The sequence below is a fragment of the Bicyclus anynana genome, chromosome 14 (assembly GCF_947172395.1).
Source record: "Bicyclus anynana chromosome 14, ilBicAnyn1.1, whole genome shotgun sequence".
NCBI classification, from domain to species: domain Eukaryota; kingdom Metazoa; phylum Arthropoda; class Insecta; order Lepidoptera; family Nymphalidae; genus Bicyclus; species Bicyclus anynana.
In genome coordinates this window covers 3,632,641-3,776,819 of record NC_069096.1, presented here as the reverse complement: position 1 = coordinate 3,776,819, position 144,179 = coordinate 3,632,641, and the positions used below count along the sequence as shown (strand labels likewise).

At 36.4% G+C, this 144,179-nt stretch overlaps 9 protein-coding genes and 1 non-coding gene across 14 annotated transcripts in view; 6 read left to right on the top strand and 4 right to left on the bottom strand.

Annotated features, from left to right (window-relative positions):
* Positions 1-17,356: 17,356 nt before the first annotated feature.
* Positions 17,357-38,026, bottom strand: LOC112053663 (phosphoserine phosphatase). Of its 4 annotated transcripts, none has more exons than XM_024093143.2 (6): positions 37,900-38,026; positions 27,707-27,907; positions 26,726-26,860; positions 24,766-24,911; positions 19,916-20,077; positions 17,357-19,180 (listed from the first exon to the last, which is right to left on the bottom strand). In XM_024093143.2, the coding sequence occupies exons 2-6, from the start codon at positions 27,844-27,846 to the stop codon at positions 19,077-19,079; spliced, it is 687 nt and encodes a 228-aa protein (XP_023948911.1). In that variant the 5' UTR covers positions 27,847-27,907; positions 37,900-38,026; the 3' UTR covers positions 17,357-19,076. The 4 variants fall into 4 exon arrangements, with proteins under 4 accessions (XP_023948911.1, XP_023948913.1, XP_023948910.1 ...); XM_024093145.2 differs by lacking the exon at positions 37,900-38,026 and adding an exon at positions 32,525-32,684; XM_024093142.2 differs by lacking the exon at positions 37,900-38,026 and adding an exon at positions 28,840-29,116.
* LOC112053662 (mutS protein homolog 4) lies at positions 33,181-44,878 on the top strand. Its single transcript, XM_052885529.1, has 18 exons — positions 33,181-33,195; positions 34,971-35,163; positions 38,569-38,637; positions 39,387-39,535; positions 39,970-40,160; positions 40,512-40,633; positions 40,709-40,935; positions 41,015-41,209; positions 41,293-41,622; positions 41,702-41,805; positions 41,881-41,983; positions 42,058-42,174; positions 42,241-42,342; positions 42,742-42,855; positions 43,038-43,108; positions 43,363-43,500; positions 43,583-43,778; positions 43,944-44,878. The coding sequence occupies exons 1-18, from the start codon at positions 33,181-33,183 to the stop codon at positions 44,853-44,855; spliced, it is 3,348 nt and encodes a 1,115-aa protein (XP_052741489.1). The 3' UTR covers positions 44,856-44,878.
* Positions 44,879-48,393: 3,515 nt separating this feature from the next.
* On the top strand, positions 48,394-88,524 carry LOC112053664 (pre-mRNA-processing-splicing factor 8). Its single transcript, XM_024093147.2, has 35 exons — positions 48,394-48,552; positions 49,801-49,999; positions 51,487-52,375; positions 52,906-53,156; positions 53,738-53,900; positions 54,538-54,755; positions 55,765-55,991; positions 56,406-56,550; positions 57,195-57,376; positions 58,607-58,813; positions 59,630-59,920; positions 60,543-60,735; positions 63,482-63,669; positions 64,341-64,579; positions 65,410-65,556; positions 66,528-66,678; positions 67,373-67,580; positions 68,629-68,834; positions 69,153-69,343; positions 70,541-70,676; positions 71,349-71,518; positions 73,017-73,164; positions 73,833-73,961; positions 74,859-75,019; positions 76,515-76,706; positions 77,934-78,128; positions 79,201-79,372; positions 79,833-79,946; positions 80,399-80,572; positions 81,540-81,733; positions 82,599-82,814; positions 84,851-85,016; positions 86,146-86,349; positions 87,359-87,638; positions 88,226-88,524. The coding sequence occupies exons 2-35, from the start codon at positions 49,813-49,815 to the stop codon at positions 88,384-88,386; spliced, it is 7,095 nt and encodes a 2,364-aa protein (XP_023948915.1). The 5' UTR covers positions 48,394-48,552; positions 49,801-49,812; the 3' UTR covers positions 88,387-88,524.
* A 909-nt stretch (positions 88,525-89,433) lies between these two features.
* LOC112053669 (uncharacterized) lies at positions 89,434-90,068 on the top strand. Its single transcript, XM_024093152.2, has one exon. The coding sequence runs from the start codon at positions 89,574-89,576 to the stop codon at positions 89,997-89,999; it is 426 nt and encodes a 141-aa protein (XP_023948920.2). The 5' UTR covers positions 89,434-89,573; the 3' UTR covers positions 90,000-90,068.
* Positions 90,069-90,212: 144 nt separating this feature from the next.
* Positions 90,213-100,011, bottom strand: LOC112053665 (dynein regulatory complex subunit 2). The gene is made up of 9 exons (XM_024093148.2): positions 99,693-100,011; positions 99,166-99,279; positions 98,555-98,693; positions 97,830-98,053; positions 93,427-93,624; positions 92,929-93,123; positions 92,409-92,561; positions 91,647-91,882; positions 90,213-91,377 (listed from the first exon to the last, which is right to left on the bottom strand). Exons 1-9 carry the CDS (start codon positions 99,825-99,827, stop codon positions 91,245-91,247), a joined length of 1,527 nt encoding a protein of 508 aa, XP_023948916.2. The 5' UTR covers positions 99,828-100,011; the 3' UTR covers positions 90,213-91,244.
* LOC112053668 (GATA zinc finger domain-containing protein 14) lies at positions 96,167-97,798 on the top strand. Its single transcript, XM_052885367.1, has 5 exons — positions 96,167-96,376; positions 96,481-96,936; positions 97,058-97,300; positions 97,370-97,496; positions 97,565-97,798. Exons 1-5 carry the CDS (start codon positions 96,323-96,325, stop codon positions 97,678-97,680), a joined length of 996 nt encoding a protein of 331 aa, XP_052741327.1. The 5' UTR covers positions 96,167-96,322; the 3' UTR covers positions 97,681-97,798.
* A 1,200-nt stretch (positions 100,012-101,211) lies between the features above and the next one.
* LOC112053666 (dynein regulatory complex protein 10-like) lies at positions 101,212-113,381 on the top strand. Its single transcript, XM_052885370.1, is given in 10 exon segments — positions 101,212-101,358; positions 102,165-102,409; positions 103,254-103,361; positions 103,952-103,987; positions 104,963-105,116; positions 107,370-107,505; positions 108,334-108,483; positions 110,579-110,708; positions 111,683-111,853; positions 112,616-113,381. Coding segments are annotated over 10 exon segments (1,320 nt in total). The 5' UTR covers positions 101,212-101,237; the 3' UTR covers positions 112,685-113,381.
* Positions 106,650-106,723, top strand: Trnai-aau (transfer RNA isoleucine (anticodon AAU)). The gene has a single exon. It is a non-coding gene; the product is annotated as a tRNA-Ile (tRNA).
* On the bottom strand, positions 113,161-137,775 carry LOC112053661 (differentially expressed in FDCP 6). The gene is made up of 10 exons (XM_052885360.1): positions 137,576-137,775; positions 123,138-123,326; positions 121,516-121,656; positions 119,355-119,594; positions 118,623-118,852; positions 117,672-117,861; positions 116,795-116,931; positions 116,172-116,308; positions 115,761-115,885; positions 113,161-115,299 (listed from the first exon to the last, which is right to left on the bottom strand). The coding sequence occupies exons 1-10, from the start codon at positions 137,666-137,668 to the stop codon at positions 115,156-115,158; spliced, it is 1,626 nt and encodes a 541-aa protein (XP_052741320.1). The 5' UTR covers positions 137,669-137,775; the 3' UTR covers positions 113,161-115,155.
* A 3,800-nt stretch (positions 137,776-141,575) lies between these two features.
* Positions 141,576-144,179, bottom strand: part of LOC112047254 (E3 ubiquitin-protein ligase RNF25) — a 17,835-nt gene continuing 15,231 nt past the window's right edge. For both annotated transcript variants that reach the window (XM_024084305.2, XM_024084306.2), the window contains exon 7: positions 141,576-144,179. This exon is cut by the window's right edge and continues 5,869 nt beyond it. The gene's annotated coding sequence lies outside the window, so the exon portion shown is untranslated.

The window sequence follows — 144,179 nt, the reverse complement described above, 5'->3', positions numbered from 1 at the left end:
CCCCCCCCTCCCCCCACTATGCCCTTCGCCAAGTGATTCGTTAAAGAATTGCCACGAATTGCCCCGAAAGGACATAACTGCTTAAATAAAAATATCACACTTTAAATTCGGACGGTTCAGGGTCTGGACGCTGAAAGCCTGCTAAATCCCAATGCCTTATTTTTTTATAAAATCACGAAGATCTTTTTAAATTTGGCCATAGCACACTCTCTGTTAGGCCAATAGTCCACCACGCTGGGCCAATGTGGATTGGCAGACTTCATACATGCGGAGAATTAAGAAAATTTGCAAGCAGGTTTCCTTACAATGTTTTCCTTTACCGTTTGAGACACATGATATTTAATTTCTTGAATACATATATTCTATTTATTATTTATTCTTTACCAGTTCACTCTTGACTGCAACCTCACCTGATGGAAAGTGATAAAGCGCAAAGATGGAAGCGGGCTTGTTAGGTGTAGGATGACAATCCACACCCATTTCGGTTTCTACACGAAATAGTACACGGCGGTACGTCTATGCCGGTATGGTAACTAGCCACAACCGAAGCCAAAATTTTCTAAATATTATATTTATACTAATATAATTTTTCCAGTTTCCCCGAGTTATCAAACTTGCTGTTGTTAAAATACGAAGTTACCGCTAGAACCAGTTAGTACCACAGATGATACTACGTAGTTCCTGAGCACCGTTTCGCTTTGTCCGGCTGACCGCTATCAGCTTATCACCTTATCAGCAGTCACGACGCGCGACCGGTCGTCTGTCCCGCCTCAGTACTGTGCGCCCTTTCATTGTACTACTACACTGGCCTGCAATAGCCAGACATGCACCATTTTATAAAGGCTAAAAGGCCTAAACCTGGGCTCAAAGGTAAGTACGGTTGCCCGTGGGGATAATGACTAGGTTTGAATATATTGATATTCATGAGACATTCGGGTGAATTAGGTCAATAATTAACTCATGTTAATTTATGTATAAAAGGGTGAAATAAAAATAAAAAACAAATATAAATAAAAAAACATAGAAATATTAACTAATTAGTAAGTACATAAAAAACAAAGATTGTCTGGATGTTTGTAGAATAAATAAGATTATAATATTTCAAATTCTATTATAAACATTTATATTGTATCGTAATTAAACGTAAATTCATATTTAAATAAAAAAACATTTTTGTTGTTGTAAAAAAACATTTTTTTTACAACAACAAAATATGTCAACATAACAAAATTGAATCCTTGTAGCTCCATATGTAAAGATCGCAGATATCCTATAACTTTTACAAAATGGCTTTAACATTAGCTCTATCTCATTTATACACTTCCCGCGACTCCGTTTGAAATTCCGTTTTTTACGATTTTTCCTGGATAAAAAATAGCCTATTTTCTGCCCAAGCTCCTATTTATCTATGCCAAATTTCGTTCAATTCGGTTCATCCATTAAGCCATGAATAGGTAACAGACAGGCAGACTTACTTTCGCGTTTATAATATTAGTATAGATCAATCAATTCAAAAAACTCTCATCATCCCTATTATAGAGTTTGGACTTTGTATGGTAGTTGTATTCAAGGATCATTCAATGGATTTTTAGTATATTTTTCATTTCTGTTTCGTTCTGAAGCGTGGGCCCAATGTCAGACTTTCAGCCTTCATAAAATGAGGCATGTCTGGCTAATACAGGCTCTCGTTCTATAACGCTGCAACTTTATTTATCGACACTTCAGTTTTACGGCTCTGTGGCCTCGGCACGGTGCGCGTTTGACGTCCAAAACGTGTCCTCCTGTGAGGCAATGTTTAAAAAAATATTAAATATACTTTATTTAAATCATTAGAACTTAATGATATCCATCGCTTAGAATAGATCTCTCTATATTTTGACAATAGTTATAGGTCATGTAAATGATGACTACAGATATGTTTTCTTATATTAATCTAGAATAAAATGGTAAACAATTTAGAGCAAATATTCAACAATAGAATAAGATACTGTAATGATGACTGTCATCTTAAATCAAATTCACCAAGAGTTACTTCGTAAATTTAAAGGAAATAACAAAAAGTTACACTTTTAACTTGGACGATATATGGCAAAATAGAAAATTGTTAGTGCTTTTACGTAAAGATAATTTAGTTAATTTTTAGGACACATAATTTGATTGATAAGCGATTGTTCCTTGTGTCAATATAATATTGATCTTGGCTCATTGAAATAAACAAAAAACGTTTTTGAAAAGTTAAGAAACGGTATATTGTCTGGTGTACAGAAGAAAAAATAATGAAATATAAAACCGTAAATTTTCTACAAAATAATTGTAAGTAATTTTCTCATGAACCCTGAGTAAATTCGGTGGTATTTTTGAAGAAAATAATTTCGAGCGCCTGATGAAAAATAAAAGTAATTTCCTAGTATTACAAGTTTGTTAAATTTTCACAAAGGACTTCAAATGTTTTAATTAAGACACGTATTTAGATCTACCATACTGGGAACTAAAATAATAAGTTTACACCACACTTTATTAACCAAACCAAAGTCAAAATATCTACCTATTGAATTTTGCAAGCTGTAGGTAAAGATTCATTTAAATGAAAACGCCAGAAAAACAAACTTTACACCCAATAGCATGACTTCAAGCTTTTCAGACACATGTAGAAAATGATTTATTTAATTATTCCTACCAAACCAGTTATTTCCAACGAATTAGTCAGCGTAGATAAGCTATTTGACATTTCACGCCCGCCAACCCGCATTCGAACAGCATGGTGTCTAAGTTCCTTATATTCAAGGAGGCTTTTTTTTTTTTTTACAAGTTCGCCCTAGACTACAATCTCACCTAATAGTAAATGATGATGCAATCTAAGATGGAAGCGGGCTAGTTAGCTCGTTGTTAGGAGAAGGATGAAAATCCGCACCTCTTTCGGGTTTTACAGGACATTGTATCGGAACGCTAAATCGCTTGGCGGTACGTTTTTTCCGGTAGCCTGGTAACTAGCCACGGCCGAAGCCTTCCACCAGTCAGACATGGATAGATTAGGAAGACCTCAATCGGCACAGCCGGGGATCGAACCCAGGACCTCCGTCTTGTAAATCCACCGCGCATACCACTGCGCCACGGAGGCCGTCAGTCCGTAGTCATGATGACTTGACATTACAAACAAACTGATCAATTTCATTTGTTTGTATAGATATAGATATTCCGTGCTGCTCTATATTCCATGGTTCAACAGTTGGCATGGCCGCGCTAGGCGTCACAGGCTAATTTGGTCCACACGAGGTCATGACCCCCGCACTCAACACGTGGTCTATACTGCATACCATATTGTGCCCTATTTCTAATACAAAAATAAATAATGTATTTGAATTCTACAATCATTATCATCATAATCATCCCATCAACGATGGACTTCCACTGCCATTTGGCATCTTCCAAACACCACAGAGCCACCTGCATCCAGCAACTCCCTGCGACTCGCTTGATTTCGTCTGTCCACTTGGTAAAGAGTCTGATTACAGTGCGCTTTGCTTGGTCGTTATTCGAATACCTTGGGACCCGAACCGTCCATCGATGCTTGGAACTATGAGCTACTTCAAACCTGGTAGAGGGTCTGACATCTCTGCGATTTATGATGCTTGGTCGCTATTATAATACCTTGAGATCCCAAGGTCCATCGACGCTTGGAACTTTGATCTACTTCAGCTTTGTGACTCGTTAAGCTATGTCGGTACTCTGATTTCTCTACGGATCTCCTGGTTTCTGATTCGATCACGCAGAGAAACTTCGAGCATTGCTCATTCCATTGCCTGCATGAGCCTTCTTATGAGGCCCATAGTTAGCAACTAAGTCTCCGAACAATAGCCTATAGGCTATAGGTCATTACAGGAACACTACAATATAAATTTTAAAATACTGTTTAATTGATTTATTTTGCTCTTGTATGCCAGAATAAGATGGTACAGGAGTAGAAATCAGTTTTTGACTAGGTACTTTGAGCAAATCCGTGCACGGACAGACGGATCTAGAGAAACTACTCGTATATGGGTGTTGACTACTATAGCTTGGCAAATTCGATGATGAATTCCCATGATATGCGGGCGACGGGGGGAAAGGACTGCGTGGGTGTAAAGTCGTGCGCGCGGGGCATCGCTATCCCCCTCCCGGATCGCACCGACCATCGGGAGTGGGATGAAGGAGAGAACGGTGCTTACCATTTGAACCAACCATACCTGCACGCGTCTAATGACGAAGACGACACTGGACAATTGCCTATTGGCACCCTGCTAGATAACGGACGAGGCTCTGGCAACCGATTATTGGTGGTATAACTATACACCTGATCAGAGAACTGATCAGAAGAGGCCGTAGTGACCTTTGGTTTCCAAATAGACCTGGCAACAAGAAAGTATTGGGGCGATTTTTCCCAGAGAGTTGCAAAGAGAGAACAATAGTCAAGAGAGAGTGTTTACCTTGTGACCCGCGTAGTCTCTAGTATTTCAGGGGTTCAGGCTGTGAAATTGGCAACCGGCCATTGAGAAGCAGGAAGCTAATCGTCAAAAGTGAATGAGCATTGGAAGCGTCGCTCATCGCTAAATCCACTCCAAGAGTGAACGATTAAGCAGACTTGACTACAAACCCCTAAAAATAATAAATTTGTCACCCTTTTTTTTCTGAAAAAGAAAGTGCAACCGCTAGTTGTCAATATTTTAATGTACGTGCGCGTAACTCAAGTGGCCTGGCCCAGGCCTTATTTGAGTTTTGCGCAGGGCAAGCCGTGCAGTGGGCTATTAAAACAGGCTGATAACGATTAAAAGACTCCAGTATACTCATTCAAACAGTAGATGCGTAGGTGGGCACCACATGCGTAGTATAGACGCGGGACGAGTGCCGGGGCGCCGGGGCGTCGGGTCACGACCTCGACGCCGAATTTAGCCCGCGACGCGATGCCAACCGACGAGGCGACCTGCTGTTATGACATTACTGAAAATATCAGCAGCACGGACTTTTGGTTAGCTAGATACCGCTTGTTTCCTAGATACGAGACGTCATCATCATCATACCAGCCGATGGACGACATCTGCAGGATATAGGGCTTTTGTAGGGACTTCCAAACACCCAGATACTGAGACAACTGCATCCGACGACGAGAAGTATGAAATCTAAACATGTAAATTTTATACTTCCCTAATCCATACTATATCTGGATTATTTCATACTTGCGGAATGAATTCCGTCTGATCTCATTACAGCAAAGATATCTCGATACTCTACACTTAAAAGGTGAAAACAACATGAAAATCCATTTTGTAGTATTCTAGATAGCCTGAAGAAAATAAAAAAGCAGGCAGCCTGAAATTGTTTTCTTTTGGTTTGTACTCGTAATCACATTTAAATTGAACTCTGTCATTCGGTCTCGTATTACCTACCAATAGTTAACGAATAAAAAGAAATTTTAAACTAAAATAGGACAAATTTCTAGGACTGCGGTAGGTACATAGGTGTTTGGTACTAATCTTTCGGGCACTTTTGAATAAACCGTGTCGGTGTCTAGCTAATACAAATCAGTGTATATGAGCTTTCATTCCTTTTTACTAGTCAATTATGTATCTACTGACAGCGGCATGCATAAGGTTATGGCATAGGGTACTAATCGTCTACAATACGGAATGGTAATCTTAGAGTGAACTCTGACTGAAGGCTTAGCTAGAAACTCTAACGAAACTCCTAGAAACGTAGGTTTAACACCATCATTTCAAGTCTGGCCTCTCAGAAATTCTTAGTAGAAATAAAAATTCAATAGCTCATTGTCCGAGCTAGGACTTGTACCTAGAGTTTCATTATCCGAAGCCACTTAGGCTAACCACTTAACCAACAAAGCAGTTAATCTATACTAATATTGTATAGATGTAAAGTCTGTAGTTCCGTAGGAGGTAATCTCTGGATCTACTGAACCGATTTTCAAACCTAATTTCCCACTTGAAAGTCACGTTACTTGTGAGTGTCATAGGCTATATTCTATTTCCGTGTTCTTACGGAAACAGCAACTATGTAAGTAAAACCGCAGGGCGTCGGCTTGTCTAAACTTTGACTCAACTTGACTTTTTGTTTGCCACGGTTTAATTCAAAAACTACTCAACTGATTTTAAATATTATTTTACTAGTAAAAAGCGACATTTTCACTGACTAAAATAAGCTCTATTTCTTCTCTGTACTCTCACAGGAACAAGAACTACGCGGACGAAAACGCAAGCGTCTGCTAGTACAATGTAACAATGTAAATGAAATACAAAGAAAGTCAGAGACCGAACATTGTTAGGTGGGCTAACGTGACATATAGTTTTGCCCACGTTTGACCGATTAGCCCTGCTTGTGCGACTCAGATTCTGGCGTGGTTCCATAGCTAATATGTATTTCAGGAGGGGCTGAGGTTATGAACCATCACCTCTTATTACAATCCATAATATCTAGATACTTATATCATAAAGCTGTAGTTTGTTTCTTGCTGTCAAAAATCAATCAATCATCAAAAGAAAGTCCGCGAAGGAAAGTCTATCTTTTAATGTATCAAGGGTCTCTTTCGTGGACTAAGTCGCGGGAGTAAGCTAATATATACTGGCCTCACGACTGATGGACATATTAAACATAACAGCAGAGCAGAACAGTAGGACATCTTCCGTCAATAAAAATGGAAAATGTAGAAAATTTATCGTCAAAGGACATTTTTCAGGCGTCTCTTTCTCTGGTAGGCATTTCGGAGTTTCGGCATTATCTGGTTGGCGCCTGTATAGTATATCTGTCGCCTTACTGTATATTTTTTTAAATACTCAGTTATTGTTGTGAGATCGAAAATGGAGACGGCGATCAAAGTTGGTATTTCTTACTTAACAAGAGGTGACTCTATTACTTAACAAATAATGTCAAGAAGTATAACTTTTTTCTCCTTTCTTTTAAAATTTAGGTGTATTATACAACCATAATCGATTACATGCACAATGAAACACAATGAAACCGCCGATTGCTTAAACAATCACACACCTGTATCGGCGGTAATGTGGAACAGTGCTTTTAATTGATATTCATTAAGTTTATATTCAAACCAAAGAGAAGAAGAATTAAAAACAAAATGATAAATAAAATGGTAAGCTTATAAAGTCTTCATTAACTTAGTCTTCACTTCATATAAAATATATATATATTTTGACAATTGAGTGTAGGAAAACTTGCTATCTCTATTATTGTTTACCGTATTTAGGCAGGTACCTATGATAGGGGGCATACTTTTAGGTACCGGCTATTAAAGTTCAATAGACGACAATAAGTACAAAAAAGTGTAATTTAATAAACCAGGCTTTACTTTTCAGATTGTACTCGTTTACGTCTTTTTCTTACACTATGTGAAACCACAATACAATCCTCCAGTCTACGATATAATGCAACAAGGATACCAATATCCCTTTCAAAACATACGATACCAATACTCCAATCAAAGGTCAAAGAAAAACTATGAAAATAATAAATGGATGGAAGAAAACTACGACGACTATAATGATTATACGGAAGAAAATAACTGTGCGTGTGATAAATGTCATGAGACAATAAACAAGCCTTCTTGCAAAGATGTATGTCCTAACTGCTTTGATACACCACCAATGATAGCTCCAAGCTATGTTTTCCTACCTTTCCCATATCCTTACCCAATGACTCCTAATACAACTCTTGCAGCAACAACAACTATAGAAAACACTTCAACTTCAACGCCAAATGCCATAACTACAACAGCTGGTGCAAGCACTACAAAAATAGAAACCAAAGCTCCTAGAACTGAAAAGGCTAAAACAACAGAAGATGTAACACTTTCAAATATTTTACCAGAAGAAAACAATGAAATTTTAAGAGACAAATTCCCAGTTCATAAAGGTCAATTCACGCTCACGGCATTACGACGAACAAAACCTAACTGGTTACCGAAGTACGGAATAGTGCCAATTTCGGACAAATTTGCTGAAAAATTAATGCTACAACTTAGAAATATGAGAGTGTTACATCCCTCGAGAGATAATTGAAATGCTTAGGTAAATTTTACAGGTCATAATTATTATAACACTTTAAAATATTAATAAAAATTTAGTATAGAGAAACGGATAAAAAAGAACGTGCTAACTGAAAAAGCAATGAAATATTTTATGATATTTTATTTACATAAAAGTATTGTGAAATTTATTGTAACCTGTAAAATAGGCACGTTTCAATAGAATGTATAATATGTGAAAGTAATTGTAAAGTTTGACTTACTGTGCATACATCTAAGGATATTATCATGGGAAATACGAGTATGAACATGCGGAATAATAAATAACAGAAATGTAGTAAAAATAAATCAAAACTATTACTATGAATCTGGTACGTATTGTTTAGTTATTCAAAAACAGTAATGGTTTCATTTTTTTATAATTAAACGTCTAGTAAAGAAATGAAATATTAAGTACGCTTCCAGATAATAAAGCTTCTACCATTCATATTAATTCAAAGATCTCTCTCTCAATATGCACCAAACCAACACTATCATCAACAATATACCCAAGCGTCCTACTACAGACCATTTGAAAACGTGGAATATACTTGGCCAAAAGAACATCACATCAAATCCCGCAAAACACATAAAAAAAGAAGGAAATATAATGATTACTACATTAATGCAGACATAGATTATGGACCTAAAAAATTACGATGCAAATGTACTTGTAAAAAGTATGAACCTAAACCTTCTCAAGAATATGAACAAAATGGTCCATGCTGCCCTTGCGACAATAATCGTAATAACTTTGACTACTATGATAAAGGATACACAACAAATCAATATCCAAATGAAGTAAATAATGGAATGATCACCCCAGTTGCATATCCTTCAATGATTTACCCTACAATGGATTGGAATGAGGCAGGCAAAATTTTTCCTTGGATCACATGGGGATTCACAACATCTACAAAATCCGATCAAAGCAGTACCCAACATAAAAGCAGTACTAGTACTAATGATAACGACATTACAAGTACAATAGATGATAGAGACAAAACTAGAACAACAGACAATAAATATGAATCTTCACCTACAACCTACAAAACAGCAGAAGATAACGACAAAACGAGCACTAAAGATGACAGAGACGGCAGTAAAACTAAAGACGACAAAGATAGAACTCCAACAAGATATGATAGAGATAAATCCAGTACTACAGACGATAGAGATAAAAGGTGTACTATTGACGACAATGATAAAACTACAAAAAGAGATGATAGAGATAAAACTAGTACTAAAGAGGACAGAGATAAAAGTACTACTAAAGACGATAAAGATAACACTACACCAAGAGATGATAGAGATAAAACAAGTACAAAAGAAGAACCAATACCAGAAATTAGTCCTAAAGCTGAAGAAAGTACAACTACTGAAATCACGAGCTTTACATCTCAACCTTCGTATTCTACTTCACCTTATATAGTAGTTGAAAATAAGAAAAAGCTTATACAATATTTTCCCAAAAATAAATTATGTTTACGAGATAATTGCTTACGTAAAGAAAAAAATAGAAAAGTAGGACGGTACTATGAAGATGATTTGATTGAAAGACCTACTGTCGCGAGTTATTTAAACGGAAACAAACGTAGACGTTATGTGCAGAGTAATGTACATGGGTACACACCCCATTACGGTATTATACCTATCCCAGATAAACTAGCTGTGAAATTTATGAACGAATTGCAAAATTAAATATTAATTTAAGAAAGTCATTGATACTGTATGTTTGTTTTAGCCTAGCATAGATTAGGTAGTAGCTGTTATTTTAATTTTCATACTCCGTATTTAAAATTAGTATAATAATTGGTGAAAAGATTTTCTATAAAATACTTATATCTTTTGGAAGATAAGAATCAATGCTACACTCGTATGCTATGTTATATTCAACTGTCGAGGACTGTCTGTCATTAGAATTAACATGGCATTTATATATTGACTATATTTTGCATTATTAATATCTTAGAATCAATTGGATTAATATTTGGAATATAGTATATATTTTTAACCGACTTCCAAAAAGGAGGAGGTTCTACGTTCGGCTGTATGTATGTTTTTTTTTTTTTTTTTTTTTTTATGTATGTCCAGCGATAATTCTGTCAATTATGGGCCGATTTCGAAAATTTTTTTTTTGTTTGGTAGGGTTTACTTCCAGGGTGGTCCCATTTTTTTCATGTCAGCATCTGATGATGGCATCCTGGAGAAATTGAGGCGAACTTTCGAAAGTTGTAGAGACGGCTAGTACGTTTGTTAGTGTTTCCATAAGGTATTTTAAACCACTACAACTTTATGAAGGTTTGGAGTTGGTCTGATGATGGAGCCGAAACACAGACGATGGAACTCGTCAAGGATTTACAGCAGTCACCTTTTGTTTGGGCTTGATTAATTTGTATTGATGAGTACTTTCCACCTATATGGGTTGTGACTGTATTAAGGGTCTGGTGATAAAGACGAGGGACAGTGAAGAGAACTCCTCGACGGTTCACAGTAGCTACCTTGTGTTTGGACTTGATAAATTTGTATTGATGAGAACTTACCACCTCGATGGATTGTGACTGTATTAAGGGTCTGATGATGAAGACGAGGGACAGTAAAGAGAACTCCTCGACGGTTCACAGTAGCTACCTTGTGTTTGGACTTGATAAATTTGTATTGATGAGAACTTTCCACCTAGCAGGATTGTGACTGTATTAAGGGTCTGGTGATGAAGACGAGGGACAGTGAAGAGAACTCCTCGACGGTTCACAGTAGCTACCTTGTGTTTGGACTTGATAAATTTGTATTGATGAGAACTTCCCACCTAGATAGATTGTGACTGTACACACACAGTGGGTATGCTAACACTAAAAATAAAAAAATAAAAATTTTAATAAAAAAATTCAACCGACTTCCAACTCAAAAAATAACTTTAACTAAAAAGCAAAAAATAACATCCTACCTATGTGCTACCTTCTGATCAGTTTGAAGGCGGTGCCAAGCTAGTGTCGTGTTTTAATTAAAGCTGTTTCTGGAATAACCACAGACATTTTGTAGTTTAAACGTATTTAATTAAAACATCACTGGCTTGGCACCGCCTTCAAACTGATCAGAAGGTAGCACATAGGTAGGATGTTATTTTTTGCTTTTTAGTTAAAGTTATTTTTTGAGTTGGAAGTCGGTTGAATTTTTTTATTAAAATTTTTTCGTTCTTTATTTTAAGTGAATAAGTTCGAAGGTACCTATGCAAAATGTGTAATATAAAATCGATTACATTGTAGCATGGATTGTGTTTTTGTGGCCAAGCCAGTCACGGTCAAGGCCACCCAATCAAGGATTTGTAGGTTTGTTTTTTCTGTTATAACTACATATACCATGTCTAATGTAGGTATATGTATTGTATGTTTTTATGCAGTGTTTGCGTTCTATTTATTAAAATTATTTTAGTTAAATCAGATATTAATTATTGTTCTTTTAATCCCTTCACAGAAGTATTAGACGGGGCAATTATCTAGTTAATAAATGAGTAATATTATTCTTGAAAAGTTATATTTCCTATAATTTTCATACAGTTTTTATGTCCGAGCGTTTACAATGAGAGATACTTGTAGCCATTGTACCTCTCGTATTTCATTCATTCAATAGATTCAATCTACATTGTGTTTACTGTTTACAGTAATGATGCCTTTGACACCTATATATAATCCTAAGAATGATGCATTGAGTAGGTAATGTTTATGAAAACTGAAGTTAGGTACGATTAAAGTTTAGTGGAGACAAGACATCAAACTAAAAGTTACTTCAACTTAACACATAACAGAATGTTCACTGAAAACCACAAACCGTTGGGGTTACATGATATATTATCATGTAGGGCAACTATGTTTTTTTTTTCACTGAAAACACTTGATATTATTCATTATATTTAAAGTTAAAAAATTAACACCTTGAAAGGTCAACAATTCGTTAATGTCCACGTGTATTTGTTTGACCTTTTATCGGGAAAATGAATATATTATGAATATGCCGAGACAATGGTCCGCACGCGGCGTGGCCTGACCTTTCAGCGGCCGGCAAGACTGCGCAAGAGTCGCGCGGGGTCACCATCGAGGTATTTTTAGAGTTGAAAGTTCGAAATACGTTCAGCCATCTTTACACCACGCTTCCGTCCATTACAATCTTAATATATATATACTAACTAGCGAACGCCCGCGACTTTGTCCACGTGGAATTCAGTTTTTTACAAATCCCGCGGGAACCATTGATTTTTCAGGGATGAAAAGTTCCTGTGTGTTAATCCAAGCTATAATATATCTCAATACCAAATTTCAGCTAATTCGGTTCAGTAGTCGACGCGTGAAAGAGTAACAAACATTCATATTATCAAAATCATCAGTTTTCGCAAATCTCGGGAAACCATGGACTTTTTCGGGATAAAAAGTAGCCTATGTGTTAATCCAGAGTAAAATCTATTTCCATTCCAAATTTTAGCCAAATCGCTTCAGCAGTAGCGGCGTTAAAGAATAACAAACATCCAAACATCCATACAAACTTTCGCGTTTATAATATTAGTAAGATACTACAATGGGGTAAATTTTGTATGGTAGAAGGAGGTAATCTCTGAATCTACTAAACCAATTTTAAAAATTCTCTTACTAGCCACATTATTTGTGAGTACTATAGGCTATATTTTATGCCCGTATTCACACTGGAATAGGAACTAGGTACCTACGCGTTGAAATTACGAGACGTCGTCTAGTAAATTATATACTCTAACAAACTTTTACAACTAATAAAATCAATGCGGGCTTAGTTACTTGGAGGAGGCATAAGTTTATTTTCCATACCTCCGACGGTTTCTTCGCGACATCGTACCGGAACGCTAAGTCGCTTCTGGTTCGTCTTTACCGGTAGGGTAACTAGGGTAACTGGTAACTAGCCACGGGCTAATGCTTACTACCAGACAAGATGAGTTCGGTAAGAGCTAACAAACTAATCACCGATGGGTGGTGACTCGATCCCCGCCCCTTTGGTCTATTGTTGTACCCACTCTTAATACATTCTTTCCCGACTAGTTGGACGGGAATGGAAATATTGGTCATATTAAAAAAAAACAGAGCTAATTTAGAATTATAAAATCCTAAGCTAATCCGAGCTTGCAATCGAACCCGGGACCTCTCTGATGAGAACCACAGCACATCACCTGTTAAAATATTTTGATCCTAGCTGAACATGAACAATAAGGAAACGCTGTAAGAAATATGAAGGCCGATAATGTCGCACCAACTACATACTTACTCAATACCTACTGTTATTTGAAATAAACACCGATTCGCGACTTTACTTAATAAAATAATTGAATTTTCACACCTTGAAAATCCATTGTTTTTAGAGAGTTCACGTAACCAAATTTATCAATTTCGACATAGTTATAATTAATTATCAGATCCCACGCTCACATTCGCTGGTATGGTGATGTTTGGAAGTCCCTAAAAAAGGCCTATGTCCTGCAGTGGATGTCCATCGGCTGATATGATGATGACGATGATTATCAGTTCCCACTGATTAACGATTAATTATTATTATTAAAAAAATCCAAGCACACATATCTACTAAGGCTAGTGTTAAATGCGGTTAACCGAAGGATAACTATTTAAGGAACTATCTATTACTATAGTGTCGGAGACGGGTTGACATCAGATGCAGAATTAAAGCGCAAAAAACCGAGTTAATAAAGTCTATCAGATGGCCTATTGGATCTGTGGTTCCAGCTGAAAATCAGCGCTACATATTATCCTAATTCAAATGGTCACGTAGCATTATGCTGAGCTGGGACCATTTTCTGGGTCATGCCACATATCGCAGGGTATTGTCCTGGATGACTTGGTGTACTGGAGATTTTGTGATGTATAGCGAAAAAAACGCATTTTTCTTTCTTTCTATTCACTTCTTCGATCTTTATTAATAAAGATCCTATCTATTAAAATAAACACCAAATCAACTGAGAAATGTCATCTACCTATTGTATGATATCCACGAAGGGTTATCAGTAGACAGGATTTGGTAAATGTCGTTGCACAGGGTGACATACTTAATGTTACATAGAATCTCAATTTCGAATATGTCAAGTAACATAATTACGTCAAAGTTAATGAATTAAAGGCTAATTCATTAACTTTGAAGTAATTATGTTATAGTCTAACAATTCCCTTCAAGAATGTTACCAATAGAGTGGCAAAGAATAACCTTGAGCGAAATCCCGGACTTGTAACTGATGGATGTAGGGTTAAAGACGTACTCCCTTCTTCGCTCAAGTAATTCTTCCTGCCAAAACTGGCAAGATCCCACCAGAGCAGACCTAGACACCCGTTCTAATATAGAACTAAGCCAAGTTATATAGCCGAACACATTTTCTCCGACCACATCCTCCGAACATTAAGTTTATCTAGGGTGCATAGCCAGTTAAAGGAATATCTGTCAGTTTTCACACAACAGACAAACATGACGTGCATTTTTCTATTACGTATGAAACAATAACATTGTTACAACCGCAAGTACCTGCCTACAGGTCGGTACAGGTAGTTCCAACTTGCTTGGCTCGTGCCGCGCCGACCTCAAGCTGTAAAGGTCAGACGGTAATCGCTTTGCCTGTACACTATTCTATCATAGCTGCCATTAAATTGTTAAACATGAACTTTACGTACGATCTATTGATTTTACACTTACGTTACTTTGAATTGAAATAACAAATCTATAATATCATAACGCGAAAGAGTTTGCTTGATAGAACGCGCTAATCTCAGGAACTATTGGTTCGAATTAAAAACTATTTTTTGTGTTGGATAGTCCATTTATACTTTAAGTAGATGATATAGGAGCCGCTAGATGCTGGCGGCTCCTATCTCGTCTTTCTATCGAGACGATTATGTTTATCTGTTAAAGTTGACTTACTTAATATCATTTTGTATTTTTATGGTTTGATTACCATAAAAATACAAAATGATATTAAGTAAGTCAAGCTCAGACGAACAGTTGAGTAATTATTTAGGTACCTGCGAGTACTCTATGTAATCAAGATTTTCACGCAGAGCATGTCGCGGGCGGGGTGTGCTTTATCAACCAGTAAAGTTGAGAGGCAGCACAGAATACATTACGAGTATGTACCTAGGTACATTGTACAAGGTGGCTGTTTGGTTATCTTCAAATTAAACAGACCTCATGAAGCTTTTCATCTGACACAATACTGATATACCTAATAGTAAAAGCTTCCGGCGTTTTAGCTTTCAGCGAAGCGCTTTAGCTTTTAGCGAATCACGAGGTCCTAGGAGATACTGAGTTTTTCTTTATTCTAAGAAATTTTCAGTTAAAATTTCCCGGTGTTAGGAAGATGATGGTGTTACATCCTCGGACCTCGGAGAGCACGTTAAGCCGTCAGTCCTGATTGCCTAGTGGCAGTTCACAATGTTTTCAAACAGTGACGATCTCATAAACGTAAACGCGAATTTCTAAGGTATTGAAACAGTTGTGCAGTAGAGCTACTAGGTGGCGCTGTTTTAATTCCTTAGAAATTCGCGTTTACGTTTACGCGATCTTCACAGTATGAAAAATTAAGAACTCCCACTAGGCACTCTGATCATTATCATTAAGATTTGACGGTCGTCGTTATCACCCTAAGCCAACCCAAATAGGTTCAGCCACGGATGCGCAGCATAAGTGCAGCATCATGGGTCCAAGCTTCATATCTCCTCTGCTTAAAGGAGGGCGATAAGATTAAAATTATGATGACAAGCTTCAGAATTGTCGCATAACCGGTATTTTGGAAAAAAAAAATACATTCTTCTTTAAAGCGCCTGACAGAAATTTATAAGCAAATGTATCATTTTAAACTATAGCTCTTTTTATCCTAATGCTGTATTATGTGCCAGTCTGATTGTATTGTCTTGTCTTTACTGAGGACAATACAACCCGACCAAGGACTCCTTAGCTATAAAAGCATCTTTAAATATGTGTAGCAAATGATAATGCAAAATACTTTCAGTTGTGTGCATTTTAAGAAATTAAATATCACGTGTCTCAAACGGTGAAAGAAAACATCGTGTGGAAGCCTTTCTTAATTCTCTACGTATGTGAAGTCTGCCAATCCGCATTGGGCCAGCGTGGTGGACTATTGGCCTTACCCCTCTCATTCTGAGAAGCGACTTGAGCTCAACAATGAGCTGAATATGGGTTGATAATGATGATATGATAATAACGATACCCCACAGTATTAGATAAACAAGTAAAAAAAACAGCCCCACTTTACGCGTTCGAGTTTTTTAGACTTATCTGGGTACGACGCCTATGTTGTTTTTTTTTTAAAGTTTGTTACCTCAGAACTTCGTCATTTCTTAACCAATTTTGAATTTTATTTTTTTTGTTTGAATGTGTATACTCCTGAAGTGGTCCCATTGTCACCGTATCAGGATCTGATGATGGGATCCTGGAGAAATCGAGGGAAACTTTCAAAAATTGTAAGGACAAAAATATAGCGTTTTATATTTTTTCTAGTGATGCGCCGACTAGTTGCCGACTAGTCGGTAAAGCCGATTAGTCGGCAAAAAGCGCCGACTAGTCGGCTTATTATTTTGTATGTATTTCTTAATAATATTATGTATTGAGGAAGAAAAAAACATCTTTACTAAAGATTTTCTTTTTGTCATGATTAAATTTTAAAACAACTCTTTAACTTTCATTAACAAAAATAGTATTATTTGTACAAAAAAAATATTTATCATGTCACTTGCTTGGAAAAATTACTTTTGCTCAGCTATATCAGCAAGCAATTAAGAAAAACACATCGACACACTCGCAAGCGAATCGCGCTTAAATCAGCTGTATCTAAACATAGCTTTACGGAAATCCCCGACCTGTGATCGGCATTGCCGACTAATCGGCCGACTAGTCGGCATCTTTGCAACCGACTAATCGGCTAGTCGGCTAATCGGCAAAAGTCATAGTCGGCGCATCTCAAATTTTTTCCATTAACCTTTTTATGGCACTAAAACTTAATGAAGGTCTGGAGTCGATCTGATGATAAAGTCGAAACACACACGAGGGAACTCTTTAACGGTTTACAACAGTTACCTTGTGTTCAGTATTTTTTGAGAAATCACGGAGATATCATTTCAAACACATATTCCCACGGAAATGAAACTACGCGGGAGAAACCGCGAAGTTCTGCTAGTTTTTAATATCTTTATTATATATATTTCTAAAATAAGCTTTTAGATTTTTAATAGAAATTAGTAAAAAATAAGGAGTAAAAGAAACAAATTGTATAAAAAATATGCATATATTAGACTAATAAATGTTAAAATTATAATTAATGATTATAATAAATTCTTTTTCTTAATAATAAGAAGTACACAGCCATTTTTGATATACAAAAAGCTATTCAATTACTTAATTTAGATTACCTATTATACACTACCTATATACTAATTCGTAAATTTGTCATAACTTATTAATAAACTTTAATACCATAATTAACACTTTAATCGACGCATTAAATAAAACACAGTTAGGTATTTGTTAGAGGAACTCTACTAGAGAAATGTAAATATTATTTAATTCGCATACACTAAACTAAAATACCTACTGTAAATTAAAACGAATACAAAAATTTTAAATACATATTAAATTTAATATGGATTAGTTTTTGTTTAAACGAGTGGTTAAATTATAATCAGACGAATTAGCGCCGCTATTCACACATGTCAGAAAAAGTTAATTTAAGTTCATATCTAACTAATTAAAATTAAATTTTGGTCCATTCCATTTTACTAACACGCCCAAGACTTTGTCTCGCAAATACTAGATATTGGCATTAAGTACGGTGTACATAAATCTCTAACCAAAATTAAATAACGTATAATAATATATTATACCAGAAAGTCCCTAGCTACAAAACATAAGGGAGTGGACTGGCATAAATACAGGTGGACAACTTTTCCGCCTAGCCATGGCCAAGGAAAAGTTAAGAAAGCTGACCGCCGACCTTCAGTAATCAAGCCTGGACATTGACCACTTATAATAAAAGGACGCACAATCATCAATACAGGAAGGATGTAAAAAAAATCCCTTAAAAACTGGCCCATTTTGCTTTGACAGTTTTCGAATTATTGGTAAAGAAAATTATACATAAAGGCCTTTAAATATAGTACCATATTCAATAAAATCCCAAATTTAAAGCAAATTTAACCTTAAGGATTGAGTTTAAGGTTGAATTTACAAATGTGACTACTTGAATTGAGTGCCAAGAAAATGTATTTGGATGTTTTTTGGTCGCTGATTGTACATTCACTTTGTAATAGGAGATCGATGGTTATGCCTGATTTTATTACAGAGCAAAAGTTACAAGCATAGCAATAATCAACTATAGTTCACCCTTCTCATCCTTTCCTGTGAGAAATAACCAAGGGTAGCACAGGGTCATCGGTCATAAAAAACTCTTTGTCTCTATGACTCTATCATCTCAGTCCATAATTTGGAACGCCAAAAATCAGTTGCGAGGTCTAAAGTTAGAGATTTTTGCACATCCGTTTAGACACCAATTGATACTCAAAGTACCACAACAACACAACAATCCCCATAATATCAAAAACAATTTTTTCTATATATGGCAACTATTTCTGCTCCAAGTTTTACTCGGATAATTTAATAATTAATATGGCAATAACCGGGCCACTAAGCACAAAGAAACTTTAGTTTTAAATGTTGATAAATGCCATCTTGGCAAAGTCTACAAAGTCATAAGATATCAAACTATTGGTATTCTGTTATAACTACGATGCCTTTTTTGGGCATATTTTGGACTTCATTTATGGCCTAATATCCGTATCCAGGTCCTATGGTCATCTTTTGTTACTACGATTTACCTACTAGCACACCGTTTCGATTGAAACAGCATGCGATACTGAACTTTACGTCAAATGCTGTAAGGTGTATTTTTCAGCATATCCTTAACTTCCAATAATATACATATAGTCTTCGCTCATTTGGTCTGCACGCTTAGGTGAGAGATCAGCTCTTGGAAGTCTGTGACGTACCACGCTGACTTCTTCTTGACTTCTTCCCGGACAACGTTGCCGCCGAAGCCTGCAATAACGAATTAAAATTTTAGACAAGTACAATATTTAACCATTATATGATAACAAAACTAAAAATAACTCAACGTTGAAAATACTAAGTTAATAAAATACCGAACATTTACGAGAGAAATATAAAATATAGCCAAATGATAAAATACCCTCAAAATTATATAAAAATAATTTTCATTATGCTGTATTTTATATTTTTAAATAGATGTTGAATTTTCTTGGACAGCAAAATTAATTTTTCATGTCAAGATTTACATTTCACTCCATTCAATCAAAGACTCTGCATTCAGCAACACAAAACTTTTAAAACCGACTAAAATAGTTAAACGATCACTTACTAAAATTAAAATCGAATTTAATTTCTAAATGGCAGACATAAAATTCAGTTAACTCAATACCCCTATTGCGTCAGTGGCATTGTAATTCAAAAATAGATAGAATAATCTAAAGAAAATAAAATAAATAATAAAAAATAAAATAAAGAAGCAGTTTTCCTGACAGCACAATATGATACCGTCAGGTCTATTGATAGAGATAGATAATTCTACAGTTTTTGGCATTTTTTTTTACATATTTGCCATATCTTTTGATTATGACCAATATTCCCATTCCCCTCCAACTAGTCGATAAAGACAGCGAGCAGGGATTAACCACGACCTCTCGATAATGAGGTTGGCACTATTACCGTTGGGCTATTGTCTTTGAGTCGTTAGTGTATATCTGGTTTATTCACCTATGAATGCGTCAGCGGGGGGACTGGCCTCCGCGTCCGTGGCTCCGTCCCCGATCATCACGAGTCGCTGATACCCGTGCTGCTCCTTGAGCCGTCGGATCACCAGGCCTTTGCCCCCGGACCGGGATGTTGGCTCATTTTCGTCGAAACCTGCATATTCGCCTGTAAGAAAAATATAAGTTATTAAAAATATATATATTTTTTTAACAGTATTTTTTTATCGAAAGCATACAAACTAAAGTAAACTAACAGTAGATATTGTTCTCATATAACCCCAACATTTATTGGTAATTTGAACTTATTTCGAAACACCGCCCACTATCTAGCTAGAAGGATCATATTCATAATTATAATGTATTCGTAAATGTTCATATTTTCCAAAATTTATTGGTCCTTCGAGCCGGATATTATTATAGCTTTATTCTATTTATTTCGATAGAAACAGATAAAAATACAAATTTGTAAATAAGTTATAGAACGTCGCCCTTGAAGCATAATACTTAAGAACATCCATTAAGTATGCTGGTACAAAGTTTAGAATTGCTCATAGCTACCTAATGTAAATTTCAACTTGATTGTAAGTTCAATAGATTTCAAAAAGCTTTACAAAGAGTCCTTTCAAAACTTTAAACATATTAAACATAGATATATCAATTTGATATAAAATAAGAAAACTCGAAATAATTGAAGTGATATGATATCTCTCAATGAGTGTACCTGAACTGATAGGTGAAAATGGCGCATTAAAAAAAAACAACTGCGAAGATTCATTTATAGTGAAATAAACATCAATATAAAAATATCAAAAACATTGCCATATCTACAGTACGGTAAGATATAAAATTATTTGACAACAACAAAGCTGTTAGCAAAAATATTACATATTTTATGTAAACAACAAAGTTAAGTATTGAACTACATCATATGCATATTTATATATATATATAGTTTATAGAGATGTCCTTTATGGTACGAAGTATGTAAATGTATAAATATAATAAGAATTTTAGTGGTACGAAGTGTATACTGGTTCGGCATGTTAAGCAACAATGATGAAATTTTATTCAGAAAACAAGTTGTGATCAACAAAAACAATGTTTTCATTCAAGGATAATCGGACAGAAGTCTACTGCAAGATATTGTGAAGTCAAATGTGTCGCAATAAATATTGCCGTTGGTTGGATAGCGAATATTTACAGATAAAAGACAATATATTATTTCAAATAACATAACTAAAGAAAACTTCATGCACTTATGAAGTTTTTTTCAATAATTTTATAACTATTATTTGTTATTAATAAAGAAGGTCTATCTGAGTTACATAAAATGATATCAACTTATTTTCATAATGATCAAAATAATGGACATTTGTAATTGTATCTTTCTTGTAACTATAATGTTCAAATTGATTCATACTAAAGGAAAAGAATGAAACTGTTGAATAATATTGTTTATTTATAATGAATTTAGAAAAACAAATAGTTTGTATTAGCCTACTATTTATTTATTTATTTATTTGGTCCACCAGTGACTGTCGCAGCATTTTATTTATAAACTTTGGATATCTCTAACAATATAAATATAGACAAGATAAAAACAAGAAGACAACGCAATGGCCCACTTTGCTCCGCATTTGCGTATGGATCTATCAATGAACACGCAACGAAAGCGTGCAAGACAAACAAGTAATCAAGTATTATTTATTCGCCATAATATTGCAAATAAAATTGAACTCTTCAATATAAATGTTAAAGTTCATTTTACAATAACAAATTTATATCACAGATACGTAGTGAACATTATACTTTGTTTTATATAACATAAGGTCCATTTTTAAACTAACAATTAATGCATTACAGATAAGTAACAATATCACATACGTAGCGACAGCAAACGCGTGGTAGAGAAATGTTTAACTTATATTGCGCAAGGTAGGTCAAAGAGTTAAGCCCAGTGGGGTCTGATATCATATTTAATTATATCAATAAATAAGCAAATATATTAATTGCGTAATTTACCCCAATGGTTTCATCAGCCGTATATAACATAATATTCAATAATCTTTATACTCAAAAATTTTATGCAGAACAGGGATAGGTGGCTTTATCATAATTATGTTCGAATAATTCTTTATTGCATTAAGAATTTTATATCAAACATTATAATATTAACTTGGAAAACAGAAGGCTAGAAAGGCTAAGTTGACAAAGTATAAAATATACATTATTAGACCAAAAAGTACATCATACAGTAGACACATAATTATGTAAATAATATATTATATCTTTGTGGTTTTCCCACAACAAATCAACAAGTTTGAATTTCCTTGTGTTTACAGGATGTTTCCTTGTAATTTTATGGCATTGGCTTATTTATGTAGAATATTTTTTGTATTTATGTTATAATAGAAACGTTTAAATAGTTAACTTAAATAGTTAGTAGTAACTAGAAACTTAAATAGTAGTAGTAGTAACTAGAAACTTAAATAGTAGTAGTAGTAACTAGAAACTTAAATAGTAGTAGTAGTAACTAGAAACTTAAATAGTTTTTAAAAGTTGGTCAAAAATAGATTTAACAATTAATGTATCACCGACACACACAGATACAAGATAAAAATATATCATTAGTCATTTATATTGTTATTCTGCTTCGGAAAATTACCGACAATCGGTTATCAAGGATTTCAAAGTCATTGACTGATATAAAAAATCGGAGGTTGATTTAAAGCTATTGATTGGGGATATCAAGTTTCAAGATACGAAAATAGAGGTCATCATAATAAACAAGTAAAACATCTGTGTATTTTAAATCTTTCCAAATTTCACTATTTGCAAATCTCTTTTAATACAAAAGCATTAAACTTCAACCTCTTTCATCATTCAAGTAATTTGACCTTTAGTCTCATGTGATTATAAGAAAAAACACAGTGATAGCATTTTACCACTTGAGATGACAAGCACCACTGTGTCACGAGACAAAGTAATGAGACTTTTAATTAGATCTTACTACGCATCATAATACAAAGTATAATGATTGTAATACTATGTAATTGGTAACTGAGTGTAATCGGAGAGTAAAAGGAGTGAATTGGAGAAATCAAACTTGTTAACGATAGATTAATTTTATGATGATTAACCAAAGATATCTAACTGTTGGGTATTTTGGAAGCTGGAAAGGCTTTTTCAACGTCCTATGGGTATTGATTGAATGATGCAGATTAATACAGCGAATGGCGGTTTTGTAGTCAAAAGATGAACGAGGAACTATAAACAGGATTGCTGATTGCTCTCAGAAGTATATCTTGTGGAAAACGTACAGACGGGCTATTTAGCGGCGTTCCTAACTTTGCAATTTTGTGTTAAACAATGGGTCTGGTACATATGCACGTAGAAGTTGTGCTGAGTTAAAAAATATCTCTGGTGACCATAAGTAATGGCAGTAAATTACATATACATATAAAACGTCAACTGAGAGACTTACTGCACCTGGGCTACAAACCTTCAGTTTTATTTTAAATGAGCAGTTTTAAGTTGTATAGTTTTACAGTACAGTTTTTCGTGTAATGCTGGTACGCGGTGCCTGCCTATTTTAGCACTTTACAACGGATCCTTTTATGCATAAAGACAGATATCATTAAGTCTATCCTCCCATAACCAAAAAAATAATAATAAAAAACAAAATTTGCCAGACATAGTTTCGTTCCACGCATGTTATATTCCTGATAACTGCGACCTCGTTCTGCGGAGGCGTGCCCGCGTACCGCGTGTTTATCAACTTCACAATATTATGCTTTTGCTTTGTTGATAAGACCATTGTCCATTTCATCATCTTGAGTTGCTTGTTTTTTTAGAACATTTCTTAGGTTTTCCCTTAAAGTTATAGTCCTCTAGCAATTCAAAACAATCGGGGTTTTAATAGATGGTCAAATCGACTGACCTATTACACTTTAGCATTGATATCGCATGAGAAACTATATAACAATGTTGTATTTAATTGCTATTAATACTCAACAAAGTTGCTTGTAATACATTCCAATGGCGTCTATCCAATGGCAATGGCTTGGTGTACAGTGTGACATTTACCACGCAGAAGATAAAAGTTGAATAACGTAGTCCACAAAATCTCAAGCTATCCGTCTATTGATACATTAGTGGAACTTAGTTGGTTTGTTATAAACCGACGACTCTAAATGGTTTGCACTCCAGACAGACAATAACGAAGAAAACCCTAGCATTGAAATCCATGAGACAATATCATCATTCAAATGGGCGTCCCAGACGGGACTCTCTTATAGGGACTAAATTGGAGACGATAATTATTATTGCACTTAAAATAGACGTTACGCTTTATCTTCAGGTACAGTGTTTTGTCTGAAAGTGGCGCCAGTAACAGAAAAAATGAGGATTAAAAGGTTAGCTTGGTATGGACATGAATTGCAGAGGGCTGAATGTTATTAGAAAAATGTTGAACTTGCAAGTGGAAAGACACAAGAGGAGAGGAAAGGCAAAGAAGAGATAGTTGGAGTGTGTATAAAGGGAGTTGAGAGTTGATGATGAGTTGGTGAGTAATAGAGACGAATAAAGAAGATTGACATATAACCCGTGCGCATTAACTTGACACCTGGCTACAAAACACATCCATACAAACACAGTACAAACATCATTCGCGCCAGGCTTAAGTATTGTACTAACAATTAAGTTTAATGTAAATAAACACTACTATGGTCACCTTGCTAAGTCGAAATAAAACATTTTTATTTATTTTTTATTTATGTGGGGATAAGGGAAGAGATTATGATGTACGTTTTGTCGTGACACGGCAGAGGGTAGATGTAAATTACTAGTACTTACCATTGAAATAAAACTTGAGTCTATTAGCGAACACGTTGTGTGGTGGTATGTGTAGCTTCTCCGCCACCGGTTCTATTAAACTTCTGAAGCCTCCTGAGACCAAATACACCATGACTCCCCGCTCGTGGAGCACTTTTACTAGATCACTGCAAGAGTATAAAAATATTATGAGCACGCTTAATCTATACACCTCAATAGTTTGAATGTTAATGAGACACAACTCGAATAGAGTGGTTTAAACACAGATTTTCGCTTAGTTGGGGGGGAAAGAGAAATTTTAGTAATATTTAAAGACATGACTAACATAGATCGTTATAAAAATCTATATGAGTATTATAATAGAGTGGGAATCCAATGTATCTATAACTTAACAATAGTATACAAAACAACGTAACTTCCCGCCGGCTGTACTTAGATCTTTTAAATTATGAAATGTACTAATGCGGTTTTCGTCATTAGATAAAGTTTTTTTTTATTATTTACAAGTTAACCCTTGACTACAATCTCAACTGATGGTAAGTGATGATGCAATCTAAGATGGATGCGGGCTAACTTGTTAGGAGGAAGATGAAAAATCCACACGCCTTTCGGTTTCTATCGGACATCGTACCGGAACGCTAAGCGATTTAGCGTAACTAGCCACGGCCGAAGCCTCCCACCAGCCAAACAAAGTGATTCAAAATAAGGTCAAAAGGAAGGTTTATACGTAAAGATTGATATTTTCCACGCGGACTAATTTGCGGATCAATGGAATATACTTTTTTCTAACTTATTTTTGTCCGTGTGTTGTTAATCCACGAATGAATTAAATAATTAAAAAAGCAAGTTATTTTTGTATTAGGTATTTGGATATCATATTATATAGGTACCTATAGTAATCCAAATCACGAAATAAATGATGTCAAGATATTTGGAACGAGCGTGTATCCCTCAATAAGTCACCAAGTCAACCGGGTCACCTGATAGTAGTAAAGTGATTCAAACCGGTTTTCCGCACCAATTAGTTACTTGACCACGCTAAAGTTATATCAATATTTGGTAACATAGTATTGAATAATAATTTATAGTTATAGTACAATATAGGTATAGTATATGCATTAAAAAAAATACTTGATACAAAATGAAAAATGAAATCTATTTATTGCAGGTCGTGACTATTATAAGACTAACGATAAAATTGCATGTAAAAATATTACTTTGTTAGTTAATTGCACAATAAAAACAGTTACAAATAAAATAATATAAAACATAAACTACAAGCATTGTGCAAAGGCTGTCTTATTGCTTTTAGAATATCTGCCAGGCAACCTTTGGTTATAGGAATTAGGTAATGTAGTGTTAAAATGCTGAATTTTAAGTTTATTGATTTAAAAGTTACACTATATTAAATTTATTTAATCCCACTTCAAGCAAATCAAGTATTTGTAAATAAAAGAAATGACCTAGATCTAGAATATCAGGCCGATGACCTTAGAATGAAGTGGTTTGCAAAGCCATTACTTGATATGAAGGTTTCCCTCTATGTTTATACTTTATTTGCCCGCCTTTTATAGAATTTTATAGGTATGCAGCATCGAAGAAAACATAGACTTTATAGAAGTATTTTTTTTTTATAATGAACTATGATATTATTGTCACTTCTGACTTCTCGTGTTTGTATCACAAGATACCGACTTCTGCGCAGTATAGTGTATTCAATAAAGATAACTTTATTAAAATTAAACCCAATTTTTTTTCAAAATTCCTTCCCACTCTTTTTCCGCAATCCTGTCATCAGGTGTTGCCTGTTAGAGATTGCTTATGGCATTAAGGCCGCCTTTGCATGTTAATTTTTAATTTTAATTAGCTATTACTTTTTTAATTTGTGTTATATTGAGTGCAATAAAGTATTTCTTCTTCTTCTTTCCGAACTTTTCGAGTTGTTATATAAGAAGGTGCTATAGAATGTTCTGGTACTTACGTTATGCCTGGAGTGAGGTGGACTGGGAAAGTTTCTATGAACTCTCTTATTTGACTAACACTTGGTCTGATTATGTCTAGCCTTTTCTTCAGAGCCTCTTGAAATGTCATGTTGCCGCCCATTGCTTCCGCCGTCCTAATAAAGAAAATTATATAAAATTATGCCATAAAATTTTAAGTATTATATAGTCAAGCGCAAGTTTAGATAAAATAAAAAAACAATCCGAATGCAAAAACTTACAACACAAGATTGTTTTTTATTTTTAGTGATGGTTATCCAAAAGTAAACAAAATGATTTCACCCGCCAGGCTCCGACTTAATAAAAGATTCAATATAAAACCAATAGGAACAATAGACTAAATAATCGACCTTAACATCGATTTAAAAACTAAAATAGAACGCAATACCGTCCTCCGTTAGGAGTATTAGCAGAATAAATAACACTGAAATTCATAGTTGCAGGGGCACCACCAGGAGACTATTCACCCGCCAAGTGTCGAATTCTGTAACGCATAGAGTTTAAATTCGACACTCAGCGGGTGAACGGTGCCCTGGAGGCACCACCACAACGTCTAGAAATTCTACTGTCAGTGTTCTGTAATATCGTCTCAGACAGGAAACGAGAAATAGGCGTTTAGCACTAATAAGAAGATGTCGTGCTCACACACCACTAACAGCGCATAGGTATAAATCTTCAAGACCATGTTATAAAGAAAAGTCATTTTTTTTTTTCTTTTTTTTTGTATCTGTGCAGCATAAACGACTCACTGAGGGAACCAAAGTAGTCTCCAATGGCAGCTTTGACAGGGAATGAAACCTCTCGGGTGAAAATGTCTCTCTACTTAGAGGGAAATCTATGTGGGTTTGAAGCTAAGTGAGATCGGTTGCAACGCCTTGTTGTTGGAATCGACATCCGGGTGAAATAAGAAATCGAGATCGACTTGTAAAGAAAGTATTAATAAAGGTTATTGGAACACTTACAGTCGTTTGACCTCGTCTCCTTTCCCGCAGAATCTGGCCAGTTCGTCGATCCCTTCGTCCCGTATGACCGTGGAGTCCACATCGAAGCACACGCAGTCGGCTGTTCGGAACAGCTCCTGGACGCTCTGCTGCGGTGACATCACGCTTATTGACACCAGGGACAGAGTCTTGAGGGTCGCCAGGTGGAGGTTGCTTTTTAAACTGCATTAAAAAAAATACATTACTTACCTATAATCGTAAGAAATGTTGCATCTACTAATTTACCTCACCATCTACTAATGTATGTACCACACCTTTGGCTATATAACAATAATATAAAACTATATTTATTTAAGAAACATTCTCTTAAATAATAATGTACCTCACCCGTCGCAATAACCTCTTGCAATAAAACAATAAAAAATATTTATTTATTGTTTTACATTGACCTATTTTATTAAAACAGAAAGTTTATTTATTTTCGCACAAAAGGGCATCAAACGTATTTAACAACAATGTATGACAAGGGTGACCAGGAATTCTGAATATCGAGAACTTAATAATAATAACTATTTGATTATAAATTATAATTAACTAACTATTTATCCTAATTAAAAGACTTTTACTATTGGATTAAGACGTAAACAAACTCTTTAACCTTGAGTTTGCTAATGAGCAAAACATGTTTTTTGCGTAGGAATATAACAGCTGACCGGAAAATGCGCCTAATCGTACCTACTAAGAGTATACGTTTTTCAACATTTCAAGGTTATAATATAATATTATTAAAATTAAAACAATCACCATCAAAATCAACCTTGCACTAACAAGCAGTCAACTTTAACTTTATCATTTATAATATATTGACTTTCACAGACAACCGACAAACTAACTATTCACTCAATAAAGAACCTCCTATTTATATTATGTTAAATTATCCTTTTATTTTCCTCAAGAAACGCGTGAATAACAATCATATTATTATTCAATAAAACAGTTATTATTTGCACTACCAACGCCGCAGAACGTCATCAAAAGACCATGAACTAAATTATAGCACTAACAAATAACAATACGTAGGAAAGCTTGTAATGAAAAATATATTTTAATAGATATAAATCAGAGCATGCAATTATTCTTATGTTTATTAATACCTGTACAGAGCCATTTTGCTGAGTCTTGAAAGTAATAAACGCTATACGTCTATACCAGCTGCGTTCTCAGTATGTGACTATTTATTTATCTCGCGTGATTAAGAGAAATACTAAATGAGACCCACTTAACCGGAAACTATCGCGCACACGCCTTCGCTGAGGGTGATATCATAAAGTACAATTCACTCAGCCCATCTTTATCGCCTTATATCTACCAGCCTCCCCGAGATAAGGTTGTGATGCGAGCTACAACACTTCTCTCTGAAAGCTACGTACTATGACTGACGTCACAACGTCGTCTTCATTTAAAGACGTTGTGCCAGACAAGAGACGTATTTAAAGTAGGGCGATAAAACACTATTTATCTCTTTCACTCGCGATAGAAGCGAATGGAATGTTTGTGGAAACACTTGTTTTGCTAATTGCGTCGGGTGCAAAATCATGTTATCTTATTTTACACACGTAATATGCCAGTGTTATTAAACTTGTTTGTTTAAAAATGCAAAAGTTGTTTTGTTACTATACGGCGTCAAAGCATGTGATATACCATGCTGTAAATATATTATTGTTAAGATTCAAACTTATAGCAACAATTCAGCTTTGTTTTTTGATTTAATTTTAGAAACTACTCATACAAACGAACGTCAAGTTACTAGAAAACGTGACAATCAAACTTAACTTTATTTTTATTTCAATTTTGAGATTAAGTATAATATGCATCTATTATATACAACTAGCGAACACAGTCAAGCTTAGCTTTGACTCATGTGCTTTTCTTCCCTATCCATACCCTACACTACCCTACTCCTACAACTACCCTACCCCTACACTAGAAAAGTGGCATTGATTTTAATATATATATAGAAGTAACTGTTAATGTAAACAGGACTCTATATTAGTAATTTAAAAAAATAATATTTTTTACTTTAGTGGTATCTAAATTCTTAATATCATGCTTTTGTAATGTATTACTTCTATAATACAAGAATTACTATAATTTTGGAAGTCTTCTTAATAAGTAATCTTTCCTAATAAAATAATTACTAATTCAATTTTGAATGTGGTATACTACTCCTTGAATAAGCTTGGGTTACCATTCACTACTTAAACATGGACTAGTAGCATAAATATATTACCATGTTTCAAATTAATCATAAATTTTCCAAATCCCAATACCTATCTTGCTTATAAAAAACAACACATAAAAACATGTTTACAAAAATAGTTTGATATCATAGATAAAATTATAAGGAAATAAATTTTAAAAATTGTTATTTGTAAGATTAGGAAAATCAGGTTATCACTATGTAAAACCTAGTGACAAGTTTTATTGTTAAACTAGTAGATATTAAATATGCCATTGAGAGCACATGATGCTACATACATTATCATTTTATAGCAAGGTTATCAGTTTGTATTGGACACGCGATCGGCGCATGTACACATGTCGACCTACAGTCACACCCTCAACTATAAGTTCATATGACGAAGCATTTTACGCATGCATATAATGTTATTAAAATATACAAATTTATATTATATGAAGGACTAAGAAGAAATTCTAACTTTATGTACTAAAATAGTACTAATGGATTTAATTATTTAAGTCATGTTTTTGGGAAGCTTTAATATAACACTAATGAGATTTAATTGCTTTGACGTCCCAGACAAGTAGGAACAGCATAAACTAAATCTTAGAAATAAGAAAGAAGAGACACATAAAAAAAGAAATCAATAGCAACATATTGTCATGTCCTACCAAAAATAGTTTTTGGTCACCCTAAATTGATTACATTAGCATGGTAAACTGTCACTGCTGAATTATTTCTCTTTCAGTCATTTACAGGGCTTCTATTGTCCTATTTATGCCAAATAACTGTAAATTCATATGTATACCACAATATATATATTTTAAAGTGACCTACTAAATTAATTCTAGTACAGAGATAAGTTATATCTAGATAATATCTTGTCTTGTACTATTATGTATTTTTGTTATAATATACAGTATGATCTAAAGTAAAAATGGCTGAGGTAACTGGTCTTTATTTTGCCCTGAATTAAAGTGGCCTGTTCTGAAGTGTTTTTCAGATACCATGGGTACGGTGACAGTTACATTATGATGTTCCTAATACATACTATTATCGTGAATAACAAACTTTCAAGAGTGAAATAAACTGTCACGGTACCCATGCTATCTAAAAAACACTATAAGGTCTAAGGTTAAACTTTGAAACATGTTAAACACATTAAACAATAATAATTTAAATAAAATTTGTACATTTTCATGCCATTATAATCTTCTTCCCGTTTATCACTAAATATGGGTTAAATTTAAAATGAAGGATATTCCATAAAAACTTTCAATGCCACCTTTTCATTTTATTTTCGCAACAAATAACCTTCTTCGTATTATACTCTCAAATTGTACCAAGTTTCACTTAACGTCATTCAGTTGTTTCTGCTTGATGCCCAGTCAACAAAAAGACAGACAGGAGGAAAAGGATATATTAATAATATGATAAATATAATTAATAATATGATACTTAATGAATAGATAATTAAAAAAAAATCTAAATATCTTTGTTTTATTATTATTTTAATAAAACTGTGACAGGTCTAATACATATGCATTGTATGTAATTTTTGTAATAAAATATTTGTATATTCAGATTATTTTTTTTGTTATATATTAAGAATCCCATCTTATAGGCTTTAAGTAGGTACTTATTTATTAAAAACAATAGATAGCATGAGTAGGCAAATGTAAAACTAGTTTTAACCAGATTTCATCAATATTTTCATAGAACATCCAACTGTGACACTGGTTTATACTGGTTTATTCAATGTTGTATTTATGTAAGTTCAGTTCAACGAATTATACAACAAATAAAATGTTAAATTAGTTATTATTGAATAAAATATTTTTTTTTTTGTGTAAAATAGTTATTGAGGCAATGTATATGAACCAAAGGTATTCAATTCTATGTACCTACTTATAATAATAGATTAAATTACTTGATTCTTATTTGACTGCAAAATATAGAATAAAGGTAGGTACCTACTTAATTTTACAATTATCAAGTTAATGCAGAAGTACTTACCTATATTTAGAAAAATTTAACTTAAGAATAATTTTTATTATAATTATAAGGTTTAAAAGTTATTTTATTCACTATATTTTATTATAATTATTAAATAATGGGGAAATTGTATAGAATGTCCCAGCAATGACTACAGGTTAATATAATCAGAAAACAAGGTCAACTAACAATAACAAATGGCATTGTCATATTTTATAGATAAGTAAGATTTTTTTCTATTTACATACTTAATTAAAATCATGCAATGTAAAATACAGTGAGCCGTGATAGCCCAGTATGATATGACCTCTGCCTCCGATTCCGGAGGGCGTATGTTCGAATCCGGTCCGCCGCATGCACGTCTAACTTTCAGTTGTGTGCATTTTAAAAAATTAAATATCACGTGTCTCAAACGGTGAAGGAAAACATCGTGAGGAAACCTGCACACCAGAGAATTTTCTTGATTCCCTGCGTGTGTGAAGTCTGCTAATCCGCATTGGGCCCGCGTGGTTGACTATTGGCCTTACCACACTCATTCTGAGAGGAGACTCGGACTCAACAGTGAACCGAATATGATTTGATAAATGGAAAATGTAACTTACAATCACAATTTTGATGTCTTGTTTATTTTTCGATGGTAACCGGGAATAATTTGTGATTTCCCCCTATATTTATACAAGATTACGCTAAATAGTTTTGTATTGTATTATTAAATACTACTGTTAATTTAGAAATAAATAATCATATAAAAATTAATAACAACATTTTTTTTGTTTTGTTTATTTTAATTTGATAAATGTCAAAACTCAAATGTGGTACAGATACAGAAGTGACAGACAGGCACAGACATTATTTTGACAGCATTAAACTAGTTCAAAAACAAAAACAAACTAATAAATCGACTACTTGAATAAATAGTGGAACTAAATGCGTTTTCCTATCAAGCGGTCAATTACTTTGTAGTAAACTACGTTTATTTCAATATGAATTAAAAGACTTCTAATTGTTCCGTTCCAGTATCAGTACTTTTCTGAACGTTCGATTTGAATTCCAGAGACAGAGAGCGCCTGCCGCCTACATAATGGCGGGAAAATCAGACTTGGATATGTATCCACGTAACGTAACTTGAAACTCAAACTAATAACATAAAGGTAGCTGGAAAAGTAGTCAACTGAATTAATAAGCAATATGAATGTCGTGAAAAGAGATAATCTTGGTATCAAAAAATCTCCAAAAAAGAAAAATAATTTAGTTCGAAATGTTAATGCCACAGGTAAGAGAATTTTGTATTGTTGTGGGTAGGTTGTACAATTATTTTAAAAAGAAAGTAACTAAGAAATCATTTTTTATCAAAGGCATACGCAGCATGGTTTCTATACCGTTATTTAAGCCTGTAATATCGACGCGTAAAACAAATAAAGGCCCCGAACCCCGATATCAGTTTGATGTTCAAAATCATAACACGAAAAGAAAATCGTCAATGGGACCACCGTTAGGGCCTCCCCCTAGTTTGAAACGAAAGTAAGTTTTATAATTTTGATTATTCTACATTATAATTTATACCTACAGTGTGCCTACATTTACTTACAAATCTCATTTCTATATTTTCTGCTTAGCCTGTACATAAATAGTTTCGTTCTACTATAAGTATCTAGGTAGTTATGGTCATCTACCCATATTTGGCTCACTACTGAGCTCGAGTCTCCTCTCAGAATGAAAGGGGTTAGGCCAATAGTCCACCACGCTGGCCCAATGCGGATTGGCAGACTTCACACACGCAGATAATTAAGAAAATTTCTGGTAGATATGCAGGTTTCCTCACGATGTTTTTCCTTCGCCGTTTGAGACACGCGATATTTAATTTCTTAAAATGCACACCACTGAAAAGTTGTGCATGCCCCGGACCGGATTTTAACCCACACCTTCCGGAATCGGAGCAGAGGTCATATCCACTGGGCTATCGCAGCTATATATCACGGTAGTGTAAAGAGTAATAATCACAACATTTTACGTAATACGCTATGGAGTAAATACATAGAAGTACTTGGTACTTTTGAATAAAAAGATCTTAGTGCTTACCAGAATTGGTGAACGGTAAACTGGGAAACTTGTTGGTATAAAATGACGTTACTAATTTAGTACGTAATACTTTTGGACTTAGTCAACAGCCCAACAAAAAAATAGCAATTGGTTGAAAGCCCAGCCTGTGATCTTTAACTTCTCTATGACTTTAATGTACCCATCTTTAAGTACTCACACTTATATGATAAGAAAAGATATTACACACGGCACGACTCTTTATTTAGATTTAGTTAAAAAAGCATATTAATCGTTACGGGTACTAAAATTACCTACGCGCGCCGTTTCGTAGTATTTTTGGATAAGAGTGTTATCTCTTCTATTTTTTTGATACAGTGACATTGTAACTATTTACCTAGATTCGTTAGCTTTACCATATCTATGTGGCTTTACCTAATTATAAGTAACGATCTATAACCACAGTAACTATAACTTCAAACGTACATTTTTGAACCTGATCTGTGCCTCTCTCTACATAATTTTCGAATATCTTCATTAACGTCAACGGCTTAACTAACCAGTTTCTCGATTTTGGTAGATTCATTGAAAAAAACTAATTCCCGATCCACACGGAAACGATAAAACTGCGAAAATGGACTGCGCAGTCGATTTGTGAAAAAATCTGCGCCAATTTTCGTACACATCTATACTAATATTATAAAGCTGAAGAGTTTGTTTGTTCGTTTGATTGAACGCGATAATCTCAGGATCTACTGGTCCGATTTGAAAAATACTTTCAGTGTAAATAGCCCATTTATCGAGGAAGGCTTTAGGCTATATTTTATCCCCGTATTCCTACGGGAACGGGAACCACACGGGTGAAACCGCGCGGCGTCTACTAGTGTTCGATAAAACGGCACGAATAAATCTACAAACGAACAGCGCAGTCCATTTGTGCAGTTTTATAGTTGCCGTGTGGATCGAGCTTAACGTGATCTTCCATAAAAAAGAGAGATGCATTAATTTTAGCTTGTCCTACCCTCTAATTCTCTTAATTCATACAGGTTACCATTTAATTCGGTTTCCTCAAAACCGGAATCCTCATCAAGCGGGCAAGCTCTCCCAGGAGTGCTAGCCAGCGATTCTGCGTCTGCTAGTGTGGAGTTACGCACCCCGAAGAACAGACCGACAGCACTTAGATATATAAGCAGTAGCAGCAGAGGTATGAAAAGCTGGGTCCACATTCGTATCGTTATATTGATCTGTGGCACGCTATGTACTTTTATTGTGACTGTGGATTTCAGTGACGACGTTACGCCGTTACGTTACGGTACTGCAGTGGAAATTATAGTGATTTTCTGATAGCATAGGTAGATAGGACAGTTCGTTTCACTATTGAAATTCAATTCAATTCAATTCTTCTTTATGGCTTTCATTTGTGCCAACTGGGCACGGTTTATATCGCCAGTGTCGAGTAGATGGAGAAGGCACGAAGGAGATTGTTCGGTGAAAGCTGACAAGTTCAATTTTGAGGATCTACTAGATAGTTACTATTAAATAATATTTTTGTTAGTTCCTAACCTATAACAACATTAACAATATTAACAAAATATTTAAAATAATTTACATAGTATAAACATATATTACAATTTAATCTTATTACATTCTACCACTATTGAAAGTTTGCCGCAATTCACTTCAATTTCAATTGAACGTCATAAGGCAATTGTCACCGCACCCATGCTATCTGAAAAACACTTTAACGGTCAAACGGACGGAAAGACGGTCTCGCACGTGAGGGGTGTCGCAAAAATGCTTATGTATTTGTTATTATTTAACCAGAGACATCCAGAGACTTTTTTCGTTAAAACTACCTATAAATACTTTTTTTCATTTAAGTTTGTTTTAGTATTCTCTTATCAGCAGTTCTTGGGTAATGAAAGAAACCTCGCAAAGGCCGGCCTTTGATCTAACGCTGTCAGTGGAAGTTTTTTAAGTGAGCGTGTATAAAATCGTCCTATTCCTTAGTATGTATATTTTATTGCATTCGATGATTAGACTAAAGCAGACTCGACATGGAATGATTCGCACAAAGTAATATAGATATACGTAGGTACTGTATCACTAATCCATGTCTATCGCGTATCATATCAGATGCGTAAGCGTATTAAAACTGGCGTATTGTCATTGGCGTATCTAGGATTATTTCCTAGGGTGGGCCCAGGACCACCTTAAGGGGCCAGCCCCTGACATACCGCTGACCGCTGAACAGAGTTGACACTCATTACTGAAATGTCGTTTACAATGTTTGTGGACGCTGGCCTCTGAAACGGGTCGACTGATTTTATTGTTTTTTCTTTGTATATTTTGTATTTTGGCGTCCATCAAAGAATTTTAGAGTGGGCCCTGGACCATTTTAGGGTGGGCCCGGCCCACCCGCTATATACGCCTATGCGTATTGTTTTTGTTACTACGTATTTTCGTCCATATGCGTTCGCGATGCGGACACGGGACGCAAGAGGGCGAATGATACGTACAATGTGGATCCGATTTATGATTGTTTGTTTTAATCTTCTTCCATAAACAGAAATGTATGGTTTTTCATTCCACCATTGTACACACTAACTATTTTTAGTAATATAATTATAAAATGTTTACTTATAAAATTATTGTAAAGATGTAAATTTTAAATGGTGAAATTGTCATTTTAATCATTAAATACCTACTTAATAAATAATTTGCATGCCAAATTGGCAAGATACATTTACCATCTACATCTACCGACCACCTGTATATACAATGCATGTATCTGCAAATAAATAAATTGATTGATTGATTGATCAACAATTTATCAATTTTTGACCGACTTCATCTTATTATTTTTCATGGCATGTTAGATTTCTGCTAAGATGATGATCTGTATGTATCTTTAAGTATAATTAGCGTATATACCTATAGCATAATGAAGTCCGTATCTTTACACCGATTTTAATTAGGTAGGTATAATCAGTAATTAATTTCTAATGCTATAAATCAAATCAAACATAAATCATTTTATTTTCAAGCAGACTTCTGTACAAGCTCTATTGAAACAATTCTATCAGAAAGTAGTGACCTTACCACCAGTGCAGAATGCAGATTTCAATACTTTCTTCTTCCATAGAGAATCCACGTTGAAGCGCCCACATAACTCCCACCTACTTACTTAATATCGTTTTGGTCTAAGTTTCCTTACCTAGTTTAATTAACTATGAAGTCATTGGTTATTGGGTACCTACATAATATATCGCATCTATATTACATACTACTATATAGACACGGTAAATTCCCGTTACTTATCCTTAACTTTTCCTCATGCCATAGGTACCTCGACCCTGTCTAAAGTCAATGATGTCATGTACCTAGCTAATTGTAAATTATGTTTTATTTATTACCTCCGGTAAAAGGGAATCTTTTTTTATATGGGTGGGTAAATACGCACCTACTTACTTCGGTAATTACTCCTACTGGTACAAAATTTAATCGTAGTTTAACGATATTTTATTCTAGGGACAGGGCATGTGGATAATTGTCTTAATTTTATACCTTAAAATTATCTACCCTGTCGAGTTGTGTACATAGAAAGTGTAAAAACTACTATAGGTACATAAATGTATAATGTAACTAATCACAAAATTGTGCATGTGTGCGCTCAGTGGAGTCGCTAAATTCCTATCACTTTGCAGGGATTTTGTAGGCACGTAGCTATCTTAACTATAGTATAAAATATTTATTGACCTTAGTACAATGTTTATTTATTTAATTAATAGGTATCTACACCTGTAAATCTTGAAATTGCACCAACTTGACCAACGCCTATTCAATAACAATAAACACAAAAAATTACGATTTCACATTCATTTGATGGACAACATGGTTTCACAATAGATAGATATTGAGTAAAAGAGTAATTACATACCAGGATAATCTATTATTCTGCGGATTTTCTCAACGTTTCGACCCAGTTACATGGATGCCAGTCACTATGAAACTGTAGTGGTGTTAGCAACTGTAACTCACACCTGCATAGTTAATTAATTACAGACTGTCCTGTTAGTTTACGTCACTTACAGCAAACAATAAATAATTATACACTATACAAAACTGCATTATACTTTATGCCTGAACTGCTGAATCTATTTTGATAAAATTTCTAGAGTTAGATAGGTAACACTTACAACGGAAGGTATATCGGAATCGGAACTCTCATATCCATTACGTTGCAAAATGTATAAGTTAAAATTTTCTGTTTACCATCATAGGTACAATTTGGATCCGATTTATGATTGTTTGTTTTAATCTAATTCCTTCTTAAAATCCTAATTAAATTCCTAATTAAAATTTCCTAATTAAAATATTCATCATCATAATATTCTTCATTGCATGTTATATTTTTACTAAATGTAATTAATATTTAAACCATTTTTACCTATACCAAATTTAATCTTTCATAATTTAATTTTTTATATCACTTTAGAGATAAGGCCGCCGTTACACCATACCTGTTGCTTGTTTTTCCACTTTATTTTGTTTTGTAAAATTTGATTTATTTTGTGATGTAATAAAGTGTTTTTATTATTATTATTAGGTGGCTATAGTGGGACTAGATCAAGTAGATCATCGAGCATATCCGTCGCACAAGCTAGTGTTATACTTGGTAAGAAACGCATTGTCACGGTCAGATAACAACCATTTCAGTATTAATTTTTTGCACACAAACTAAACGATCGTTATACAATATCAATTTTACTTATCTCATGTTAATTTTTTGGTAGCCGTGTGAATTATTTGTCTAGTCTAAATAGACATCATGCCGATGGACGTCCGCTGTTGGAAATTTTGACGACCTCTGTGGCGCAGTGGTATGCGCGGTGGATTTACAAGAGGTCCTGGGTTCGATCCCCGGCTGGGCCGATTGAGGTTTTCTTAATTGGTCCAGGTCTGGCTGCAATTTCTGCTGTAGCCACAGTTTCGGTTTTAGTTTCGGCCAGTTTTCAGCCGAAACCCTTTATTGCGCCGAACCTTAACGGAACCGAAAGTGAAACCGCCGGTGGTATACTATATTGACAATCTCGATTCACGATTCAGACGATCATCGAAAGCAGACGAAGCACTGTGATTGAATAATGAGATTGAAAAATAAGTAACAATGCGCATCGTTTTTGCATTGCGCTATGGCGGCTCTGTTGTAATATGTTTTATATATAACTAATAACTAAAATATAGAATGTGAAAATATTTGTAGGAAGTGACTGTACACGTAAACCGTATGAATTAATTTATTGACGTAAAAATGAAAAATCGACTAGAATTGGTCTGATTAAGAAAATCGACAGCTATGGGCGTAGCGAGGCTCGCTACGCCCATAAATTAATTCATACGGTTTATTCAATTTATATATTTCAGCAATATCCGAAGGTCGCGGGATGGCTCGAGGGGAAATCGGTATCGCAGCAATAGATCTTCGTCATCCACATCTAGTACTGTGTCAGTTCAGTGATACACTGCTGTATACCCACACACTCACGAAGATCAACTATTTCAATCCAGTCGAGGTTAATGAAATTTAATATATTTTCTTAGACGCTCTTCGCTACGATGTAACCAATCATTGAATTAATCTAAATTAATCATTAAATAATTAAAGGTTTTCCAATTAAATTAATAGATATAAAAATAATATATTCAAGTGAAAATTATATTAAACACGCATGTTAACTGTAGTAGTTCCAAAACTAAACCATTATACCTAACACCACCAAAATACCCAAGCAGATTCTATAAAACTCAACTTGCGTTTCACTCCAAAAAGGTTTACTCGTCAATTTCAATAGCAAAATTACATTTACACAATTACATTATAAAATTTATATTCTTTATGTTTCGTTTAGTATTTTGCTCCTTTTCTTTAAACTGTTAACGTATAGGAGGAAATTCTTTCAGCTCTATATATTTAGGTAAATAGGTAGTTATGTTTCGCTTCTTCCAGATCATAGTACCACACACTTTCTGTGAGGGCGCCCAACCAAACCAACTTTACAAGCTTATCAAGGACCAATATCCTTTTATCAATTTAAGTGCAGTGCAGAGACGACATTTTAACGACGCAGCTGGCCGTCAGAACATCCAGACTCTTTGCGCTCCACAATACAGCGCTGTGTTGCTTCAGGTTCTTCATAAGTATGATCTTACATCAATACTAAAGCCTAATTACATTAGGGTCATTATTTTACAAAAATAAACCCTCCCGCTGCGGGACATTTGAGTGCCCAAGCAACCGGCGGTCAAGCAACAGTTAATTAAAAGCTTCTTAAGGTGTTGGTCGAAGCTTTTCGCTTTAAGACCATTGATTGAAACAACTATCGGAACAATAATAGTTGCCTCAACATTCCACATGGCGGTAATCTCGTGAGCAAGGTCCAAGTATTTTGATACTTTTTCCTTTTCGGCTTTAACCAGATCATCGTCATGTAGAACAGTAATATCAACAATTATTGTATGGCGCACTGAACTTAATTGTGTTAATTTCAGATTTTATGCGCTCACAGCAGCAGCTGCAGTACTAAAGTACGTAGAATACGTACAATGTATTGTTTTCGCTAGAGAATCGTTGAAAGTTGAATATCATTCGTCTGAAAACACCATGATTATTGGTATAGAAACGTTATTTTTTCATAAAATAGAAGAAAACCTATCACATCAAGGTTAATTTGTATGTCTGTTTTTAGATGTAGGCACAGCAACTCAACTGGAATTAGTGCATCCGTTGGTACCATCTGCAGGGCCTACATGTTGTCTATTAGGAGTCCTGGGCCCGACGTACACTGTTGGTGGTATTAGGGCTCTAAGAGCTGCAATTCTCCAGCCGTCGTGTAAAAAAGAATTTATAGAAGCGAGACTTGACGCAATTCAAGAAATAATTGAAAGTGAAACAGGACTAATGGCAGACTTAAAGGTAGATTTTAAAAAGCATTTTTAATAACAATTACTTAATATTACTGTATTCGTATTTCATTTTAAATTTCAAATTTTAGGATGTAATTAAAAAGCTATCGGAAATAGACAAAATTTTATTTCTATGTATCGAAACACCTAATCAGAATACGGATAAATACGGAGAAGCTCAGTTAAATCAGATTATTCTCTTAAAAACTACTATGGAATTGGTACCAAAATTATCAGAAGCGTTAGGGACGGTCGAAAGTGGACGATTGAGGAAAATAAAAATGGTAGTTAATGACAACATTTTACAAATAATAATACTAACAATGAGTACCTACTTACTAAAAATATTTGTGATTTATCAAAACAGGATTTCGAAAACCCACATTACGAGCAAATGGCTAATAGAATTCGTCAAATAATCCAAGATGAAGCACATTTAGAAAAAGGAGCTATGGGGAGCCTTCAACGTTGCTTTGCCGTAAAACCTGAAATAAATGGCCTTCTAGATGTAGCAAGAAGAACTTATTCGGAGTTGATCGAGGACATTCAAAAAAACGTAGAGCAATTAAGCGAAACATACGATCTGCCTTTACGTCTGAACCAGAATGTCATGAAAGGATTTCATATTGTCCTACCAATTGCCCCTAAGAACCGTAGACATTTTAATATTGAAGACTTACCTACAATATTTATTCAAGTACATTTTTAGTCACAATTTATTAATAACATTAATTAAATTATTAGATGCGATTTTAGACAAATTTTCAAAATTTCAGGTTAATTTCAACGGTACAAGTGTAACGATGACTACCGAGGAACTAGTAGTGCTAGATCATCAAGCGAGAGAGTCACTAAAAGAAATACAGAAGATGAGCAATATGTATTTTAAAGTTTTAATTTATTATTTGTTACTTCGTTCACTTGTTTAATTTTTTGTTTAACTTTTACTTTACAGTGTCATTTCTACTTTGCTAAAAGAGCTTCGTCCATTCATGGCTAGCCTTTATAACCTTTGTGAAAATGTTGCTGAATTGGACATTTTGTTGGCTTTGGCACAAGTATGATTAATTTTCAAATTAATAATCATCTTAATGATTTATAAACAATATAAATACATACTTATTGTTTGCAGGCCAGTTCTGTTGGTTCATATATAAGACCCGAATTCGGCAGTTACTTAGAAGTGAGAAACTGTGTTCATCCCCTATTGGACTACAACACTCACGTGACGCCAGTACCAAATGATATAGTAAGTACGCATGTTAATTTTAACTTAAAATGTTACAATATTTTCTTAAGTAATGGTTTATTTCAGATAGCTACTCCAGAGAAAAATTTTACCTTAATAACTGGTCCAAATATGGGAGGAAAAAGCATTTATATAAAACAAATTGCCGTAATGCAAATTATGGCACAAGTAAGTACCTAATGAAGGAATTGAATATGAAACTTAAGCTAACTTATCCTAATAATTATACAAATCAAGCCCACGTGTAATGGTGGCTAGAAAACTACATTTCCGCGTTGGATAGCTAGGCTTATCTCTTGCGTAAAAAATGAGCCAGCTATTCTGGTACTAGCCGAGGCAACAACATGCAACTGCATGACCCAAGGGTCTCCACGACAAAAGAAACAAATATGTAACTCTCAGTCAGAGATGCATACTCGTGCTACTTACCGGTTTCAGCTTTTTCTGCTGCGGTTCCCGGCCCTGATTCTGTGTCCCTGATTTGACACATAGCCAATGTGTCAACGAATATAGTGTGATATTTTTATCTTATCCTGATAGATTCATTGTACGATTTGATCTGATCAGTTAGGTTGCTTCCTGCCTGCAACAAATGCCGTTTTGCGATTATGCGATCGCATTTTTACAAGAATTGGATTCAACGATAGTGTCGAATTCAACGCTTCTACTTACGTTATTGAGGTAACTGATACAAATTATTTAATTAAATTAAGTTTTCAAGAACCAACTTTCTTTTCGTTTCGACAACAATTTAGAGCGCGCTCTATGTTATTTACTATCAGAGTCCAGTAGTTGAGTCCGTTAATATTCAATGGAAAACATTGTGAGAATTAATGTAAATTTTATGTTATTGTATCTTTTAGATGAAAGAAACCCAACATATCTTAAAGGGGCTGACCTCTACCAGCTTGGTTATTATTGACGAACTATGCAGGTAAGTGTCATCATCAACATAATTTTTATGGCTACAATAACTTACTATCACTATATTCTAACTGCACACTACAGAGCCAGGCTCTCCTATCACGCGTTTAAGGAAGGATCATAGGATATGTTTAGTTTAGACCAACCAAGGTCCAATGAAGCTCCAATGACACCCGCTGATATAACATTTGACTATGTAGTGAATCTAGCAGATGTAAATGATAAAAATATACATTTTATAAAGTTATGCATATTATTTTTCAGGGGAACAAGTGCGGAGGAAGGGACTAGTATTGCTTGGTCGATTAGTGAGCAACTTATAAAGAGTGAAGCATTTACTTTTTTTACTACACACTTTTTGTACCTGACAAGACTTCAAGATTTATACTACAACGTGGTCAAGTAAGATACAATAATAATTTGTTTTCAGATTTTTGGTCATAATCTATTGGATTTTTCTACAATATATTTGTGATAATTCCAGCCGACACACTCTTGTTACGGACGAAACAGAGAATTCACAAGGTTTAGCGCAAAAATTGGTTTATCACCATAAAATCGAGCTAGGGATAACTACAATAGAAAGCTATGGATTAGCTTTGGCCGCTAAAACCAATTTACCAGAAGATATAGTCGAACTAGCAAAAGAGTTAGCAGAAGTAATAAAAATAAATAGTCAGGTATAGCATACGTATAGCTCGTGTGCATTAACTTGACACATGGCTACCAAACACAACCAAACAAGCATAAACATAATTTGAGCCAGGTGTCAATTTAATCCGCACGATCTGTAGCTAGAATTGTAACCGTTATACAATAAACTTTAATACATCATTGCATTTCAGCCACAAATTTTAACAACATCTAATAAAAACGACGACGAAATTTTATATGAACTCAGTGTAAAAGTTAATAATGAAATTCGGAAACACAAAAATGATGCTGTAGGTGTAATTTTACAACAATTTAAAAATAACAATCCTCTTCTCATGGAAAGACTAAGACAAGAAAGAAGTGCAATAAGTTACAGATCAATAATTAGTAACACAAATACAAATTCTACGCCAAAAAATAATAGTAAATTAGAAAACACTAATAATATCTCACATCCTAGCCAAGTTACAACAAATAAAAAAGCATTTAAACCTCCTTTAAAAATCAGTTCCACTTCAACAACAAGCTATACGAATTCTGAGAAAGAATGTCATGATAACAACAGAAACTCATGTGTACCTGTTGCATCATCAACAGAAATGCTAAGTACAATAATTCAAACTAATGGTGAAATCTCAACACGCAATCTACACAAAAGCTTAATAGAAAATATGTCAACATATAAAGGAAATGTTTCTGACTCGAATAATAATTCAATACTTGAAACAGAAAACTTTCCTGATAACTATGATGATGGCATACAGACTGAATTTAATGGAACTGAAGCAAACGAAAATTTGCAAATTTTGGATAAAGAAAATACAGATGTAATGAATAGAATAGAAGTAGATGATATGTTTGATGACAATGATGTAGATATGTTTAGTGAAAACGACACATCTGTTGATTCAGATAATATAGCGTCAGCAGACACTCAGCTTATTGAAGAACAATCGGAATTTATGGACACGAATAAAAGTCTGACGATATCTGATCAAGAATTATTAAAAGAGACTGTGAAAGAAATAAACGAAGAATTAGACTTCTTATCAATTAATGACGAAAATAATTTAATTCTTACACCCCCGTTAGAATTTAGATAAAAATTTGAATGAAATAAAGTTTATATTCATAATGTAATCGAGTTTTCCTGTACATGTCCTACTCAACTTAAAAGAAAATTATTAAATAATAATTAATAAAATCCATACATACCTACAATAAATACCTATACCTATACTAAAGCTCACTGGATGTGCACTGCTTACCAACAATTTAAAATAAGATAAAATTTTAAATTTTGAAAAACCCCCGTAGGCCATGAAATTATTAATTACATTCTCGAACAAGTCATTAATATTCTCTTTCAGTGCTCTTTCATTCGAGACCCCACTTGAGTTTTGGTTATTCCGACATAAGTCGCACATAAGTAACCTTTCATACAAAAAAAACTAAATTAAAATCGCTTCATCCGTTCGGGAGCTATGGTGCCACAGACAAACAGACATGTCAAACTTATAACACCCCTCTTTTTGCTTTCGGAGGTTACAAATAAAGTTTAAACCCGGGTAAAAAAGGGGTCTAAAAAGAATGAAACAAGAAAATATTTCAGATTGAAATAGAGAAATGCATAGGAACAAAAATGGTCATGGTAGAGCCGTGGTCACATTATTATTTGCATAGCTGCATTGTTGTTCCATTGCCAGTGGTTCTGGAACAATACCGGCAGGTATGTGGTTGTAACTTGTAAATATGGCCTCCAACCGTGGTCACGGCTGGGTATTTTACTCAAGCATAAAAAACGCGTGGCCTCCGACTATGACTACGGCTGGGCATTTCACCCAAGCACAAATCACGAGCACTTTATCACGAGCTAAATCACGAGTCTACGGCCGGGGGTTCGTGGTAGGGTCTCCGACCGTGGCTACGGCTAGTTATTTATCCAGCACAAAAAAACGCGCATTTTATTGTACTTTGGCCTTCGGCCGGGGGGTTGTGAGTCATTTATTGTATATAAAACATACGAAAGTATAAATAGTAGTGGCGAAGGGGTCAAAGTGTACATCGATTTTCACGCGGACGAAGTCGCGAGCATCTGCTAGTTATATCAGTTTGGTGTGGCCAACTATAATTGTACCTGCCTTATTAGAAGTTTTTGGCTAATGAAAACAGAGACTGAAATCGAGATCGACCGACTTTAAAACAAAATAGACGGCGTTGCCAAACCAATAGTGCAAATATTTAAATAACTTAAATTTGATAATCGCAATTAATTTTTTTTCATTATGTAGTAATGTAACACATACGTTTTTAATAAAGATTAGTAGATGTTTCATTTCGGGCGATTAGTCGCTACTTTCATTAGCCAAACCTTACCCTTTGTCAAAATATAAGATCAACGATGAAACCCGATCAAAAAAACGGTTATTTTTAACCGACTTCAAAAAAAGGACAAGGTTCGTCGGAAATAGGTGTCAAAGGTTGTATGTAATCACAAACGGCTAAAAAGATCTTTTTCGCCGTGTAAAGCATAGATGATATATTATATGTGTAAATTATAGAGCTCTCTAAAATACCGGTCTGTGTAGAACTTAGACCATTATTAACGGTCTAAGGTGTAAAATGTAGTTGAATGGCTGGAAATAATAAAAAAAACGAATAACTAATTCTCTATGGACTTTAGACAAGGATGCAAAAAATATCGATGTATCGTTTGCATCTCTACCAGCGTTGGCAATCTTTAGGGAACTTCCCTAATTGCGGAGAATATCAACTCATCCATAAACCCTTCTCCAATTGGTGATTGGTTCTATACTATATATGGGGATTTTTTAATACTGCACCTATCATATCAACACGACACTGAATATGGAAAAAATATTCAAAACAATCGGGGTAATTTTCAATATATTCCAAAAGTTATGTTAAAATATAAGCATAATATTCTAGCCCTAATAAAAAAAATACAAATGAAAACAACACTAATTTTACTTTTTTTCTACAATTGCAATTTGTAAAGAATTGGGATAATTTATTCTCCCCCTTTGGGAAATTTCACTTTGATTTGTGGGGAATTAGGAAAATATGTATTGGCAACGCTGATCGCTAGCAAAGCCGCAAAGTGTGCTGCCCGTAGATTCTTTTTCTTCTTTTTCTATGGTGCTGCCAGTGCCACTAGACTATGCTACTAGAAATTACGACTTTTCACTTTTGTCAAAGCCGCTAACAACATCAATAACGTTTTGACGACCAAAAAAATATTTAGTAAGTATAAAGTATATTTTTTTTAATTTTTGCCGCTATTTTCTATATTTTTAATATTTTAGCACACATTATTATGATAACTCCTATTCATCATCATCATCACACACACAAGTTTTTCACAGTAGTATTCTTATTCATTTGCCCCTTTATAGTGCGACACAGAAGAGTAGAAAAGAAATGAGGGTACTGTACCCACTGTTATTATAGTTTTTGTGGTAACCGTGTATCTGTCATCCACTTGGGACTGCAACTACAGTGATACTTGATAAAAAATTATATTTTGTTCTATCCGTAGGTAATATTATGTTTTTATTTTAAACTAGCGGACGCCCGCGACTTCGTCTGCGTGAAACCCTACTACTACGCCTACCCCTACCCTACCCTACCCCTACCTTACCCCTACCCTACCCCTAACCTACCCCTATCCTACTACCCCTATGGTAGGGACCATGTGACATTAAAAAATGGAGTAACATCTCCCGTTTTCTCAACATTTCGCTTCACTGCTCTGCTCCTATTAACGGTAGCGTAATGAAAAAATATACTGTAACCTGCCCAGGAGTATAAAGAATAATTGTGCCAAGTTTTGTTAAAATCTGTGGAGTAGTTTTTGTTTCTATAACGAAGATAACACGCGACGGAAGCTTAAAAAATTGAGTAACTTCTCCCGTTTTCCCAACATTTCCCTTCACTGCTCTGCTCCTAGTGATCGTAGCGTGATGAAAAGTATACTATAACCTGCCCAGGAGTATGAAGAATATTTGTACCAAGTTTCGTTGAAATCCGTCCAGTAGTTTTTGTTTCTATAAAGAACATACAGACAGACAGACAGACAGACAGACAGACAGACAGACAGACAGACAAAAATTTTACTGATTGCATTTTTGGCATCAGTATCGATCACTAATCACCCCCTGATAGTTATTTTGGAAATATATTTCATGTACAGAATTGACCTCTCTACAGATTTATTATAAGTATAGATAAGATGTATTGCTGAAAAAAAATATTACTAACCTGTACCCTGTTGTTCACGAGTGTGATTCACGTGTTAGGCAACAGATGCCACTTCAGTCTTTTTCCGCGGGGTTATGTTACTTTTATGTTTATTAAAAAGTTCAATTTTTACACTTTAGCAAATTAGATCTAATTGAGAAATTAGTTACAAGAAAACAGTGAAAATATTAATACTGAAACTGAAAATGTTGTTAAATGTTATATTTTCAATGATTTATTTGTGGTGAAGAATGGAAAGTTCTCAGGGAGATCAATTCACTGGAGTTGGCAACACTATTCGCGATGCGACGGCAGTTGGATGAACCACAGATTATTAAACACTCGATAGATGAACATTGAAGTATTACGGCCATCCGGCCCATCCCTAGTTTGAACAGACAAAAATCAAATCACCAAAAATGCAAATGGCCGCTGAATAAAATAATGCGTTTTCATTAATGGAGTAATTTTTGCTTATAGATCAAATGTACTCCAATAATTGTGTCAGTTTTGTAATTAAGTAGTTCATAAGAGACAAAAGTGAGTAATTTTATGTACTTAAAGTGTTAAATGGTTTAATGTTGATTTTTGGCTAATTTGTTGTACTTTTGTATGTTATATCCACGTGTGAAGGCTGGAGAGCATTTGGTGTTGGAAACAATCCTTAACTCATTAATATTTCTTACAAAGATTAATATAATTACAAACAAACCTTGATTTTACTTCAATGAAACCGGAATCGTGTCTGAAATGAAGTTTGCTTATTTTCGTTGACGCGTAGCATTAGAAGCAATACTTTTGTTTACCGAACATTTGAATAAAAAGCTATGATGATGTAGTGAATACTAAACAAGGTAACGTCCAAACAAACTCTCCAAATAGTTCTGACCTGAGCGCTAAGTCATAACCCTAAACTATGTTTGTGGTTATGTCAAGAGAGGTCCAGAAAACTATCCTAAGCCATTGCCTTAGCCATTGGCGGCGGAGTTTCTAGCAATCTAGCACTGCCTCCAAGGCTGTGGGTTTGATTCCTAATGCTTGTATGATGAACGTGGATGTCTTTCAGTGTCTTGGTATTTATCACAAAACAGAAAACGCTAAAAGCTATTTATAATAACTAAGTAATATATGTAATATGTATGTATATTAGTGCATGCCCACATCTGTGTGGTACTTTGAACCGTAAAATTGTTTAATTAAACTACAAGTATAAACCTTCTTGAATTTTTTACTAAAAACAGTATTATAATTATCTGTTGTTGCTTGGTCTTTTTTTTTATTCTTTATAATTAGCCCTTAACTAGAATTTCTTCACCTGATGGTAAGTGATGGTGCAATCTTAGTTGGAAGTGGGCTAACTTGGTAGGAGTGTAATGAAAATCCACACTCCTTTCGTTTTCTACACAGCATTGATCAGAATACTATTTCACTTGGCGGTATGTCTTTGCTGGTAGGGTGGTAACTAACCTCGGTCTAATCCTCCCACCCGGCAGACCTGGACCAGTTAAGAAAATCTCAATTGTCAATTCAATTGAGCCAGGGAACAAATCCAGTAAATTCTCTTCTCATTAGTTATTTAAAAAAAATATTAGTTATGCAGTTCGGCTCCTAAAAGTAGACTCGTCAACACCTTGAAGTTATGGGTAATACTCCGAAGCACCCCGTAAAATATTTGTCACACATATACTTATTACATTATAGTCATACCCAATGTAACAAGCTATTCACATAGGTATTTGAAAATCAATATCATAAAGCAATATAGTTAATATAAATATGATGTTGTAGGAAGCCGCAGCCATGTCGCTGCCGCCATACCTCCTGGGGCCCAACCCCTGGGCTACCATGATGGCGCAGCAGCAGCTGGCAGCGGCACAGCAAGCAGCGATGCAGGCGCACGCAGCTGCTTCCGCTGCAGCGCCGCCCTTAGCACCAGTGCAGCCTCCTAAACCACATCATATTTCAGAAGAGAAAATAAAGGATAAAGGTGAGAGCTACCTTCCATTCTTGCATCAATAAGTTTGTTAAGTATGGTAATTAGACACTGTTTAACTTTGTCAGATAAAGTAAGTAAGGGTGAACCAATAAAAATAAGTCTGTTCCTATTTTACAAGCTACAAAGCTAATATATTTTCAAAAATTCAAGTGCTTTAATTGTGTCATTAAAGTTATAATAGAAAAGTTGAGTCAAAGTTTTAGTTGTACCTGGATAAACAATATTACTTTACACATTGCAAGTAGGTACTTTCACCTAGTAGTGCATAGGGCTAAAACTATTTTTTTCCTAGCAGATTAATCCTGGGCTGTATTTTTTAGCATAATCATTCACATTTGCATGAGAGTTTTTTTAATGGATGATGAAAAACATTCAAATACAACAAATGCAGTCTAGAGTATATCTTCACACAACAGCTTTTTTAAAACACAACAATTTTTTATTGAGAATTATTTTTTTGTTCCATGTAAGTGCAATCAGTTAAAAAGACTGAGCAAATGAGTTTTAGGTTGGATGTTTGGATTACCAATATCTATTACTATTTCTATTTACCCTGTGGCCCTATTTTCAGCATTGTCATCTATGTGACTGGAATATTTCGCAGGGTTATATAAAGTAATGCAGTTTTAGATATTATTTTTCGATTTTAGTACAATTGAAAGATGCTGTTTGCTGCATACATTTAATAATGTAAATAAATAAATATTGATACATCAAATAAATTATTAGTATAACATATCAAGTATTTTACTATGCACCTGCACTTAGAAACTTGCACGTTGTGCATTGTGCATGACTGCAATATTTTACATGCACTAAGTGGCAATGCATTCTGAATAGTATTAGTATGCAAACAAATGCATGAGAGCCTTGATAGCACAGTGGATATGACCTCTGCCTCTGATTCCAGAGGGCGTAGGTTCAAATCTAGTCCGGGGCATGCACCTCCTACTTTTTAGTTATGTACATTTTAAGAAATTAATTATCATGTGTCTTTAGAGACACCTTTAGAGGTGAAGGAAAAACATCGAGAGACTTTTCTTAATTCTCTAGGTGTGTGAAGTGGTGGACTATTGGCCTAACCCCTCTTATTCTGAGAGGAGACTCAGCAGTGAGCCGAATATGGATTGTAATGAATGAATGCAAACAAATATAATGAGAGTTAATATCCCACACAAGTACAACACTTGTAGTAACTAATAGGCCTAGGATGCATCAAAGATATATCACATAAGAAAGGTACATTGTCAACCAATAGCGGCTGAATCGAAAACTGTCTTTCTTTTTCAGTGGTTTAACTATTATAATTGCTGTCAACAAATAATCAACAAGGGGGTATCATGTGCCAATTCAGAAATTTTAAATTGACCCAAATTGTACACAAAACTTAGGTGCAATGCAGATGCAACTGCACCAGAATTGCTAATTTACATAATTTGTGATATTAAATTTACCAGTAAATTTCTTCTATTCTGTAGCTCAAAAATGGCTCCAACTGCAGTCAAAGCGTTTCGCCGAGAAGCGAAAATTTGGTTTCGTCGATGCCCAGAAAGAAGACATGCCACCAGAACACATCCGCAAAATCATCCGCGATCACGGCGACATGACCAGCCGGAAATACAGACATGACAAACGAGTATATCTCGGAGCACTGAAATACATGCCGCACGCTGTCATGAAGCTCCTGGAAAACATGCCAATGCCCTGGGAACAGATTAGGGATGTACAAGTCCTGTACCATATAACTGGTGCTATAACGTTTGTGAACGAAATCCCCTGGGTCATAGAACCAGTGTACATAGCCCAGTGGGGTACAATGTGGATCATGATGCGAAGGGAGAAGCGTGATCGACGTCATTTCAAACGTATGCGATTCCCACCGTTTGATGATGAGGAACCACCATTGGACTATGCAGATAACATTTTAGACGTTGAGCCCTTAGAGCCTATACAGATTGAATTGGACCCAGAGGAAGATGGGGCAGTTGCATCATGGTTCTATGACCACAAACCTCTAGTAGACACAAGACATGTCAATGGATCTACATACAGAAAATGGAATTTGACATTACCACAAATGGCAACTTTATATCGACTTGCAAATCAATTGCTCACTGATCTAGTTGACGATAACTATTTCTATTTATTTGATTCAAAGAGTTTCTTCACTGCAAAAGCTTTGAATATGGCTATACCTGGGGGACCAAAATTTGAACCACTTGTAAAGGATAATTCAGCTGGGGACGAAGATTGGAATGAGTTTAACGACATCAATAAGATTATAATTCGTCAGCCAATAAGGACAGAGTACAGAATTGCATTCCCATATCTCTACAATAACCTGCCACATTTTGTTCAATTGTCTTGGTAAGTTGCACTAATAATAACATTATATGTATGTTAACATAAAAATAGTTTTATATAAACATTACTTAACATCATTAAGCTATTTTTCATTAACACAGTTTTATATTATTAAAAATGTTTTTTTTTTCAATAAAGATTTCCTTAACTAAAACACTCACTCTTAGTATACTAAATGAACATTTGTAATAAAGTGATAATTACTATACTACAGCCTTTCTTGATGTGTACTGTTTACCAACATAGAAATTAGAAATGAAGGTAGTCATTTCATAACTTATTTATTTTATATTATGTATGGTTTGTTTATGAAATGTTATATAAAATATATTAAACATATCTCATACTTCTAATTAATCAAATTTATTTTCATTAATTTAAGAACAAGTTTATTGTAATTATTATTAGGTGTGAAATTACTAGTGATTTATATCCTCATTTTTAATTACAAATTTTTATTAATCAACCAATTTACCATTATATATAATGTTTTCTGTAACATTTATTTTTTATGGTTTTGTTTTCTTTATCAGGTATCACACTCCAAATGTGGTGTATATCAAAACAGAAGACCCTGACTTACCAGCTTTCTACTTTGACCCTCTTATCAATCCGATATCCCATAGACACACAGTGAAATCTCTAGACCCAGTACCTGAGGAGGAAGATTTTCTGCTACCAGAGGAAGTGTCTCCATTTTTACAAGAGACTGCTCTATACACAGACAATACTGCCAATGGTATTTCACTGCTGTGGGCTCCGAGGCCATTTAACATGAGATCAGGTAATGTACTGCTCCATTTTAAGCCCCTAACACATTGACCTCTTATAATAAAAGATGCACAATCATGTACAAAATTTCACTTTATATTATAAAAACAAAAAACCTGACTGCCTAAGCGTTATGAACTGCAAAGAGAAAAACAAGTATCACAATATCAATATACTCTTAAAGTTTCTAAATTATTTATGTTGCCGCAGGCGGTGAAAACATTGGTATTTCATTCTTTGCCCGTAAGAAAGTCTTATTTGTCCCCGCCTGCAGTACCACAAAGAATTTAGTCAGAACTTTACTAGTATATCGATATTGTGATACTTGTTTTTCACTTCATAAAGACCTTAGAATGGCAGAGAATGACCACGAGTTACGCACTTGTGAACGTTCTGTGTAGGGTCAAGGAGCCCCTTGACAGTTCAAAGTCAGACAAACGCTTCCCATTGCATTCATAATCACATGTAAGTGTGCACTTTGTAGATGTACAAAAAAACACCTATTTTGGATTGAAATATCCATTTTGTACAATTTGTACATATTGTGCCTAACCTAGTTACAAACCTTGTACACGCTACTATTTGTTTCCACAGGTCGCGCCCGTCGTGCTATCGACGTGCCGTTAGTGAAGACGTGGTACAAAGAGCACTGCCCGCCCGGCCAGCCCGTCAAGGTGCGCGTGTCGTACCAGAAGCTGCTCAAATACTATGTGCTCAATGCCCTGAAGCATAGACCACCAAAACCACAAAAGAAAAGGTAACATTTTCTTTTATTAAAGATCCCATTTGACAAATACATTCATTTGTTTGTATAGCGTATGCCTATTTGTTATTTTAAACATATCTCTTACTCTCTCATACATACAGGTATCAGACTTTCTGGTAAAAAAGGTGTTTCTGCCAGAGTGGTAAATGTTAAAGATTGTAATAGGCTAGTTGACACTTTTTTTTAAAGGTTTTAAATAGTTCATTATCGTTCTACTAGCCTAAAAAAAATTTCATATTTTTTTGAGATGTGATTTTAGTTTTTAGCCAAAACGCCTGTCCTCCATGACATTTTCAACTGTTTCATGACATCACAACAATAAATCCCATAGCGTTTGACAAAAATATTAATTAACAATTAGTTCAACGTTTAGTAAATTTAGTAGTGATGTCACAAAATGTACGACGATGTGTAGAAGATTTGAAAAAATACCTGTTAATAATTTGAAAAAATAATAATAATATTTATATTTAGTTCTATAAGAAATACTTAACTTATTATTAATTGATATCGATATATTTCAGACCCTATTCCATGTGCTAGACGAAATTAATATTGTTTAAATTTAATTTAATATGAGTCAACTACCCTATTCATTTTGTACGTAACTCTCGTGTACTTCATTTAGGTACCTCTTCCGTTCGTTCAAATCAACGAAATTCTTCCAAACAACAACACTGGATTGGGTGGAAGCAGGCTTGCAAGTGTGCAGGCAAGGTTACAACATGCTCAACCTGCTGATCCATAGAAAGAATCTGAACTACCTTCATTTGGATTATAATTTCAACTTGAAACCAGTGAAGACACTCACTACTAAAGAGAGAAAGAAGTCCCGTTTTGGTAATGGTAAGTACAAAGTATTATCAATTTGATCGTAATTGTTAGATTTTGATGAGGACACCTAAGTTAGTAGCAATTTGCTCTGGCTTTACATGAAATATCTACCTATATAATTTATTTTATTTGATATTTGTAGAAAAGTTTCTTATATTAGACCAAACAAAAATAAACTCTGCAGTAGTGATTGACTGACAATCATGGGTACTCAATAAAAACTATTTAAGTTACTAGCTGACGCCGTGCGGTTTCACTCGTATGGTTCTCGTTCCCGTAGGAGTACGAGTATAATATATAGCCTATAGTCTTCCTCGATAAATTGGCTATCTAACACTGAAAGAATTTTTCGAATCGGACTAAGTAGTTCCTGAGAGTAGCATTTATCGAGGAAGGCTATACGCTATATATTACCCTCGTATTCTTACGGGAACGGGGACCACGCGGGTAAAACCGCGCGGCGTCAGCTAGTCAAAATATAAAATGAAATCAAAACCATTTGCTTCAAGTTGGTTTAGTTAAAAAGTTGTCTGTAATGACTACTAAGTAACAGTAGCGAAGGATGGAATTTAGATGAAGGTAAGTCATCCCAAAGAAAAGAAAATTCATACAGTGTGACAACAATCTCTCTTTGACGGCCGCGTGGCGCAGTGGGTAGTGACCCTGCTTTCTGCATCCACGGGCGTGGGTTCGATTTCCACAACTGGAAAATATTTGTGTGATGAGCATGGGCGTTTTCCAATGTCTGTGTGTATTTATACATTATATAAGTATTTATATGTAGTATATAATTGTATATTAATATTATAATATCAACTATCGTAGCACCCATAACACAAGCTAATCTGTATGCTTACTTTGGGGCTAGATAGTGATGTGTATTGTTTAAGTATATTTATTTATAAAAAAACTCTGGTTTCTCATATATCTAGAAACGTGCAACAATCAATATGCAATGTAACCCGGCGGGAATCGGCTTGCATGAACTCTTCGCCGCTGCTAAGTAATACTTCTGTTTCAGCATTCCACTTGTGCAGAGAGATTCTCCGCTTGACCAAACTCATTGTGGACTCGCACGTCCAATACAGACTGAACAACGTAGACTCGTTCCAACTGGCCGATGGTCTGCAGTACATATTTGCCCACGTGGGCCAGCTCACTGGGATGTATCGTTACAAGTATAAGCTCATGAGGCAGATCAGAATGTGCAAGGACTTGAAACATCTGATTTATTATCGGTTTAATACGGTAAGTACTTACTTTGTTGTTTTTAATTTTTTTTTGGGTTCCGTAGTCCACAAGGAACAATTATAGTGTACATACCATTGCGCCACGGCCTCCGTGGCGCAATGGTATGCGCGGTGGATTTACAAAACGGAGGTCCTGGGTTCGATCCCCGGCTGGGCCGATTGAGGTTTTCTTAATTAGTCCAGGTCTGGCTGGTGGGAGGCTTCGGCCGTGGCTAATTACCATCCTACCGACAAAGATGTATCGCCAAGCGATTTAGCGTTCCGATGTCGTGTAGCAACCGAAAAGGGTTGTGGATTTTCATCCTCCTCCTAACAAGTTAGTCCGCTTCCATCTTGGATTGCATCATCACTTACCATCAGGTGAGATTGTAGCCAAGGGTTAACTTGAAAAAAAAAAATTATATGTTCTCAGGGGCCGGTATCCAAAGGCCCTGGATGTGGGTTCTGGGCTCCAGGATGGCGCGTGTGGCTATTCTTCATGCGCGGAATTACGCCCCTACTGGAAAGGTGGCTTGGAAACCTACTGTCCAGGCAGTTTGAAGGACGACATTCCAAAGGTAATCCTACTAATATTATAAACGCGAAAGTTTGTATGGATGTTTGGATGTCTGAATGTTTGTTACGCCGCTACTACTGAAGCGATTTGGCTGAAATTTGGAATGGACATGACACATAGGCTACTTTTTATCCCTAAAAAATCCATGGTTTCCTGAGATTTGCGAAAACTGATGAATGTTTTCCGATATTGATGTCAATTTTTCACATCTTCATAATAACACCGCAATAAAGATGTATACAAAAATTCAGCTCACTAGGAATTTATCCCCAGATTGGAGTTTAAAATGCCTAAAATTACTGGACTATTGGTTATGTTGGTTGTACCCAATTGTTAATGAATGATACAATAAAACTCAATTCCACATTCTCATAAATCAATATGTTGTTATTTTTAATCTTGTTTTATAAGAATAATTTCCCAAAGTGCTGGAATGGCGACCCCGCACTAGTAAGCGCAGTGTTGGTCGACCCCCCACCAGGTGGACTGACGACATCAAGCGAGTCGCAGGGATTCGCTGGATGCAGGTGGCTCAGTATCGTGATGTTTGGAAGTCCCTACAAAAGGCCTATGTCCTGCAGTGGACGTCCATCCGCTGATATGATGATGATGATGAAAGTTGAATTTTTTTTGTGCTCTTATTAGGTGTTGCAAAAACTGTAACAAAGCAGCGCGTCGAGTCTCACTTCGACCTGGAGTTGCGCGCTTCAGTGATGCACGACATAGTGGACATGATGCCTGAGGGTATCAAGCAGAACAAGGCGAGGACCATCCTGCAGCATCTCTCCGAGGCATGGCGGTGCTGGAAAGCCAACATACCGTGGAAGGTACGATGAACAATATTTATTTATTGGATAGGTAGGAAGAACAACACGAGCACAGAAGGGGAGTGTTGATCGATCGTCAAGGAATTCCTTAACCCTACATCCTGTAGTCACAAGTCCTGCACTTTGCTTGGTGTTTTTCTCTCTACCACGCGATGGACCCGGCACCTGCACGGTGAATCCATGGAATTCTTTTTACTAGCTACGGCTAGGAGCCGTGATAGCCCAGTGGATATGACCTCTGCCTCCGATTCGAATGTGTGTGGGTTCGAATCCAGTCTGGGGCATGCATCTCCCAACTTTTCAGTTGTGTGCATTTTAAGAAATTAAATATCACGTGTCTCAAACGGTGAAGGAAAAACGTTGTGAGGACAACTGGATACCAGAAAATTTTCTTAATTCTCTATGTGTGTGATGTCTGCCAATCCGCATTGGGCCAGTGTGGTGGACTAAGGCCTAACTCTCTCATTCTGAGAGGAGGCACATGCTCAACAGTGAGCCGAATATGGGTTGATAATGATAACTTTGATTTTTATGGCCCTGTAGGGCTAACTTTTAAATAACTTTTTAACTAAAACTAAATTTTAAACCAATAGTAGTGCAACTGGACAAACTTCTATCTTTTTCATTGTGTTGGGATAAAAGAGATTATACTGGGACTACTCTGTCGCCATTAGCCGACATTTTGTCCATTTCTTTTCACGAGATTTCATTCGCATTCTCGGGTATGCCGGATTTCCTCACAATGTTTTTACTTCACCGTTTGAGACACATGATATTTAATTTCTTAAACTGCAAACAACTGAAAAGTTAGAGGTGCATTCTCTGGACTGGATTTGAACCTGTACCGTCCGGAATCTGAGGTAGAGGTCATCAAAAATCAAAATCAAAAATCATTTATTTCAAGTAGGCTCAGTTTTGACACGTCAGTTGACTATTTGTAAAGATTCTACCACCGGTTCGGAAGGCAGGTTCTGCTGAGAAGAAACCGGCAAGAAACTCAACAGATGCTCTTTTTAAAAAATCATACAGTATTATAATTTACAATTGATGATAACATTACAATTTCTTATAGTTTTACTTTTTGTGTGAAGGTGGAAGCTGATCCAATGGCCTCCAAGCGCTTTTATCTTTGAGGAACTCATCAATGTTGTAGTAATATATAGTCATCAATGTCATATCCACTGGGCTATCACGGCTCCACTTACATGTATGCTCATTTCACCCACACAGGTACCAGGCCTGCCGACGCCAATAGAGAACATGATCCTCCGGTACGTGAAGATGAAGGCGGACTGGTGGACCAACACCGCGCACTACAACCGCGAGCGCATCCGGCGCGGCGCCACCGTCGACAAGACCGTGTGCAAGAAGAACCTGGGACGTCTGACGCGACTGTACCTGAAGGCTGAACAGGAGCGGCAGCATAACTATCTCAAGGTATGATTACAGAGTCAGATAAAAGTAGTTGTAGTATAATTTTTTTTTTAAATACTATATAATTATAGATATGGTTAATATATTGTGAATAATATTTTATAAAACAACAATACATCTTTTATTTATTTATTTATTTATTTAAGTCTGCTAGCGACTTTTACATAGTTTTACAAAAATATCAACTTATTAGCTAACATGCTTAGCGTATGCATAGTCGTGTTAAAGCAAACATTGCTTGCAAAACCACTTTCATCTTATAATGTTACAAAACAAAATACTTATATTTTACAACTTAATTATAAATCTAATGTACCCTAATTAAAAGCAAAAGAAAAAAAATTACATATGTAATTTAAAATAAATAAGTTATGAAATGAAATGCGTTTTGTACTCTCATTTCTAATTTGTTTGTTAGTAAACAGTATTCCTCGATTATTGCTTTAGTATAGAGTTGGAGTTACCTGTGCCTCAGAAAGAATGTTAAACCATCGGTCCTGGTCATCATTAACTTGTGATAGTGACCGTAAAAGAGTTTATCTAATATTACCATCCGCCAACCTAATTTTTTTTTTAAAAGAATACTTGCCATATATTTTTTTAATATGACCAATATTCCCAATCCCCTCCAACTAGTCGGGAAAGACTGTATTAGGAATGGGTACGATAATAGACCAACGGGGCGGGGATCGGACCACCACCCCTCGGTGATGAGTTCAACCGCTCCTACCATTGAGCTATTGAGGCTACAAATGTACACTCCCTTTATCGTTACTATAATTTTTTACACTGTATTTCTTATATTTTAATATTCTATAGGATGGTCCATACATTTCACCCGAGGAAGCAGTAGCTATCTACACAACGACCGTCCATTGGCTGGAGTCCCGGCGCTTCGCCCCCATACCGTTCCCACCGCTCTCCTACAAGCATGACACCAAACTGCTGATCCTCGCGTTGGAGAGGCTAAAGGAGGCCTACAGTGTCAAGTCCAGGCTCAATCAGAGCCAGAGGGAAGAGTTGGGCCTCATCGAACAGGCTTATGACAATCCTCACGAGGCCTTGTCGAGGATTAAACGTCATTTACTCACGCAGAGGACCTTTAGAGAGGTAATTTTATTTGTTACTAGCAGACGCCACGCGGTTTCAACCGTGTTCTCGTGGGGATGAAATATAGCCTATTTAATTAGGGATAATGTATGATAATGATGAAAGAGCTTTTCAATTTGGTCTAATACAGGGTTTCTCAAACTTTCGGCTCCACAAACCATTGCTAAAATTTCCCCTTACTAACTAATGAAAACACCCCATCCCTAAAGAAAAAAATTAATATGACTGTTGAAGAAAATAAGGTGAAAGGTAGCACATGAAGTACCAAAAGAAATGTCTTTGTAATATTAATGTTGTGGGTGTGCTTGTTTCTTGTTGCCAATGGATTCAATGTGTGAGTAATTTTGAACAATTATAACCTTAATTCTGATTTGGTATCATTCAGAGGGCTTGGGCTCATTAAGAGGATTTCAAAATACTACATACATCATGACCATATTTAAAAAAAAGGACAATCTGAAAAACGTTATTTATTAATCTCTATACAAAATACCCGAGGCGGATGACTAGGTGCGAGCAGGTTAGGCAGTCAGTTATTTATTTTTTTTAATTATTGACTTGTTATATCTCAACATACTAAAACTGTCTGTATTATAATAATTAATTCAATTGAACATTTCAGGTGGGTATAGAGTTCATGGACTTGTACTCGCACTTGGTGCCCGTGTACGACGTGGAGCCGCTGGAGAAGATAACGGACGCGTACCTCGACCAGTACCTGTGGTACGAGGCGGACAAGCGGCGCCTGTTGCCGCCGTGGGTGAAGCCAGCCGACACCGAACCCTCTCCACTGCTCGTCTACAAGTGGTGTCAGGGTATGTTCAAGATACCTTTTTAACCAATTACCAAGGCATTAGGCAGGGAGAACAACACGAGCGGATAACGGGGAGTGTTGATCGATCGTCAAGGAATTCCTTAACCCTACACCCTGTAGTTACAAGTTCAGGACTCTGCTCGGAGTTTTTCTCTCTACCACGCGATGGACCCGGCACCTGCACGGTGAATCCATGGAACGCTAAGATATTCGTCTCTCTACCAAAAAGAGTATGTTCTATGTATGATTTTTACTTTGTTAAAGTTCTTTCTTTGTGAACATATATAATGCCTTTGTCTTTTTTCTTACCATTAACAATCTGTATCTTCAAGTCGTGAGCGAGGCACCAATACTGAAGTCAAAATCAATGTGGAATGATTAATATCAATCATAGAAAACGCTGATAGTAAAAACCTGATTTTTTAAAAATTAACTATTGTTTTTTTTATAAAATGGTACTTAAAAGATATGAACTACTCGGTATGAACGTCATAAATTTAGGAACACATAATTTAAAATTTATTATTGGGTGTAAAATGACTAGTGATGTATACCCTGATTTTTAGTTTGAGTTTATAAACATTCCGCATCGAGTTTGGCCTTAATATGTGTAGCTTCTTGCATAAAACTACTAGTAAATGTACTGGTGTATTTTATATTTTGAGTATTATGTTATACCATACCATGACAATGAATTTATAAATATAGTTCTATATCTTGTTTGTACATTACTGTAATTGACACTGACAGCTATATTGTTGAAGTATTTTTTTTATCATTTATGCCATTGAATGTCGCTTAGTAGTCCATTGAAATGATACATTTTTTTAGGCCTTAACGTATAATATAATTATGTATAATTATTGAGGGTACTGAAAAATAGTACTCACTTCGGAGCGCTGTAAAACCTTAGTTAGCTGTTAACTTAATGAAAAAATGTTTCGTATAAAAGTTGTTTCCCAAAAAATTATCTACAAAAATGGTCTGATGTTATCTTTTCGTAAAAAGATGAAAAAAAAGTTATATCGAACAATATAAATTATTATATTTCTGGAATTTCAGAACATTTTTGCTTATAACTTTTTTATTTATTGTTCTATGACAAGAAATTACTGAACCAAAGTTGTAGAGAATTCAATTTGCTAAAAAAATATTAACAATTTTTTTTACCAGATAAATAGTTTACGAGATATGTCGTAAAAACCATTTCAAGATGGTGGCCGCGGGACAAGGGCGGCGACCCACAAACTCGGTTTTAGCTTTACACTGAAAACACACACTGACACAGCAAAAAAATAAAATTGCGTCCTCTAAAAAACGCAACCCCAAATGTAACTTTTCAATGGACTATAAGTATTTTTTGCCTAATATGTACCCGTCAGTCAAAAATGCCCATGGCGACTATAGATATACACTTTGACATTGTAGCTAGGAGATCCATTTTCAAGATAGTGAAGACAGAAGATTCCATAAATGCAACTGCCCGAAGTGTGCGTTGTGGCAAAGGAGATCAATGGTATTACCATCCCCTTGTTACTAACCTCACTTTGGTTGTTTGCACATTCATCAAAGACGAAGCCAATTGTGAAGACATGAAGACTTTTTACTGATAGTAGTAATTGATTTTGACACACACTAATAAAGTAATGTAAAAAGTGGGAAACAATATTGAGATTTACACAACATTATATGTATGTTGTTGAATATAAAGATCATCATCATCATCATTATCAACCCATATTCGGCTCACTGCTGAGCTCGTGTCTCCTCTCAAAATGAGAGGGGTTAAGCCAACAGTCCACCACTCCGGCCCAATGCGGATTGGCAGACTTCACATATGTAGATAATTAAGAAAATTCAGATAATTACAAAAGATTAATTCAAAAATTAAGATAATTGTTATGCAGGTTTCCTCACGATGTTTTTCCTTCACTGTTTGAGACACGTGATATTTAATTTCTTAAAATGCACACAACTGAAAAGTGCATGCTCGTCCATGCTCTCTAAATATTTACTATATACCTACGGAATATAAAGATATGTATGTTGAATTGCGTCAAACAATAAAATAAAATGTGCTTAGAAAGATTCATACATATGCATGAATTGGAATAAAAATTACCCTCCTTCAGCTGTCCAGTATAAAGTCTGTGCTTTTGTATGTAATTTTTTTATACACTTTTTACTGTAAAAGTAAGATGAAACAGATACTACTTAATATAAAACAAATTATTATAGACTGATAGTAATCAAACTATAATGTTGTTATTATTATATTTTTACTTAGAAAATAGTTGTTTAAAACTTTTATTTAAAAATTGTACACTGTTATCTGAAAATACGAATAAATATGAATTATTACAAAGCGCATCTTAAACATACATAAAGAATATTATGATAAATTTCGTTGGTTAACGGATTTGCGTAATATTTTATAAATTATGTATTATATTTAGTACTAGCAGACGCCCGCGACTTCGTCCGCCGTTAGACCTCTTTATTCCGGCCCTATCGCAAAATCCGTTCTTAGTGGATACCTACTAACTACAAACTACCTTCCTGCCAAATTTCACCTTTGTACATCAAGCAATTTGTACATGACATACAATGATCTTTCGCATTTAAATATTAAGATTTTAAAATAAAAAAAAAAGATTCCGACGAATTGATAACCTCCTCCTTTTTTTTTGAAATCGGTTAAAAAAGTATAAATAAATAAATGAAAGAATATAATATACTTTGTACAGGCATCAACAATTTGCAAGACGTATGGGAGGTCGGCGAGGGTGAATGCAACGTTCTATTGGAGTCGCGCTTTGAGAAACTGTACGAAAAGATCGACCTGACGCTACTCAACCGACTGCTGCGTCTGATCGTCGACCACAACATCGCTGACTACATGACTGCCAAGAACAATGTTGTCATCAATTACAAGGCAAGTTATTAATATTGTATTACTAGCTGATCCCACGTGGTTTCACCCGTGTGGTTCCCGTAGGAATACGGGGATAATATATAGCCTTAGCCTTCCTCGATAAATGGGCTATCTAACAGTGAAACAATTAGCTCCTAGAGATTAGCGCGTTCAACCAAACAAACTCTTCAACAGTAGGTATAAAAGATGATGAATTGCGTAGGGGTCCTGAAACCAGAGAACCTCTGTGCTCTGGGGGTGACTGGCGACTGTAGGCGGTGCCGATCGCATCGTACTACAGCGGCTTTCATCTGAGACTACGCTATCTGATCTTTCAAAATGGCGCGTGACTGATTTTACAATTTATTTATTTTTATTTATTAACTGGAATGATACTCTTCATTCAAAATATTAGAGGAGAACAGAGAAATTTTGGGATTTTTTTTGTTATGAATTTGGAAATATATTTACAAGATCTTCTAAGTACGTATATACAGTTTGCAGAGACCTACCAAAAGTCACAGAAAACTTCAAAGATCATTTCTTTAAAACATTTTTATCTAGTGTCGCATATCAAAATTATTGTTTGTAAAATTAGTCATACACTGTTAATTATTATTACTAAGCTCTGTAACCATTATAGTACCATCAAAATCATATATTAAAACGTACAAACACATTATCTTTTCCAGGACATGAACCACACTAACTCGTACGGTATAATACGCGGCCTCCAGTTCGCGTCGTTCATAGTGCAGTACTACGGGCTGGTGTTGGACCTGCTAGTGCTGGGCCTGCAGAGAGCCAGCGAGATGGCCGGCCCACCGCAGCTGCCCAACGACTTCCTCTCGTACCAGGACAGGGCGGCGGAGCAGGCGCACCCTATACGACTGTACTGTAGATACGTCGACAGGATACACATTTTCTTCAAGTGAGCCTTGTTTCTTCTATCAAAAATTAGCGAATACCCGCGAATTTGCGTGAAATTCTATTTTTCACAAATATTGTGGGAGGTGTGGATTTTTATGGGATAAAAAGTTATTGTGTATGCATAACTATGTAATATCCATTTAAAATTTAGCTAAATGGATTCAGTAGTTGTGCTGTAAAGGTAAATAACAAAAATACCTCACCATCATCATAGAACATAGAAGGGAAGCTGTTTTGCTTCTGTCGGCTATTATTATAATGGCGTGCTACGGTTTCAGGATATGATTACACAAATAAATAGCTACATCCCAATTGAGAACCCTTTTTTTGTTTATGACCACAAAAAAAATCAAAAATTTAAGTTAAAATGCTATGTGCTGGTATAGTGTTGTGTGTACAAAGACACTGTGAGACGCTCCTTCAGTTTCACACGCAAACACGCTAGTCTAAACACCCTACCATTACACCCATCGATATAAATCGTTAGATGGGCCCCTCCATGCTAAAGAACGCACAATTTTATGTCATTACCCAAAGACGTGCACGCACATCTTATCTTAGTACGTAACGAGCGCATGCTGTGAGTGGACGTGGACTTAAAAAAATATTTACTGTTTATTTTTAATCCCTTAATTATGTTGATTTTGGAAGTGTAAAAACACAAGACACAACATGAAAAAAGATAAATGTGTTACGAGTGATGACGTACTCAATGTGCGAAACCAATAACAATTCCGCGACGCTTTGAGGTCTTTCTAACTATCTACGATTGATTGATTGAAATGACAGGTCTTTAACAGATGATTTATACGTGTTTTTATTTGCTTGCAGGTTTTCCGCAGAAGAAGCCAGAGATCTGATCCAGAGATATTTAACGGAGCACCCTGATCCGAACAACGAGAACATAGTTGGTTACAACAACAAGAAGTGCTGGCCGAGGGATGCACGAATGAGGCTCATGAAGCATGATGTCAATTTGTGAGTAAACACCATTAGATTAACCACTAGACTCTCGGTTATCTTTTATCAGATGATTCTAAGTTATTTTGATCATAGTACCCGCCGCCACCCTGATAACTTTGATAAACTAATAGTTATAAGCGTTATTATTATTATTGTACGCTCAAACTTAAAATGCCTGTAAGTTTCAAGTCAAGTCAAAATTCTTTATTTCAAATAGGCTTAGTTTACAAGCTCTTTCGAAACGTCAGGTAATAATATTAAACTTAAGATAATGGTGATAACAATTATTCAAAAACTTAAAATTAAAGTTACAAGGGTTCCTAACGCGCCTTGGTCCGAGAAGAGCCCACTACAAACTCAGCCAGGTTTATCTAGGTTTTTTTTGTTTATCACCAACAATAGGTATATAAGTAGTATGTCATGTAATACATTTCATTTCCAAGCAATTTTGTCGTTTACGTAATCATTGACACTATAATACGACTTTTCTATAAGCTTACGTTTAATAAAAGCGAATTCACATAAGCGAATGCTACATTCTTTGTGAAATGTTTTAAACCTAAACCGATAGTTGTGGTGTGGGTAAAGTAGAGGGGGAAATCATAACGCGCGGTCAATAATAAACCGTTGGAAAATTAGTCGTACTAAATAATAAACTTGTATTACTTTTATCCCACTTCTGATAAGTTCCTTGAGTTTTATTTTGAAAGTTCTGAAACTCTTTTACATGACCTTTTTTTTTGTTTTCCAAACATTATGTTACATTATGTTTCCAGGTTTGGCTTACTGTACATATTACCTTAGAAAATCCTTTTAATACATTCAGAAATTGGCACAAGCCACGTGATGTTTATGTAGCATAGTATTTATATACAGAAACTCAATTTCCTTCCAAATAAAGCTGCTTCCATATTACACTAAGTTGAGGGCTAACTTGTCTTTGAATTAAAATAAAACTATGATTTGATTTAAATGTTATCTAACAGAGGTCGCGCAGTTTTCTGGGATATCAAGAACCGACTTCCGCGGTCAGTGACCACTATCCAGTGGGAGAACAGCTTTGTGTCCGTCTACTCCAAGGACAACCCTAACCTCCTGTTCAATATGGCGGGCTTCGAATGCAGGATATTGCCTAAGGTGAGTTTTTTATTACTACTATTACTACGTCTTCCGCGGTGTCTGTCTCCAAATCTGTTGAACCAATTTTCATAAGGATTTTACTAATAGATTGAATGATTCATATTATGTGAGAGTTTGCTCTTTGAAGTTAGAAGGATCAGAGGTGAATGAGTCAATGAATCTTTGGTATAATATAACAATATTATTTATTAAAATATTTTCTAAAACCTAGATGTCTGTAATGATCTCTGATTATAGCAAATGAGACAAATAAATTACAACAGAAAGATCATCACAGGACATCATATAGGTCCTTAAACAAGGTTGCAGGACAAGACTAATATACGATATCTAAAAGAACTGAAATACCCTGACAGCAAACAACCCTTGACATGATGCGATTCTAAATTGAAAATTTTAAAGACGCACTGCAAAAGTAAAATTTAATTGAAAATTTCGTAATTGCTAATGCATCAAAATCTTTTTGATATTCTCTAATGATCATACCATATATAAGTGATTACTTTAAGTACCATAATTAGGTTGTCTTTACACTAACTTTTATAACCATGTATGTGTACATTAGTCGTTATGTATATCAGTATCTCCCCACCCATATCATTTTCCCATCTAAGACGCGTTTTTAGTTGGGTCCCTACGTAATCGTATTAAACGAGTTCTACTGTATATAATTTTTTGGTTTTGTATACAGTGCCGGAGCCAACACGAAGAGCTATCACATCGCGACGGCGTGTGGAACCTGCAGAACGAGGTGACGAAGGAGCGCACCGCGCAGTGCTACCTGCGCGTGGATGACGAGTCACTGGCCAGGTTCCACAACAGGGTGCGCCAGATACTGATGGCGTCCGGCTCTACCACCTTCACGAAGATTGTCAACAAGTGGAACACTGCACTCATTGGTGAGTGAGGACACGCCTCAGACCAATTGCAAAAGGTCCTGACCCGCTAGACATTGGCTCTCTGTCAAAGGTCAAGAATCTACGATCTAACGTGTTTCTAAAAACTGTTGCTATAGAATCGATGTTTCATTGTTGTAATTTATTTTCGTCGTGTTCCCTAAAAGATGTAGTTACATCTCACTTGTTAGTATTTCTATCCTAAGTATAGCAATTTTGTAATTAAAACAATATCTAAAAAAAAAACCAATTTTCAGCCGGAATAGCAAAATATCCATTTTGTAATTGAATAATCTGTGTAACAAATCTAAGCGATGTGTTTGTTAATCAGTGTAAAAAATTGCGAGTGTTGAATTGTGTGTAGTAGTAGTAATAATATTTATTGCTGTTAAATATTTTCGATATGCGAGTTTGCCTCATCCCCCTAAAAACATTACAGACAATGTAGTTGAATTTGGGTGTGACACTGGTCCATTGGTGGTCACATGGTCCGAGGGACATGCGCATACGAGTAGCTCGTCAGCGGGTGAATGCCAAAGATGACACCTGAATAGCTTTGATTTGAAGTTCGGGTCGGGAACATACAGAACTAGGTGATGAAGGTGCAGACCACCTGTAGTATTGTGTTACATCAAATCTTAAGTATTGTGTTACATAGAGAGATGGCGAGAAATTCGAGCCTCAAGCACCAAACAAAACAAACGTCACGCGTCTTCTTGACCGCATATACAAACTTTTAATAATTTGTATTTCAAAATTAATACTAATACTAACAACAAAAGTAATATTAACAACAATTACGTAAATTATTATAATAATCAATGAAAAAATACTCCAACTTACTTCTTTAGTTTTTGAGAACAGTTTTTAAAATATTTATTATTATTTAATATTGAAAATTACTGATGCGACGGTTCGTGTCGGTACTGACTCGAGAATGTATTACCTTTTGAATTTCGTATTTGGAGCAGCTACGACACCGGCGTGTTCCGTACGCTCCATCTTTATATTATTGATTAATCTGTGATTAAACCATGAAATCCTTTTTTAGGTCTAATGACGTACTTCCGCGAGGCCGTGGTCAACACGCAGGAGCTATTGGACCTGCTCGTTAAATGCGAGAACAAAATCCAAACGCGCATCAAGATCGGTCTCAACTCCAAGATGCCCTCGCGTTTCCCGCCCGTCGTGTTCTACACGCCCAAGGAGCTGGGCGGTCTTGGCATGCTGTCTATGGGACATGTGCTGATTCCACAGGTGAGTGAAACTAAACTTTAGATTTTACTCTGGATTAACACATAGGCTACTTTTTATCCCGAAAAAATCGAAGATTTCGAGATTTGCGAAAACTGATGATTTAGATGATGTGTATGTTACTCTTTCACGCCTCAACTACTGAACCGAATTAGCTGAAATTTGGTATTAAAATAAATTATAGCGTGGATTAACACATAGGCTACTTTTTATCCCGGAAAATCCATGGTTCCCGAGGGATTTGAGAAAAACTAAATTCCACGCGGACGAAGTCACGGGCGTCCGCTAGTTTTTAAATAATTTGACTTGAATTGTTCACAGTCTGATCTCCGCTGGTCAAAACAAACGGACGTGGGCATCACCCACTTCCGCTCGGGCATGTCGCACGACGAGGACCAGCTGATCCCCAACTTGTACCGCTACATCCAGCCGTGGGAGGCCGAGTTCGTGGACTCGCAGAGGGTGTGGGCCGAGTACGCGCTCAAGAGGCAGGAGGCCAACGCTCAGAACAGGTACCATCACACTTCTCATATTTACCCGACTCCTTCATTTGGAGGGTGTTCGCGCGCTAAATTCATATTCGCGAACTGATGTACGGAGAGGACACAAGAGGGCGCGTGTAACTCCCAACACGTCAAATAGAATACACGTCGACTTTCAACGCGAACAAAGAAAACGGACAATCTTTACAACGTGTACAAAATCTAACACCTTAAGAATTAGTCAAAATATTTATATTTAATGTTACGAATTTGTAGAAAAGAAAATAAACCAGTTACAGCAAAAGTATAGTATTTTCTTATGTGCTTTCTATTTTTATTATATTATCCTAACAAAAAAGGTCGTTAAAAGACCATTACAAAATTATATATATCGTATCACATATATATTACTGTTTTAATACAAATTGTGAAATTGTGGAAGTAGCATTTTCTAACAATAATTAGCGTGATGAACTGAAAAGTCGGTTTTTTAATTTTATTTAATTATTTTTTGGGTTCCTTACCTAAAGAAAAAAAGTAGGTCTCATATTGCTTGCTAGCTGTCTGTCAAGACCCTTTTTCTCAAAGAGATGTAAAGTTGAAATTAATACTAAATACTGAAGTCTGTGGTCTCTTACAGTTATAAAAAAAAAACATACCTCTAAGTTAACGCAACGAAAAGATAAAGAAAATACCTATAGGGTATATCCCATTGATCGTTGATATCATGAAATTTGGCAAGAATCAATATTTTGTAACACAAGTATTGAAAAATCCTAAAAAAATTGTTACGTTAATGTCTTTTTGTCTAGTATTGGTGGACAGAATCCTTAATACGAATGATTACTGGAGTGTACAAAAAATTTACGTTATAAGCTTTGTAGTGTATCTGCACTTAATACACGCGGTATCCATTGGTGACACTAGTCTCTATAAATTGTATCGGAACACGCCATTTCTGTTGCTATATTTACAGTATCAATAAAGAACTCATTATCACGTCATATTTATGAGTTTATCATGATGAACTGCGTAGGGGTCCCGAATCCAGAGAATCCCTGTGCTCTGGGGGTGTGTAGTGACTGTAGGCTTTGCCGATCGCATTGCCCTACAGCGCTATGTGCCTGAGACTACGCTATCTGATCAAATATACAAGAAAACTAAAAAGAATCTCTTATTTGAGGTTTAAATAAAAAAAAGATTGAAACTTTTTGTAATGATTTTCAGGCGTTTGACATTAGAAGATCTGGAAGATTCGTGGGACAGGGGAATACCGAGAATCAACACACTGTTCCAAAAAGATAGACACACACTCGCTTATGACAAGGGATGGCGTATACGTACCGAGTTCAAGCAATATCAGGTAATATTTTTATTCAGAGTTTACTAAATTGATATTAAACAAAAATCCAATATTTATTTTCGATAATGAATTAATATTAAAGATATTTTAATTTTCACTACACTACATTCACACACTGAGTTCTGATGACAATACATGACTATACTACAGCCTTTCTTGATGAGTACTGTTTACCAACAAAGAAATTAAAAATGAAGAAACGCATATCATTTCATAACTTATTTATTTTAAATCATGTGTTGTTTGTTTATAAAATATTATTTAAAATATATTAACCATATCTAATTGTTCTAAGCTTATTAATGAAATTTATTTTCATTAATTTAAGAACAAGCTACATATAATTATTATTAGATGTGAAATGACTAGTGATTTATACCCTCATTTTTAATTTGTTTGTTGGTAAACAGTACTCAGCAAGAAAGGCTGTAGTATAGCTAAGAAACGTAATTACAAATCCAAAATGGTGGCCTCCACAAAATGGGGGACTGGCTGTTTGAAATCCACCCCCATGATATGGATATCAAATGAAAGGATTTGTCAGGAATATGAAAAAAATAGTCACGTGACTTGAAATATGTAATTTTTAGTGCGTGCTAAAAGCTTGTTTTTTAGTTTTTTTTTGAACTATATAAAGTTATTTTAAGTTAATTGAACTGTTTTGTTTGTCAGGTGTTAAAACAGAACCCGTTCTGGTGGACGCACCAGCGGCACGACGGCAAGCTGTGGAACCTCAACAACTACCGCACCGACATGATACAGGCGCTCGGCGGCGTGGAGGGCATCCTGGAGCACACGCTGTTCAAGGGCACCTACTTCCCCACGTGGGAGGGACTCTTCTGGTAACTAGCCCTTTTCTTTTTATCCGACTTTTTTTCACTTTTATTTTTTACTAGCCGACGCCCGCGACTTCGTCCGCGTGAAACTCGATGTAAACTTTCAACTACCCCTATCCTACCCCTACCCTACCCCTACCCCTACCCCTACCCTGCTTTTCTGGTTGATTTTTTACCCCTTGTGTCCGAAAAACCCAAATAACTTACGGAACCCTATTTTTTTCCAAAATAAAATTTAGCCTATGTTACTTGTGGATAATCTAGCTTTCGAATGGTGAAAGAATTTTTAAAATCGGTCCAGTAGTTTTTGAGCCTTTTCGTTACAATCAAACAAACAAACATACAAACAAAGTTTTCCTCTTTATAATATTAGTATAGACAAGTTAGCCCATGACTACAATCTCACCTCATGGTAAGTGATGATGTAATCTTAGATGGATGCGGGCTTACTTGTTAAGAGAAGGAAGAAAATCCACACCCCTTTCGGTTTCTACACGGCATAGTAGCGGAACGCTAAATCGCTTGGCGGTACGTCTTTGCCGGTAGGGTGGTAACTAGCCACGGCCGAAGCCTCCCACCAGCCAGACCTGGACCAATTAAGAAAATCTCAATCGACCCAGCCGGGGATCGAACCCAGGACCTCCGTTTTGTAAATCCACCGCGCATACCACTGCGCCACGGAGGCCGTCGACTTCAAAAAAAGGAGAATATTCTCAATTCGACGAGTATGTTTTTGTTTTATAATAATTGTTACCAAATAACTTTGTCATTTATTACCCAATTTTGAAAATTCTTTTTTAGTTTGATAGTGACTTTTTCTTTGAACAGGTGAGTATACTTCCAGATTGGTCCCATATAATTTTCATGAAAGTCGGTTCAGTATTTTTTTGTTAAAATAAAAACAAATAAGTGAACGAAATTGCAACTAACACTAAAAATAGAACAATATAGTCTTTTTAACAAAAAAAAGCACCAACTTCATTACTCGAAAAAGCGAAAAAAAACATCGTACATATTTCCTTTCTATTCATCGGTTGTACCTAAGATGGTGCCAAAAAAATAAAATAAACTTTAAGAGCCTGTTTGGCATAGCACGACCTTCAAACCCGTAATTTTTGTCATAGATACTTTACTTACTAATTGGGTATGTGACTGCTTTTGAATATATTGGTTTTTATTAAATTTTCGTATATTGGTTTTTATTAAATTTTCGGAAAAGTTAAGACATTATTATACAAAAAAAAACATACGCGTCAAATTGAACATCTGCTTCTTTTTTTTTTAAGTCGGTTAATAAAAAACAAAGATTTCCGGGATATTGTAAAATAAATACAGTTTGAAGATTTTAAAAAAGATCAAAAAATTTTTAATGTCACTCACTCGTAATTTCTTCATTTACAAACCAGATTGAAAAAGCTTCTTGAATTTTTTTGTCTGGTTTTTGGATTTTACATCACTCGTGTTCATCTAACTAACTTGATTTAATAATTGTTATTGTTTACAGGGAAAAAGCCTCAGGCTTCGAAGAGTCCATGAAATATAAGAAGCTCACTAACGCGCAGCGGTCTGGTCTCAACCAAATACCTAACCGTCGTTTCACTCTCTGGTGGTCACCTACTATCAACCGTGCCAATGTCTACGTGGGCTTCCAGGTAAATTAAATATATATTGTAAAATTGTTATTTATGCAACTGTCAAGTACTTAGTGATAGTTTATGCCAATGAGTGTTAATGAGTGATAGTTTGGCACAATAAACTTGAGTGATACAATGGCTAATTGCCTGCAAATGGTATACAATATTTTTTCTATGACCAAGGGGTGTGGATTTTCATCCTACTTCTAACTATACTGTAGCCGTTCTTGAGGAATACTGTTTACCAACAAACAAATTAAAAATGAGGGTATAAATCACTAGTCATTTCACACCTAACAATAATTATAATTAACTGGTTCTAAAATTAATGAAAATAAATATGATTAATAAGTTTGAACAATTAGTTAGGATTAATAAATTTTTGAATAATATTTTATAAACAAACCATACATAATTTAAAATAAATAAGTTATGAATGACATGCATTTTCTACCTTCATTTTTAATTTCTAAACAGTAATCATCTAGAAAGGCTTTAGTATAGTTAGTCTGCTTCCATCTTAGATTGTATCATCGCTTACCATCAGGTGAGATTGTACTCATGGGCTAACATATAGAGATTATGAAGCGTAAAAGATTCATAACACTTTTCATATTTATGCCTTGATTTTTTTAGTCAAAAATTGTAATCAGCTAATGATGTAACATTTTTGTCTTATTTATTAGGTACAACTGGACTTGACGGGTATATTCATGCACGGCAAGATCCCCACACTCAAGATCTCTCTCATCCAGATCTTCAGGGCTCACTTGTGGCAGAAAGTCCACGAGTCCATTGTTATGGACTTGTGTCAGGTGAGATTAACTGCTTTATTGTGTTTTTTTATTTACTAGAGGATGCCAACTTTCAACCCCTATTTCACCCCCTTCTATTTATATTTTAATTTGTTTTAATACGACAATAACTCAAAACATGAACGATTTATATTACGAAAACGAAACTTTAGACCCTTTAGGGATATTATTATCTTATAATACATTAGAGATAGACAGGCAAAAGATAATAATAAAAAATATCTTGGCTTCAGATTTGATTACAGATGTACAGAAATCCCTCCAACTAAAATTAACAAAATATACAGGACTGCATGTCAACAGACTAGTCCATAAATACACGCGTCTCATGAGAGGGGGGTCAGTTGCAGCTGTAGTTTTGACTTATTGAAAATAATAGTTTCAAATAAGTTGAGCTTTAGTCATATTATCATTAACTCTATCAGTAATTCGGTGAATTTTTCATTACAATTTAGGAAAGTTTAATACCGAAAACGATAAATTGTGTATATATTTATTTTTAAATAATTTTGCACTTTGTTAATAATGACAATATTTTTCATGTTTTATTCACTTATGACCAGTGGCTTGCACAAGGTTTTTAACTGGGTATGCACTATAGGTACAAATTGTACAAAACGAGAAATTCCTCCTCTGATACAGGGTATGTAATGAATTCCCAGGGTATGCATTGCGTTTATGCATCTATAAAGTGCACGCCACTGCTTATGACCTAAGCAAAAGAAGATATGCAGATGCAGCTTAAGAGTTCCACCTGTTTTGATTTTTATAGTTAATTAGCCGAAGTAGATTTCTATAGTTAAGTTGATAAAGAATTTTCATTCCGTAGATCCAGAGATTACCTCCATAAACTTTACCTCTTTATAATATTACTAATTGTTTTTTTAAATTCTATAGGTATTTGATCAAGAACTGGACGCCCTCGAGATAGAGACGGTCCAGAAGGAAACAATCCATCCGCGTAAATCATACAAGATGAACTCGTCCTGCGCTGACATACTTCTGTTCTCGGCTTACAAGTGGAATGTGTCGCGACCATCCTTACTGGCTGATACCAAGTTAGTGTAAAGTATTGACTGATTCATCAATAGTAACCAGATTTTATAACTATTTTGTTTTTTTTATTTGGTTATCTGGTACGTGATTACATGAAAATATTAATTTTTAAATGTTTTTTGACAATACTAGCCAAAATGTTTTGTCGAACATGATGGTCTATATCTAAACTGTTTTATGATGTCATGTTAACAAATCCTTTGCCAAACGGAGCGTTTGACAAAAATAAACGCAAAAGTTGAAGCGATTTGGCTGAAATTTGGAATGGAAATAGATTTTATTCTGTATAGGCTTTGTCTATGTCTCGAAAAAATCCATGGTTTCCTGAGATTTGCAAAAAACTGATGATTTTATGGTATGAATGTATGTTACTCTTTCACGACGCGACTACTGAACCGAATAAACTTAAATTTGAAACAGATATAGACCACAGCGAACGAAATCGCGGGCGTCCGCTAGTATCGATATATTTTGGATCCTTATTCCATGTACTATACGAAAATAATATTGTTTATTTTGAATTTAGATGTAGTGTTCATTCGACCCTATTAACAAGGGTCATCAAAACAAATCAAATATCAGTTATTTCAAGTAGGCTCAGTTTACAAGCATTTTTGAAACGCCAGTTGACTATTTGTAAAGATTTTACCACCGGTTCGGAAGGCTAGTTCTGCTGATAAGAAACCAGCAAGAAACTCAACAATTGCTCTTTAAAAAAAAACATACAGTATTATAATTTACAATTGATAACAACATTACAATTTCTCACAGTTTTACTACCTGTGTGAAGGTGGAAGCTGATCCAACGGCCTCCAAGCACCTTTATCTTTAAGGAACTCATCAATAACTTCAACTAAGTAAATGTTTATAACACATTGCTTGAAGCTATGCATTGGCAGGTCCATCACAATCTTAGGTATCTTGTTATAGAATAATAATGGGGATGATGACTAGGTTTGAATATATTGATTTTTATGATACATTCGGGTAAATAAGGTCAATTTTAACTAATTTATACATAAAAAGCAAAGATCGTCTGGATATTTGCTAAATAAATAAGATTATAAAATTTCAAAATCTATTAAATTTTTTTTATCGTAATTAGATGAAAATTCATACAGTTTTAGCTTCCTTACATTAAATGTGACATTTTTCAACATATGAACTATAAACATAAACGCACAAACAACAAAGATATTAGTAATTTTGTTTGAACGCCCATACAAACCTAACGATCAGCGAGCCAACGACTTCACTAAATCGTGCCATTTTGTATGGAGCGTTTTTCTTCGCAGCGCCGCAAATCTGACCCTTTAATTCCCTGTAGCTCCGAAAGTTATGATCGCAGATACCTTGTTACTTTTACAAAATTGCTTTACTTTTAGTATACTCTTAATTTATATACAATTTAAAAAACTGTCATCATCCCTATTAAGCATGAATTCTTGTTAAGAATACTTCTGACATGCTTTTAATGATGATATGTTCTTTTTGCAGAGATACAATGGACAATACAACTACACAGAAGTACTGGCTCGACATCCAGCTCCGGTGGGGCGACTACGACTCGCACGACGTGGAGCGTTACGCGCGCGCCAAGTTCCTCGACTACACCACAGACAACATGTCCATATACCCGTCGCCCACTGGATTGCTTATAGCCATCGATCTGGCATACAATTTGCACAGGTAATTTTAACTTTTGACTTTTTTTTTTTATTTTTTACAAGTTACCTTGACTACAATCTCACCTGATGGTAAGTGATGATGCAGTCTAAGATGGAAGCGGGCCAACTTGTTAGGAGGAGGATGAAAATCCACACCCCTTTCGGTTTCTACACGGCATCGTTCCGGAACGCTAAATCGCTTGGCGGTACGTCTTTGCCGGTAGGGTGGTAACTAGCCACGGCCGAAGCCTTCCACCAGCCAGACCTGGAAAAATTAAGATTAATTTCAATCTGCCCAGCCGGCGATCGAACCCAGGACCTCCGTCTTGTATATCCACCGCGCCTACCACTGCGCCACGGAGGCCGTCAAAATTCCGTTCCGTCCGTAACAACCTATTAAAATGAACATGTCATTCACTTACTATACAAAAACCAATAACGAAGTTAACGATCAACTAATAACAATAGTTTTTTACGCTACAAAGTATTTTTTTTTTCACTAAACAGTTTTCTATGTTCAAGACAGTTCGAAATTTAAATGAAACCTTTTTCAAGTTACCTCTTTGGTCGCCATGTTGCGGAGTAGAAGATCATTCCATTTTTAAATTACACGACAAATATGGATTTTTATACGACTATTGCCGGCCTCTGCTCGACCAGTACAGCAAGTTCGATTTATCTCCAAGATAGTCGTCAAAATAATGCTCAAATTTCCAAGCATGTTTAAGGGACGAATATCTTAGTATTCCATGGATTCACCGTGCAGGTGCCGGGTCCATCGTGTGGTAGAAAGAAAAACACCAAGCAAAGTCCAGGACTCGTGACTACAGGATGTAGGGTTAAGAAATTCCTTGACGATCGATCAACACTCCCCTTCTCTGCTCGTGTTGTTCTCCCTACCTATCCAAATTTGGTAAGATCCTATTAGAGCAGCTTTGGATACTCGTTCTAATATAGAACTAGCTGCACTTCTAGAGAGGCCAAGGTCTTTAAGCAAGTTATAGATAGATTTTGCTGGTAATCCTCTCGCACCTACTTCTACGGCGTACAGACTAACTACATAGCCATTTTTAGTTAGTTCATTTGTTAGGTCATAATATTTATTCACTTTTAAACTGTGGTCCTTCGGAATGTTAGTCTCCCACGGCACAGTAAGCTCTACAAGTTTTCACTTTGTTTGTTTGGACAAAAGTTATTAATCTCTCATTTACGAATCTCCTATAGTATTTTGTTTCTTTTTTTTTCTCAGTGCTTACGGCAACTGGTTCCCGGGTTGCAAGCCGCTCATCCAGCAGGCGATGGCGAAGATAATGAAGGCCAACCCGGCGCTGTACGTGCTGCGCGAGCGTATACGCAAGGCGCTGCAACTGTACTCTTCGGAGCCCACTGAGCCGTACCTCTCCAGCCAGAACTATGGAGAACTGTTCTCCAATCAGATCATTTGGTAAGCATTTAGAGTACGGTAAAAGCTTCTTATTGGTGGAGGATACTGTGCTGCGAACACATTGGTTCCGTGGTGGTAGTTTTGCTATAAAGTTATTGTGAAAATAAAAATGTCAATAGCAGTCTGATGTCGGAATTGGTAGTGCCTCAAAATATACATAAATCCTTCAGATTATGTCGGTCTGCTTTCGAAATTTCATAGATGTACGTATAAGTCAATGTGAGCTAGTTATATATTATTTGTGTATGTCTCTATATGTATATTGTAAGTGTACGAAAATAAATAAATAAATAAATTTGGCGTTAGGAAAAAGAGTGCACCTGTGCTTAGGCACATACTTCTGCACTATAATGTCGTGTGGAAGGTGTTCTCAGCATCATTATCAACCTATATTCGGCTTTCGAGTCTCCTCTCAGAATGAGAGGGGTTAGGCCAATAGTCCACCGCGCTGGCCCAATGGATTGGCAGACTTCATACACACAGAGAATTAAGAAAATTTTCAGGTATGCAGGTTTCCTCACGATGTTTTTAATTTTATGTGAATGATACTTTCTGACTATTGTTATTGATCATAGTTAATTTCTTTTTTTATTCTTTACGAGCCCTTGACTACAATCTCACCTGGTGGTAAGTGATGATGCAATCTAAGATGGAAGCGGGCTAACTTGTTAGGAGGAGAATGAAAATCCACACCCCTTTCGGTTTCTACACGGCATCGTACCAGAACGCTAAATTATTGGGCGGTACGTCTTTGCCGGTAGGGTGGTTACTAGCCACGGCCGAAGCCTCCCACCAGCCAGACCTGGGCCAATTATGAAAACCTTCGGACCTCCCGTCTTGTACATCCACCGCACATACCTCTGCCACGGAGGTCGTCAAAGATTAGTGCGAAAAGCCCAATTGGAACGAGAGTGAACGAGCCCAGAGGGACGAGTCTGATCTACAAATTCTTATCCCAATGATTGGGGATAGTAATACAAGGCTAGAGTGGCTATAAAAATAGATTGATATGATTATTAAGTATAGAAAACTTTTTGTACCTAAGGTCTTAGTGTTTGTTTATTTTTTATAGGTTCGTTGATGACACAAACGTGTACCGTGTGACAATCCACAAAACGTTTGAGGGCAACTTGACCACGAAGCCCATAAACGGCGCCATCTTTATATTCAACCCGCGCACGGGGCAACTGTTCTTGAAGATCATTCATACAAGTGTATGGGCCGGACAGAAACGTCTTGGACAGGTATCCTTCCCCTTCTTCCTTCTGGTTTCTTTCAATAAATGTATTACCATTGAATCAAAAAACTTCAATGGTTTTTTAAACAATAGCAAAATTAATAATAATATATAATAAAAATTTTTGCTGTATGGAGTTCAAGATACATAATTTGTAATAAAAATGATTTTTCTCATCTCATTTCTTTCTTTTATTTTAATAAATTTTAATATTTGAATTTTGTCTTTCACATGCAGACAGAAAGATTATTTAAAAAAAAAATCTGCCAAACTTAGCATTTTCAGAACATCTCTTAAATTGATGGGATTCCTAATATAGAACAGAATTTGGTTTTATGGTAGAAATGAATGCTTGTCATACATTTTAGACTAATACGCCCGAGATAAGCGAATGGCGTGTTTTATGGCAATGACAATAGTAACTAGTTTTCAAACAATATTTCTATTTGTATGTATTTGTTATACAGCTCGCTAAGTGGAAGACTGCAGAAGAAGTAGCGGCTCTCATTCGTTCTCTGCCTGTTGAAGAACAGCCCAAACAGATCATCGTCACGAGAAAAGGAATGTTGGATCCTCTTGAGGTACGTCATATTCTTTCAACCAATGTTGGACTATCTATTTATATATATAAAAGAAAGTCGTGTTAGTTACACTATTTATAACTCGAGAATGGCTGGGCTGATTTGACTGAAAATTGGCGGAGAGGTAGCTTAGAACCAGGAGATGGACATAGGATACTAAGTAGGGGTAGGGTTTGACGCGGACGAAGTCGCGGACGTCCGCTAGTTCTAGAGTAGAAATCAAGTTTATTTGCGCAAATCTCTAGATATATTAGACGGTTTTTCATGCGGTTTTAACATGTAGATTTATCAAAGACTAAATACTTTTCTTTGATTCAGCTCACTTATTGCAATACCATTTAAAGTTTTCTGTTAAGTATAATGGAAATAATTTCCGACATAAAATTTGTTATTGTAGATAAAAAAAAACTGTTTTATTTTTTCCAAATTTTAATTTGTTATTTATTATTCAGGTCCATTTGCTAGACTTCCCGAACATCGTGATCAAGGGGTCCGAGTTGCAGCTGCCCTTCCAAGCGTGTCTCAAGGTGGAGAAGTTTGGTGATCTTATCCTGAAGGCGACTGAGCCGCAGATGGTGCTGTTCAACTTGTACGACGACTGGCTGAAGACCATCTCATCTTACACTGTACGTAAACATTATATTAGGGTTCCACACACCAACGGTAAAATGAGAACCTATCACTAAAACCCGCTGTACGTACGACTGTCACCAGGATATACAATAGAACACGTTTAATACGATTTCGCAGGGACCCAACTAAAAACGCGTAGACGGGAAAGCGTATTATACGGGATATGGGTGGGGGATAGTGAAAAATATAACGACTAATGTACACATCGTCGTTATCAACCCATATACGGCTCACTGCTGAGCTCGAGTCTCCTTTCAGAATGAGAGGGGTTATTCCAATAGTCCACCACGCTGGCCCAATGCGGAAAGGCAGACTTCACACACGCAGAGAATTAAGAAATTCTCTGGTATGCAGGATCACGATGTTTTCCTTCACCGATAGAGACACGTGATATTTTAATTTCTTAAAATGCACACAACTGAAAAGTTGGAGGTGCATGCCCCGGACCGGATTCGAACCCACATCCTCCGAAATCGGAGGCAGAGGTCATATCCACTGGGCTATCACGGCTCTCAATGTACACATACATAGTTACAAAAAACAGTGTATTTGGTGTAAATGCTACCTAATTATGCTACTCAAAGTAATCACTTATTCTGGTATGACAAAAGGATTTTGATGCATTAGCAATTACGAAATTTTCAATCTAATTTTACTTTTGCAGTGCGTCTTCAAAGTATTCAGTTTAGAATCGCATATTGTCGGTCGTTTGCTATCAGGACCTTACAGTTCTTTAAGATATCATGTATTAGACTTGTCCTACAAGTTTGTTTAAGGGCCTTTATGATGTCCTGATCTGTTGTAATTAGTTTTTTTTCTCTCATTAATTTAATTGTATTTTGAAAGACTGCAGAGCAAAAGCTTCTTGAGGTGTTGTCGAAGCTTTTCGCTTTATGACCATTGTTATATACTTCGTTTTTTTTTTTAATAATTACACATTTTCATAAATTCTATTCCCAGGCATTCAGCAGACTGATCCTGATACTGCGAGCGCTCCACGTGAACACAGAACGGACCAAAGTCCTGCTGAAGCCCGACAAGACCACACTAACAGAGCCCCATCACATCTGGCCTACGCTCACTGATGATGACTGGATCAAGGTTGAGGTGCAGCTTAAAGACCTCATTTTGGCTGATTATGGCAAGAAGAACAAGTAAGTTATAGATTGAAGGCTTTCAATTATATTTATTATTTTGTAACATTTTGTCATATAGTAATAGAAACTACAAAAAAAACTAATCAATTAATTCAAGAATATTTTTTCGCAGTTCGATCCAATTTGAGAGATAGGATAGTTTAAATCTCAAATTATAGTCGCAATTTTAATTTATTGCTAATTATTATTTGTCTCTATATATATAAAAGAAAGACGTGTTAGTTACTCCACTTATAACTCAAGAACGGCTGAACCGATTTAGCTGAAAATTGGCAGGGAGCTAGTTTAGAGCCAGGATAAGGATATAGGATACTTTTCTTTTTGTAGGGGTAGGGTAGGGTAGGGGTAGAGTAGGTTATGGTATAGGGATAGGGTAGCGGTAGGGTAGTTGTAGGGTAGGGTAGGGATAGAGTAGAGGTAGGTACAGGGTAGGGGTAGGAGTAGGGTAGTGTAAGGTAGGGATAGGGAAGAAGTGCAAATAAATAAATTAATAAATCAAAGCGAAGCTTGAGCGGGTCCGCTAGTCCTTATATATTTCAATGAATACGTTACTTCCCATCCTTAGAGGTAGTTGTCTATAAGCAATATCAAAAAGACTTCTACTTCACGTCTGACTTGGCCTTTCCTTGTTTATGATATTGGTAAAACGTTTTTTTCCTTAACCCTCCATCCAGTGGTCACAAGTCCTGGACTTAGCTCGGAGTTTTTTTCTCTATCACGCGATGGACCCGGGAACCCACGGTGAATCCATGAATTGCTAAGATATTTATCTATGTATGTTAATATTTAGTTATTTTCTTTCATAATAATAGAAAATTAATGTAATTTGTTGGTTTTAATTAGTATTATTTGTGTTTGTTAGCGTAAACGTGGCATCTCTGACGCAATCGGAGATCCGCGACATCATCCTCGGCATGGAGATCTCCGCGCCGTCCGCGCAGCGCCAGCAGATCGCGGAGATCGAGAAGCAGAGCAAGGAGCAGAGCCAGCTCACCGCCACCACCACGCGCACCGTCAACAAGCACGGCGACGAGATCATCACGTCCACCACCAGCAACTACGAGTCGCAGACCTTCAGGTATGCCGTGATCTCGGACCAATTACCTTCTTATGGGACCTGCTTCGCTAGGGGTTACCCCTGTCAAAACTATATGATTGTTACCGTTCATTTCGAAGTGAAAATAAAACTCAGATTTTGCTAGCGTAAATATCTTTATTTCAACACCTATTATATTAGTATTTTAGTCTTACTTCTATAAACATTTTAAACAGCATTAATATTGGACCTAAATGAGATAGACTACGATTGTCCATAACTATACATAGCAACAGGTGAATCGACAGAGACGGCATACTTCGAACTCCGTATATAAATATGTTCTCGCTCTAACCGAGCTCAGTATTAATGCGAAAGGCAACGACATTGGCAGTCAGCGTTCCTAATATGATGCGTCGGCGGCGGCGCAGTGAGGCTCTCGACGGCGCGGCGCGTGCATGTCTGATAGCCGCTACATGATCATGATCTAACGTGTTCATACAAACTGCGTCTAAAGAATCAATGTTAAAATTACACGCGTGTGTATTACGATACAAAATTTATAGTTGTGTGTAACTGTGTAGTGTAAGGCTACAGGAGGATATATTTAGTGATGTTAGTAATGTTTAATATTTTCGATTTGTGAGTTTACCTTGTCTCCCTTGAAAAACGACAGACAATTTTGTTGGTGAATTTGAGTGGGATTCAAGTCTAATAGAAGGTAATCATTAATTCATCTATAATCAATCGAAATGTAGATATAAATGCAAACTTTGAGCACCATCTCTTTACTTGTTGGATTTTCAATGGATATACTTTGGATTGTGATAGCTCAGTGGACCTCTGCCTTTTATTTGGAGGGCGCGGGTTCGACTCCTGCACGTGCATCTCCAAGGCTCCAACTTTAAGTACCTTTTAATTAATTAAATATCACGTGTCTCAAACATTGAAGGAAAAACATTGTGAGGAAACCTGCATCCCTGAGAGTTTTTGTTAATTCTTTGGTGTGTGTGTCTGCAGATCCGCATAGGGCTATATATATATTTATAGAGGGGACGTCTGACGAGGCCAGACGGGTGATCAGTCCTAATTAGGGACCATTCCACCCAATTCCCGTGGTAAAAGGACACAGGTTCACTGGTGTCTCAATAGGGCTAGCGTGGTGCCTAACCCCATTCATTTTGAGAGGAGACCTGTGTCCCGCAGTGAGCCGAATATGATAATACTTTGGATAGTGTGGTCTATTTTAGAATTTAATTCAATTTAGAATTTTAGTGTGGTCTAATTATCTTGGATATGGTTCATAATGGGGATGATGACTAGGTTTGAATATATTGATTTTTATGATACATTCGGGTAAATAAGATCAATGTTAACTAATTTATACATAAAAAGCAAAGATTGACTGGATATTTGCAAAATAAATAAGATTATAAAATTTCAAAATCTATTAAAAATATTTTATCGTAATTAGATGAAAATTCATACAGTTTTAGCTTCCTTACATTAAATGTGACATTTTTTAATAAATGAACTATAAACGTAAACGCAGAAATAACAAAGATATTAGTAATTTTGTTTAAACGCCCATACAAATCTAACGATCATTAATTGCCTACGACGTCATAAGTTCGTACCATTTTGTATGGGTTTTTCATTGATCCGCGGCAGCGCCGCAAATCTGACCCTTCAAATCCCTGTAGCTCCGAAAGTAATGATCGCAGATACCCTGTTACTTTTACAAAATTGCTTTACTAATATAATAGCATACTCTTAATTTATATACAAATTAAAAAACTGTCATCATCCCTATTATATATGGTTGACATCCAGGCGTTACGCCTTGATTCAACATTTTTAAAATTTTATGTAAAGTGTGAAATGCTCTTCTGACATCCTAGGTTTCTGCTTCTTATAATTAACGAACTCCTAAACGAGAGTAAACAAACAGTTTCGAGGCATGCACCAAATATTGCTTTCCGTCAGGTATGCAATAAATGGTACAATTTTAAGAATCTCTTATGTTGTACATATTAAATTCTTACGTTTTTCTAATGTAACCTTTTTTTACATTACAGCTCTAAAACAGAGTGGCGCGTTCGTGCAATATCCGCCACGAACCTGCACCTGCGGACCAACCACATCTACGTGAGCTCCGACGACATCAAGGAGAGTGGCTACACGTACATCTTGCCCAAGAATTTGCTCAAGAAGTTCGTCACCATATCGGATTTGAGAGCACAGGTATACTGCTATTTTTAACCGACTTCTAAAAAAGGAGGAGGTTATCAATTCGTCGGAATTGTTTTTTTATTGCTATAATGTTCAAACTTCAGCTTTAGTAGCCCCTTTCAAGGGCTGAATTTTAATTCGAGATGTATCAGGTTTGATCCTTATTGATTGCGATTAATGTCGTACCCACTTTTACTAAGTGGGTACGACATTAATCGCACTACGCTAAGCTAAATTTGATGGAATAATTGCCTTCACTTATAGAAACACTGACATAGCATTTTTCTACGAAACTTCGAATTAAGCTAATAAGAAATGACAAAATGTTTCCAGTTTCTATTTGTTTTTTTTTTCATTAAACAGACTATTACCTCTCTTTAATACACCAATAAGTTAAGGTCAAGCCAAGGATCAAATAAAAATTAAAATCAAAAATCATTTATTTCAAGTAGGCTCAGTTTACAAGCACTTTTGACACCTCAGTTGACTATTTGTAAAGATTCTACCACAGGTTCGGAAGGCAGGTTCTTGAGTCCAACTCGTGGTCACGGTGGTGGTCAGAAGTAATTTACGAACTGGTCTTTTGATTGGCCGCGACGTCGGGACGGTACGGCGCGCGGTGTGTCAAATTTGGAACGTGCATTGATCGTCACCGTGCACGATATCTCGAACGCTTCAGACTATTTCATCGGTATTTAAGAGTACTGCCATTTTAATTTTCAACTAAAAATCGCTAATATTGTAACTGCATGGAGACAATAATCGTAAGAACTTATCCTGTTGTGACGAATTCGTCGCGAATCGTATCGCGCGAATTCATACGCGTATTGTCGAAGTACTAGACATAAATACATCGCGTCCACAAGCATCGCGCGAACTCAAAATACGCGCGTAAATCGCGTGCACTACGCCATACTCTCGACTCGTGCGCGCGAGTCTTGTTGCGTTGTTGCGTCCAGTTAACGCGCGAAGTCTACAGCGAGTGCACGGTCAACTCCATGTTTCGTACTGAATTCCTCCTCAAAGTTCGCGCGTTGGTACGCCCCTTGTGGACGCAACGGTCGCGCGTAATACGCGCGAGAGAATCGCGGCGAATTCGCCCTTTCTGGACAAGGTGTAAGGTACACAATGTTTGTCACAGATCGCGTGCTACCTGTACGGCACGTCGCCGGCCGACAACCCGCAGGTGCGCGAGGTGCACTGCGCCGTGCTGCCGCCGCAGTGGGGCACGCACCAGACGGTGCACCTGCCGCGCCAGCTGCCCAAGCACCCCGCGCTGGCGCACCTGCAGCCGCTGGGCTGGATGCACACGCAGCCCAACGAGTTGCCGCAGCTCTCGCCGCAGGTAACGCTCTTATGGGGTGCCTATACTACAGCCTTTCTTGATGACTACTGTTTACCAACGAACTGGCTGGAATATAGTGAGAGTTTTCAATGTTTTTATACTGTGACGATCGCGTAAACGTAACGCGATTTTCTAAGGAATTGAAACAGTTGTGTGCAGCAGTGCAACTAGATGGGCTGTTTCAAATTTAGAAATTCCTTTTAAATACTCTACTTATATATAAATAGAGTATTTAAAAGGAATTTCTATAATATAAAATATATATTATACTTCTTTCAAAAATAAAAAACAAACGCCACCTATGGAGCCTCAGGCATAACTGTATCGCAACAGGATTTTGAAGTGTAAAAGGGTTCGTTTCAAAGTTCTCTAATAACGCCATCTACTGGTAGTTCACAATAGCAAACACTGTTTCACTATGGCAGCATCTATCGCCCGATTACAATTTTTAAAACGCATTAACTTACTCCTTAAGTTAAGCTGGTATTCTGAGTAAAGTGAGTTTAATAATAATTTTTCCAACAGTTACAAGTTTGTTCTTTGTCATTTGACAGTAAAAAACGGACAAATATTACATTTAAACTGTATATACTGACGGTACATACCTATACTAGAAAAGATTGTGATAAAACTGGTTCATAAAGTATACTACTTTATTTATTACATTGTTTTATATTTTGGTAGGCTGTGATGGGTTTTAAAGGCAACACTACTTGCATTACATTTTATACCATACCTAATTACTCTCATTTATTTATTAGTTCTTTTTTTTTAATTTTTAACAATGTTAATATAAAAATATAATACAAAACACTATTAAAAATTTATAAAAAAATTAAACCCTCCCACTGTTGGATATTTGAGTGCCCTAGCAACCAGTTTACCATACCTACATTATTAGATTTTATTACATTAACACTTCATCCCAAATAGACAAATGGGTTTATTATTATTTTCTTTTCTAATTTAAATCTCAGATAATTAATAGTTCAAATTTAACTATCAACAGGACATAACGACCCACGCCAAAGTAATGGCTGAAAATCCGACATGGGATGGCGAGAAGACGATCATCATCACGTGTTCCTTCACTCCCGGTTCTTGCTCGCTCACCGCGTACAAGCTCACCCCCAGCGGGTACGAGTGGGGCGCCAAGAACACGGACAAGGGCAACAACCCCAAGGGCTACCTGCCCAGCCACTACGAGAGGGTGCAGATGTTGCTGTCTGATCGTTTCTTGGGTTACTTCATGGTGCCTTCGCAGGGCAGTTGGAATTATAACTTCATGGGTATGTAAAGTTGACTTATACTGAGTTGTATTTAGCCAATGAGTCTCGCAAACAATTTGCGAGACTCATAGGCTAAATAAGCTTGTCGCGAGGAATAATAACTCACTGTAATACAGTTTTATACTACTTCAGGAGTTGTTGTAAATTGTACCTAGGCTTCACACATCTTTATATTGCAAAAAAAAATTAAAAAAAATTACCTATTTAGCTACTGTACTGTTAAAAATAATTTGTATATGTAAGTTGTACATGTAAACATTCATCTGTATTAATAGTAGTAAAGATTTAGCTTAAGGTACACATTATTAACTGTAATACTTTAGTATAATAAATAAATAAATTATCTATCAGCATTAAAATAAAAATTGGAAATATAATAAAGTTACCAGATCAATTTACATAATTAAATTGGTACTAGTTTATTTTCAAATTGCGCGACAAGCTTTTATTATCATTTAAGTAGTACATAATGAGGTTATAAGTTGATAATTAAAATGTTGAAAGAAAAAAATATTTTCTTCTTTTTAGAGCGTTTAAATAAAAGCTTTTTTTTTTAAGTTTTTTTACTTATAATTTATTATAATCAGGTGTCCGCCACGATCCCAACATGAAGTACGGCGTGCAACTGGGCAACCCGCGCGAGTTCTATCACGAAGTGCACCGACCCGCGCATTTCATGAACTTCGCGGCGATGGAGGACGCGACCGCCCCCACCCTCGCGGCTGATAGAGAAGACCACTTCGCTTAGAACTAACTATACATTTTTAACTATTTACTGTTAAGTGAATTATTAACCAGTTTTTATATTTTTGAATAGTGCTAGCCAGTTTGTGTCGGCAATTCAATTATGTATATGGAAACTGTAAATAAATAAGGATAAATTGAATGTGTTTTTTATTTACAATGCGTTCTACTAGGTTGAAATAAATTATTATATTTTTTTGAGACATATGAATAAGTACATGAAAAAAAAATATTTTTAAATGTTTTTTGACAATACGAGTTAAAATGCTGGTTTAGACTTAACTGTCTCATGACGTCAGGTTACTGGTTAACACAAAACCTTAACCAAACGTGTTTGACAAAATTATTTGTTTGACGTTTTTTCTTCATTGACATCAAGTAACATCATGAAATGGACGACAGCGTTTTTGACATTTGGAAAAAAATATTAAATACATGATTTTTAAATTAAGTTTTCTATGAAATCCTTAATTTTTATTAATTTATCTTGTTCCATGTACTACACTGACATGAGTCTACATAATATACAATATATATACAAATACATACAACTACATAATTTATAAAATAAAACTGACATATTTTATTGTGGTGTCATATCCAAGTTTCAGGTTCTGCAACGTAGTCTGCAACAAAATTGACGTTTCTTGAGGGGGACGCATAGAAGACTTAGTTAAGGAGACGCATCGCATCCAATTTCACGATAAAATTGTCTGTCGTGTTTGAGGGGACGACGTAAACTCACACATCGAAAATATTTATTACTTGTAAGTATATTCTGCGACCTTACACGACACGCTACTATAAATTTAAGTTATTGGTGTTAAGTATTTTTCATGTGTGAGTTTACCTCGTCCCCTCAAAAACGACAGACAATTTTGTTGTGAATTTGGACCAAAAAATTACACAAGTTTGTTGGTGAATATGGGTGCGATACATGTCCATATGAATTTGGTCTGAGTTTATTAACGGGGTACTTTTATTGTTTGGAGTTGGTAATACTGGTAACATATTATATTTAGCGTCTGTGCTTTAAAGTTGTCAAATTCAAACTTGTCATTGTCAATGTCAAGTCCGTGCTGTTAACCTTTTTGTTTTTTGAAAGTTTCACAATATTTTTCCATTAGGAAATAATTATTCTATTAGGTATCATAACATTTTTATTGCTGTAAAAACTAAAAGTAAAACGAAATGGCAGATAAGGACGACCTCGAAGACAGTCAATATCCGGACAATGATGAATATGTTCCGTACGTGACAGCCGGCAACCTTGCACAAAGAAACGGCGCCAAAGTGAGCCTATGGGGAAAAGTTACAAAAGTTTCTGCCAGCGAAGGTTTCTATATAAAAACTGTTGATGACCAAGAGATACTCATTAGGTTAAAGAAACCTTTAAACGAGCCTTTGGAAGGGTGGTATGAAATTCATGGTTTATCACAAGGGAAGAGTATTCTTTGTGACGAATATGTTCCAATGTCCTGTGATATGGCAAAGAATATTGATATAGGAGGTCACAAAAGTCTTGCCAAGCTGCTGGCAGCGTTAGATGATCCCTGGAATTTGGGTGAAGAGTCCAATGGGATGCAGGGTGTCACCGCAATGGATGATAATTTTTAAGTTTTAACTGTTAGGTGTTAAGAGTATTTAAGTTTGCATTTGTTATAATAAATTGTATGCGTTCTTTGATTTTGATTTTATTATTTCTTTGTTTAGAAAGATGATAGACAAATATCTTGATATTCCATCTATTGACCATGCAGATGCCAGGTACATATTTTGGTAGTGAGAAAATCTTTGAGAGATGAGTAGGTTTAAAGGACCCCTTTGAAATGTGTCAACTGGATCCTACTGAAGCACCTTACTCGATATAATATTGAACTTGCTAAAGTTGTAGGCAGGTTATAGAGGGATTTTGCTTGTAAACATACATCCAATACTACATATTTGTACACTAACTATAGAACTAGTTTTAGTGAGTTATATTGCTGTTTAATAACTTTTACAAGATTTTAGGGTTACTTGAAGCCTCAATTGTCAATGAGTTGGGACTCATTCACAATTGAGACACACTCATCAACACAGAGAGGTTGTAGTTTGATCCCCACCCTTCTGGACTTTTGATAAGAGTTGTTACTTAACTTGTTACTTTTTTTCTGTTTGCTTAATTTTTAATAGTTATACAACTTAACAGCCACAATGTCTTACAAATTGTGTGGTACATTATCTCGTTCCAATGCTCAGAATTTTTTATTTCCTGGTAACTCAGTTACCTACCAGAATCAGGAATTTTCATAAATAAATTGATTGTCTCATTGAGATGAAGCTGCTCACAAAAAATTAACTTGATAGTAATCATTTGAAAAAAATGTTTTACTGTCCCTGACTATTAGATCCAGTGCCTAGAATACCTTAAGACTTAATGAACCTAAATAACAAATTATAATATTTTCAGTGAGTAATTTAACTTATAAGGTTTTTAATGAAATTAGATGTAATTTTTTCACAATAGTTCATTAAAGTTTTATTTTTATATTATAGTTTTTATAGTTATTCAAAAACACAAGTAGATTTTTATAACACAGGAAATATATGTACCAATAAACATATCACTCTGCACTTAACTACGAATACAATAAAACACATCAAAAACAAATGAAAAAATATGAAAATTATAAATATGCTGCTTAGTCTTTGAAACTAGCAAAGAATATTGATCTGAAAGGTCTCATTGTATAGATAACTTATACCTTATTTATATTAAAAGATATAAACAAAATTACATTTATTTATTAAATTACAGTCATTCCACTGCATAATTTGGATATAATGTAGAATTAGATGGGTACTTGGGATTCTGTACCATTACAAACAAAACACCCGAGGATATGCCCTGACTGATCCTAACTCCTTGATCTTTTTCTCCTGCAACTTCATTCTTTTTTCATGAAGCACAACATTTGATAATACTCCTTCAATACAGGTCACAGGTCGATTTCTGGGAAAAATAAATGACAATTAATACCATTGTACATGGGTACTTCGACATTTTAATATTAAATGCTGTCTGCTGTCTTTCTATCAATGTGTAATGGCATTTTTAAATAATTTAACATCTTCATCAACCTCATCTACGAGTAAATCAATGGTTTCATGCAAGTTTTACTGACCGTTATTGTGTTTATTGGAATTATTAGTAGATGAATAAATTTTTGTTTTTATTTTGTATATTATGATTTACCATGTCTCATGTTGTTAAATACTTACAATAATTTGCCATTTAAATCTGCCTTTTGCATTTCAGACTGGAGCTTCATACTCAAGGGTCTGTCTTTGCCTCCCTTGAGAGCTAATTCTGTTAGATATCTCTTGATGTACTGTTTAAGTTGTATGTTCTCTTTGGCAAGCTTGATTCTCTCTGTTTTGAGGCACATTGTCTGTACCCTCACTCTATTAACTTTGAGGAGGAATTTGTCCATCTTTTTGAATTCTTTACATTCATCCTGAATATAAATTAAATAACTTATTAGAACAGAAGAGAACACAATGCATATAAACTACAATAGTTAATGCTTGCTCATATACTTCACGTGGTTACAAAAACAAACAAAATTGTGTAAGGGCCCTGTACGAGCCAGACCTTCAAATACCTACTTGCGGAATCTGGAATAAATATATTATGTATCTCCATAATATATTTATTCCAGATTAAGTGTACGATTTAGGCGACCTTAATTTACTGGATTTCGCGTTCGGGGTCACCAGATTTAGGATAACGTAGGTTAATCCTAAATGAAACTCGTAACTCGAAATCAATCGGTGGTAATCTTAAATGATACTACACTGCAGTTAATGTATACTACCGCATTCCGAACTCCATAGTTGCCTACCCGGAATCCCGTACCTATCGACTGGTATGGTAAGATCATGAGATGGCAAACTTCCAGCTTTTACAAAATAAAATAGATCTATCTCATAAGGTCCTTAAGAGAAGCACGAACGTTCAGGGATATAAAAAGGCATGCTTACAATCATAGCACTGTCCAACTCTTCAAAATTGTCGATAGTTCTGTCATCGTCACATTGTTCAAGGAACAATTTGTCGCTGTCTTTCTCATATTTACGGCAGATTTCACCCAGCTGTTTGATTTTTTCCAACTTGACACTCACATCTTCGAGTCGCTAGAAAATTGTTTGAACTGTAGGTACTCTTTAGTAGACAAAGATACCTAATTTTTACAATCAGGACTGCCTAGTTGGACCAGTGATTAGCCTAGTGATATATGGTTTTGGACCACGAGGTCTTAGGTCAAATTCTGGGTTGAATATTCTTAGAACGTTAAGCTGTTGGTCCTGGTCATTATTATTAACTACAATTAGTGGTAACCTACTTATGTAGCATATATCAAGCGATATGATCACTAGGGCTGGAATAATGATATCAAGCGGGCAACAGAGAGACGCTGAATGTTTGCGGCTTTGGACCCTGGTGTTTGGAATGCATCGGCTGTTTTTTTTGATGATGATGATGATGATTATGATGACTTACTTTTACAGCATCTTGACTAGCGTCGACCAACGCCGCCAGCATTTCATCCTCCTTGCCTCTTAACGTCTTAGTTTCTTTCTTCATTTGCCAATACTTCTTCGCTAATTCTTCCTTATGATTATTCATACGCTTCAGTTTGCCGTTCATCGTGTTATTTTTCTTTATCCATTCACTTTGCAGAGTCAACAAAGTTTCCTGCATTAAACGTAGGATTTTTTATTAATATTTTATTTATATTATTAACATTTTTTGTAATATACCTACTTAGGCTTGTAACTTTTAACACATTTTAATATTTGTGATTTTTTTTATTTTCTTCTGTAGCTGTATACCCTGCTCATTATTTGATTAGGTAGGTACCTACTTTAGGTAAACGTCTGCCAGATTTAACGGATGATTCCATAAAGATACGTTACAGACTCTTTATGAAGGACTAAACTAATCTATGCACTGGTATTGAAGATACGAGAACGCTAAAATGGGGGTAAAAAATCTCACCATAGCATGTTGGATCTGTATCTCATTTTTGGCTATATCACTCTGGTAGAACTCATCTTTCTCGCGCAGTGTGTTGTAGTGGTCCATGATGGGGCTGTGTCTCTCCAAATACGTGCTGTACACTTCTCTCAGCTTCGTCCAGTACTGGTCTATTTCCAACTGCTTCGGTTTGCAGAGGTGGTGCATTTCTTCTTCGTACTAAAAGGAGGGTAGTCATTTAGTTCATTTTACCATCCAAAGTGAAGAAGTTCATTAGATATACTTACTTCTTCTTCTGAATATATAAAAGCGAATCCCCAATTATCAAAATCGCTTAACGTTCCTACCTACCTACAAAGTAAAAGGCAGGGAGGTAGTTTTATAACATATAGTAGGTACCTATACTAAGTAAAGAATGCACTTTTTTACGATATAGTTCTGTAAAGGTGCACAAGTGAAGTGGAGGTTGAGCAAGAGTGTTTTAAGTGATTAATTCGATTTTCTAGATGGAGTTTATAAAATATTTTGGTAAGGTTGCCTTCGCCTTAATAAAGCATGAAACAACTGACTATAACCGAGTGACAGACAACGCCGGACGATGGACTATACTAGACCAAATTTCGCCCATAATAGGTACGTATTTGAAGACTGGCTAAATGCACAAACTCTGAAGCTATAAGAAAGAGGTAGTTTATGAGGTTTATAGTTAGTAGTAGACGCTCGCTAAGAATGGATTTTGCGACAGGGGTGGCTTAAGGTAAGAGAGGGCGAAGTCGCGGGCTTCCGCTAGTCATATTATAGAACAAAGTCTTCCGGGTGTCTGTCTGTCTGAATGGATTTTCATACAGTTTTCACCGCAGAACAAATAAAACTCTAAAGACGACGGCCTACTGACTTTTAACGTCCACTGCAGGGTCAGACATCAAGCATCAGGCTCCATATCCGCTTGCTCGTATATGGTTTGGACTTGGTAGGCTTATAGGGTTATGATTATGACATTGCTGATTATTTACCTTTAAAGGTACTTAGATAATAGTCTTAGATCCGGCATTAGAAATATATACCGTCATCTGTTATTTATTAGTGATTAGAAATAAATAATAGATATTATTCACAGCGCCACATTGCAAATAGGTTGCCCAGTTTAGTTGCGGCGAATTACATTTTTCATACAAAATCTAGGAAACCGTGAACTATCTCAAAAGCAGTCTAATACAGATAAATTAAGAATAAAATAAGTTTACTTTTGACATAATAAAAGACTAAATAATTGATAAGAATATATAAATAACACTACTCATACTTAACTATATATTTATAACAGCAACCCCACAGTAGAAGTGTGACAGCAGGCAGCATTTACGTTTTCAATTCTGTTGGTCGTTGGGCTTTCTATTTTTTATTTACCAATGAGGGTAGTTTTAACACATTTAAAAAAATTAATATTTTCGGAGTAACTACTATTTCTTTTGTAAATAAATCTTAAAATGTATCCCCTATATGCATGCTTATAATTATGTCGTAGCCAAACTAAAAATTTAAAATGCAAGGATAGATAAAGGCGTGTGTTACATGGAAAGTCGGATTTTTTGATATATACTTCTCATGAAAACATAAAAAGTTTTTACTTTCAGGTAAAAAAAATGAGTTATGCAGTTCTGATCTTATATGTGGACTTGTCAACAGCTTGAATTGAAGTTATGGGGAATACTCCCAAGCACCCTGTATATACTTATACCGGATCTCGTACTATAACTATTACTACGTATCAATACAGGTGTATTATGTTGGTGTGTAACAAGGTATCCTGTGATAGACGTCATATAAAATTGGTGTAAACGAGGTGATTTGCAATCAGTCACAGGCAGTCTTCCTGCAATTACTGTCACGTGTATCCGCCCGTCACTATCCCGACTGGCCGTGACGAATTGCGGACAAAACATAAAATGGGATTGAAAATTTGATTACCTTGCCTATTTGAGGTACCTATATACCAGCGGCGAAGGGTTCACGCAAGCCGGTTCCCGGCGGGTCTTTCTAAATCTTTAAAAACCCATGCCATCATTGGTGTATCTAGATATATGAGAAACCGGAGTTTGTAATTTTGTGAGGCGATGCATCTGCGCTCGCCCAAACCCCCTGGTGATGCCGTAGTGGTCCCACATGGAGCCACCGGCACTTACTCATAAAAAAAAAAAAAATTTTTGTATCACGCTGTATGAATTTCTGTTTCTTTGGAACGGCTTACCTTCATCTAAATTTCATCCTTCGCCACTGCTTTATACTTAGGCATGTTGTATAGTTTAACTGCCTCATGATGCCGTGGTTAGCAGGTTCAGCTACGGACAATGAAGTCCAGGGTTCGAATCCTGGGTCATTTTCATTACAAGAAAAATCTTAATAGCTGTCTGGAGTTGGGAAGTTGGCGGTGTTGGTACACCACCGTGCCTCGGAGAGCACGTAAAGATGTCCTTCCTTTAAAACGAGTAGAGTTTTGGCTTTACATACACACAACTATTTGGCTTTGAATTTAGTACGAGTACTTATAATAATGTAGCAAAAGTGTTAACTATGTTAAACTAGCGGACCCGGTCAAGCTTCGCTTTGACTTTTGTGCACTTCTTACCTACCCTACCTCTACCCTACTCCTACCCTATCCCTACCCTACGCCTTTCCTAGATTAACACATAGGTTACTTTTCATCCCGGAAAAATCAATGGTTCCCACGGGATTTTTGAAAAACTGAATACGATCTCGATAATGTACGGTCACCTTTATTCCGTGCAGGTTTTACTGTTCACAAAGGCTAATTAACGCATTGTATTTTGGAGGTAATGGAGCATAGATTTGCTCATAATATAAATATGTAGCTCCATTAAAAACCACGTTATTTTAAAGGCTGTAAGCGCACGGGAAAATGGGACTTTTGATGCACTGTTCTTTGTTGTTATTTCTAATTATTGAGTGCTATGTAAGTATGAGAAGGAAGTATTATTTATAAGAGAGGTTTTAATTCATGTTAACCAAAAGGAACGTACTTACTAATTTTGTAAAATAATTTATTTTCATTATCAGACTCTTACTTGCCGATCCGAACATGGCCCCAAAAACGATGAGTTAAGTAAGATATTCAACAACTGCTTAAAACAAATGCAGGGAACGGGCAGTGAATATAGACAATCTTCAGAAAATGACTGGAGGATAAATTCTGAAAACCAAAGAAATCCTTGGGAAACAGACAACAGAAATCAGAACAAGGATGAAAGAAGGGATAATAGGGACAACAAGAGAGATAAAGATAGAAACAAAAGTTATCGAGGTAATAACAATGGCAGGAATGATGAAGCACAAAATGATAGAAATGAAAACAAAGGAACTGATGGAAGATATAATACAAACAATCATAGGATGAGTAACATGAACGGCATGGGGGTTGGTAACAACGGGGGTAGAAATGATATGACAAACAGTTACAGTACAACTGGTATTTTAAGAGGTCAAGATGAATTTTTGCAGAGCGAGGAATATAGTGTAAGTCCCAATTAATTATCAAAAATGTGTAGAGGCATAAATATCGATTACCATTGCACTAGATTTGAGACGGTGACACCCAAATTAGACTTGGTTTACTTGATACTTTTTTTATTTTAAGGATGCGTCACATGATAACTACTACACATCATTTAAACCACCTAGAAGATACAAACGTGAAAAACGTATAGAAATTAATTCTGGACAGCGAAGCCAATACAATCCTCACTCACAGCGATCTAATGGATATGATGAGAAAAATAATGATAATGAGAAAGAAGGAAAGAGTTCCAGTGAAAATAATTCTAGCAAAGAAGTTGATAAGGCATGTGTTTTGCAATGTTTCATGGAAAATTTACACGTAGTAAGTACAAAATTTTGTGTTAAACACGATGAAATAAACGACCATAAAATTACTGTTGTTGTGTTATAGACAGATGACCGTGGATTACCGGACAGATATCTAGTTACACACGCGCTTACTAAAGATGAGAAAAACGAAGATTTAAGGGATTTCTTGCAAGAATCGATTGAAGAGTGCTTTCAAATACTTGATAATGGTAAATATTCTCCTAACATATAATGTTTTTTTGGCGAATGTTTTTATACTTTTATTCTTTTGTTTCAGAGAACACAGAAAGTAAATGTGAATTCTCTAAAAACTTATTGACTTGCTTATCTGAAAAAGGGCGCACTAACTGCGATGACTGGAATGGGAAACCAAGTTTTCTTTTTAAGTTGTAATTATTGAGCGTGCAGTAGGTATTTTAATAATTAATGTATATCAACATTAAAGGATTTTATAATAATTATCTGAATCATAACTTATTTTTTCTTTTACATTAAATTTCAAGACAAAAAATGTTTTTTTTTTGTCTCAAAAATAGACCTACCTCAAGGCGTGTATCATTTTTCTCAGTAGCTCGTTCTAATTCCTTTTCTTTCTTATAACTCTGAAAGTCACGATCATTGATGTACGTCACGAGTGTCAACTTGAACTCTGCTCTATCCTGGTTATCCGTAATATCCATCTCCTCTTTGTCCCACGTCTCGAGAGTGTTATTCTTCTGCAATTCATATGCAGCTTGCAATTTATCGAGTCGCTGGCAACCTATTTCTGAAATCATTAATACCGTTTGTTAATCAAAACACAGTGAATCAACAATTAATTGATTAAAAATTAAAAGTTATTTTTACATTTATTACAAAATAAAATCCTCTGTCGCTTCTGTCTGTTCTCCATAAGCTCAAAAACAACTAAACGGATTGCCATGCTGTTCACCCATGAATAGAGAATATATGACGATTATTTAGGCTTATAATTTGTCAAGGTTTTGACGATTTCGGCTAAATTTCGGATTATTATTGATTTCATGGGAATTGTAGCCGAATCCCTTTTACATGACATAACAATTCATGGTAATATTTCTCTTTTAAAGATCTACAAAAACTTCTGTGATGATATATTTCTATTTTTTAAGGATAAGTTTCTATAATTTAAAAGATACGTGTATAAAAGGTAATCTTTTATTAATTTGTGCACTAGATAATGTGTGTAATCCTAATACTTTATTATCATTCATTATTTAGTAGGTAAAGAATATTGCAGAAGGCATACTCAGAAAATAGCTTAAAGTTTCCGTGTGTGCCTGAAATGCTCTTCGGTGTTGCTCGTCTGAGTCTTCCGTAGAGCGTATCAAGAAATTTAGAAGACGATTCTTTCTGTCCAGCAAGAAGTTGAAACTGCTCATCATCCCCTGGAAGCATTTAGTAATATTATTATTACATTTCTCGTTGGCCCAATGGTTGGTCTTCTCATTTAAAACAACTAAGCTTTTCCAAAGAAGTACAGTTTTTCAGCCCGGAGTTGGAAACTTGGTGGTGCCACATCATCGTGTCTTTAAGCTGTCGCTCCCGGATATTAGTATTAACATCTATCCCTGTTCCCTGCCAATCGCTGGTTTCCATTGCAACTACGTTGGTAGTGACATTTTATTTTTGGCATCCCTTAATAGAATAAAGTTCAAATTCTAATAAAACTTGTTGTAGGCGAATATCTTCTTCATCTTCGAATATCATCTTTGAGTTTATAATAGCGGAATCGCCCCCTGGTGGTGATCGCTAGCAGCGTAGTTATAAGCGTAGTTATAAGGTAATAAGCTCCATATCCTCTCTTATGATATACGAAAATATGTAAAGTTGAATGATTGGATTTATTGTTGATACTACCTGAATGTCCATAGCCATTTGCTTGCATTTTATTTTGCGCAAAATGTATCGCCATTCTTGATTTATTTTTGCTGTGTTTATTTTCGCAAATGTTTCTTCTTTATCCAATTTATTCTGTAAAATATAAAGATCTATCAATGTCCTTGTTTATTTCAAATAGATAAATTGTGGAAAAGACAAAGTCTGTCCCGTGTTTCATTCGACAGTTTTGAAAGAATAGCTGCCATACAGAGGCGTTGCGACCTCTGTATTAAATTTTGTTGTGGTGCCCAGATTTCTCACAAAAGAAACAAAAATTCTCGTTTGAAAAATGACTTAACCTATGTAAGATGTTTCCAACTTTTGGGCGCACGCTTAACCAGAGAAAAAAAGAGATTGTGAATTACCTACATTTTACTAATTTTGCATTATTGCCTAAATTTCACTCCTAACACAGTCATTAAAAATATATAGTAGTAGTAGCCTGGCAACCCCTGATGCCAGGATTTTGTAGGAAGAGCGGGGAGGAAAAGAATTAAAAGAAGCACCTTTATAAACCGGGCCACCAGTTCTCTCTTCCTTCTCCTCGCCTCTTCCTCGACGTCGGCACGATGCTGCAGGTACCGAGCCCGTTCCTCGTCGGACATGCGCGCCAACTTGTTCACTTTTGCTTTCTTCGGCATTTTGGTTTGCTAACACCAGAGGATCTAGTGGCAGTTTGATACTGTGACGATCGCGTTAACGTAAACGCGAATTTCTAAGGAATTGAAACAGCGCCATCTAGTGGCACTACTGCACAACTGTTTCAATTCCATATAAATTCGCGTTTACGTTTACGCGATAGTAACAGTATGAAAACATTGAAAACTCCCATCACACGAATTCAGAGCGAGAGTAAGCTAAATATGTAGTAAAAATTAAAAAAGAAATAATGGTTGAAAATATTAAGTCTACCGAAAATGCAGTGCCTTGCCGACAGTGGCGTGCACAAGTTGGTAACTAGGGTATGCACTATACGCACAGATTACACAAAATGGAATACTTCTCCAATAAATAGGTATTTGGTTCTCAGAGTAGTACCACTTTAGTATCTATGGTATGCATGCCACTAATGCAAATGAAATGTCTTTATTTTAGCTTATTTATCGTTTTAAGTATAAAAAATTACGTATCTTCGTGACATTCTTACCTATGTTCTATTAATTACAACACTGCACTGGTAAAGTGTTAATAACTATAGGATTACTTAGCCACTTGTTATTGAGCAAACATAGCAAGTGTCATAGCAACAAACTGATACGAGTAAATAGCGTGTTAGGCGTAAATTATTAGAAATCCAAACGTACTTCGACTAATATTATAACCCCCATCTGTTACCTTTTCACGGTTAAGCCGGTTAATGTATGAATAAATTTTGGGATAGATAGTAACTGGATCTTGTAGCAGAACAATATAGGACCCACGCACAACGGCCAATCAAATGGCTAAGTGCGGAAACGGCCCAGAATAAAGAAGAAGAAGAAGATAGGAACGCCATTATTCGTCCCGGAAAAATACGCGTAGGAAAAACGGAATTTTAAATAGGACTGCGGGCGTTTGTTGGCTAAAAGCTAGTTTAACATTAAGGCTCTTATTTGAGGGTGAGGAAAATTGTTTGTGTTCGATTCTAGCTATAGCTTGGCAAATACGTTCGTAACACTTGATGGTCCGCGCAATCTTTCCCTCTGCCCGCGCGCACGACTTCACATCCGTGCAGTCCTTTCCCCCCGTCGCTCGCATATCATGGGAGTGTCATCAACGAACTTTCCAAGCTATAAGTATTTTTCCCCTCTTCCGACATAGCATTCGGTTAGGTTTTCCTTGTTTTAGTGTTCTAAAAGGCGAATGTTTTTAAGTACGAAAACGGAACCCTATAATGGTTTCCAAGACAACTTGTTTTATTAGAATATTTGACGTTTTTCATGTTTAATGTCATCAGCTGAAGATTTCAGATGATTTTGATAAAATTATTCAAAATTTTTAAACATTTAATCAAGTTATTACTTGTTAAGGGCAACTAAGCTGATATCAAAAGAGTTCTATAAAAGTGCGGAATGGATACCCAGTCATCGGGCACGTTGCAGTCACCATCAACTTATTCAGACAGCTCCAAGACTGGCAGCAACAGATCAGGAGCTCGCGAAACGGCTGAAGAGGATCTTACGAAGGATAATGGTATGTTTCACTTAATGCATTAACATCAGGACATAATTGTTGTCGGACTGAAGTAAATCTACTTCAAGAATCTATAATAATACTTATATTATAAAGCTGAAGAGTTGCTTTGTTTGTTTGAACGCGCTAATCTCAAGAACTAGTGGTTCGATTTGAAAAATTCTAGCTGTGTTAGATAGCCCATTTATCGAGGAAGACTATAGGCTATGTATTATCCCCGTATTTTCACGATAGGACCAATAGGAGCGAGCACCAATGAAGAATGTTTCAAAATCGGAAAATTTTTCCTATTGAGAGCTTATACTGCGTGCGCTGTGTAAACGGTTAAAGTTTCGCAATAATCATGTATGACAGAATTGTTCCCCTTTAAAGGTTCTAAAAAAATGTCCGCGACAGTTCTTATGAAAAACTGAAATCCACGTGGACGAAGTCGCGGGCGTCCGCTAGTAAATTATAAGTCCTCAGTAGCAGCTTCTTTTAACTGTTTTTATTTTAACATACTCACTAATGTTGTACATATGTTTTCTGTGCTAATGTTTTGAATATGTAACCGTCACTAACAGACATTATTATTGTTCGATCGGATCATAGCATAACTTAAAGTATTGAATATCTGTCGAAGTATACTTATCAAGAATCGAGGTCAAAATTCTCTCTTCTTCGTATGAGCTTTCATGCTTACCTTAAGTCGTTATTATAGATACAGTTATCACTCAATCATATAATTAGTTTATTCAACTACATGCCTACGTCTTTAAAGCTCCATCTTTAAAAGAAACTTCTTTAATTTAATGATTTTGTTAAAGCCGCGTCACCTATCGACCTGGAGTGCCACATCCAAGCGGAACGTATCACAAAGATCTTGGACGAAGCAGTGTACAAAACGAAGCTAGCTCTCTGTCTATCGAACCTTGTACACGAGTATCGTACACTCAGCTCCATATTAACACATCAGCATATGGACGACCTTATCTTTATATTCGAGCAATATGACAACCCTCTGTTCTCTACCAGTCTGCTGAATATGGCAGCTATGGACGATATTAAGGGGGTAAGTCTGAATAATATAAAATTGAAAATTTTGAAAACGCGGGTGAAACCACGCATACTCTCGAGCGTCCCGAGACGCACACGGTTTTTTTTTATCGATTTGCTGCTGATAGAGTTTCCTTTTAAAAATTCAAAAAAGTTAGCGGTTGATAATGATAATGATGATAATGAACACAAGTGAAGTAGAGGATGAACAAGAAGGTGTGTTTTAAGTGATTAATTCGAGATTTGTTTAAAGACCTTGGCCTCTCTAGAAGTGCAGCTAGTTCTATATTAGAACGAGTATCCAAAGCTGCTCTAATAGGATCTTACCAAATTTGGCTAGGCAGGGAAAACAACACCAGCAGAGAACGGTGAGTGTTGATCGATCGTCAAGAAATTCCTTAACCCTACATCCTGTAGTCACAAGTTCAGGACTCTGCTCGGAGTTTTTCTCTCTACCACGCGATGGACCCGGCACCCGTACGGTGAATCCATGGAATGCTAAGATATTTGTCTCTCAAGTGAATGCTCAAGTCTATCAGTACCAATACTTAATATGTTTTATTTATTTATTTATTATTTGGACCAGCAACAAAATTATATGTATACAGAATTAAAAAAATTAATAACTAGGGTATAGAAACACATATAATTTTACTTAAAGGTAGTCACATCATGAATAAAGTATAGGTCGTACTAACAATTAAAAATTAAGTGTTAAAAAAAGGTAAAAAATTAATTAACATAAATTTACACAAATTAAAAACAGAGAAAGAGAAAAACAACAACAATATACACTAGGAATTAGTTAAAAAATAAAAGGAAACTGATTAATTACACAACTAAACTCAAAAATGTTTTAGGGGGATGTATCATTAAAAAACCGTCTAAACCCTGAGCTGGGTCACCTGATGTACATCATGAACAGTTATCCTGCGCTTCGGCCCAAAGTGGAGGAAATGATCCAAGAGGTTGTACATGTTTTCTGGTTATCATATATATAATGATAGTTTAAATTTGTTTATATCTTTGTATGTATGTATATTTGGTTATATTTTATTTGCTTGAGATATCTGTATAGGTGACTAGTTACCACCTTACCGGCAGATGTGTACCGCCAAGCGATTTAGCGTTCCGGTACGATGTCGTGTAGAAACCGAAAGGGGTGTGTATTTTCATCCTACTCCTAAGAAGTTAGCCTGCTTCCGTCATTATAGATAGCATCATCACTTACCAGCAGGTGAGATTGTAGAAGTGGCGCAACGTGTCTTGGAGGGGTCCTGTATCAAACTTAGTTGGGGGGCTCAATTCAACGGCAAAAATTTCTCAAAAAAGAAACAAATAAAGCTTGCTTGCTTAAAATAAAAATGAAAGATGTTTTTTTTTCGGGAAGCTTTAAAATTCAGTGAGATAGTGGTTTTTTACTAACTCTTATTGTGATTACATTATACTAACTCTTATTTTTACACGTAAAGGGCCTCTGTTGTCCGGGGGCCCCGTATCACTGATACGGCTCATACAGCGGCAGCTAGGTACGGTAGTCAAGGCCTAACTTGTAAAGAATAAAAAAAGGTAAGTAGGTAATAAAGCGTCAAAAGTAATAATTCACTTGAATTCTAATTTACGAGGAACTTTGAAACGTCAAGTTTTATGATCAAAGTCGTAAGTGGTCGTATGTTATGTCATGATTAGAGTGAGTAAGTGGCGGTAGTTAAAATCGAAAACTTAAAATTAAAGTTACGAGGGTTCCAAAGCGCTTCGGTCCGAGAAAAGCCCCAAACAAAACAAACTCAGCCAAGGTTTATTATATTTTATTATTTCACAAATCTCCACATAAAAACGTATTAAATACATGTTCTAAAGTCTTTTCACATTTTCAGATGAAGAATGAACGTATGGAGTCTGTTGAGGTATCGTAATAGAACTTATAATAATTTTCAATTAAAAAAATAATATTAATAGGTAGGTATTTTGACTTAATCTCGCCTGTTTCGATGTATAAGTAGACATCTAATCGTGTAAAAAATATCATTTATCGTGTTTTCTGTGGAAAAATATAAAATACTTAAAAAATCCGAATAGATTTTAAAAATGTATTTAATTAATTAAGCTTAAGTTATTTTGGACTTGCTCATAAATTCATACTAATTAAATTTAAAATAGTAATCATGTGATACTCCAAACTATCTATAGGTATATTACATTCGTCGTCGTCGTCGCCAACCCATATTCGGCTCACTGCTGAGCTCGAGTCTCCTCTCAGAATGAGAGGGGTAAGGCCAATAGTCTACCACGCTGGCCCAATGCGGATTGGCAGACTTCACACACGCAGAGAATTAAGATAATTCTCTGGTATGCAGGTTTCCTCACGATGTTTTCCTTCACCGATTGAGATACGTGATATTTAATTTCTTAAAATGCACACAACTGAAAAGTTGGAGGTGCATGCCCCGGACCGGATTCGAACCCACACCCTCCGGAATTGGAGGCAGAGGTCATATCCACTAGGCTATCACGGCTATACATTACATTAATAGGATAGATCGTTCACCATCGTATCTTGCAGACAAAGCCAGCTCCTGGGTTGGAATATCTGCAAATGTTGGAACACTTTCGCGATCTACTAGTGCGGCAGATGGAGACGAGCGCCGCAGAGGAACTCACTGCCAAGTTCAACACGAGGAAACTGGAGGCGTCCAATAAAAAGCTCTTAGAGAAGATACGAGGTAGATATATATTATGACGTAGTATCATCATTATCAACCCATATTCGGCACACTGCTAAAATCGAGTCTCCTCTCAGAATGAGAGGGTTAGGCTAATAGTCCACCACGCTGGCCCAATGTGCATTGGCAAACTTCACATACGCAGAGAATTAAGAAAATTTTCTTGTGTGCAGGTTTCCTCACGATATTTTTCCTTCACCGTTTGAGACGTGATATTTAATTTCTTAAAATGCACATAACTAATATGTGTCACGCGAAGGTTCTTATGTGTCATAAGAACCTTGACACATAATATATCTATATCTATATCTATACTAATATTATAAAGAGGTAAAGTTTGTAAGTTTGTAAGTTTGTCACATTTTTTAAATGGGGTAATCTTCGGAACTACTGGTCCGATTTCAAAAATTCTTTCACCAGTAGAATGCTACATTATCGAGGAGTGCTATAGGCTATATTTTATATTGGTATCATGTATATTAGCCGAGTTAACACAGTTTTTGTCATACAGGTCGGACCGAAAATCTTCTTAAGCAGACTTATTCGCATGCGCTGCCTTAACCATTGTGTAAAATTGAAATTAATGTATGGAGGCTTTATGTATCTTTTAAAGTTCTACAAAAAAGTCCGCGACGCCATATATCTATCTTCTATATATTAGCAGATATAGTACCCTTTGTGTTTTAAAAATTATTAATTTTATATACTTAGGTTTGCGTCATTATTTATGCTACTTAACTTAAATCCTTATCAAAATAAATTACTTAATAATCACAAGGATATTATGGAGATAAGATTTGCCCTTTATAGTATGTTTATTAGTTAAATAATTTCGGAGATAATACAAAATTTCTAAAAGACGCAGAAATTTCGCTACATGACGCCCCGCGCTTTCAATTACGTAGTTCCCGTTATCGTGTGAATATGGGGATCAAACATAGCCTATGACACTCGCAAATAACGTAGCTTACTACTGGTAAAAGAATTTTCTAAATAGGTCCAGTAGATCCAGAGATTATCCCACTTTAGTTTCTTGGGAAATAGTCCTTTGGTCATCGCACTACGCTCAAAGGGCAGGACCGATTTTGCTTAAGGTAGGGGAAGGATAGGGGTAAGGTAGGGAAGGTGTAGGGTACGAGTAGGGTAGGGTAGGGTAGAGGTAGGGGTGCGATAGGGAAGGGTAGGATAGAGGTAGGGTACGAGTAGGGTAGGGTACAGGTAGGGTAAAGTACGGGTAGGGTACGGGTAAGGTAGGGGTAGGGTAAGGGTAGGGTAGAGGTAAGGCAGGGGTAGGGTAGGGTTAGGGTTAACGGTAGGGTAAGGGAAAAGTAGGGGCACAGTAGGATTGGGTAGGTTTAGGTAGGGAGTAGGGTAAGGTAGGGGTAAAATCCATGGTTTCCGAGGTATTTCTAAGAAAACTAATTTTACGCGGACGAAGTCGCGGGCGTCCGCTAGTAGATAGATATAGATATATAGATAGCACATGTCTGTGTTGGCCCGCAAGACTCGTGTAAATTCAGCCTAGTGCTCATCGGCCCATTAGCTCAGTTGGTTAGAGCGTCGTGCTAATAACGCGAAGGTCGCGGGTTCGATCCCCTCATGGGCCAAAATTTTTTTTTTGTTTTTAGTAACTAAATTTTACTGCCAAAGAAAGGTTATATTTTTCGTGCCTATCTTGTGTATGTATCACACATAATATATTTATCTCTCGTATCTTCCAAATTTTTTACTATAAATTGGTTACGTCCCTACAAAATCACCGCAAAAACATGCACAGTTTTGTCTTTAATTCCAATATTTAGGAACATACAGTCTTTACACTTCCTGAACACACAACTCGATATTGTAGACGATATTTAGGTATTATTTCGTCTTTAAATAACGTTCGTTGTTGACCACAACTAACATTGAGTTGACTATAAATTTCCTAGTTTTCAAATTTTTCATGCGCTAGTAACACATCTAAGAATATTTAATATCATTGGTTGGAGATGTAGAGCTTAATTTTTTACTTGCAGTCGGGACTTCGATATTTTTTTGATTAGGTATGTATTTGTTTTGTGCTTTTCGTGTTGAAACAAATATTAATAAAAATACATACATAGTTTGTTTTTAAATTAAAATAATCTGTTAAATTAAAATCTTGAACACGAGAAATAAACTACTTTCAAATATCTATCTCTAGAAAATAAACTATAGAAATGAAAAATTATAATCAATGTTTTTTGAGTTCAAAAAGTTCGTTTTATTCAGAGTATACGGATACTTTAAAACTTGAGAGCCAAAAGTTTGAAGAGACGATGGCAATCAAGACGGACATAATATCTAAATTGGAGAAAGAGCTCGCTTTGTTGAACTACGAGGCAGATGTCAAACTTAAAAAGAAAATGTGAGTGAAAGCCTTCTTAAAATTTACATAATTATATTTATATTGTTATAATATTGCCTTCGCTATAGGGCGTGGCGCAGTGGTCGGCGCGGTGGATTTACAAGACGGAGGTCCTGGGTTCGATACTAGGCCGATTGAGGTTTCCTTAATTGGTCCAGGTCTGGCTGGTGGGAGATTTCGGCCGTGGATAGTTACCGCCCTACCGGCAAAGACGTACCGCCAAGCGATTTAGCGTTCCGGTGCTATGTTGTGTAGAAACAGAAAGGGGTGTGGATTTTCTTCCTCCTCCTGACAAGTTATCCCGCTTCCATCTTAGATTGCATCATCGCTTACCATCAGGTGAGATTATAGTCAAGGGCTAACTTGTAAAGAATAAAAAAAAAAACCCCCTTGAAGTTAATTAGGTAAGACCGTGTCTCAAGGGTCAGTGAAAATTCTGACAGCCGTAAAAAAATGCTAAGGAAGTAAGTGATCATCATCATTATTAACTCATATTCGACTCACTGCTGGGCTCGAATCTCCTCTCAGAATGAGAGGGGTTAGTCCAATAGTCCACCACGCTGGTCCTATGCGGATCGGCAGACCTCCCACACGCAGAAGTAAGAAATTCTCTGATATGCAGGTTACCTCACGATGTTTTTCCTTCACCGTCTGAGACACGTGATATTTAATTTCTTAAAATGCATACAACTGAAAAGTTGGAGGTGCATGCCCCGGACCGGATTCGAACTCACACCCTTAGGAATCGTAGACAGATGGATCCACTGAGCTATCACTGTTCATAGGAAGTACGTAGCTTGATTTATTAACATTGGAAGGTTGTTACAGCTTAGATTCAGATCGTCAAATGGTGTTGGCGACACGCGCCCACATAGTCAAGAACGAGGTGCTGATGGAGGAGGAGGTTGAGTCCAGGGAGATGTATGAAAATCTGCTTAGAGCTCATCTGGTTGAAGAGAAGAACCAACGTGCGCGGAGGTGTCGACTTATTACCTTTTATATCGTACTAGTAGACGCCGCGCGGTTTCACCCGCGTGGTTCCCGTTCCCGTAGGAATATGGGGATAATATATAGCCTATAGTCTTCCTCGATAAATGGGAAGAATTTTTAAAATCGGACCAGTAATTCCTGAGATTAGCACGTTCAATCAAATAAACAAACTCTTCAGCTTTATAATATTAGAATAGATATACGTATCGTATATAAGTAGGTAGTACCTAAATAGTGAGATAAAATTTTTAAACTTGTGAAAAATGTGTACCATTTAGGTTTTTCTTTTTATATTATGTATTTATACCTAAAGGTTTATACTGTAAAAAAGTTATACGCTGAAATTGTTATTAGGTAGGTAAAGTTACTAACCTATTAAATTCTATTTATAGGATCTACATAGATTTGCATTTTCCAGCATCCTTGGTCAAAATTTCAGCTTATCAAAAAGACAAAATGAAAATTTGTTCATTTGATAGTACTTTTGAAACGTCAAGTTTGACTAATTGTTGGTAAAAACTTTACAACAATATACTTTGAATTTTTCATGTCCTCTACTTACGTTTCCATGATAAACGATTAGTATGTTTATATAATGACTAGCGGACGCCCGCGACTTCGTCTGCGTAAAAATTGATGTAAACTTCTCTACCTCTACCTTACCCTGCTCGTAAACCTACCCAACCCTACCCTACCCTACCCTACCCCTACCTTACTCCTACCCTACCGCTAACGCTAACCCTACCCTCCCCCCACCTTACCCCTACCCTAACCCTACCCGTAACCTATCCATACCCTACCCTACCCTGACCCTAATCTACCCCTACCCTACCCCTATCCTACTCCTCCCCTACCCTATACGTTCCATGTCCTTCCCCCACCTCTACCTTACCCCTACCCTACACTACCCCTACCCCTTCCGTACCCTACCCTACCCTACCCTACACTTACACTACCCTACCTCTATCCTACCCCTTCCCTACCCCTATCCTATCCCTACCCTCAGCAAAATTGGTCCAGCCTTTTGTGCGTGGTGCAATGACCAAAGGACTATAATTTCCCAAGCGACTTCTATGCTAATACTATAAAGAGGTAAAGTTTGTGTGGTTGTCGGGGGTAATCTCTGGATCTACTGGACCGATTTGGAAAATTCTTTTACCAATAGAAAGCTACATTATTTGCGAGTGTCATAGGCTATGTTTGGTTCTCATATTCACACGGGAACGGGAACCACGTAATTGAAACCGCGGGGCGTCATATAGCGGCATTTCTGCGACTTTCAGAAATTTTGTATTATCTCCGAAACTATATAACTAATTAACATACTGTAAAGGGCAAATCTTATCTCTATAATATCCTTGTGATTATTGAATAATTTATTTTGATAAGGATTTAAGTTTAGTTGTGTAAATAATGACGTAAACCTTAATTTAAAATTTAAATAATTTATTAAAGTACTAAAGGTACTATATCTGCTAAAATATAAAAGATAGATATATGGTGTCGCGGACTTTTTTGTAGAACTTTTAAAGGTTCAAAAAGCCTCCATACATTTATTTCAGTTATACGTAATGGTTGAGGCAGCGCATGCGAATAAGTAAGTTTTTCGGTCTGACCTGTAAGAGAAAACCCGCGATATCTCAGTAGTTATATATGATAGAAATATAAAATATAGCCTATAGCACTCCCCGATAACGAAGCATTCTACTGGTGAAAGAATTTTTAAAATCGGTCCAGTAGTTCCGAAGATTACCCCATTTCAAAAAATTGTTACAAACTTACAAACTTACAAACTTACAAACTTTACCTCTTTATAATATTAGTATAGATTTATTTATTTATAACGTGCCAATTGCCAATTTTGCAATTGCACGATGTAGAGTCAACATCTTCTGAGGATGCTCGGGTATCAGGGTGAAACGTACGTAGAGAGTATTTTGTCGGACCTGGGTGACGTTGTCGCATGGGTTCGTCGGCTTTTCGCGGATGATAGCAAAATAAATAAATCATTATATAATCATGATAAACTTCCGCAAAGTAACGCCTGCTTCTATCCAATATGATTGGTATGTAAACCTTTTAGATTCAAAGTGGAGACGCAGTTGTTGTCGTGGCTGCAGAAATATGACCTGGAGATGGGAGACAAGCAAGTGGAGCTCGACGAGTTCACGGAGAAATACGAAAATGAACTGCAGAAATGCGAGGATTTGGAGGTTACATAATTACTGTTGTTATTATCCGCAAGGTTGAATGATTTTTTGCCAAGAATATTTGTCATATAACTTTTCAATAACTAAAAGTTGGAGGTCCATCCCCATTGGCGTATCTAGGATTATTTCCTGGGGTGGGCCTGGGGCCCTGGGGTGGGCCTACATATAACTGAACAGAGTCGACACTCAATATAAAAATTTCGCTAGCAATATTTGTAGACGCAGACCTCTGAAAAGGCTCAGCATATTAATTATTTTCTCTTTGTATCCATGGTAGGTATCAGAAAAGGTCAATATTCTTATTCTATTTTAAATGATGTTTTCGGTAAAATTATTAGTATTTCGGCGTTCATCATAGAATTTCAAATCCTAGCCTAGCCTAGTATCCTAGGGTGGGCACTGGACTATTCTAGGGTGGACCCGGCCCACCCGCTATATACGCCTATGTTCATCCCCGGACCGGATTAGAACCAACGCCCTGTCACTCGAAGGCAGAGGTCATATCCACTGGGCTAGCACCTACCAACTTTTCAGTTGTGTGCATTTCAAGAAATTAAATATCACGTGTCTCAAACGGTGACGGAATTATAAAAACAAAAAACCCGACTGCTTAAACGTAATGAAATGAAAAGAGAAAAACAAGTATCACAATTTCTATAGTTCTGACTTAGTTCTATAGGTTGCCGCATGCGGTGACAAACATTAGTATTTAAATCTTTGCCCGTAAGAAAGTAGGTATTATTTGCCCCTAAACTGTCTTTAAATCCTAAAAGTTTATGATTTAATCGGCTTTAATTAATACGTCACTGGCTAGGCACCGCCTTCAAAGTAATCAGAAGGTAGCACATGCGATGTTATTTTTCACTTTTTAGTTTATTTTTGTGATTTTGAAGTCGGTTAAATTTTTTAGTTAAAAATATTTCAAATATATCTAATCTATCTATAAAATGTCGACATGAAAAATTTTTAATATGCAGATGAAACTGGCCGAGCAGGACAAAGAATACATTCCACTAATGGCAGAAAGAGAGGAAGAATACCACCAGGAGATGACGGAGAAGCTCAACAAGTTCATGTTGGAGCACGCCGCCAGGGTCATCCAGATGGCGTGGCGAGACGTGCTCGCCAACAGGGCCGAAAAGAAAAAAGTAAATACAAACTCTATTACTAGGAGTTTTAGAGTTTGTTTCTGTGTGCTTGACGCAAACTCTAAACTCTTCTTAATAGAGCTTTTTTTTATTCTTTACAAGTTAGCCCTTAACTACAGTCTCAGCGATGGTAAGTGATGATGCAGTCTAAGATGGAAGCGGGCTTTCGGTTTCTACACGACGTCTTGTGTTGTTGGTAGGGTGGTAACTAGCCACCGCCAAAGCCTCCCACCTGACCTGGACCAATTAAGAAATCCTCAATCGCCCCAGCGGGGGATCGAACCCAGGACCTCCGTCTTGTAAATCTACCGCGCACACCTTGACTTCTGACACACTTATGACTTCTCTCAGATCTGGGTCTGGAAAGCACTACCGTGACATCCGGCCTGCGTTCCGAAACTCAATTTTTTACAATATATGTATATTTATTGTATTAAATATCATTATATTAAATACCATTACTCTAAAGTTTACTACGAGATTCGTCCTATTATATATTTTGGGTTACCTTATTAATAATTATGTAGTGTATATACATGTACAATGTATCTACAATACATGATTTTATTGTATTCGCGGATTTTTAAAATATACCTAATTATGATTTTTCTCATGCAGCTGAAAACCAAAGGGAAAAAAGGAAAGAAGAAATCATAATTCCTTATATCCTTGTTTATTCCTTGTCTAATTACCTAGATCACCTATCGTTATCCATTTCTCCTAACTAATTTTAATCCCTTCCTAAATTTTTCTCCTTTATAGCTGAGGAAGTTACAAAAGCAAATGCAGGCCGCCCAGGCCGCAGCGGAGAAGAAAGCAACAAAGAAATAGATTTTATCATACGTTTATTCCAGACTACGGTAAAACTAAAGGCTAAAACCCATTGGAACCTAACGGCCCCAACCCACCTGGCGCCTGATTAACACCACCTCGCTTCGAGCGGTTAGTTATCCTTTTTATAGAGTACTTTGCATACGCTCATTACATTAACTCCGGAGCTTTTCGGCCGCTGGCTGACCACTCGCTGACTCACCGCATGCAAGCTTGTCTTGCGTTGCCCACATGTAAAGTACTGAATCGCGCGCTGTATAACTCAAGCGCGAAGTCTGCACTGATATGTATGTTCTGGCGACGTTCTAAACACCGCGACCACCCGCAGACCATTTGACTGCTTGACATGTGACATTCAACCGTGGAAACGGATCGACAAGTTGGTGCCGGTGGGCTCTAATGGGCTATGACCTTAAACAACCTTTATTAAAAATAACTGCTTCAACAATAAATTGAATGATTTAACAAATAAAACATTTGTAGTTGTTAATAAACATTTTATTTACATTAATATAATCAATTTTAACAATATGATGTATACAAAAGCTGGTTTTATTTGTAAAAATGGTTCATTGTAGTTTAAATACTTGATAGATATTATTCGATATGCATTCTAATTATTATAATAGATAATTCAGACTTTTGTCAGCCAATGGATGATACACACTTTAGTACGCAATAGCATGCACAGACAAAATAAATAAATAAAATACCTCAAACAAGTTTGATAACGATTTTCACATTTTGCACAGTCTGTTACTAGTGCTTACTCTGTCTAAAGACTCTACGTACGCCATTGCTACCTCAGTGTATAAATATAGCATAAAAAAGAGAACCTATAGCTGCAATTTTATAGCTGCTGAAGCAAAGAATAATTATTTATCACGCGCAAATTATGTAACAGACTAATTAGTATACTCATAGTTCAAAGAGCCGATGGACGTTGGGGTCCCAAGGTGCTGGAATGGCAACCCCGCACGAGAAAGCGCAGTGTTAATTGACCCCCCACCAGGTGGACATCAAGCGAGTCGCAGGCATTCGCTGGATGCAGGTGGCTCAGTATCGTGATGTATGGAAGTCCCTACAAAAGGCCTATGTCCTGCAGTGGACGTCCTTCGGCTGATATGATGATGATCATAATGATGATGATGAAGTATTAAGCAACTTTAATAAACCATATTTTTTGTGACTGCCTAATTGGTGTAGTAGTTAGCAATGTAGCAATATTGCTTCGAATATCGAGGTCCTGGGTTCGATTTCTAGATTGGGTTATCAAATATTGATCTTTTCTTTCTTCTAAATATTTTTAGTAAGTAAAAATTTTACCCTTTGTTATTTGTTATTGGGAAGTTGGCGGTTTTACCGGCAAAGACGTACCGCCAAGCGATTTAGCGTTCCGGTACGATGCCGTGTAGAAAACGTCATTGGTGTGGATTATAATCCTGCTCCTAACAAGTAAGCCCGTTTCCATCTTAAATTGCATCTTCACTTAGCATCAGGTGAGAATGTAGTAAAGGGCTAACTTGTAAATAATTACAAAAAAAAACATCTACGTGCTCCGCAGAACACGTTAATCCGTCGTCAATCGTTACAAAAGTAAATAATATCACCATATTATGCTCGCTAAACCGCATTGTTCGAGCGTGGTGTAGTAAGCTTATTAACCTCTCGCCCAAAGATTTAATACAATTGGATGTGTTAGCGCATTGAAAATACGGCGAACAAAGGTATCTAATTGTCTTAATTTAATTTAGCCACTTATCAAACAACGAGAGTTGGAATGATGACAGATTTTTAAATTGTATATAAATTAAGAGTATGCTAATAGTAAAGCAATTTTGTAAAAGTAACAGGGTATCTGCGATCATTACTTTCGGAGCGACAGGGATTTAAAGGGTCAGATTTGCGGCGCTGCTGCGGATCGGATGTACGATTCAGGTGCATAATGATCGTTAGATTTCTATGGACAGTCAAACAAAATTACTAATATCTTTGTTATTTGTGCGTTTATGTTTATAGTTTATTTATTAAAAAATGTCACATTTAATGTAAGGAATCTAAAACTGTATGAATTTTCATCTAACTACGATAAAAGATTTTGAAATTTTATAATCTTATTTATTTTGCAAATATCCAGTCAATCTTTGCTTTTTATGTATAAATTAGTTAACATTGACCTTATTTACCTGAATGTATCATAAAAATCAATATATTCAAACCTAGTCATCATCCCCATTAAACGAATATTATTTAAATGTGCGCTCAATGGAGTAGCTAAATTCGGAACACTTTTCGCGGTGTTTCTGTTAGCACGTACCTAACCATCACGTAACATGTCTAATAGTGTAAATCGTTGCTTTCACTTATATAAGAGGCCTGACCCTTATATGGAGCTATCAAACGGATCCAATTAAGTAACTCAATTGACTCTACAATTCATTTATCAATTTTTTTCTACAATTTTCAAAATTTCATAGTTTTTCCTCATCATCGAGGGTTTTCAAGTGCCGTAGTGCCCTAAGATCAATCAATGTGTCAGAAGAACTCTTGCTTGTAGGTACGAAGGATATGGCTCGACGTGCTCTTTCCCCATTGCGGAGATTTGGATTCATTTCCTGGAACACAATAATCTTGTTACACTACCTTTTTGTATAAAAACGGTTTGAACAATTATTGTCTACACATTACTGACTACATATGTTATATTTTATAGGTAATTTGTAATGGTTGTGGCTTTACCATTATGTATACTTTAACATTACATGGTAAATTAGGATAAAACATAAAGGAATAGGCAAAAAATCCACTTCCCTCTTAGACATCAAGATCGCAGTCAAGGGTTGCGTCATAGCATAATAAAGAATAGATGTGCAAATCGACGTCTCCTTCTACCCTGTCTTCGTCTGCAAAGGGGAATCAACATAGGCTTCCCTTATCTATCTTCGGCCTCTTTCAGACCTATCTCACAAAACGACAACATAACTGTACTGTATGATTAGTTATAGCCCTAACATTATTTATGTTAACTACTTCCAAATCACTAAAATAACAGAAAAAATCCGAGTGTTTCACTCACTCTGAGTTGTACGTGCAGCGCATGTGCATTGTGTTCTGTCTGTGATATCTTCTCCTGCGCCGCGCGTAGTTCTGCGTCTAGTCTCTGCTTTTCTTCTTCTAGTTCTCTAAGTCTTCTTTCAGCTTCTGTAAATCCATCCATAACTAATACTATAAATGCCAAAGTCTGTCTGTCTGTTACCTTTTCTCGGCTAAACCGCAGAACAGATTTGAATGAAATTTAGTTTAGAGAATCCCAGAAAAATCCATGGTTCACGCCGAATTTGTAGAAAACAGAAATATTAAAAGTCCAATATAAAATATAACACTAACAAATAATAATTGGATATGCTGTTTATTCAATTTACTTTGACTAGAACTAAAACAATTTTAATTAGTTCAGCCACAGCTATTTATTTATTTGAAGTTGTACCTCTAAATTGAGATTCTTTTTCAGCCTGAAGCATTTCAAACTGTTTGCGTTTCAGTCTTTCTTCTTCTAACATCTTGTTCTGCTCCTCTTGTAACCTCTCCAATTCTTCCCGCCTCTCCCATTCTTCTGCTAATACTCTGAAATTTTCAATATTTATTTTAATTTCATTTATTTATTACAAAGCTAATTAGTTTCTCTTTATGGCCAACTAACTTCATGGAAATCCATTTTTATTTTTCATGTGTATTTTGTTGTAACTTGAGTTTTTTAGTGTGAATTTCGCGCTTTTTAATCGAAAAAAGGAGGAGATTCAGAATTCGACGAATATTTTTGTTGCTTCATAACTTCGTCATTCATTAACTAGTTTTGAAAAATATTTTTTTGTTTGATACTTAAAGATACTTACTCACTTTATACTTAAAGATTGGTCCCATTTATTTTCATGAACATCGTTTCAGTAATTTTGTGTTAAAATCAAAATAAGTGAAATACGTCTTTGATGTCGGTTCAATTTTTATGTTAAAAAGTTGTTACGTAATGTTTTGCAAAATAATGACCTCCGTGACGTTAGTTCCAGTTCTGGCCACCATTAAAGAAACGAACGGACGAAAATAACTACGAACCTAGCTTGTAATGCTCTAACAATTTCTTCGTCTCGTTTCGCTTGTGTTTCTTCTTGTAACAGTCGTTCTAACTCAGTTTGTGCTGATTTTAATTCTTCTAATTTCTTGTTATCTTGCTGCGCTAGTTCGGCTAGTTCCTAAAATATACATAAGGAATAATTTTAAAATGTACGAGGGTTGAAAGAGGATAGGTTATAAAATTATTTGTTATAAAAATATATATAATATTTAAAAAATCGGTTATAAAATCCGCAGTTGAAAAGTTTGAATGAATGTTGTCTGTGGATGGACACAGTCAAATGTAGTCTGTCATCTATACTAATATTATAAAGCTGAAGAGTTTGTTTGTTTGTTTGATTGAACGCGCTAATCTCAGGAACTACTGGTCCGATTTGAAAAATTATTTCAGTGTTAGATAGCCCATTTATCGAGGAAGGCTATAGGCTATAACTTATTCCCGTATTCCTACGGGAACGAGAACTACGAGGGTGAAACCGCGGGGCGTCAGTTAGTCTAGTATACAAATACATCCAAAGCCAAATGGGCTTTTTTTTATTCTTTACAAGTAAGCCCTTGACTACAATTTCACCTGATGGTAAGTGATGATGCAGTCTAAGATGGAAGCGGGCTAACTTGTTAAGAGGAGGATGAAAATCGGTACTAAAGGCGGTACGTCTTTGTCGGTAGGGTGGTAACTAGCCACGGCCGAAGCCTTCCACCAGCCAGACCTGGACCAATTAAGAAAACCTCAATCGGCCCAGTCGGGGATCGAACCCACGACCTCCGTCTTGTAAATCCAACGCGCATACCACTGTCAAGGAGCGCCGCGCCACGGAGGCTGTCCTGGCTTTTGAAACAGATTGAGTAGATATGGTACCTGTGCTTGAGCCTCCGCCGCGAGTCGCGCCCGCACTTCCAGCTGTAGCCTGGCGCGTGCATCCCTCACTTCTTGCTCCCTCCGCGCGCCCGCTCCCCGCCTGCCCGCGCGCGCCCTCCTCTGGTAGCCCTCCGCGCCGCCCGACACCGCGGCCGCCTGGCGTAGACCTGACAGCCATTGTAGACGACTCCTGGTGGAAAAACAAATATTAAAAGAAGAATCCTAGTAAATACAACAATGGTTCAAGTGTGGGATGCCATAACCTCTCGGAGTGAAGTCCAGAGCCTTAAATTTTACTGAGGGCCTAGTGTCACTTTGATACTGTTACTATCGCGTTAACGTAAACGCGAATTTCTAAGGAATTGATACATCGCCATCTAGCGGTTTTCAAAAGACAGGTCGTCTTGGATTCAGGTATCAGTTCGGGTGAAATTGGAATTTCTAAATAGACTTAGGTCTGGATTGGTAGTAGATTCGTCGACGTCCGCAGTAGACTTGATTAATTACCGGTAGATACGAACCGCCAAGCTATTTTGCGTTCCGGTATGAAACCACGTAAAAGAAAAATGGTCTATTTCCAAACAACTTTTTGTTGTAATTTTTTTAAGCGTCTATGAATGAAAAAATATAAAATGATAGATAATTATTTTCTTAACTATTTATTCTTAAGGTTTAGTATTATATCAAGTCTGGAATTTACGATATTTATGTTTGAAGTTTTAGAGGTTATGTTTTGTCAATAACGAAATGGTACCTTTTTTTAATTGAAGTCTTAATAATTATTCCATGATTATGAAGCCAGGTATTTGGGTTCGATCGAAGAACATAAAAAGTAGGTTAGATCCCCATTTTTCTCATAGTGTACATTGATCTTCCAAGCTAACTTAGAATGCATCGAAACTTGCCATCAGTCGAGATCGCAGTCAGTGAAAAAGAAAAGAATTAACTTACTTATGATCTTGAGTCCCAAACTCAAAAGTCCTTTCAGGGGTGATGACTTGAAACCGTTGTATCTTCCCGTCTCCCGGCATCGCTTCTACAGAACAGTACTCGTCTATGGGGATCCTACCACACTGTTCCTTCTGTGAGGAGCTTTTGTAATAGGTCAGAGCGCATGGTTGCAACACACACCAGTACTCTCGCATGGTTGGCAGGAGGTAGCCGCGTTTGAAGAGATATCCCTGGAACGATGCAAGTTGTTATCATATAGTCATATTTACCTTTTTTTCTTCCAATGAAATGGCAAAACAACGTTGGCCAGGTCAGTTAATATTTATATATTATTAAGGCTTTATTGCCAGTTTAGCCGTGATAGCCCAGTGGAAATGACCTCTGCCCCCGATTTCGGAGGGCGTAGGTTAAAATCCGGTCCGTGGCATGCACCTCGAACTTTTCAGTTACGTGCATTTTAACAAATTAAATATCACGTGTCTCAAACAGTGAAGGAAAAACATCGTAAGGAAACCAGCATAAATAGCAGCATATCATAGGAGAGTTTTCTTAATTCTCTACTTATGTGAAGTCTGCCAATCAGCATTGGGCCAGCGTAGCGGACTATTGGCCTAATCCCTCTCATCCTAAGAGGAGACTCGTGCTTAGCAGAAAGCCGAATATGGTAGGGCTATATCCAATTAGGTACACGGTTCGGTTAATAACAATAATGGTTAATCTAACACAATGTACCTTTTTTATGATATCCTCGATGAAAACATCGTACAATTCATCCACAGCTTCCATTAATGCTTCAATGTGCAGTTGCTGGTCGCCGCAATACTTAGCCTCAAGCACTGCCAGGAAGGCCGCCCATCGGAAGTGTCCTATCGAAGAGCCCAACGCCTCCCAGTCTGCGGCGTCCCACCGCAAGCCCAGGCAGTGGACCAGCTGCTCTGCCACCAAACCTGCCTCTGACGGTTGCAGTACCACCTGTGATAAGATTAAGTCTTCATTTATTCTATGACAAGTTACAACTGACTGTGACTTCATCTGATGTTAAGTGACGATAAGCTTAGTTGGATAAGGTACTATAGCTTGGCAAGTTCGTTGATGACACTCCCATGATATGCGGGCGACGGGGAGGGAAGGATTGCGCGGGTGTGAAGTTGTGCGCGTGGGGCATTGGCTGGAAGTGATGTGTATTAATTGTGGGTTTATCATTCATCGCTACCCGCATCCCGACCTCCGCGAACCATCGGGAGTGCTACGAACGAATTTGCCATAGCTTGGCAAATTCGTTTTATTATATATATAGTTTATTCTTATTCTACCCATACCTCTAATGGTTTCTACGCGGCATTATACCGGCACGTTAAATTGCTTTGCGATACGTCTTTGCTAGTAACTTGCCGTGGCCGATGCCTGCCGATAAAATCCTAAACTATCCCCAGCTGGGAATCGAAACCAGTACCTGACTGTTGAGAACCCCAGCACTAACAACTGCACCAGAGAGGTCTTTGGAATTTGGATGCCATTCCGCTATTTTACAATTTTCGGCGAACTTTACGCCTATAACACGTCTCATTCGAATTTGAACTTTATGTTTACAGGATATAAAAATTAAAATGGACAGTCCCTCCAAAGTTACAGCGATGTAACATCGTCTGTTTCCATGGCAACTTCTTTGTTAGTGAGATTTTAATTTTTATTTATATAACGTTCGTTCGTTTGTTCGTGGAATTCGTTGAGATTATGATTGTTCATTATGTTGAACTTTACATCTCTTTCTGATCTTACTCTACCCTCTCTATCCTCACTGCTCTCTGCATCTACAGTGTGTACTTGTATTATTATGCATTATAGACTCATGGAGCGACATTGATCATTGATTGGGAGGGGGAGAAATAGACAGAGAAACTCTGTGGAGGAGGAAAAAGTGGAGAAAGCTGCTTTAAAATGCTATAAAGCCAAATGGGATGGACAAAGCCACGGGTGTATTAAGAAAAAAAAATTATAAAATAAGAATTAGGACACTGACCGCTAAGACTGTTACTTTGTATTCACATCTGGTTCGCACATGGGTTATGAAAAACAAAATTAAGATGAAGAGTTAACTTATTGCGTCAAGATCATAAAGTATACTTTTGTTTCGTATTGAGTTTCTAATAGACCTAAAAATAGATTGTTTTTTTAAATATTTCTTATTTTTTAATAATATAAGGATGCGATATAAGGGACACAATTTAAGATCTAATTACAAAAAAAATATTTTTTACTCCGAAAATATTAATTTTATAACACTGGTTCTTTAGACATTTTTAATTAATTTTCTCTAAAGAATATAATCCTAGAGTTATGGGAAATATTCCCGAGCACCCTGTATATCTACATATTGGTATCTATATTACAGCCTTTCTTGATGAATACTGTTTACCAACAAATAAATCAGAAATGAAGGTAGAAAACGCTTGTCATTTCATAACTTATATATTTTAAATTACGTATGATTTGTTTATAAAATGTTATATACAATTTAAAACCATATCTAGTTGTTCTAAGCCTATTAATCAAATTTATTTTCGTTAATTTAAAAACAAGTTAATCATAACTATTATTAGGTATGAAATGACTAGTGATTTATACCCTCATTTTCATATTTGTTTGTTGGTAAACAGTTCTGTAGTGTTTGCACACACTCTCTGGGTGATCACTCGGGTTATCACATCCAGTTGGTTGAACACTGTATCTACTTAGTACCTCGTGGTACGTACTGATGTAGCACCAAAGTGCAACTAACCCCCCCTCTTGTCCGAGGCTTGTATTTATAGACTCATCTATTGACAGTCTAGGCTGTTGACATATACTACAAGTACTATTAAGAAAGGCTGTAGTATAAGTATGATGTTTTTACCACGTAATGGTTGGTGTCATCAGCATCTTGCACCAGATCGGCGAGCAGACAGAATATGCGGAACAGCTTGAACACTGAGTCGTCGCTGAAGATCGGCTTGTCGCGGCTGAGCAGGCTCTTGCGGCAGACCAGCCAGCACACCTGGAACGTTATCAATACATATACATTCAAATAAAAAGTGTTCAAGAACCAACTCATGACTAAGGGCTCCGTATGGATTCGAAACTAGTCCGACACACTCCGACGTTGTATCACGTGAGTTTTAGCCGTGTTTCATAATCAATTAATATGAATAACACTCACGATAGTTTAAATTCTAAAATAGCCTGTATTATCTATACTTATAATAAATCTGTAGAGAGGTCAATTCTGTACATGAAATATATTTCCAAAATAACTATCAGGGGGTGATTAGTGATCGATACTGATGCCAAAAATGCAATCAGTAAAATTTTTGTCTGTCTGTCTGTCTGTCTGTCTGTCTGTATGTCCTTTATAGAAACAAAAACTACTCGACGGATTTTAACGAAACTTGGTACAATTATTCTTCATAGTCCTGGGCAACTGGTTATAGTATACTTTTCATCACGCTACGATCAATAGGAGCAGAGCAGTGAAATGTTGGGAAAACGGGAGAAGTTACTCAATTTTTTAAGCTTCCGTCGCCGTCGCGTGGTAGGGTAGGGGTAGGGTAAGGGTAGGGTAGCGTTAGGGTAGGGGTAGGGTAGGGATAGATTTCACGCGGACGAAGTCGCGGGCGTCCGCTAGTAATAAATAATAATATACATAAAAAATACACACATCACTATCTAGCCCTAAAGTAAGCGTAGCTTGCGTTATGGGTACTAAGATGGCGGATTTTAGCATAACATATATTTATAATAGTACATATAAATACTACTTATGACGGCCTCCGTGGCGCAGTGGTATGCGCGGTGGATTTACAAAACGGCGGTCCTGGGTTCGATCCCCGCCTGGGCAGATTGAGATTTTCTTAATTGGTCCAGGTCTGGCTGGTGGGACGCTTCGGCCGTGGCTAGTTAACACCCTACCGGCAAAGACGTACCGCCACGCGATTTAGCGTTCCGATATGATGCCGTGTAGAAACCGAAAGGGGTGTGGATTTTCATCCTCCTCCTAACAAGTTAGCCCGTTTCCATCTTAGACTGCATCATCACTTACCATAAGGTGAGATTGTAGTCAACGGCTAAGTTGTGAAGAATAAAAAAAAAACATAAATGACGTGTAAATACACCCAGACACTTGACAATACCAGTACATGGCATTCACAAATAACGTGGCTTAGAGATTACCTACCATATTAGCCGACGCCGTGACTTTGTCCGCGGAAGTCGCGCGGCATGGTACGGCCAACAATTTTCCCGTTTTTGCCACACTTTTCCGCTCCTATTTATACCGTAGTGTGATGTTATATATAGCCTATGTTACTCATTGATAATGTAGCTTTGTATTGGTGAAAGATTTTTCCAAATCGGTCTAGTAGTTTTTGAGTTTGGTCGTTACATACGAAAAACAATAATACAAACGTTTCTCTTTGTAATATTAGTGTAGAAGTATCTATAGATTATAATCATCAAGTTGGTGTAGGATAAGGCAGTTACCTCACTAATCTTTTTCTCGTACTCCCTAGCGACTGGCAGGTTGAGGGTCTTGGGCAGCGAGCTGAATACCTCGTGCTGCAGGTAGTAGCGGAACTCGTCGAAGGTCAGCTCCTGGGACGAGCGGTAGTGGTCCAGACCCTTCTCCACTCCGTACAGGTCCAGCAGAGTGCCTATGTTGGCTGTCAGCACCTGCAAATGTCATTAACAGTTTCTTAATTGGTCCAGGTCTGACTGGTGGGAGGCTTCGGCCGTGGCTAGTTACCACCCTACCGACAAAGACGTACCGCCAAGCGATTTAACGTTCCGGTACGATGTCGTGTAGAAATCGAAAAGGGGGTGTGGATTTTTATCCTCCTCTTAACAAGTTAGTCCGCTTCCATCTTAGACTGCATTATCACTTACCATCAGGTGAGATTGTAGTCAAGGCTAACTTGTAAATAATAAAAAAAATGAATACTTTTACTTTTTTACAATATAATCATCATTCATCCGCCTATATTAACGTCCCATTGAGGTTCCCAAGAGGGATATTGAGCTCGGACCCACAACGTTGCTACTATTCGGGTTGGCGGGCTTAGAGTGATAATAACCAGAACCGACGGCTTAACGTGCTTTCCGAGGCACGGGGGTGTCCTGTCCTGTCCTGGCTGAGACATGTAACTCAATTATTTTTAAAAGAAATAAAACTTAGTATCTTAGCCCGACCCAGGATTTGAACCCAGGACCTCGTAATATCAAACCCCATAGGCTAACCAATGTGGTTCCCGTTCCCGTAGGTATACGGTGATAAAATATAGCCTATAGCACTTGGGGAACAGTGAAATATTTTTTATAATCTGTCCAGTAGTTTCAGAGCCTATTCAATGCAAACTAACCAACAAACAAAAATAGAATCAAATCTTTCCTTTATAAAATACTCGTAGTAGATAGATTAATACTTGTTGGTAGAAAGATTAATACAGTTGTTTTGACGGCCTCAAACCGAGGTTTCAACCGTGGCTAGTTACCACCGCAGCACCATACCGGCAAAAGACGTTTCACCAAGCGATTTAGCGTTCCGGTACGATGTCGTGCAGATGCCTAAAAAGTTAGCCCGCTTCTATCTTAGATTACATCGTTACATAACATCAGGTGAGATTGCAGTCAAGGGCTAACTTGTAAAGAATAAAAAAAAAAACATTATGTTGCAGCTTAAAAACCAGACATTACTTAAACGTATAATTTGCATACGATAACTGTACGTCTAAATGAGACGCTGTTGTGTGACTCAGCAGTAACACGAGTGGAGATCCGGGCGATGTATCAAGACGCGATACAATATGACAGCGAACAAAAGGACTACAAGCCATTTGAGCTAATGACTCGCAAGCTAACAACGACGTTTGATAGCTTAAAGACTGCTGTCTACATAATGCTATACGTTTTAGAGCTAGTGCCTGTTAACGCAACCCTTCGCCCTTTGTTAAAGATAACTATATGTGATATCGGTAAAGTTTTCATAAAGTGTCGTGACGTCATGACATTGCCGATAGGGCTCGTTAATTGTCAAAATTTAAAAATTGAGAAATTGAAAACTACATAGTATAAACAAAGTCGCTTTTGTCTGTCTCTATGTATGCTTAAATCTTTAAAACTATGCAACGGATTTTGATGCGGTTTTTTTCGATAATTGAAGAGAAAGGTTTATATGTATAACATCCATGGTTCCCGCGGGATTTGTTAAAGCTGAAATCCACGCGGACGAAGTCGCGCGCGTTCGCTAGTGTGTAATAAAAATAATTATGATAATTTATTTTCAATCTAGTAGAACTATAATGAACATTTTATGGCAATTTTTAAAAAAGCGTCAACTAGTCTATTTTGTACCTACCTGTCTGTCTCTCTGATCCAAAACCGAAACCTCATAATAGAATCATAGATCATCTCTACAAAAATGACGAAACTTTTCTTTGCATTAGGGTACTATAAGTGTATTAGTGTGTATATAAATTCTGTGGCATTAGATTCTCCGTAAAGTATTATTTTAAGCACATCATGTGAAAAATAGATTTGCTATTGTTCTTATAACTAACATTACCTTTAATATTTATATATTTATATATACTTTATTGCACAAAAGAAAAAAACAACAAAACAAAGAAAATAGAAGAAATTTTACTTTCCAAAGCTAGATTAATCTTAATGATCGCATATAAAAAGATGTAACCAGATATTGCAATACACTTGGACTGGATTTCATTCCTTAATAAAAACAGGCGCATCATACAAATATCATGTTTCAGTCTTTGTCTGCTCAACCTTATTAGAACTTACAAATTGAAATTAGAATAACGAGGTTTTAAATAGCACTCATCTACAGGCATAATGATATTTGAATTGCTGATACTCCTTCATGTTTACCTATTGCTGCAACCAACATTGATCCTCGCTCTGCTGCTCGTCCTGCCGCGATGTCGGCCTGTCTGCCTCTGGCCACACAGGGCAGGCCAACATGCTCTACTCGTGCAAATACGCCTGCTCGTGACAGCCCTATAGTCCACTCAATCTGTCAGAATTTCGACCATTTTGATAAAATCATAGCATAAAGGCTATTTTTCCGCATATAAATGATGTTACAGAACTACCCTGTGGCAGTACCTGATGCCATTCATTTGGAAAAACTTAAAAAAATTGCATTGCATTTTTCACGAATTGTACGCATTTTACAGAAAAACAATCCGAACAAAAAATGTAGAGGAAGTTGCGATGCACATTTTTCCTCATTGGCTTAAAGCAGTACAAGAGGAAATGCAGGCGGTAGGTAGCGCTGAAGTCTCCAAAAAAGTGTTTTTTTTATTTTTTCGCCCCCAAAATTTCACTTTTATTTAAAAATTTTTTTCATACAACTTACCGTTTCAAAGCTGCCTAAGTATGAAAATTCCAATTACTTTGAGTTTTTCAAAATGAATAGCATCAGGTACAACTGGCACACTTACAGAGTAGTTTAGTAACATCCTTTTTTAAGCGAAAAAAAAAATGCCTTTATGATGTGACTTTATAAAAAAAAAGACAGATTGACTGGACTACTGGTCCTTCGGCTCGCGCTCAATACCGACAAAATATTGCATGAGGAGTAACGTGTCCACACGACGTCTCTGCCTACTACCCTCGCTACTTACCAACTTACTTACTCGCCACACGTGCACCGTGCAGTGTGTGGCGGGCGCCTTACACACCAACACGCAGCTTTATAAAGCTCGTCTGTACACCATACTACTACATACAAAGTCTATTACGTCACGTTAGTCCATTGCAAAGCCTCTATAATGACACTTATTGACCATTTTCACGAAAACCTTTTTATTCTTTACCTGAAATAACTAAATCGAAATGCCAATCTATTGCCAGTGGCCACCCACGAGAATCAAAACAAATACCTAACGTAAAAAAAAATATTAGTATGCAGTGATCCGATTATAAATAGACGGATCATGCAAATATTTAATGCAAAATGCCTACTCATTGTAGGTAAAATAGAAGAGGAAGGAGGCGTTTTTAATTAATAGTTTTTAGTATTACGAACGTTAGAAAGACACATGAATAAGCTGGTCAACAAAAGGTAGATTCTACCGCAAACTACAAGCATCAAGCGAGTGGTACTGGATCGGAGTTTAAGTAATTAGTTCATTCTAGGATATTAGTTAATTAAACTATTCACAAGTTACTGCTACAATACAATATTATTAAAGGAAAACCGTAAGAAGTTCAAAATCAAGTCCTTAAGGTGTAGGCCGTGTAGGTCATTAGTGTATCTAGCGAATGATTGCCGGGATATAAAACGTGATTTAGAATCTGGAGAATGAAGACATAATTTCGAATACTATTCCAAAGAAAACATGAAAAAACCATATACCCATTTGACTAGTGTACCCTCTGAAAACCAGTGGTTCTCTGGTTCAAGCTCTATAGTTACCTACGATATTATTAAGCTGTCACTTAGCACTTACCATTAAACATTAACTTGTGACATTGCGTCATTGTGTGTTGTGATATTGTTGAGTTTGTAACCTTGTGATATTAACTACATCATTTTCGATCGACAAGGCAATTGCCTTGATCAAATTTTGCCAAAACAGCGCGCACGTACGATGCATCTACACTTTTATATTGTTCTTAGGTATTAAGTTGGTAGGTTCCAACTTTCAAGGCATTCGACCTCTCAATATGACGCAGTCTAACGGATATTTATAGTATATGGCGAGAATTATTGTGGTTGTGAGTAGTTTTGTTTCGCCACGAGACGTGAGTCATCTGATGATAACTAAGTATAGTGAATGATGCATTTGTATTGCGTTTACCTAGCATTTAGCCAATAAGATAAGACATGTTTTTATCATTCATATTATAATATATGAATGATTTCTAAAATATCTAGAACTAGCGGATGCTACTTCGTGCGCTAGAAAATTCATGTAAACTTCCATAGATATATTACCTACCTAGAAAGATATAGGTACCTACGTGAGTTTTTTTTTTAGAAAGAATGGGTAGGTAGTCATATTAAGGTATGCTTAAAAGTTAGATAGGTATGCCATTTGGGTTTGCCAACATTTTATCAGAAAAATATAGTAGGTATTTTAGGGAATAAACAATTTACATTTATTTAAAAAAAAAAAAAACAATATTTAGGTATTTAATTTGGTTGCATTTTTCAACATTTATTTGTCTGCAATAAGAGTGTCAAATGCTTTTTCACATTTGTTTTTTAAATGTTTTAAAATCTATTTTTTGTTTTTTCTAAAATGCTGTAACTGTAAAGTTGGAGGTGCATGCCTCGGACCGGTTTCGAACGTACGCCCTCCAGGATCGAAGGCAGAGGTCATATCCACTGGGCTATTACGTCAATAGCCCAGTGGATATTACATATAATTTGAATTGGGAATTACATATAGCCTACGTTAAAAAAAATAAAATCATAAGTGGTAACGGTAAATATTTTGGAAGCATAATTGTTTTTGGGCGCACCAAAGTCTGGAATACGGTTTGGAAGGGAAACGCTTCACAAACAAACAACTATATATATATTTTTTTTAATTTTTGTGACTGTCTGTTTTTGTGTTAAAGTGCGGTCAAAATCATTCAAGCCGCTGACTGATTTTGACAGCACTTTCACTGGTAGATAGCTAATGTTTTATGGATATATTTATGTCCGGTATTCCCACGGGAACGGGAACTACGTGGGTTCTCTAATAAAATAGTGTAGATACCTATCTTATTTGTAGTAGGTACATATATGTATCCTATACTTTCATGATCTTAACTTGTGTACCTAATAAGGTACAGTACAGCGATTGTTCTATGACGTCAAAGCCGCCATAGGTACCCAACGCAAGTGCGTGGTAAGACAAAGAAGACTGAATATTTTATCATATTAAGTCCCACTGTTCTATGAACCACCGGAAACTGACGTCAGTTATGTGGCGTTGTAGATAATAATGATAATTTATGTCACAATAGGAACCGCTTTCTTTACCACGGATTAAAGAAGTCATTAGCTTTTAACGTTTTCTCTGTTCTGTGTTCTTTATCAATAGTCTTAGAATGGAATACGGGAATATTACTTGTATTTAGGGAGAACAACACGAGCAGAGAACGGGGAGGAATTCCTTAACCCTACATCCTGTAGTCACAAGTTCAGGAGTCTGCTCGGATTATTTCTCTCTACTACGCGATGGACCCGACACCCGCACGCTGAATCCATGGAATGCTAAGATATTCGCCTCATACATTCTATAGTTGGTTATATGTCCTGTGTGCTATGACCCTAATAATTAATAAGCCCTAACACCATACACGTTTCCGCATTTTCCTGGACATGTTGTGAATGCAAATTTTTTTAATTATTTAATTTATTTACATTCAAGTGGCCGTTAAACAGGTAAACATAAACGACATTGTAAATTGCAATTACTTGAAAACAGCAGAGTTTTTGCCTTGAGTTAAGATTATCCAAGTTATAAGAACAGCTACGCGATTTCGCCAAAACAAAAATTTTTGAATGAAAAGTTATTTCATCATCATCAGATGCAAGCCTCCTATCTATAAAACTGGAAATCTTGCCTAACTCAGACAACCAGTACGACGAGCCTTAAACAGTTCGTCTCATTGCTTATTGTAGCGAGCATATATGTTGATAATGTTGGACTCTGTAACTATCTATCTATTCTTTACTCATAAAATGTTGTTGTTTTACATAAAATGTTGAACTGTGTGCGTGGCGGCACCTGAACTGGGTCCTAACTGAAAATCAGTGCTGCATCCTTTTTTATTGAAAGTATGCGGCAATATGCTGAGTTGGGGCCTTTTTCTAGGTTATGCCACATATTACAGGGAATTCTTTAGTGATCTACTGTTTGAGTGGACAGTTAAGCCAGTATATGTATAATTTAGATTTAATGTGATATGTGGCATTACTTAAAAATAAAGATCTTTCTTTCTTTTCTTTTCTTTCTTTACTCATCTCTCATTAAGTATATCAGCCTTAATAGGCAATTACAAGGTCAGACCTCCCTCCTTATCGGAAAGAAAGGGAAGAATACGAACAAAGAGACAGGGAAAGATAGAGAAGTGGGAGGATTTGGTCGTGGCTAGTTACCACCCTACCAGCAAAGATGTACCGCCAAGCGATTTAGCGTTCCAGTACGATGTGTAGAAACCAAAAGGAGTGTGGATTTTTATCCTACTCCTAACAAGTTTGCCCGCTTTCATCTTAGATTGCATCATCACTACATCAGGTTCAGTCTTTGCCGGTATATAATAAGCCACGGCCGAAGCCTTCCACCAGCCAGACCTGGACCAACTAAGAAAACCACAAGAATGAAAGATGAGTACAGTATAGATTCTATACTTTACTCATATCTCATTAAGTATATCAATCAGCCTTTATAAACCACAAGGTCAGGCCTTCTAGGCCCACCCCTGGTGTAATATCATTGAATATTACACCAGGGGTGGGGGAGCTTAGACCATGCTGCTCCAACTGTGTTCTAGATGTTAATGAAAATAATCAAAAACTACTAATTAACGGGTTCTCCGACTTCGGGGATGTATGACCTTCATCGACTTTCCAACTCTAGGATGCCAGTGAGAACTTCTTGTAAGTATAAAATTTATTAATACTCAGCCCCACCCAGGACTCGAACCCTGGTCCTTATTATGCATAGCCAATCAGGTTAACAACCGCACTAATGTCGGAGTTAATGAAAGCTTTCTAACAACTACTCCTTGATACTCCAGTATAATTTGGCTCAATTAACAAGACACGAGTATTTAGGCCATCACATCCAGTTGTGGAAAAAATTCAATTAACGTATTATAAGTTACAAGTACTTGCCAACTTTGTATGAGTTCATTGAGTCAGTGGTTTTATCGTTTTTGGTATCATGACATTTAAATGCACATAATATTAAAATTGTATAATACCTAACTGAACTGTTGACGCCTATACATACGAGTATGAGACACGTACCTAAGGCAGAACTTCTCTCTTTTTTTAATTCCCTACGAGTTAACCCTTGAGTACAATCTCACCTGATGGTAAGTGATGAAGCAATCTAAGATGGAAGCGGGCTAACTTGTTAGGAGTAGGATGAAAATCCACTCCCCTTTCGGTTTCTAAATGACATCGTGATGTGTTGACGTCCTACGTGGCGCAGTGGTATGCTCGGTGGATTTATAAGACGGAGGTTCTGGGTTCGATCCCGGCTGGGCCGATTGAGGTTTTCTTAATTCAAGGTCTGGCTGGTAGGAGTCTTCGGCCGTGGTTAGTTACCACCCTACCGACAAAGACGTACCGCCAAGCGATTCCGGTGCGATGTCGTGTAGAAACCGATAGGGATGTGGATTTTCATCCTCCTCCTAACAAGTTAGCCCGCTTCCATCTTGGTGAGATTGTAATCAAGAACTAACTTGTAGAAAAAAAAATACCATCGCAAGTCGTGATTGTGTAGTGAATGGATAGTGAAATAGGGATGATGACAGTTTTTTAAATTGTATTTAATAGTAAAGCAATCTTGTAAAAGTAACAGGGTATCTGCGATCATTACTTTCGGAGCTACAGGTATTTAAAGGGTCAGAATCTTTACAAATAGTCAACTGACGTATCAAAAAAATAAAGTTTAAAAACTATGACCCGACTACGTAAAAAGGGGTATAAAAAGAACGAAACAAGAAAAAAATTCAGATTGAAATAATGAGAAGGCGTTAGTGAGAATATGATAGAGGGCACATGGCAGCAGTAAATATGCAATCATACAAAATGCAGCAGTGTCGGGGTTGCATATTTCATTTTTGTTAATTACAGGTAATTGGGCACGTTCGACCCGACGCGACGTCAGCGCGGTTCGGTTCAAGCTAAGTACTAAAAGCACATTGACGTCATCAGTCGTCCTCCTTGACCCGCTGACCTATGGAACTGTCATCGGTCAATACACAATTTGTACCAAGGCAGCAAGGTAGGACACATATGTGCAAGTACCAAGGCGAGACTGACTTCAAGACACTGTAAGATAAGTTTATAGGATAATAAAGTGACATAACATTTTTTTTTTTAATTTTCCTCAAATTAAGTAAATTATGTGTATATAAATTTGATATCTACGATTTAATAAGATTTATACTTAAATTACTTACTAATTACTATACTTTTTTAAATCCAACATTAGCGATACATACAAAAGGTAAGAAAAATACTAAATAGTGAATAGAGGCAGTGAGGAAAAGTAGAGATTGTAAAAAAAGTAGAAAAACCAGCGTGCGAGACGGCCTCGCACTTGAAGGGTTTCGTACCATTATCTTTAAAATTACATAAAAAAATTATAATAATTAAGTTTGAATTTTAATTATAATTCAAACGATATATTTTTCATTTTAATTGATGCTATTATTTTTTTATAGTTTTTATTGAGATAATTTAGTTTTTACTTTACTTGGAGATTATTTTGGTTACAAGGAAGATAATAATTGAACAAGGTGATTTAAGTGATACAAAGATAGCGTGAGTCACCTCAGTTGAAACTTGTATTAGGAAAATTAGTGGGCTCGCCCTCGACGACTGCCATTATAACATGAAACATTATATGTATAGTCGGTACTAGCGAACATCCGCAATTCCGTTTATGACATATTCCGCGGGAACCATAGATTTTCCGGGATAAAAAGTAGCCTATGTTATGCTCCTATATTATGTAAGCACTATATATGTGTATATTTATAGACGGGACGTCTGATGAGGCCGGACTGGTGATCTAGCTGGGACTATTTCACCCAATTCCCGTGGTATGGGACACTGGTTCACTGGTGTCTCGACAGTGTTTCCCCCTAAAACCTTCCTGTAGCCTTTGTAAACCTAACAAAATCCCCTATGGTGAGATTCGTCAGGTCTGCTTCATTTTATGTACCTATCCTTACCAAGTAACTCCTACCTTAGTAGCGTGAAAATGGAAGACACAGCTGTAAAGTGATAGTTGGTCTCCCCCTTACAACAACCTGGATATGATAGATCTTCTATGATTTTGATTATCTTCAAGTGTCTATTGAACAGACAATGTTCAGTTGCCTGCTACCAGTGCTATATTGGATCTGCTATGTAATAGTTGTACGCAGGAACTACAGTAGAATCCGTTTAATACGATTTCGCAGTGACCCAACTAAAAACGCGTCTTAGACGGGAAAGCGTATTATACGGGATATGGGCACAGTAGATATAATAAGATATGGGTGGGGGATAGTGAAAAATATAACGACTAATGTACACATACATTATTATATTAAAATACATTAGCATATTAAAATTTAATCGATTTCATGTAATTTAATAATTTTATGGATTTTATTATCGGAAATAAAGATTATTATTTTTATTATTATAAGAATTAGTGTAGTTGATGTAAAGACTACCTAAATAAGCTACATAAAGTAATCACTTATTCTGGTATGACTAAAAGATTTTGATGCACTAAAAATCACGAAATTTTCAATTAAATTTTACTTTTGCAGTATGTCTTCAATATTTTCAGTTTAGAATCGCATCATGCCAAGGGTCGTTTGCTGTCAGAGTCTTTCAGTTCTTTAAGATATCCTGTATTAGTCCTGTCCTGCAACTTTGTTTAAGGACCTTTATGATGTCCAAAACTATCTGTTATAATTTATTTGTCGTATTTGGAATTACACGCGTGTGACATGTAGGCGTATTAAACGGGATCACGAATCGTATTAAGCGTTAGGAAATGTATGAAAACATGTCTCAAGTTGTAGGGCATGGCGTAAAATGACGTATTATGCGAGCGAGAAATCGTTTTAAGCGAGTTCTACTGTATGTTGTTTTTATTAGTATGATGAAAGCTTCCTAAAACGTTTAATAGGTGAGGGGTGTTTCCGCCTTCCGCTGACCTTCCCCGGCGCCAGGCCGGCGGGCGACGTCGCGGCGCGACAGATGTAATGTGCACTTTATGCGTTGTGTTCTTGTGCCAATAGTTGCCATTGATCCATACGCGCAGCATAAGTACTATAAGTTCTGTGGCCACAGAAGATTAAACCCAGGAATAGATTAGGCTAACAACAGGTAGAGTCTTTCATCATCATCTCACAATGAGAGGGGTTAGGCCAATAGTCCACCACGCTGGCCCAATGCGGATTGGCAGACTTAACACACGCAGAGAATTCAGAAATTTCTCTGTTATGCAGGTTTCTTCACAATGTTTTTCCTCCACCGTTTGAGACACGTGATATTTAATTTCATAAAATGCACACAACTAAAAAGTTGGAAGTGTCATCCTTTTGGAACTGACACTTCACAGATTTTAAACCCATCGCCTCAGGGCCGGCCCGTTCATACGGCGAACGGAGCAGGCGCTCCAGGCGCCAAATCCTAGAGAGCGCCTAAATGATAATCCTAATCGACCGTAGATCGGTATAGACGTATATATATATCGGAATCGGTATAGACGTATAGTGACTGTTTTTTAATTGGTCACCTCATAGTATGATCGAGATATGTCACCCCAGAGTATGATCGAGATCTTTGCGGTCCATTTTTGCTTTACACTCATAATTTGGTATAGGTCTCATATAGACATATTATTAGAAGCAAACAGGAGAGGCGCCTTAATTGGATCTCACTCCATTTTAAAATTAGCTTCGGACCGGCGCTGCATCGCCTAACAACGACTTGGTCATGATGGCCTATGGGAAGGGTTTCTCGAACAACCGCATATCAATTCATTTATCCCCGCCCTTACATTTATTAAAAACCCTAGCCCTAAAATTATTTGGCTTTATAATGATAAAGTGATGATTTTATTTGAAACGGGATGAAATCTCAAGCCCTATCTTACCTTGTTAAATTAATTGAATGCTATTAAAAAACGATTAATCATTTTAAAATATTTGTTACATTATCAAATTATACACCATGTTATCACTGTTGTAATGATAATTTCTTATCGTAAACATAGTTGTATCATAGTTTACATAATATTAATACTGTTTCACATAGCGTTACGTAGGTACTTATATTATAATTATGAAGTAAGTATGAATAGACTTTAGTACAGCTCATCATCATCATCATCTCCTTACCCTTATCCCACTTAAGTGGGGTCGGAAAAATATGTCAATATTTTCCATTCGTTTCTATTACTCGTTAACTCATCATCCACTCCTTTTACACACATGTCCTCTTTCACACAATCCAACCATCTCTTCTTTGGCCTTACTCTCCTCTTATGACCTTCCACTTGCACATTCAACATTTTTCTAGTAATATGACTTTCCTCTCTACGCATTACATGTCCATACCAAGCTAACCTTCTACTCCTCAATTTTTCTGTCACTGGCGCCACCTTCAGACTTCCTCTTATATACTCATTCCTTATTTTTTCTATTCTTGTCACACCACACATCCATCTCAACATACGCATTTCATATAGAGTAAAATTTAGTGCTATAGTACTAACTAAAGTTTACTCTATGTAACCGTGATTAAAGTCCATTTTCTTGTAATACAAAAACATTAGCGTAAATTTTTGATATACTTAGCTATAGTCCATCTTCCGTTCGACAATAGTCCAGTCAAATTAATCCTTAAAAAAGAAGTAAAGTATGTTCAGAATATATTATATTATAAATGAATTGTGAAAAGTCCCCATCAATCTCCCTCGTGCAAAAAAATTATTATGGTGAAAGTTTGCAAAAATAGGTTTTTCACGTTTTTGAGTGAACGGTGAGTCAGCAAAAATATTTCAGACAAAAATTGTAGATAATCCGATTCTTGACAAAAAATCCACACTTTTTTATAAGTATTTATTATTATTATTATAAGTATTTATTTCCGTTATACACAATTCATTTACAATAGTGTACCTACTGAACATTCATACCAATTTTTAACTCTACGGGAATGGGGATGATGACTAGGTTTGAATATATTGATTTTTATGATACGTTCGGGTAAATAGGGTCAATGTTAACTAATTTATACATAAAAAGCAAAAATTGTCTGGATATTTGGAAAATAAATGAAATTATAAAATTTCAAAATCTATTAAAAATCTTTTATCGTAATTAGATGAAAATTCATACAGTTTTTGCTTCCTTACATTAAATGTGACCTTTTTAATAAATGAACTATAAAAAAAAACGCACAAATAACAAAGATATTAGTAATTTTGTTTGAACGCACATACTAATCTAACGATCATTACATTACCTACGACGTCATTAGTTCGTGCCATTTTGTATGGGGCGTTTTCCAGGGATCCGCGGCAGTGCCGCAAAACTGACCCGTTAAACCCCTGCAGCTCCGAAAATGATCGCAGATACCCTGTTCCTTTTACAAAGTTGCTTTACTATTAGCATACTCTTAATTTATATACAATTTAAAAAACTGTCATTATCCCTATTATTATAACCGCAAAGTCTTATTTGACTGGATTACAAAGGAAGAGGGATGGGATCTTTGCAATGACATTTTGGATCTACGCGGGTGTAATGTAACCGCGTGGCATATGCCATGTATAAAACAAATCGCCTGCCAACGCTTGAGTCACAGTTTAAACAACGTCTAAAACATCAAACAATGGCTAATGTTGTATTAGATTGCAGTTTGCGGAATGACGCGTGACATTGTTTACATAAGTACGAAATATTTTGCGGAGAATTCATGCGTAAGGTAGGTTACCTACCTACGTGTCTAATAGCCAATGAGTTTTGCCTTTGGAGTGACGCCTAAGATTTTCCTCAAGGATTTTAAGTGTTTATATGTTAAATGTCGATGTAAAATGTAAGCGATTGAACTTAGAATGTATAGGTACCTATGAGTTTATTCAACTCATACTTATCGTAGTATTCTCATAGGTAGTAGTGGGGATATCTAGGCCTCACAAGAATACTATTTTTTTTTACCCGTGAGCAATATAGTCTCAGCTGTTGTCTCTACCATTAGATCAGACCTGACCAAGCAAAGATTGTCTGGATGTTTGTAAAAAAATCCTATTATATTGTAAACTCGAAAGTTTGTATGGATGTTTGTTTGTTACTCTTAATATTTTTTTAAATTTTAGCCAAATCTATTAGTTGCGGCGTACTACAGAACCGATTTGGCTGAAATTTAAAGCGAAGATAGATAACTACCCTGGATTAACACATATGCCTTTTTATCCCGAAAAATCCATGGTTTTTGCGAGATTTGCAAAAAACTGAATTCACGCGGACGAAGTCGCGATAATTAATCAAAGACCATACAAATCTAACGATTTCATGCATCGTTGACGTCATACTTTCGTGCTATTTATTATAGAGCGTTTTTGAGTGGTCCGCGCCGCAAAAATGACCCTTTAAATCCCTGTAGCTCCGAAAGTAGGCACCTACTTACCTAATAATCGCAGATACCCTGTTACTTCTACAAAATTTGCTTTAGGTACTATTAGCTTAATCTTAAATATTTTTTATACAATTAAAAAAAACTGTTATCATCCCCATTGTAGGTAGTAAATGAAAAATTTCTTCTACAGTACAATTGTTTGTTCGTATGAGACCAGGTACCTAGGCATACGCAGTGCATCTATGAAATGCACGCCACTATGTCCAGGGCATCATTCAAAAAAGAAAACCACTATAATATTTTTTGGGAGTTAATATATTTTTTTTAGTAATAAGTTGCTCTACTTTACTTTTGTCCGCGAAAAAGTTTAGAATCACTAGTCACCCCGATTATAATATTATAATAGGTGGGTAATCTACATGGTTCCATATTGAGTTCTTTATATTGATCGTAATCCGTTAGTCATCTATATACATAAATGTCAATAACATTTTCGCGAGGCTATGCCATTTATTTGCGACCGTGACAATATAGAAAGTGCCATAATAACTATATTAAGCTTAAAAAAGCAATAACAAACCTTTAGTTTGGACTTATGCACCACCTGATTATTTTGTAAAGAATCAAAGGCGTGCCAAATACAATTAGTCACATTTTTCAGCAAGGCTGACATTATAAAAACCTTTGCCACTTTTTTCACATAAAAAAATAATAATGTCTTTGGGATGCCACGACCACGACACACGTCAGTCACTCGCGCGTTCGATTTTCAAACTAGCTGACTGGCTGATATCAAAGGAAGTGGGTGAACTTGTGAAGTCGAAGGCAAGATAAAGGCGTGCGTACAATGTCATATCATCCGCAATTTTTTGTTGTATTTTTTTTTCAAAAGTATGTGTTAACGAACTGTTTAATTATCTACAATTGTTATCTATACGTATTGTTGATAATAACTTGTCACTGTTTATCGTACTATCCTACAGATGATTTTTCCTACTCCCATTTTGTAATTTACTCAATACACTCGTAAAACCTCAAACCATATCACAAAGTATTAATTCCTGCAGGTCTTCTGGTAATGTACCACACGGGTAAACCGTCCGGTAGGTAGGTACATTACCTTTAAAACGAAACTGTTTTATTTTTAAATAGTTCCATGTCATTGGCTGAAAAATTCGCCAAAACAACATTCGAGGCCGTTCTCAACGCCAATAATTATTATAATATATTATTTATGGTCGTAAATAAAGTATTGTATGCCACTGCACGTAAATAGCCATTGTAGCAATCGTGCTGTCTATTGTGCAATTCGTGCAATGAGGCGAAATCACTCGTACATTGACCCTTATTATTTACATGTAAGTGTCACAAATAACTCTACAAAATAACGTAAACAAAATTAATTAATGGTTGCTAACACATATTTTTTTAAGAAATAATATTGTACGTACCTAGATATATAGTAGATATAACTATTAGGTATACTTGAACTGTTATTTAACTTTGTTTACATTATTTTGATATCTAATAAATAGAAACTAAAAAAAATATCATTGTTTAATTTTCCAATTAGCTACTGGTTTTACCTCAATCTTTACAAACACTTGTAAATATGTGTATAAATAAATTATGTAAAATAATCAAAAATTAATTAATTAAAAGGAATTTTCTCTACATGTGTGTGTGAGCTAATCTCTCGAGCTCAACTCAATTCGGGCTACTACTGAGGATTCCGTGGAAGAATGAAAGTCAAAGGCAATTTTTTTTTATTCTCTACAAGTTAGACCTTGACTACAATCTCACTTGATGGTAAGTGATGATGCAGTCTAAGATGGAAGCGGCCTAACTTGTTAGGAGTACGATGAAATCCACACTCCTTCCGGTTTCTACACGACATCGTACCGGAACGCTAAATCGCTTGGCTGTACATCTTCGTCGGTAGGGCTAACTAGCCACGGCCGAAGCCCCACCAGCATTATTTCATAGCCTAATCCAGGACTCGAATTCAAGACCTCGCGATCCGAAGCCACAGACTAACCACTGGCCCAATGAAGCAGCAAATAAAATACAGACAGTAAAGTAAAACCTCAATATTAGAGTTGTAAAAGGACACCTAGTAATTCTCGTGACTCATTCCACATATATGGAGAAAACAGCCGAGGACACAAATAAGAGCGACTACACACTTGCGGTTCTCTAGTGCAAGCGTATGGCGAACGTGTGCGACCCCCTATCTTCAATTGGTTTTTAGACTCAGTGGATTTACAAGACGCGAGGTCCTGTTTTCCTGGTTCTGTAGGTTCTGAGATCCCCGGCTGGGCCGATTGATGTTTACTTAATGGTCCAGGTGGCTAGTTACCACCAAAGACGTACCGCCGAACGATTTAGTTGTTCCGGTACGATGTCGTGTAGAAACCGAAAGGTGTGTGGATTTTCTTCCTACTCCTAACAAGTTAGCCCGCTTCCATCTTAGACTGCATCATCACTTACCATCAGGTGAGATTGTAGTCAAGGGCTAACTTGTAAAGCATAAAAATAAAAAAAACTAGAAGAGCGGTGTAAATTTCAAATTCACTGATAGCCGCGTGGCGCAATGGGCAGTGAGTGCTTTCTGCATCCATGGACTTTCTGCACATGGAAAATATTTGTATAACATAGGTGTTTTTTAGTGTCCGGGTGTGCTTATACATTTTTGATATAAGTATTTAGGGTTTCGGAATACATGAATGTACTCGTACGATAGAATCAGCTATCTTAGTATCTTCCCATACATTCGTAACACAGGCTACAGGTATGCTCAGTTACTTACTTCAGTATATTTACTTATTGTATGAGACGTTCGGGTCCCAAGGTGCTGGAATGGCGACCCCGTACTAGAAAGCGCAGTGTTGGTCGACCCCAAACCAAGTGAACTGACGACACCAAGCGAGTTATAGGGATTCGGATGGATCCCTGCAACTCCCTACAAAAGGCCTGTCTTGCAGTGGTACGATACCATTTTTTTTAGAAAATTACATTGCTATGTATCTAAAACGTGCCATCGCGGACTTTTCTGTAGATGTACCTTCCATACATTGTTTTGTATGGAAGGTACATCTACAGGGATCACAACTTCGTGATTCAGTCAGACGGTTAGACTTTTTCTGAGACTTCCAACAATTATTATCGGCATATTACAATCGATTTACACAAAACCAAATTACTTACTTACTTGTGCCTTCCTCATTATTCGCTCTATCTATTGGTGAAACCTAAAGGCTGGTCAATCTTGGGTTATTTCTGTCTTCTTCAAATCTCGGTCGTAGTCAAAGTTAATTATATCATTGGTGCGAACAAGTTGTTGAAAGGAACGCGGTTCGCATCATTGCGCCTTTTACGAAGCCAATTTACTAAACACCGGTTCAGGAACCATCTCGAGGCACGTCCATATCTGTGCAGGTCACACATGCAAATGATCGCGTCTACCGGAAGTGGCTGAAGGTTTAGCGACCATATTCGTAGCTTGACGGCCGAATACTTTCACACTAAAAAGGCAGACGTTTAGCTACCAAACAAGTTAAACTGTGTTATGATAACATGCTAAATAGATTAGTAAGTTAATTCAACTGTGTGGAGATTAAGTTAAACTCACAGAGTAACCAGAGCGAGTCTGTATAAACAACGTACTGAAGTCAATATGATGATGATATTGTGTGGTGAATTTATGAGTCTTCGACCAGTGCGTGTTGCCAGTGATGACCTACGGATCCGAGACTTAGTCGCTGACTATGGGCCTTTTTAGAAGACTCAAAGTCACTCACGGGCGATGGATCGAGCTATGCTTGAAGTTTCTCTGCGTGATCGAATCAGGAATGAGGAAATCCGCAGACGAACCAAAGTCACTCACATAGCTCAGCGAGTCGCGAAGCTGAAGTGGCAATGGGCAGGCCACATAGTTCGAAGAGCCGATAGACGTTGTGGTCGCAAGGTGCTGGATTGGCGACCCCGCACCGAAAAGCGCAGTGTTGGTCGACCCCCCCACTAGGTGGATAGAGGATATCAAGCGGGTTGCAGGCAGCCGCTGGATGCTGGCGGCTCGAGACCGTTGTGCTTGGAGGTCCATGCAAGAGGGCTATGTGTAGCAGTGGACGTCTATCGACTGATAAGGTAAAGTAAGGTAAGGTAAATACGGTAGTAGGCATAGAATTTAGGTACTTGTACCGACTCGTAAATCTATGGTAGTAGGTAACTTTAAAATTTTAATCAATAATATATATACCTTAGGTTCCTATCTCTGATGTAACTAATGTCAGCCACTGACGATCAATTAAACTCACATGCCTGCAACGCTAACAGTTTGACAGCCGATAAAACTGTTCGTCTGTTGATTGCGATGTGCCTTACATCATGCCGATCGCGACCTGTTTTATCGGACGTCAAGCCGTTAGCGCTGGAGGCATGCGAGTTTGCTTGATCGTCAGTGGCTGACATTAGTTACATCACAGTTAATAATTTTGTAAAGAGTTTACCGATTTCAGGTCCTTGGGGTTTTCTCCAATAATACCTTGATTATAAAATGTAGGGAAAATGAAAAAGCAACGGTCTTTGGTAAGTTTATTGACCCATCAAATACATCTAAAACACATAGATAAAACGACAAAACTGACAATATATCGAATACACGTATGACGTACGGAGGAATAAGCTTACGACATTAATAAATTAAATACTTATACGTATACAACTAGACTTCTGAACTAATATACCTAGGTACTTCTGGACCTACATATACGAATCGATGGGTAAGTTAGAGGTCAAGAAGTAAGTAATAAAAACATTACTGGATTTTTAAGCCCACTGCCCCACTCAGATCTAGTGTTATACGTAGAAGGCGTTATTATTATTATTATTACTTAATTAAACACTACACTAATCTACTATTTATTTACTTACTTGAACAGCTGCCTTCTTGAAAAAATATTCTTTAACACCAGACCAAGCTTTTAAAATATACCTACTAAAAAATAAATAATTAAAGAAATAAAATAGGTAGGTAATATAGCGCAGTTTTCAGTCTTAAACTATGTAGTAATTTTAATTCTAAGTATCTACGACCTAATACTTTGCTAACTTACGTATGTTTTCTCTTTACGTATTTAATACATACTTATTTTGATTATAAATACTTAACTTAATTATTATTATTAGCCTGAATAAATTAAAAAAATATTAGGTTTAGTGGCAATTTTAATTTAAGCACGTATGTATAAAATAAAGTAAAAATGTCTTTACAGAATATACCTATACATATTTACCCACGATACACTGCAAGAGGGAATTAGGCAGAGACGTCGTGTGGCCACGTTACTCGTACTGCCGCATATTTGCCACTCACCCTGCCCGCCGCTTCCTATTTTAAAGGTTTTGAGTCCTAGTGAAAGGACAAGTACGAATCCACGCGATTAATTGCGTGAGTAATGCAGTGTGTGGACTGACAACATCGAGGCAGAACGACCATAATGGTAGGCGTCGACATATCCGTATCGTACGTATCGGAAGTATCGCATTTTTAATGTTGCGGTAGATTCGATTTAGATCCGTACGATGAGTTTACGTAATACTACGATCTGTTTGAAGCGATGCGTCCAATACGTACGATGCGGATATGTGGCCTACCACAAAGTGATACGTCACTTAACGTCAAGTGTGATCGCAGTAGTGTTAACTTGTCAATTAACTGAAGCCTCAATAGATTACGGTAAAGGGACCGGACTCAACAAGGTGAGGTCGTGAGTTTGATTTCTACCCTTTACTGGATTAAGCTCGTAACTCATCTATCGCCGCGGACACGCACCGACTACGTATCGCCTCGCCGTCTACCCACTTACAGCTAGCCGACCTCTTACTTCAATTAAAGGTAGCATAGGAGGTACAGGCAGGAGCATAGCTACCGCCATATCAGCCGTATCAATGATATGGGGCCCCCAGACTACAGGGGCCCCTTATGTGTAAAGGAAAAATTAGTAAAATGTAATCCACAATCTCACTTAATTCCTTGGGTGTTTAAGCGTGCGTCCAAATGTAGGAAACATCCTACATAGGTTAAATCATTGTCATATTTATTTTAAGCGAGCTTGTTGTTTCTTTTGTGAGAAATCTTTACCCTTCAATAATTAGCCCCCAAACTAATTTTGATACGGGGCCTTTCCATGACACGCTACGCCACTGGGTACAGGACAAGCTACAAGCCAGCTCTCGGACATCCGAAGTGATGGGAAGCGCGTTGCCGGCAAACGATCGGCGAGGTGACGGCGCTTAGGCGAGACGTTTCTGTTACGTGTCCGAGGCGTAATAATGAGTATAACACTTTCCTACTGACTGGAGGGGAATATTGGTTATATTAAAAATGTAAAGCAATTAGTAAACAAAACTATAGGATAAAAATAGTGCAATTAGCATGAAACTAGGGTTCGGATTTAATACCATCATACAAAACAGTGATAATATTAGAAGCTGTTCAAGTAATTAAATATGAAATCGACATTAAATTTAATTACTAATTATATATGGAATAGTAGAGATTCAATTGAAATTATACATCTATTAAACTAAGTAAGCATATTAGGTGCGGTTTATACATAAATACGTATTAGGTTTAGTCGAAATGTTCACGACGTCTTTGAAATGAGCTGCGGTAGTATTTCAAGCCGCGTGAGGCGACAGCGGGTGGTTATGTCAGCCACTGACGATCAAGTAATCTCACATGCCTGCAGCGCTAACGGCTTGATGTCCGATAAAAATGATTGTAGTGTATTGTACAGTGTTGTTTACTACAGTACACTTAACCTGTGTTTTACTTGAAAACAAATTATTTTTCTGTTAATAAAATGTCTGACCGTAATAATTTTGAGAGTGAGATGTTTCACATTTGCCAGTCGTCCCGTGAAGGCTCATATTTTTTTTTTACAATCGGACTAGTTTTTTTTTTTTGACAACAGCATACAGCTGTTTTCAATACGACTATATACAAGTACATATAAATAAATAAATAATACGATGCGACTTATAGTGCTAACCCGCCCTGCCATAGATTAATGTATGAACCGCGCCTTACATTACAAGCCGCACTAGCTGCAAATGAAAAATACTAGCAGTACTTAACCATACTAGTACTATTATGTACTGTAATAATTAGCGAATACAGA

What these genes read in the sequence shown, in the direction of transcription:
- LOC112053661 (XM_052885360.1), bottom strand. Translation starts at nt 137,668, where the DNA reads ATGTCAGCCTTGCTGAAAAATGTGACTAATTGTATTTGGCACGCCTTT. An exon ending in GTTAGAGCATTACAAGCTAG is followed by an intron (nt 116,309 to 116,794) that starts GTTCGTAGTTAT and finishes TGAAAATTTCAG; the next exon opens with AGTATTAGCAGAAGAATGGG. An exon ending in CGCTGCACGTACAACTCAGA is followed by an intron (nt 115,300 to 115,760) that starts GTGAGTGAAACA and finishes ATTGTGTTCCAG; the next exon opens with GAAATGAATCCAAATCTCCG.
- LOC112053668 (XM_052885367.1), top strand. Translation starts at nt 96,323, where the DNA reads ATGGGACTTTTGATGCACTGTTCTTTGTTGTTATTTCTAATTATTGAG. An exon ending in TTCTAATTATTGAGTGCTAT is followed by an intron (nt 96,377 to 96,480) that starts GTAAGTATGAGA and finishes TTTCATTATCAG; the next exon opens with ACTCTTACTTGCCGATCCGA. An exon ending in CTTTCAAATACTTGATAATG is followed by an intron (nt 97,497 to 97,564) that starts GTAAATATTCTC and finishes CTTTTGTTTCAG; the next exon opens with AGAACACAGAAAGTAAATGT.
- LOC112053662 (XM_052885529.1), top strand. An exon ending in TTTTGTTGGCTTTGGCACAA is followed by an intron (nt 41,984 to 42,057) that starts GTATGATTAATT and finishes TATTGTTTGCAG; the next exon opens with GCCAGTTCTGTTGGTTCATA. An exon ending in ATTATTGACGAACTATGCAG is followed by an intron (nt 43,109 to 43,362) that starts GTAAGTGTCATC and finishes ATTATTTTTCAG; the next exon opens with GGGAACAAGTGCGGAGGAAG.
- LOC112053664 (XM_024093147.2), top strand. Translation starts at nt 49,813, where the DNA reads ATGTCGCTGCCGCCATACCTCCTGGGGCCCAACCCCTGGGCTACCATG. An exon ending in GACAGAAACGTCTTGGACAG is followed by an intron (nt 79,373 to 79,832) that starts GTATCCTTCCCC and finishes TTTGTTATACAG; the next exon opens with CTCGCTAAGTGGAAGACTGC. An exon ending in TACGAGTCGCAGACCTTCAG is followed by an intron (nt 82,815 to 84,850) that starts GTATGCCGTGAT and finishes TTTACATTACAG; the next exon opens with CTCTAAAACAGAGTGGCGCG.
- LOC112053663 (XM_024093142.2), bottom strand. An exon ending in CACCTCACTCCAGGCATAAC is followed by an intron (nt 24,912 to 26,725) that starts GTAAGTACCAGA and finishes ATACTCTTGCAG; the next exon opens with TGATCTAGTAAAAGTGCTCC. An exon ending in CCCCGCTGACGCATTCATAG is followed by an intron (nt 19,181 to 19,915) that starts GTGAATAAACCA and finishes TCGTTATTGCAG; the next exon opens with GCTTCGGCGGCAACGTTGTC.
- LOC112053669 (XM_024093152.2), top strand. Translation starts at nt 89,574, where the DNA reads ATGGCAGATAAGGACGACCTCGAAGACAGTCAATATCCGGACAATGAT.
- LOC112053665 (XM_024093148.2), bottom strand. Translation starts at nt 99,827, where the DNA reads ATGCCGAAGAAAGCAAAAGTGAACAAGTTGGCGCGCATGTCCGACGAG. An exon ending in TACAGATCCAACATGCTATG is followed by an intron (nt 93,124 to 93,426) that starts GTGAGATTTTTT and finishes CGTTTAATGCAG; the next exon opens with GAAACTTTGTTGACTCTGCA. An exon ending in AGTTGGACAGTGCTATGATT is followed by an intron (nt 91,883 to 92,408) that starts GTAAGCATGCCT and finishes ATTTATATTCAG; the next exon opens with GATGAATGTAAAGAATTCAA.